The following is a 144,179-nucleotide window of genomic DNA, read 5'->3' on the forward strand; positions in this document are numbered from 1 at the left end:
AAGAGATAGAAGCATTTTGTTTTGCACCACAAAGACAGATTTGTACTCAACACTGTGGAAAGAAATGTGCTCAGTATACACTGTTAACAGTTTCTTTAGTCTGAGTTAACACCGCCTCCAGCCCCAACCCACCCCAGAGTCTAGATGGTGCTTGAGAACTGTAAACTTCAACATCCTTGAGGGTTTCCAAACCCAGCTGCACAGAGACTGTATGTAATAGGGAGAAATGTGAGAGAGAGGCCCTAACACTATGGATCTGAGCCTACAGGGCTGGCTACTTGAGGGGGTAAGACAAGCTCTGAAATGGTTGGCTGCCTTTACTTCCCTTTTGCTGGCCACAGATGAAATACATTTTCACGTATTTCACAGATGAAGTATTTTCAGGGTGTTAGTCCACACCATCTTACATCACCAGCTCTCTGAACAGAAAGCAACCTAAAGGTTTGATTTCTTCTCTGCCTGTGGAAGTTTATAGTGACAGGCACCATGAGGTCTGGTACATCGGTTGCAGAAGAAAATACAGATTGGAGCACAAAGAAAATGAGTGTCCATTCAACACAAGTCTTTCACTAATTTGTGCAAAGTACAAGTGGTGGTTTGGTTAGGATTATCAGATTTAACCAACAAAGATACAACACTTCATTTTACATTTGAATTCTAGTAACTGATTACATTTTTAGCACTAGTATATTCCAAATGTTATATGGATGTAGTTACAGTAAGAATTATCTGTTACATAAAATTGAAACATAACTAGCACTGATGGTTCTATTCAGAAGCCCCATTTTCAATGTCAAACCTTCTGCTAGGTGCTAGGCCTGTAATGTAAACAAGACAAAGCCTCTGCTTAACTAGGAATCCATGTGCTAATTTGGCCTTAGGTGGTCAGTAAGATTCAGAATGTTATTCTCTAAGCCTCTCTTTCCAACCACATAAAACAACTGTTAGAATTATCAGCAAGCTCACCTTTGACTGTTAAGCCAGATTGCATTGATTTATGTGTAGAGTTAGTCTGACTTCAGCACACAACATGTCAAAGCTGTCCATATTCATCTGAGCCTTCCTTGGGTTGATGTCCGCACTAGCCATGGAGAAGTCAACCATGAACCTTTCGCTTCTACAAAGGCCTCATTGAACAGCCACAGCTTTCCGTTCAGCAATTAGATTGCCAAGGATTGTCTACTTTTATGTCTACATATTCATCCCAACAAAGGTGATGTTACAGTTATAGGAAAAAGCTTGAGGGGGCTCCCACATGGGTGACTAAGGCACAGGGAATAACACACCAGGCAGACAGAGCTTGAGTGAGGAGTTTCTTTAGAAAAGGGAGTGATGGGGGGAGGGAAAAGACATAAAGGCACCAGGAACAGAGGAGAAGAGAGAAGAGAGAGTAGAGAGAGAGAGAGAGGAGAGCTGGAAAGAGAACAAAGAGCAAAGAAAGAGGGAGCAAGGAGCAAAGAGAGTGGGCAGGGTCTGACTTTTAAAGGGGTCCTTTACACCTGCCTGCAGAACAGTACTCATGGAACCCTTGTAGGTGATGCTACCCTCAAAGGGGCAAAATTGATTCTTGGGAAAGCAAAATAACCCTTGCTGTTTTTAAATGACTAAAAGATGCCTTGAGATGTATACAAATATGTGGTGTTAGATTTTCATGGAGGAAGGGGTCAGGGAGGAAAAAATTGATATCTGAGAAGAATAACCGTGCCAAAAAGAAAAAAAAAAAGATGACATACACTGATCCAGGGTTTTCCAAGGCCTATTTAACAGTCCTCAACAAAACAAAGTTTGTAAGGCAGACACCAGCCCCTACATGCTACTCAGGAGAAATGAAAACAGGAAGAGTATACAGAAATAGCTGTGAGTTATGATAAGCAAGCTGAAGAAAATTCATAGGAACCGGCGCAGAATTGTTAAATGCAATTTCAGACAGGTTTGTAAAATGTAAGATACCTTCAGAGTCCTCCTGCCCTTGTTCCATAGACTTTAAGTCGGTTTTTGCACAAGATAAGAAAGGTCTTGTGTTTCAAAATGGTTCTACTTTGTTCCAAACCCGTTTCTTCAGAAGTTGAGCCAGTTTTAATGATCTGGGTGTGCAGCAGGGGATCTCCTGTAGGTGAAGGTCAAGTTCACAATACCAAGGTAGCTTGAACGGCAGCCAGGAGTGGTGGCACACATTCACAATCCTATCACTTGAAGACAAGGTAGAGGATCTAAATTCCAGCCTGCACCATATAGCAAAGCCCTGTCTCAAACAAATAAAACCATGAAAATGTGAGGGACAAGAGAACTCTCTTCTGAGAAGGTCCAACATCTGCCCAATCCCAGGAAACAACTCTCCCAGATTCCCAGCTAAAGGGAAAAAATCTCCCTGTTCTTCAATAGGAAATAACTGTGAATTTCCTACAAGCAGGCAAATCTGAACAAATATTCCCAACAGCCCTTCTGGGGTCCACGGCTTATTAAATCCTCACTGCCATCTTGGGCACTCAATCAAGAAGTTCCATCCCAGTCCCATGATGGAGCCCAGGGAATCTTATTATTGCGTATGTGCTGCACGGTGTGGGTGTAACTGTGCGTTACTTGTGCACACTTGTTACTGCAGCACACTTGTGGAGGGAGAGGACAGTTTTGTGGACTCGGTTCTCTCCTCCCTCCCACCTTTGTGTGAAGCTGGGGCTTGAACCCAGGTCGCCAGGCTTGTGCGGCAAGCTATTTTATTTACTTAGCCATCTCACTTGCCCCAGTTATCAAAGTTTTCAGTTTTTCACCTCTAAAATTTCTTCTAGATTTTTCTGTTTTTTATGACCTTGAAACTTTTGAGAATGACAGGCCACTTACATTGCAAAATGTCCCCAGTTTGGGTTTATCTAGTGTTTCCTTAAAAGTCAGATTCAGGTTGTGCAACTTTAACAGCAATATTGCAAAAGTGAGATTCTGCATTGAGTTGCATCCTCCTAGATGGAACATGCTTTGAACTTGTGTCTTCATTGGATTGTTCTTTGGCCACTGATAAAGTTGATTATATTTATTTAATTCTACCTTAAAGTTTCTCATTTGGGAAAACTTAACAGTTGACTCAGTCAATAAAGGGCTTGTCATGCAAGCATGCAGACCTGAGCTGTCCCCAGAAGCCAAGTGTAGTGGGACACTTTTATAATCTCAGGGCTGAGGAGACAGAGGCAGGATCTTATTGGCCAGCCAGCCTAACTTGCTGGCTAAGCTCAAGACTAATGAGAGACCCTGTCTAAAAAGACAAGGTGAACAGAACCTGAGGAATGACCCTAACCTTGAACTCTGGCCTCCACAGGCACGCACATGTACCCATTCCCACACACGTGCAAATATATACAATAAATTGTAGGGAAGTAATGTGCGATGCTCCTAGTCCCTCTCAATGTGCTCATTTCCTAATGTATACCCTTATAGACTTGTTTTCTCATTCAGTTCTTTTTGCATATGTTTGCATATATAATTTGCACCTATAATTTGTTTATGCGTAATTGTTGCATACAGTTTGCATCTATAATTTGCATGTGTTTGCACTTATAATTAATTCAGTCTATCTAAATATTTACACAGAAAATGAGGGTTATTATAACACTTGCTTTGGAAATGTGAATTTGTGCCCATGTAAATGACAAGTTAAAAGAAGAAAAGTATAACAAACTTGTGTTTGCACATATTAGATTTTGTTTTCTAAAAGCCTACAACTCTCAAAGAATTATTTTTTAAAAAAAAATCACAGAATTATATCTGGTATATAATAGTATTTATACTAAAAATGTATATTACACAAATATATTTATGCATTCTTATACATAAATAAATACATAGTAAGTAAATTAGAGCAGGGGCAAATGCTACATCTAAAAAGGCAATTGACTTCTGGAAGAGGGATTTTTCACTCACTTTTGGCAAGTATTGGAGCTGTTTGCATCTTTTGTGACAGTGTTGTATGTGTTCATACAACATACATTAATACAGATTAGAGAAGCTTTTAAAAAGAAAAATAAGATTCAGGTGTGGTAGTACGCTCCTTTCATCTCAGCATGCAGGAGGCAGAGGCAGGTTCTCTCTGTGTTCAAGGCCAGCCTTATCTACATAGTGAGTTTCAGGACAGCCAGGTCTGCACAGAGAAATCTTGTCTCAAAACACCAAAAGAGAGAGACAAAGAGAGAAGCTGAACACAGAAAACACCCAGTCAAACAAGACGGTACACAAAATATAAACATGTATGGAGACATGCACTTGTGTACACACACATACACACACACACACACACACACACACACACACACACACACACACACACCTTCCTTTGAGGTCTACCAACTATTTCAGTTCATTTTGTATGTACTTCATCTGATGCTGCCCTTTTGGCTTCAAGCCACTCTGTGTGATGGTTCATCTCATTATCAACTAGACTGGACTTAGAATCACCTGGGAGACACACCTCTAGACTCATCTGGTACAGTGCTGTCAGAAAACATTTACTGGTAGAAAACTCACCCTGAATGTGAGCCTCACCATTCCATAGTCTAGGTTCCTAGGCTAAAAACCGATTCAGGAAAGCAGCTGAACACCAGCACTCTTGTCTGCTTCCAGAATGCTGACACGGTATGACATCACATCCCCTCACCACGCTTTCAGTTCTACGGAAGGCTGTTTCCTTTCAAACCATGAACCGAAAGCAGCCCTCTCTTCTTTAAGTTGCATCTGTCAGTGTTTTATGACATCAACCTTAAAAAAAAAACTCCAAAGTTGTGGTCCTCCTGATGCTTATAGATATACAAGAAAATGTTAGATCTTTTGCAAAATAGACCCATATTTGCTGATTCTTGACTCCATTATCCAAAAACCATACAGCCATGTTTATTAGGTCCCTATCTTGGATGCATAAGCCTGTGTGCACGTCTGTCTCCCTGATGAAATATTTGAGTTTTGTGTTCCAATAAACTCTTGATTTTCTTGTATGATTTTTTTACTAAGGCATAATTTTTACTATGGCATATGTCACAACAAAACTGATACTATTCAAAACTGTAAATTCATGCAAATATATCTCAATTAAGTCCAGCACCATAGAGCTCATTCTAGTCTTTTCTATAGAGGAACCCACTTCTTCAATATAAATGTGGCTCCTACTGCTGATTTTGTTTGATTGTTCCAGCTGTTTTACATAATAGAGCTCTCATCGCTTTTATTGTCCCATTCTCTGTGAAGGTAGATCTTTACCATCCACATTCAGGCTCCCCCTGCATGGATACCACTTTACCCTTTGGCAGGCTTTGGCACCCATGGCACCAGGCTGATGACTATATCCTGTCCTGCCCAGCTTGTTGGCTCTGTAAATGATTGTCTTGTTAAAAGAAGGAATGGAAAGGGGCAAAGAAGGCAAAATAATTACACTTTGAGCAGGAGAATAAAAAATAGTGCCATTGCCGTGGGGTAGTTTCTCTTGGATTTGCATTATGGGATACATTCTTGTATATCGGTTCTCTTCAGAACAGACCTGAAATTTTCCATCTTGAATTAGAATATAGAATAGCTGGGCTCATCTGCAGATAACCCTCACGAAATCCGGTCTAGTAGCACCCCCTACTGCCCAGAGGGAGTATTTCGTGAGGCTCTCAGGGCTCACTAGCCTTTAGAAGCTCCTCCCCTCCCTAAAGTTACCTAAGATGTAAACCATCAACTGGGGTAAAACTCAGCAGTGGAACAGCTGTCTATAAGTTAAGTTAACCAAGGAACTCCCTGGGGATTTATCTGCCTTTGACAACCCAAGCTCCTACAAGTAATGCAAATAAACTCACTGGTCCACAAGCTGGACTGGGATAAACATTCTATTCTCTCTTTGGTTTTACCAGTGCCTCCTCTATTTTGAAAGGAAAATCACACAGTTATACGTCAGTTATACCTTAGGAAAGTCTTTTCTTTTTAATTTCGTGCAAGGACAGAGGAACTACATCTATTTCAAGCAGGAAAAATAATCAGCCAGCCTTCTCTCAGAATCCCAGGGCTATATACAGAAAGTGAAGACTAAGCAACTGAAAATGATGGTCCAGAAGCCGCTGGCTTGGTGTGACATTAACTGTCAGTAGGTTCTGCATTAGAGAAATCCATTGTGGACTGGGTTTCAAGTGGGAGTGGCTTTTAGCCCACAGTGGGTTCCCAAGTCATGGTGATGGCATAGGAGACTGATGTGGCTCTCACAGGTAAAATGCTACAAAAGAAGACACAGTCCGTATGATGTGGTTCTTCATGATGTGGGTACCCCTAGACTTCAACAGCTTCCAGTTACTTTGTAATAAAGAAAGGAAACATGTGTAAAACAGTTGGTGAAAACAACCCCTGGCCTTTGAATAAGCACATGGGCAGATTTCAAAATTTCAGGGCCACTTACTTGAAAAAGAGTATGAGTGTGTGAGGTTATTAAATGCCTGAGGAGTATCTCTAGGACCCGACACAAGTCTGTTCTCTTAGAAACATGTTTACCAGCATGTCAGAGACTTTATATGAATGTGCCACTGTCTCCCACAACGAAGCTCTTTGAGTTTATTGGTTTGAATATATATTTTAAGTAATGTATATTTGAAATGATTTTGACATTTCAAACAAGCTTTTCAACATCTTCAAAAAATATTTGGAAAGAAAAAAGGAGGGAGGGAAGAAGGGAGAGAGAGAAAGAAAGAAAAATGTTCAACCATTATTATGCATTTCTAAATAGTGGTTACTTGGAAATTTTGTCTCAAGCACTACACTGAGCTCTGGGAATCTTGTAAAGAAAGGGAGGAGGGATTGTACCAGACAGGGTGGGTCATGATGGGAGAGCCCACGGAGACAGCTGACCTAAGCTCACAGGAGCTTATGGACGCTGGACCAACAGTCAGGGAGCCTGAATGGGACTGGCCTAGGTCCTCTGCACGAGTGTTACAGCCATGTAGCTTGATCTCTTATTAAGGTTTCTAACAGTGAGAGCAGGACCTCTCCCTGGAGCTTAGCTGGTTTTTGGTAACCTGTTTCCCAAGCTGGATTACCTGGCCCCACCTCAATGTAAGTGGAGGCCTGAGCCTAGGAACCCATTTAAACACTTGTTTCTACATTTGCTTATGTACTGGGGTATAGCAATGCACATTCAGAGATCGGAGGTCCACTTGTGGAATCGACTGGTTTTCTCCTTCCAATATGGATGTTTCCTCAGGGGACTGAACTCAGAGCAGCAAAAGCCTTTACTTGCTGAGCCATCTCGTCTTCCCTAGGAGAACCCTCTCACTCTTTTAAAAACTAAGAATTATATGAGTGAATGTATAATTCATATAGGTGTGCATGCGTGAGCTCCTAGCTATACTCGCATGTCCTGGTGCAGAATCCATAAAAGAACCAAGAAGTGTCCTCTTCGAGGAAGATTCTCCCCCTCAGCCAGATGCTGCGTTTTCTAGGCCAGACTATCAGCCAGCAAGCCTCAGTCATCCTCGGGGGGGTCTCTGTCCTCCACAGAGCAAAAGTTTGTTATTAGGGCCCTGGGGTCTGAACTCTAGTCTCATGATCTCATGTTGGAGTAACTACCATCTTACCTCTGAGCCATCTCTGCAGTCCAGGACACACTTGAAAGGGGAAGGGTGCAGGGCCAGGGTCCTGGCTTCCCAACTTGGATCCCCCACCCCACACTTTTAAATATTTTTACATTTTGTATGTCTGCCCACTGGTGAGTCAGTGCTGACTCAGCCTCTGCGGCCAGGGAAAGGGGATCGGTGTGGAAAGGGATCGGTGTCTTGCTCTGCCGCTCTCTTATTCCCTTCAGATAGGGTCGGCCACTAACCCTGGGGTTGAGCTACTAAGCCCCGGTGATCCTGTCTCCACCCGACCCTCACTCCATGGTGCTACAGTTACAGGCACCAAGACAACGCTTTGCTTTTTATATGGTGCTGGGGGTTCAAATTCAGATCCTAATGCTCTTACACCTGAACCTTTTTCCTCCCTCTCCTATTTACATATATTCATTCCTGAGTGTATGTGTGGACCTGCACATGGAGGTCAATGGGCACCTTGCAAGAAGACAGTTGGTTCTTCCCTTCTAGCACATGGGTCCAGGTCGACAACATTGGTAGCAAGTGCACTTACCCCCGGTGGCCTCCTTCTCACTTTTTTGAAACACTGATTTCCTATCACAGAACAGCCTAGAACTCCTGGTCACCACAGGCTTACTGCCACTCTCACCAGCCATTGTGACAGGGCTGTGGACTCATCTCAGACTCGCAACCCCAGGAGCATCTCAGGCCTGGCTTGCCCCTAGTGATGTCTGTGGCTCCTTCTCCAGGTCACATCCCTACCCTCTACTTGGCCTTCCTTCTCTCAGAATTCATTTCCTTCGGCGCCCACCCCAAAACCAGTGTAGGCTTAAATGAGGCCTTTGAGGGGACCGGGTATGGAGATCCACAGCTCAGAAGGCTCTGAGTGGGGACCCTCCTCAGCCATGGGTTGATGCAGTGGCACTCCAGGAAGTGACCAGGAACACTGAGTGTCCTAGCCCTCCTGGGACTTCTGGATCTCTGCAGTCAGGGGAAGGCTCCTGGGGCTCTACTGCTGCCAGCTGTGGGCAGGGATTGAGTAGGCTGCCACTAAAGCAACTCGACCAGGGAAAGGGCTTGGGGAAGCCGGGTTGAGTGGGGGGTGGGTGGCGGAGAAGGGCTCTGGGAGCTGATGCTGATGATGGGGCTGGGGAGGATTGAGGGGGATTCTGAGGGGAGGTCATTCAGCTGGGCAGACCCTCCTCACACAGGCTGTAGGAGCTGCAGGAGAGATGGAGGAAGGAAGGCAGGAAGGGGAGAGGGAGGTAGAAAAGAAAGCTAGCAGGCCATGGGATCCTAAGGATCCCTCTAAAATCTCATAATACCGCCCACAGACCAGTCCAGCCGAATTTCATTCCCCGCCGCCAGAGGGCGCCCAACTTACTCGGGCGGACAGGGACCAGGGCGTGAGGGCTGCAGGGCTTGCGCGTGGGGAGGCGTCTCGGGGCTGCAATCTGCAGACAGATGACTGAGCTGGGCTCTCGTCAGAACCTGGCCCGGCTGCACGCAGGGGAGAGGGAATCCGACAGAGGCAAGTCCAACGGAGCGGATGCACCTGTGGAGCCTCTGCATCAGGAAGGCAAAACTACCCAGAGCAAGGAGCCAGGGTCGGAGTCAGGCCTTCCTGACAGGCTCCTCTCCTGGGACAAGGAGGAAAAATGAGGCCAGGGTGTAACCACCTGCCTCCTCCTTTCCTCTCTCTCTCTCTCTCTCTCTCTCTCTCTCTCTCTCTCTCTCTCTCTCTCTCTGTGTGTGTGTGTGTGTGTGTGTGTGTGTGTGTGTGTGTGTTTTCTTCCCTCCCTTTCCTTCCTTCCCTTCTTCCTCCACCCTTTCCTCCTCCCTCCCCTCCCAGGCGGGGAGAGGTGGGGGATCCCAAGAAGAGGGAGGCGGCTGTGTCACACAACCAGGCCAGAACCCAGGATCCTTGCACCCTGCTACCCTCCCCACTCTGGCTGAGCACTGTGCTCACCTCGGGTGAAAAGGTGGTGGGTGTCGTGGGCAGACAGGGCTTCCCCTAGCCCGCAGCCAAGGGGCAGGTGAGACCCCATGCGACAGCTCTGAACATGACATCGAGAAGGTTACTATCTGAGGGCAGAGAGACAGGAGAATGAAGCATGGGGGCCCCGTGCCCCACGCGACTTTGGAGGTCTCTCTTTCCACTCAGGCCTAGACCCAAGGCCTAGGGGTGGATTCAGGCTTAACTCTGGGGAGCACAGAGTGTTGGATCATCTGAGAAATGGTGGCAGGAAGACTTGCTTGGTGAACATGTCCTTCAAAGCCTGGGCCATAACACGAATTCCTCTTTAGGGACTGATTCCTTACCAGGACAAGACCAGCTTCCATTCACCTGACCCTTACTCTCTGGGTCTCAACTACAAATTCTGTTTTGGAAGTGTGTTTGGGGCTGGGGGATTTAAAGAGGGAACATAGACCCGAGAGGCAGACTTTAGGGCCTCTCTCTGTCACTTCCCAGCATCCTTGGTAGTTTCTCTCCAGTTCACTCTAGCCCCCTCCTCCACCTCCAGCTCCGGCCCCTCGGGGCCCATACCCCTCCTCTGCAGTGTCTGTGGGACAGCAGATGACAGAAAGGGTGGGCCACAAGGAATGCCCAGATTTAAATCTGGTCTTCAAACATCTAACGAACTACAACTCCCTCACGTGCGCCCAGTAACTCGGGTTCTTAGCTAATTCCAGATGTAGTGAGGTTGGCAACGGAGACTCACAGTTGGGTTATGTGTGTGTAGTGCTTGTATTCTTTCACTGAAGAGCCATCTGCACCAGCTGGTGTAACTGCGGGTGGCTGCGCAGACACTGAACGGCCCCCTGGCACCAGTTGGCACTGTCACATTTCCATTACGGATAAAAGAATCCACCTCAAATGGTTTCTGGAGGAAGGTTCATTGTTGTGTTTTAATTTGCGTTTTTATTATTTTTAAATGTGTAGGGGTGGGGTTCCCACTTATGGGTGCCCCCAGAAAGGCCAACAGCTCCTGGGAACTAACATTACAGGTGGCTGTGAGCCTCCCAACAGGAGTGCTAGGAACTAAGTGTGGGTGGGGTGGTGCTCAGTACAGTCATCTCCAGAGAGTGCAGGCATATCTACACTGGGATTGTTGTTCTTCCTCCATCAGCCCTCATGGGGGCGCTTCCACCCAGACACAATTGTTAGGACAGAAAGAAAGGGAAGGGATGCAAAAGCATCAGAATGTGAGGCAATCACCATTTCTTCAATTCACTGTTGCCTTCAGGTCATTCCAGAGCAGGCCCTCCTGTGCCCTGCATTCAGGTAATGGTGGTGATATCTCAGACACTCCTGGCTTTTTGTTAGTGCAGCAAAAACTTTCAGTACATAATAAACAGCTCAGGTATCAGATGCACTGTGCTCAAGCAATCAGTGGCTGCCATGACTCAATTCTAGCCAAGAGCTTTCAAAAAAACAATTCATACATATTAACATATACACAAATATAGTTATTTGAAGGCAGTGAGTGGCTTTGCTTCATGACTCTCAACTCTAATTGTCATGTAAAGCTTGCTAAAGATTTCACATGTTTTGTTTAACCATGTCATTCTTAGGCCTTTTTAATTAACAACAACAACAATAATGATGATGATGATGATGATGATGTATTCTTAAAGCCAAGAACAAAACTAACTGAACTGTAGCTTACTCAAGGATGCACACACATGCGGAAACATCATTGGCTGCTCTGTGGTTGAGTCAGAACAAAGCAACAGATGTTTCTGGTACCCATAAGCTGGTAAGTGTTGAGTTTCATCCTTGGTAAAACAAGAGCATCGACCTAGCATTCTTGAAAGCATCACCCCAATAGATGGTACAAAGTGCCACTTCACAGTTTGATAGCTAGTCTTGACTGTTGATTTGATGGAGTTTTATTTAAGCATCTCTGGTCATGTCTGCTAGGGTGTGTCCATAGAAGATTAGACCATGGAGTCCTGGTGTAACAAATGGTGGACTCAACTTATAAATTCAAAATTTGAAGATATGGGAGGTTTGGGATCTCCCAGTCTGCTGTTAGAAGTTTGCCACTAGACACCTGTCCCTGAGGGCTATGTCTTGCTCTGGCCCCTTCCTGTTGCCTCCTCACTCTGCTTTTTGTCCTTCACAAGATAACTCCTCTAACCACATGTTCCTGTCTCCACGATATTGTACCCAAGTAGGCAAGTGGAGACTTGGCTCTCTGAAACTGAGCCAAAGAAAGATATTTTCTCCTTTAAGTTGTTTCTGTCAGATATTTGGTCATAACTCCACAAAAGAAACTGAGGGAAAACCTCAGTTAGTAGCAATAAAAAAAAAATTTACTAAAATAGATAGTTTGCTGAGGATGGAATAACAATGAATGAATATAATTCTGTTTTGGGCTAAATGGATTGATAACAGTATACTCTGGGTCAAGGTATGAACACAAATATCTGGGTGACAGCTTCACTGGTTGCTTTCTTGGTAAATTGAAAGCTGAACTCAGCAGTGAACTGAGACAGAGAAAGTTAAGATAGTGTACCGGCTAGTTGTGTGTCAACTTGACACAAGTTAGAATCATCAGAGAGGAGGGAACCTCAATTGAGAAAATGCCTCTCTAAGATGGGATTATCGACAGGATGGTAGGACACTTTCTTAATTACTGATCCATGAGGGAAGGCCTCATTCCATTGGGTTGTTGGTCATAGGTTCTACAAGAGTGTAGACTGAGCAAGCCATGAGGAGCAAGGCAGTCATCAGCATCCTCCATGCTCTCTGCCTCAGCTCCTGCCTCCGGGTTCCTGCCTTGTTTGAATTTCCTGACTTCCTTCAATGGTGAACAGTGATATGGAAGTGTAAGACAAATAAACCCTTTCCTCCCCAATTGTTTTTTGGTCATGGTGCTTCATCTCAGCAATAGAAACCCTAACTAAGACAGATGATGCTGGGCGTTGGTGCCACACACCTTTAATCCCATCACTCGGGAGGCAAAGGTAGGCAGATCTCTGTGAGTTGAGGCCAGCCTGGTCTACAGAGTGAGTGCCAAGACAGGCTCCAAAACAATACAGAGAAACCCTGCCTCAACAAACCTAAAAAAGACAGATGATGGCTTTCATTTGCATACTGTGGAGAAAGGATTCCAAAACTGGTAAAGAACTCGAATATACCTTAACTACTTCCCAAAAGGACATTCCTTTCCATGAAACATTTTAGTAATAAAATTTATTACTGAAAATATAATGACATGAATGTTAACATATGAAAAGCAAACCAGAAGGAGGTCAGAGCAAAGCAAAGAAGCCGCTGCTGAAATGAAGTAAGGCCAAGCAAGGAGGCACTCGGAGCACTGTGACAAAGAACCTGGATCGTACGAGCCACATAACAAAGAGGCATATCTTTTTTATTAAATGTTTAAGTTTATTTTACATACCAACCACAGTTTCCCCTCCTTTCTCTCCTCCTGTACCCTCCCTGCAACCTCTTTTCTACACCACCACCACTACCCCCATCCACTCCTCTGAAAAAGTGGGGCCTCCCATGGGAGTCAACAAAACCTGGGACGTCAAGTTAAGGCAGGACCTAGCTCCTTCCCCTTCGTCAAGGCTCAGTGAGGCATCCCTCCATAGGTAATAGGCTCCAAAGAGCCAGCTCATGCACCAAGAACAGATCCTGGTCCCACTGCTAGGGGCCCCACAAACAGACCAAGCTATACAACTGTCACCCACATGCAGAGGGGCTAGGGTGGTGCTATGCAGGCACCCTAGCTGTCGGTCCAGAGTTCATGAGCTCCCAGGGGCTTGGGTCAGCTGTCTCTGTTGGTTTCCCCATCGTGATCTTGATCCCTCCTTGCTCATATAATCCCTCCTCCCCCTATTCAATTGGACTCCTGGAGCTTGGCCCAGTGCTCAGGGGATATCTCAGTGTATCTCTGCCAAGCAGGTCCTATGACAAACTGAAGGTCAGGCTTGTATCTTTAAGCTGATGCATGGCTACTCCATTCTCTTTAGTGCCAGTTATAACTGTAACAGGCCCCCCAGAACTTAGTAGACCCTCAGACCTAAACACAACTGACTCCAAAATGGAAGTACCATTCGGGCCATAAAATTTAGCACATAGAGAGCACCACCTGCCAAAATGAAAATGAAAACCTAATCCATCAAAGTCCATAGTTCTGGGAAAGTCTCTAAATGTACTAACCTTGCTTTTTGGTTTCATAGTTCTGCTTCTGGCTAAAATTCTTATTAACGGAACTATGTCATCTAAGGATGTAGTTTTGTGCTTAAAAGCTCACCCTGAGAAAGGCTTGGGGTTACCCTGGGACCCCGAACACTCAAGCTCACTAATAATGACTTCCTATTGGCTCAAACCTGTGTCTGAGTAGTCTTCCCTGGCAGATACCCCTACTGCATTTCTGGAAATCCCACAGGGGTTTCAGAGCCCATTGGAGCAAGGAAGACTACTATGGTCAGGACTCCTAGGGGGTGTGCAACCTCAGGTGTCCCTGGGCTCCAGGGCTCCCTTTGGTCAATTGCTGCCAACACTTCAGAGAAGTATAACACCTCATCTCAAAAGGGAACAAATTAGAAAGCTGCCTGATCTGTCACCTCCAGAGGTGAGTCTGGTTAAGACACCTTCTGGACCCATAAGAGGTCAGACATGGCTGCTGATGGATGCAGAGCCAAGGATATGTGTGAGCTGTCACAGGACCCCCGCCCCATTTGTTCGGGTGTGTGACTGTGTGCTGGCCCACCCCTGGTTGTCTTACTATGTGTCTTTCTGTGTGTTTCTGTTGGCTCTCTTTCCCTGTATTGCACAATGGCTTTCTCTGGAATGAGAATCCCCTGGTTTAAGACCCCTATGCCCTCTCAGGGACCTGAATACTCCTGGTTCTGCCAGGTCACCCAGAGAAACCAAAAACAGTCTCCACCTGTCCTACCCCTGGACTGCCTGCTTGTTTGCCACGTGACTCCTGCTCACAGTCCTGGGGTTGTCCTGTCCCTGTGTGGAGGTAGGGAGTGGCCAGGCCTCTCATCCAGGGCCTGGATGCACACAGGGAAGAGAAAACAGTTCCCACGGTGCACAGTCCTCTGCTCTCCACCTGCCCTAAGCAGACCCAGGGAAGGGAAAGAGGGAGTTCCATCCTTCCTATCTTATGGCTTATGTCACTTTTTCAAGCAATGATCCATATCACTGAAAACCTCAAAAAGCCACTATTCTTTGTAAAAGGTAGGGAAAGTATCCACCACTGTGGGAAGCTGTCTTTTCCAGGCTGAGAGGGGGAGTGTGGACCAAGAAGGGCTAGTTAAGGGAGTTAAGAGACAAGACAGAGACACAGGAATATTGTCAGGAGGTCATTCCGTCCATACTGAATGCTGAATGCCCTGAGTTTATTCTTCAACATACTTACACGTATCCAACCAAAAGTGGGGACAATGGCAGAAGACTTCTATTATCATGTATAAGGGGCAAAGAGACTTACTTTCCCTTAATCCTCCAGGTGTTTGGTAGCCATACCTGCCATCTGGCTTTCAGGTCAGTAGTAAACACACCTGAGCCCAAGTCTGTTGTTATTTCGATAAAGACATCTGCTTTCAAGGCCAAAACATTGTGCAGCTGCCAAGCTATAGACTTATAGGTATAAGGACAGTTTTGAACTCTCTGACCTTTAGTCACTATGGAATGGAGCCATCTTTATGGGCCCCAACACACCACACCCAAGTCAAGAGCGCAAAAGCCACAATGATGCCAAATGGACTGTCTCTGAACTGTAGACCCATTGAAACTGGAATTTCATCAGGTCCCAGGCCCTTCCACTAGGGTCATGGACCAACACCCACCACTCTCGGGCCTGGACCTAGGAACAGAGAAAGACAGTTAGAGAAATGATAGCCAGCTTGACTACAGACCAGCAAGCCATATTACATTTTGACCTTTGCTCACTGATGCCCACTTTAGGTGTTTGCTTATACTGGCAAAAGGAAAGATGTGGGACTTCTATCTTCTGAGATGGAAACTGAGTTTATAATCTGTGTATGCTCTGCAGTTGGGCCCACTAGGTGCCTAGAACAAGGGAGTTTCCATTGCAAAATTTGGGATTGCAAAACAGAGGCTTCCTGGAAATGCATAGATGAACACAAATAAATAGAAAGAAAGCCCCCTCCCAAGGAATGTACAATAGTAAAATGTAATCAAATGGCCATAAAATTATATGTCTGGAAATTCCTTTAAAAGAAATTCTGGCCACCAATGACTAGTTCATCTTGAGACCCATACCATGAAAGGGAACCCACCTTGACACTGCAGAGAAGGTCAGGACCCAGAGGCCAGATAGCCCAGAGATCTAAATTAGAACCAAAGATGACTGGGGGAGGGGAATCAATGAAATAGTTCCTAACAATATTCTTCTATACTGATAGATTGGTGCCCAGCCCAATTGTCATCAGAAGCTTCATCCAGCAACTGATGGGAATAAATGCAAAGACCACAGCCAAACATTAGGTAGAGCTTGGGGAATCCCACAGAGGAAGGATTGTAGGAGCCAGAGGGGTCAAGGACACCATAAAAAAAAACCCACAGAGTCAACTAACCTGGGCCATAGGAGCTCACAGAGACTGAACCAACCACCAGTGAGCCTGCAAGGGACTGATCTAAGCACTCGGCAAATATGTTACAGCTATATAGCTTGGTCTTCTTGTGGGACTCCTAACAGAGGGAGCAGGGGCTGACTCTGACTCTGTTACCTGCTTTTAGGTCCCTTTCCTCCTACTGGGTTGCTTGTCCAGCCTTAATAGAAGAGGTGGTACCTAGTCTTGTTGCATCTTGATATGCAGTGGCTGGTTGACACCCATAGGAGGTCTGCCCGTTCTGAAGAGACATGGAAAAGGAACGGATTGGGGTAGTGAAGAGGGGAGGTGGGGGAGGGAGGACTGTAGGGGGAGGAGAAACTATGGTCAGGATATAAAAACAAAAAACAAAGAGAATAAATGAATGCAAAGCAAAACAGACCTGTCCTTTGGAAAGCAGGGCGAACCTAGGGGATCAGACTGGATAGTCTGGATAGATTTACTATCCAGAAGAAACCACTTTCCCAGAACCCCATACACTTGGGTCCTAACAATCTCCTACCCATGTGAAGACACCAACAAATTCTCCCCTCCAAAGCACGTAACACAGCCAGAGTCCCAGCTCCCGATGTCCAGGAAGCTGAGGAATCCCCATTGTGTTCTTTTGTTACAGTTATATGAATAAAACTGGAGAAGGGGGGTCTCAAGTGAGTGGGGTGCCAAGGTAAGGGGTCCTGTGGGAGAGCATAGCAGGTTCCATAGCAGGGGAGGGTGGCCGAGGTGGAGGGAGTAACAAGCCAGGCAGATAGAGCTTGAATGAGGAGTTTATTTAGAAAGGGAAGTGAGGGGGAAGGGAAGAGACATAGAGGCCCCGGGAACAGAAGAGGAGAGAGACTAAGACAGAGACAGAGACAGCGAGACAGAGAGAGACAAAGACAGACAGAGACAGAGAGCAGAGCTGGAAGACAAAAGAGAGAGCAAAAAAGAGCGTACGTGGGCAGGGGTCTGACTTTTAAAGGGGTCCTTCACACCTGCCGGCAAACTAGTACTCATGGGACCCTGGGGTGACCAGGGTACTGCCTGAGTGCATTCTGCCAGGTGACAGGGGCAGGCCAGCGTAGTGCCTGAATCCTTACACCCATCCTTATTTTCCACTCTTGACAACGTCCACTGCTTATTAATCATTCCCAGACAGAAACTGGCCAGAATCGGTTGTTAAGATTGGACCCCCAGGCCCGCACTACATTGGGCTAGGAACTAACCAGAGTGTCAGCCCACTAACTAACAAAACTGATTGTGACTAGGGGCATCCCAAGTTAACATAAAGAGAGTAAAACTTATCTAAGGTCCAGAACCTTTGACCTAGACACTCCTCCTCATTCTGATGCCTGCTCTCCTGCCTGGTGGGTTAACACATCCTGACAGCAGGCCAGGAGACTGACTACTTGGTGGGCCTGTACTAATGGCTTGAAGAAATGTGCCTCTTCTGGTGTTTTCCAAACTGAGAAACCCCTCTTATTCCCCTTAGTATACATTGTGCTCTGGGCATAGCTGTATAATGGGGAAGAAGGGACAGTACATTTTAGTGTGGACCCTGGATCACCCTGATTGGAGCAGGCATATCTGGCTCAACAGCCATGGGCACATCAGCCTTTACCATAGAAAACAAAAACTTCAAGAAACTAGGTAGACAGGTTGATCAGGATCTATCAAACCACAGATTCCCTTGCAGAGATGGTCCTACAAAATCAGAGAGGCTTTATTTATTGTCATAAGATAAGAGGGACTATATATGGCTTTGGGGGAAACCTGTTGTTGATATGCCAATTGTTAGGAGTAATTTTTTTAAAATTCTTGCCATGGTTGGGGAAAACCTCTAAAAAAGAGAGAGACAAAGACAAGCATCAGATACTTGGTACCAGTCTCTGTTCTCTTGGCTCCCCTGGTGAACCCCTCTGCTATCAGCACTGGCTGGGTCTCTAATTCTCATTCTGATGGAGTTAACAGCAGGGCCCTGCATCTTAAACTATAAGGCCAATTACCAGTAAGAGTCCATGATTTGACTCATTCACTAAGACCAGTGGGGAAGGTAACTGGCCCCTAGACCTTAATAAGCCTCCATACCTTAGCACAACTGACTCCATGATGGAAGTGCCATTCAGGCCTTGAAGCTTAGCACATAGACAGCACTGTCAGCCAAAACAAAAAAGGAAGACCTAGTCCATCAAAGTCCATAATTCCAAGAAAGTCTCTATATGTACTAACCTTGCTTTTTGGCCTCTGTAGTTCTGCTTCTGGCTAACTGTTGTTATTAACTGAAGTATTTTAACTCGGGGTGTGGTTTTGTTCTCAAAAACTCATCTTGAGAAAGGCTTGAGGCTACAGGATCTGGAATACCCAGTGCCGTTGCAGGCTAGCTAATAATGACTTTCTATTTGCTTAAATCTGTTTCTGAGCAGTTTCCTCTGGTAGATACCCCCACAACACAGTGTTCACCAGGCTTTATTGTAGACAACTGAAATCACTCTAGCTCATTTATGAAGAGACAGATTTAGTGCAGGATATCAAGAGGAAAATTAGAGAGTTTGGCACCAAACTTGGCCTCCAAGTACACGTCCGAAGAGCATAGGGAGCTAGCAAGATGTCTAGCTTACAGCTCCTGTTGTCATTGGTAATGTTCTTAGATCAAAAGGCTGCTGTAGCTATCATAAACCTAAGAGCTTATGGGCCAAGACAGAAACTCAAAAGGAATCCACTCATCACTCTACCCAGCTTCCTGGAGACCCACAAGATATTACACCAAGCCTGCACCTGAGTCTTGAGGTGGTCTTTTCAGTGGAGCAAGAAATCACTCTTAAAAGGAAGTTAAGCTATTTTTTTAAATAGACACTTTTCTGTATTTGCCACAAAATTCTTTTTAAATTGTGTGTTTGTGAGTTTGTGCGTGTATACGTGCGTGTGTGTGTGTGTGTGTGTGTGTGTGTGTGTGTGTGTGTACTTATGGTGTAATTAGTAAAAACTGAAGACAGGAGGTGTGTCAAAATGGAGTCTGGATTCTGTATTTATTCTTGTCTTCTGTAGTTCTCAGCCTATTGATGGCCCCTTTCTACTTCCGGTCACTATACAAATGCTGCCTTAGCTGTGAGGCCTTCTGTTCCCACTCATCTGTGTTAGCATCATGCGCCAGTCTCTACCAAGCCCTCTCTGTCTCCATATTTCTCTGAGCACGTCTCACTCTCTGACATTATTTTATGTTGATTGTTCTTGCACACTGATATGTCCCCAGTGTATCTTCCAGAGGCAAATACATGCCAGGCTCTAAGGTAACAACAGTGAGCTTGGAGGCTGTGTAAGGTAGTGAGTGTGTGACTCTCTAGTTTTAGTGCCATCCCATTCGTATTTTGTAAGACAACAAATGTTTATTGAGTAAAGGCTCTATCCTCAGACCTTTCCAAAGTCACATGGTAAAAGAGATGATTATGTGCAGAGATAACATCCATATAGTGTGGAGGCAGCATTAGCCTATGTGTTATTACAGGTCTAACGGATGATCCCAGAGATGGTGGGGCTTCCCCAAACAGTGTCTGTTGCTCCCAGGCTAGAGGGACACCAGGCTCCTTCTATCCTACAATGCTACCATCTTCAGGCTCCCAAATTCTCTGAGAAAGCAGAGGCAGTATGGAAAGTGACTGGGGATGGGGGTCAGCCCTGGGATGTGATGTGCATTCATACCTCTAATATTCTGTCAGCCATCACACTTCCCTGCCTAATCCAGGGGTAGGAGATGATCTAGTAATGGCCCAGGAAGCAAAGGCTGCAGGTCTGGGCAGCATCCTAGGCAGTCGCTACTACCTTTAGCCAAGGGAAATTTTCAGGGACATTTTCCAGGAGCTTATCAGTCACAGAGAAAGTATTCCCACGTAGAACCCAGAAAATCTGAATCCAAATTCAGACCACACCAAACTATGTGACCCTAGTGGTTCGAGCTCTCTGACCTACATTCCAGCTCTGGCAAATTGGAATTGCTAAAGAATTCAATTAACTTGAATTCAGAAACTTGTACAGAATGTATGTAATCTTATGTGCAATACACAGAACACAGAAACATTTAACAAATGTAATAATTAGGAAGAAGTGGGGGGGAGAAGACAAAAGGGAACAGAAAAAAGAAAAGAAATGAAACTATAAACATAGGCACAATGAAGGTAGGCTAGAGACTGCAATGAAAGGCTTTGAGCAGGAATAGACACTGTCTAGAGAGCAAGTGTTCAGGAAATCAGAACATTTTAGTGGTGTGCTTGCATAATAAAATTAGCTTTCCTGGAAATCACTTAGTCCAAAAAGGTTAGAAACAAAGAGACACTAAGCCTGTGCTTAGAAGCTGTGTCTTGGAAATAAAGGGAGCTTCTGGCCTCTTAAAGCTACACGGTCAGCTAGCGGTACAGAGGCCTGTCTGGGGGCTTTAGAGAGGTGGCTCTAGCTAGCTGTGATAGGGAGGGCTGGCTGCTGTCATTGCCATCTCGATTAGGGGAAACAAGGCCAGAGGTGTGCTAGACAAAAGGTCATGATATTCAATTCGAAGGAAGCTCAGAGAAAACCACTGATGTTTGGGCGGGGAAAGAGGAAGTCCAGGATGACTCCCAGGTTTGTGTTTTGGGCAGCCAGGGACCAAGGATACATACCTCGGATGGATAGTGCAGAGAGGACCCACCAGCCCTTTGGCTGCTTTGCAGTCTTCCACCATTGCTCTTCCTCTCACACTGTATTCACCAATGTCTAATGTTCTAAGTACGCTCCCAAGGCAATTCGTAGAAACCCTAGACCATCACTTTGTGATATGATCCTCTCTTTTCCTTTTAAAATGTGTGTGTGTGCTTTGGCAACTCTTCGCAGTCACTTTCTAATCAAACCAGTTTATTTGTGTGACCTCCACAACCTTTGCACACATCATCCTCCTTCGGCTCACAGGAGCTCCATCCCAGTTTCTTGCTGGAAGGCTAATTAGATTGCTAAACAACAAAGCACAAGCCTGAGATAAGATGTAAGAACATCCCCACCCAAATGTTAGTTCAAAAACCACAGAAAGAGGAACTCCAAGATAAATATAGCATCCATGCTTATGCAAAAGTACATTGGGTCATTGGACTTCCCAGAGACATGGAAAAATAACACCCCAAATATTTACATGAGCTGTGGGGAAGAAGAAAGCCTTAAGCCAATGGCATCTATTTTTTTTTTTTTTTTTTCTGACTAAATACTAGCATTTCCATTAGAAAAAGAAGTCAGCTCATCTGCATAGAGAGAGCCCTTTTCTAGTAACTCAGCTACCCAAAAAAACCAGAGTTCTATCCAGAAAGCTGCCCAGGAACTTCAAAAAACAAAATAGAATTACCTGAAGACTGGCGGGTGTGAAAAAACAAGATCCCTGTTCAAAAGTCAAGACAAAAGAAGCAAAAAGCAGAAGCGACAAAACTCTGCTTTGACATTTTTTTATTGGCTACTTAATGTCAAACACTACATTTTTAAAACTGTGTATTTCATTTGTAAACTATGTATATATTTGAACAATGCTTACTAATGACTAAGAAAGGGCTGAGGGGTAAAACAACCCTGAACACTTTCCTTTCCCTTTCCTCCTAAATTATCAGTGTGATTGTTTAGCTAACACAGGAAAGGGTAAGAAAGCATTTCTTCCCGGCAGCACTTCTCAGAATAGTCTTGTCTTCATTATGAAAAGAAAGTAAGTTCCATTTCCAGAGGAAAGTGCGGCCTCTTGGGGCTGTCAACCCTTTGTGAATACACCAACTTTCAACTTGCCTTGACTCCCCCAAGCCCCCGTGTAAGGCGGGCCTATCTGGACATCTGTATTCAGAGGGCATTTGTATTAGTTCTTTTTTCACTGGTGATGACACACCGGAAATGAACTACTTACGGGATGAGGGGGCCATCTATTTCAGTTCACAGTTTTAGGAGACACAGTTCTCTGTGGCCTTTGAGGTATGACAGTGGGAGGAGCTCCCAGCTATGGCTGGCCTAGAATGCAGTGGGTAGACCAGGCTGGAATCCAGCTCAAAGAGATCGGTCTGTTTCTGCCTCCGGAGTGCTGGCATTAAGGGTATGTGTCACTATATCCAGCCATCCAGTAGGTTCTGATAAATATTCTTGTATTGCTCACAAACGATTAGCTAAGTCTCACCCCTGCCCAGTAGCAGTCTGCTTGTCTCCTCCCACCTTACCTCCATTTCCTGGGAACCCTGCCATACCTTGGTGCAAAATAAGTTTTCCTTCTTCCCATGGACCTTCTCATACCTCCCTTCCAGGCCATTTCCATTCCTTTGTGTCAGTCACCCATACCCAGAAACATTTTTTACCTAGGGTCTCCAAGGGCCACACCGAACTGGGAATCACATAGGTGGCCTTCACCCTCCTGTCCTCCACTATTACCTCTCCAGAGTCACACTACCCATCCCGTCCTCCATTACCATTTAACCCATCACCACTTTCCACCCTGTAACAACATGCTTGCAGGTTCCCCCTCTTCCTGCCTGAACTCATTCGCTGGAGATGCCAACTCTTTCATCCTGTCCCTCCAGACTACTCTTTGTCTTACTGAAACCTACTTGCAGGAACTCCTTCTCCACCACACCTCACTCCTGAGGGAACCTGCCTCTAGAAACGGACAGGGCCTTCTTAGAGTCATCCTCAGTTCCCTCTCAACATTTCCTCCTAGGCCATCGCTGTTCATCTCTATCATCGACTTACCTGCAGAAGCACTCAATACCAGGGATTCCACATCCACCACACATTCCTAAGATCCAGAGAAGGCACTAGAAACAAAGGAAGAGAACATTCACACACCAGGCAGTGTGGCATCCCAGCAAAGGCAGGCAGATCTCTGTGAGTTCACAGTCAGTCTGGTCTACATAGTGAATTCCAGGACATCCAGAGCTACATAGTGAGAAGACCTACTGCTAGTCCTTCACAAACTATGAGGTGGGATGAGAGAGAGAGGCAGAGAGAGAGAGAACTATAGGCCAATTAGACTGATTGATAACCGTAGACTCAAAAATACTCAATAAAATACATACATCAAAAAGATTATCTACCATGACCAAGTCAGCTTTATCCATAAGATACAGAGATTGTTCTACATAGGCAAGTCAGTAAATGCAATAAACCACATAAATGGACTCAAAGACAAAAATCACAGATCATCTCAATAGATGCAGGAAAAGTTTTTGACAAAACCCAACATGCCTTCATGATAAAAGTCCTAGAACATAGGAGTAGAGGGATCATACAAACAACAAAAGCTATGTATGAGAAACCAACAGCCAACATCATCCTAAATGTAGATAAACATGAAGCAATCTCACTGAAGTGAGGAGAGACAGGGATGTCCACTTCCCTACTCCTTTCTAATATTATGCTAGAAGTACTAACTGGAGCAATAAGGCAAGAGAAGGAAATTAAAGGGATACAAACAGGGAAAGAAGTCAAACCATCCCTATTTGCAGATGACATGATATTATACATTAGAGATCCCAAAAATCCTACCAGAAAATTTATAAAAGCAATAAACAAATTGAGCAATGTGGCAGCATACAGAATCAACTTACAAAAATTAATAGCTTTTTACACACCAATAGCAAACATATAGAGAAGGAGATCATAGGCACACTTCAATTCACAATAGCTCAAAGAAAATAAAGTATCTAAGAATAAACCTAGCCAAGTTTAAACCCCATAAGGAAAACAAAGACACCAGACAATGGAAAGACATCCCAAGCTCATGGAATGGTAGAATTAACATTGTGAAAATGACTATTTAACCAAAAGCTATTTCAAGGCAATCCAAATTAAAATCCCATCTCGTTCTTCACATAGAATAGCAGACCTCAGACAGCCAAAACAATGCTTACAAAAAAAAAAAAACAAGGCCACAAAGGCCACAGGGATTACCTTCACAAATACTAGGATTTATTACAAAACCAAAGTAATAAAAAAAAAATATAGTACTGGCACAAAAACAGACATATAGACAACAGGACAAAATCAAAGTCATAAAGATGAGTACATGCAACTTCAGCCACTTAATATTTGACAAAGAAGCCAAAAACACAAGCCAAAGAAAAGAAAACATCTTCAACAAATGGTGCTGGGAAAATTGCATGTCCACATGTAGAAAAATGAAATTAGACCTTGCATAAACACTAACAGCAAATGGATTAAAGACTTAAACATGAAGACCGAAACTGCTAGAAGAAAACATAAGCAGTGTCCTACGTGATATATAGGTGTTGGAAAGGACTTCCTAAATGGAACTCCATTTGATCAATAATAAAGGCCAACAAATGACATTTGGGCCTTCATGAAACTAAGAAGGATCTGTACAGTTAAAGAAACAAATCAACTGGGTGAAGAGGAAGCCCACAAAATGGGAATCTTTGCCATCTACACATCTGAATCTGACAGAGGATTAATATCCAGAATATGTAAATAACTCAAAAAAAAGATTAAAAGTTGACACATTCAAAAAAATGAAACTGACACATAGAGTTCTCAAAAGGAAAAAAAATGGTTTAAAAATATCTCAAAAGTTGTTCATCTTGACTAGCAATTAGTGAAGTGAAAACCAAAACAACTTTGAGATTTTTCTCTTACCCCAGCCAGAGCAGCAAAGACTGATGGAACACTGGCAACAAATTCTGGAGGAGACTCAGGATAAAGAGAACCCACACAAACTGTGGGTAGGGTTGCAAAATGCAGCACCACTATCAAAATCACTGTGGAGAACACTCAAATAAAAGCTAACAATAAGTCTACCATATGACCAAGCTATACCCCTCCTTGGCATATGCCAACATGACGCCACATCCTACTTCACAGATATTTGCTCATCCGTGTTCGTTGTTACTCCAGTTACAATAGCTAGGAAATGGTAACAGCCTACGTGTCCTATAACTGATGAATGGATAACAAAAATGCAGTATGTATACACTATGGAATACTATTTAGCTGTAAATAGAAATGAAATCATGAATGTTGCAGGTAAGTTCATGGAACTAGAAAATACCACACTGAGTGAGATCATCCAGACCAAAAAAGACAAACATTAAATGTTCTCTCTTAATGGAGGTTCCTAACTCCAAATCTTCAGAGGTGATTATATAGCCTGTAGTAATTACAGAAACTAGGAAAATAAAACTAGACCATTGTCAGGAGAGGAAGGGGACATTCAGGAACAATAGAAAAGGTAATAACAGGTTATTGGTAACCAGATCAGAGAAATGGGAAGGGCATCCTAGGGAAGAGGAGGGAGGTAAATACAGGAGAAGTAAGCCAAGTAAAAAAACAATATGGATGTCTGAAAAGGCCACAAGGAATCATACTTAAGAAAAAAACCTATAATGAGGGGCTGGAGAGATGGCTTAGGGATTAAGAGCAGTGACTGCTCTTCCAGAGGTCCTGAGTTCAATTCCCAGCAACCACATGGTGACTCACAACCATCTGCAATGCGTTCTGGTGCCCTCTTCTGGCCTGCAGTCTGTATACATAATAAAAATAAATCTTAAAAAAAAAACCTATAATGAATGTAATTCAGTGTATAAATATACATATATAGTTTTAATAAACTTTTCTCATCTGGGATGACATTGCTCCCTCTAAGAGCCAAAGACCATTTAACAAAACACCTATTACCAGACATGAAAAGTCCTTTTGAGTTGTCGTCCAGGACTGTCAAAAGGATTCCCAAAATGTACAGCCTACCGTTGTTACCTTGGTTGGCCCCCAGAGGTAAAATTTATATCCCTATTGCTAAAGAAACCATGTTCTTCAGACACAGGGCTCCCAGGGCTTAGAGGCCCTTGATCTGGAACTGACCTAAATGTCCCTGTTTGAGGATTAGCTTTCATGATACCAGAAGACACCATGCTAACTTCCAAAGGAGGGAAGGGACCAACAATCCTACTCAGCTATGAAGAGCATGGAACAATATACCTAGAGGTGCAGTACTGGCACACATACCTTGGCAGTAACCAACAGCTCTCTCATTAGACTTTTTTTTTTTGCAGTCTTTATCCCATGTCAAGGACACTTCTCTTTGCAATAAATGGAGATCACTATGGAAAACCACAGCAAATCAAAATGCAGCATTGTAGAGTCCAGACCCAGTGAATACATCTCCAAAACACTCCCATTCCTAAGTTTCAAGGAACATGGCAGAAAGTCAGGCAGACCAAGTGCAAGAGTCAGAGGAGCAGGGACTTTGCTGTGAGATTGTGTCTCCTAGTAACTCAGAAGTTACACCCAGAAAGTCACCAACATGCCCACCCAAGCATGAGCTGAACAAGCAAAAGACATGCCAAATTGAATGGGGGAAAGCCCAGGAGGCCTCAACCGTGGGAAAAGAGAAGGTCCTCCCCAGGGAAGACCACACCAATTTGTTGTCTAGTCCTGAAAACATGCATACAAAGTAACATTATATGGACTCAACATGCTATAGTTAAGAATATGTATGTATATATAAATACATATGTGTATGCAGTAACAATTCATGAAAAGGGGGCCATTAGTTTGAAGGAGAGTGGGGAAGCATATGTGGGGGGAGGAGAGGGTTGGAGGAAGAAAGGGAAGGGAGAAACATGCTAATTAAATTATAATCTCAAAAATAAACATCAACCAAAAGGACTTGTCTGCCCTGACCAGCAGGGCAGCAATGAAGGCCTGAACCCCAAAGGACCTGGAATGAAGGACAGGAGACAGCAAGACAGGCTTTCTGATCAAGTTGTAAACTTTTATTTTTCTCAAGCATGTTATATAATAGTTAGAGTGGGAAGCTAGGTAAGGCAGGGAATGGGAGGAGGGGTCTTTGCCTGGTAACTGGACTCCTGGTGTTCTTAATTATAGGTCACTAAAGGTGAGCAGGTTAGCAGCTAAGAGGAAATGCAGGTAGAGATAAGCAGGTTGTTAGCATGGGAAGAGGTCTCCGGAGTTGCTAAATTCCCTAACTGCATTCCTGTAAGCCCTAAATTCTACTTCTCAGGAAGGTGGGGAGGGGAGGAAGGTAGATTGGAACGGAAGGTAGCAATATTCTAACTGGATGGGCTATTCTAAGAAAAAGGCTGGCAATCTCTAAGGCTCATGCCATGATGCTCCCGGCACTTGTCAAACCTTCAGGGAAGATAACTATTGTAGTGCCTTTACATTTCACAAAATAACTCCAAATTCTACATCAAAAGAAGAGGTGCAAACAAAGAAAGAAAATGGAAAAATTCACAATTATGGTGAGAAATTTTAACATAATTTTCTCAATAATTGATTCAAAGAGGGGGGGAAAAAAGCCTGAGTACAGGATATTGAACCAATACCACTTACAGTTTGATAAATTCTGCACCAATACTGAACCCAGGTTCTTCTAAAGAAAATACAGAATGTTTAGAAAATCTGACTGTGTGCCAGTCCATAAAACAAACTTGTGGGGACCCCAGAGCCAAGTTAGCATCTTAACAGCCATCCTTCCTACTGTTCTCTTAGATACTAACATACTGGTAATTTTCCACTCCCCTATGACTGTTCTGTTAAACATGATGCAGCCTGATCCTGAAAGAGTCCCAGCTGCAGGCTTATAACATAGCAACTCATAGCAGAACACCCGCATCCTGCTTGGAAGGACATTCTGCCTCCCTCACATCCTCCCTTTGGCCCATTCCCTCCATTATTTAAACCCCGTGGTTATATTCACTAAACGAGACTTGGATCAGAATACTGTTTTGTTTCCATCTCTCATCTATTGCCCCCCTCATCCTCCCTCCCTCCCTCAGGGTCCCCGTCGACTGACCCCATGGGCCGGGGCACAAACTTTGATAAATTCATGCACTGAAACTGTAAAATGTGTTCTCAGACCACAGTGAAACTGAACTAGAGATCAATAATAAGAGGGAAAAGGTCCTAAGAGTTATAAAATGAGCTGGGCAGCGGTTGTGCACGCATTTACTCCCAGCACTTGGGAGGCAGAGGCAGGCGAATCTCTGTGAGTTTGAGGCCAGCCTGGTCTACAGAGTGAGTGCCAGGACACATAGGGCTGTTACACAGAGAAACCCTGTCTCAAAAAAATAAATAAACAAACAAAAACAAAAATAAATAAATAAAATGAAATGAAACAATATGCTTCAAATTATTTCATTGACCAGAAAGGAAATCTGAATGAAATTTGAAGTATTTTGAAGAAAATGACCATAAAAATATAACCTGTCAAAATGGATGTATTGCAGTTTAAACCACACTTAGACAAAAGAAAAAAAGTACAGCATAAGCATATATATTAGAAACGAGCATGAATTTGTTTTTTTTTTTTTAAAGGAGGTAAATGTCTCTATATGAAGTTCTTTTAAAGCAGATTAATTTTAAAAGGAAGAAATTAGAAAACAACAAAGATCAGAATCAATGAAATAGGAAATGAATTTACAGCAGAGAAAAACCACAAAGTCAGAGGCTCTTTGAAAAAGCTAATGCAGCTGATGAGTCCCTGCAGAGACTGATTAGCTTAGCAGCAAAAGGAGATTTTTTAGCAGACACAACTATCAACTAGGAATGAAAAGGGAAGTCCTGCTGTGTCCTGTGAAATGCTGTGGACCTCACAGACACTGGGAACACAGCAGGATATGTAAAATCTGCTGTGACTTGGAAAAAAAACGGTCAAGCAAATTTCTGGAAAGACACAATTTACCTAACCTACCCGAAAACAAATAAGATATCTGAATAAGCCCATATCAGTTTTAAGATTTAGATCTGTAATAAATCATTTTCCCTACCTCCACACCAAGAACGTAAAAGGCTAGTTAGCTTAAACAGTGAAATGTCCAAATATTTAACAGCAACATTAGTTTTACAAAAACTCTTAAAGACAATACAAAATAAATAAATAAACAATCTATTTTATGAGATCACTCTAATCTTGACACCAGAATTGATGAGAAAATGAAGTCTTAGGTTCATCTTTCTTATGGAAAGAAATGCCAAAACCAAACTTACAAGCCATCTTCAGTGGACAAATCACAGACAAGCTGGATGCAGAGTTGGCCTGACATTTGTAATTATCAATGTTACTTGCCATATTGACAAGAAAAGAGTTGCTTCCCCTCACTGTACATGCACTTAACTTTCTGCCCTGATGTTGCTATTTGGTCTCAGCAAGGAGAAAGGTTACCGCAGGGTGACAGACCTAAAAGCATCTGGTGCCCAGGATGAGAAAGTTGACTGATGGCGTCTGTGGGCTGTTTGGAAGCATCTAATAGAGACATTCACCACTGTGAGACTGCATTGGAGCTGACCTGCAGGCAGACTCTTCCAGCCCAGCCCTTAGACTGCACTACAAAACCCTGTGCCACGTGCACACGGTCTCTACTCCCGCATAGATGGTGGCCCTTCAGTTCTGACAATTCTGGAACAATTCTGCTCCTGGAGATGTCTATCTCCATCAATCCCAAACTAACAGTTACTAATACACTCAATGTCCTTTACTGAAGAAAACTGTGACTGAATTCAGAACAGAAGGAAATGTACTCCAGTTAGTGAAGAGTATCTGCCAGCAACACTTTCAGAAAACATCATATTTAACGGTGGATAGTGAAACCAAGAGGAGACTTGGTGCCACTGCCTCAGCGCCATGCTGAAGGTTGCCCTCAGGGTGGCAGTCAGAGGCAAAGGGGTTTCACTATTTCAAGCATAACAAATAAAATTGTCAGTATTCACAGGCAATAGGATTGTACAGGCAACAAATCTGAAAGAACCCAGGTTATAGAATGACTCAAACTTCAGCAAGTCCAGTTTCATGAAGAGTCCAAATCATGGCTTCTCAAACTTGGTTTACTCATGCTCCGGTATTAGGTATTTAGGTCAAATATATATGTCAAACATGAACTTGTAATAATCCATAAAGAAATGTATTTTTAAAGCAATTCTTTTATGTACATATTATTTTATCATTTACTAACACTAAATGTAAGCAAACATGTCCATTTCTGATACAGATGAAAATTAGATATAATGATATAGTAGATATCTAGAGACAAGCCGAGAGTATCCTCATGACCTTGGAGTAAACAGAGTTTATAAAGGGGTTGTAAAAATCCCTAGCCATAAATGGAAAGGCAGATGAATTGTTCTATACCAAATCTGAAATGGTCATTCATAAAAAGGCACCGCCAGAGTAAAGAAAGACATTTCATACATATGTCAAAAAAAAATTCATGTCCAGAATTTTAAAGGACTACAAAATAATATGAGAAAGACTGAGAGATTTGAACAAATATTTCACATTTTAAAAGTGTTCTAAAATACCATTCAAATATGAAAAAGTCTTCTAGGTATAATAGTTCACACATTTAATCCCAGAACTTGGGAGACAAAGGCAGAGCTCTATGAGTTCAGAGCCAGCCTGGTCTACAGAGTGAGTTCCAAGCCAGCCAGAGATATAGTAAGACTCTGCCTCAAAAAAAAAAAAAAAATTAATGAACCATACAATATGAAAAAGTTAGGATCTCATAATTCATCAGAATGGCTAAAATATCCAAGATGAGCACAATATCCCCTGAGGGTTGGAGGGCAATGAGGCTTCACATGCTGCCTGGTGGAGTTCTAACTCATCATATCAGAAAGTAATTGCAAAATAGTAATTATGTAAAGGTGTGCCGCATTTGTTTAATGATGTAAAGATGTGTTGCTTTGCCTGCCTAAGGCACCTAATTGGTCTAATAAAAAGCTGAATGACCAATAGCTAGGCAGAGAAGGGATAGGTGGAGCCGGTGGGCGAGAGAATAAGTAGGAGGGAGAATCTAGACTCATGGAGAGAGAGAGGGAGAAACCCAGGGCCAGCCACCCAGACATGGAGGAAACAGTGAAAGTAAGACGCACAGAAAGAAAGAAAAGTAAAATGCCCCGAGGCAAAATGTAGATGAGACGCCAAACAGGTTAAAATAAGTTATGAGAGCTGGTGGGACAAGCATAAACTAAGGCCGAGCATTCATAAGTAATAAGTCTCCGTGTCATGATTTGGGAGCTGGCTGGTGGCCCAAAAGAAAGCCTGCTACAGAAAGTAATCAATCAGCACTTTCTAAACTGCATACAGTATTGCCTACTCTACAAGCCAGGAAGTCCACCAAGTGTACGCCCAGTAGAAACAGGTGTGTATAACCACAGGAGACACACAGAATGGTCACTGTCATGCTGTCTCAGCTTCAAAAGTGTATTAACATGCTTCCCCTTGAGAGTCTCCTCCTAAACTGGAACAAATCCATGTGCTTACCTCTATATGTTTTTCTCAGGGCACAGTGAGATTGATGTGACATAAATGCCTGAAGAATTGATAAATATGAAATTAAATATCTTTTGGGGAAGACCAAGATTTGAGTCCAAAAAGAAACTATGAGGAAAGTCATCTGTAAGGGAGGGGGGGGGAAATCTCACTTCTTATATAAGGGAACTTTGTTGACCCACTGTCAGACTAGAAATTTGACCTTTAAAATATTAAATTGAAATTTAAAAGCAATCCACTCACATAATAATATGAAGGGGGAAAAACTAGCACAGAAAGACATAATGAAATGTCTACTTGCCCCTTAATTTCTCAAATACAGCTGCTGATTTTGTGCACACTGCGGAAAACATACCCTTAGAGTTTTTCATAAGTACATACATACATCCCATTTCTTGCCTCTGCACCACAAAGGTGCACACCACAAATACCAACTCACACCTCACTTTCTCCTGCCGGATGCTCTTGCCCTTTGCATATGCGTAGCTTCACTTCACCATTGATGACATCATTGTACAGTCCCACAGCCATAATCATGTATGATGCTGCCCTGTTCAGACAGTTCGGATGACAGACAGACATCTTTCACCGAACTTTCTTCTTGTAAATTCTTTAAGGGAATTTCCCAACAGCTGAAATGTGGGGTTAAGGGCATGTGATTTTTTTGAACAACTTAACCTTTTCACTTTGGCTGTAGGGGAGGGAACTAATAGTTAATAGTTAAATCTAGATACCCCTACTTCCTTTTTCTGATTCAAGATGCACTCTTCTGTTTTAGAAGAGCAGTTTCCCAGATATCCTCACTGGAGCTGGTTTGAGCTGCGTATGAACTACTGTGAGATCAAGAGCAGGTGCCAACTGCTACTTGTGAGAAAATGCCTCCTTCAGTCTCGTCCTGGGTGGTCTTCATGCCACTGTGGTTGACTCTACCGGTTGTGAGTGAGTAGACGGCTCAATATGGGTCTGGAGTGGGTTGGGCAGCATCCATCTCTCTCCACCACAGGCCTGGTCATCTCTTGAGTTTCAGCACCACAGAGTTTCCCCACGTGAGACTCTTCCCCAATTTTTGCACAGCTCAGGATTTCCCCTCCTGAGCCCAAGGAAAGTAGTCACAGGAGGGAAAATCCTTCGATTGGCAGGGGAGGAAACTGATACAACAGCGATAATTAAAATTTCACTTTTTGTTTGTTTGGTTGGTTGTTTTATTTTCTTTACCAAATACTTTATAAAATACAGAAAACAAATCACACTTGCTTGTTCACACTTGTTGAGTCAAATGAGAGCTATATTTTAATTCCTTGTATGGCAGGCTAGTCCTGGTCTTGTGCTCGAAAAGATAAGGCATTCACATAGAGGATAGCTCCTTCTGCATATTTGTGTCAGCCACAGACGGCCTGGGCACAATAAGAGCACTGTGGAAGTCAGAAATGGACACATGGGAAAGCAGGAAGGGAAGGCACCTATAGCAGATGACTATGTCACTGCCCATGGGTGTGCATTTCTGTCAGTTCATACCTAAAAAGTGTTTGCTTTTTACTGCCTGAAAAATTAGAGTTAGATGTGGGTCTACCTATTCAATAAAAATCTTAGAGCCATCTGTGTGCAACATTGTACCCAATGCTGAGGATGATAGGCTGTTTCATAGCCACAAAGAAAGCTGCAGAAGAGTTCTCAGCAAAGCCAGAGTACAAGAAACAGCTGGGAAATGCAATGCCACTTAAACAGTCCCAGTGGATGGACAGACAGATAAATATATGCACACAAAACTGCTGGTAAATAGCTTCTGAAACTCAGGCTATGGATCTCTGTATTTGTTCCCGTCTTCTGCAGGAGGAAGCTTCTCTAATGATGGCTGAATAATGCACCTGATCTATGAGTATATCAGATTATCATTAGGAGTCATTAATCACTATATTTTTGTTTCTTAAGACCAGCTTTCAATCCCTGGGTGATCTACTCTCTGGTTCTTGGTCACCCAGGCAGTGCAGCATTGGGTATGGGTTCCATCTTGTAGAGTGGGCTTTAAGTCAAATCAGTTACTGGTTGGTTACTTGCACAAGTTTTGTGCCACCATTGCCCTAGCAAATCTCTCAAGCAGGACACCATTGTAGGTCAGAAGATTTGTGGCTGGGTTGACTTACATTTCTCTTTGGGTAGTGAGCAAAGTACCTTCCTTTACCAAAGACACTAGAATACACGAGTAAAGGCTCTATGTAGACACCAGCTCAACATCTCCATGTTCAATGATTTGTGTGGACGTTGTCTCCATTAATGGGGCCTTACTGCCAGTTTATGGAGAGCAGTCTATAGTCTTGTCAACAGCCTGGATTATTTGGGGATTCCCACTGGACCCCTTTGTCCAACAATTCAATTACATGTAACCCAGTCCTAGTACTGGAAGCTTTGCTTGGTGACAAGAGATGGCCTGTGGAACTCTGTCTCCCCCATTATTTGGAAATTTCATTTAGACTTCTGCCATATACATATATATTTTATATGTTATTTTTTCATAGTACCCCTCAAATGCCACTGACTCTCCCTGTATTCCCCCTTCAACATCCTTCCTCTTAACCCCTCCAGGCTTGGTCCTCCCATTCCAGCACCTTCCATCCACCCATAATTATATATTCTATTTCCCTTTCCTAATGAGATCTACCTGTACCTCTAGTCCCTTACTCCATACCTACACACTGTGGTTCTACAGATCATAGTTTGGTTATCATCGACTTAATAGCTAATATCCACACATTAGTGAATACATACCGTATTTGTCTTTTGGGTCTGGGTTATGTCACTCAGAGTGATTTTTTTTTTCTAGTTCCATCTGTTTACCTACAAAGTTCATGATGGGTGCTTTGTTATTGTTGTTATAATTTTGTTATTGTTTTTAAAGGATGAATAATACTTCATTGTGTTAATGTACTATATTTTTTTATCTATTTTTCTATTGAGGGATATCTAGGTTGTTTCAGATTTCTGGCTATTCTGAATAGAGCATCAGTGAACATGGTTGAACAAGTGTCTTTGTAGTAGGCTGAAGCATCCTTTGTGTGTATTCCCAAGAATATATAACTGGATAGTGAGGAAAATCGATTTGCATCGATTTGCCACACTGATTTATATAGTAGCTCTACAAGTTTGCACTCCCATCAGCAATGGGCCAGTCTCCCATTTATTCAACATCCTTTCCAGCATGAGCTGTCACTTGCTTTATTGATCTTAGCCAATGGCAGGTGTAAGATGGAATCCCAAAGTAGTTTTGATTTGCATTTCCCCAATGGCTAAGGGTGCTGGATCTTTTCTTTAAGTTAAACAGATTTCTTATATATGAAATGGCACTTAACTTATAGTGTTACATGAAATGACATGTGTAATTGCATACCAAGTAGAAAGCCCTCAAATACAAAAGCCATGGTGACCATGATGGGTAATGGTAACTAATCACTTGGTCTCAATAAAACACTTGGGTTTAAGCCATTCTCCCATCATCTCCAGATTGACAGGGGTGATGTGTCCCTCACATTTTCATTGCATTGCCCAGTAAATGGCTAGTATTACAGAAATTTCTTTCAAGTGAAAGAATCTAATCCAGCTTTTCTCTGGATTATAATTTATAAACCTGCTGAGTTTTGCCACCTTCCTCTCCTCATTACTCAGGTCTCAACCCTGACCTATTTCTATTATCGGCCTAGTTTGTTTGTGTTTTAACTGATTCTTTTTTTTTTTTTATTACATTTACATCTTTACAAAATACAGCTGAAGAATATAATCTTAAGAGAAAGAGCAACATACTACTACAAAAAATCACAATGAAAGAGAAATTTACTTGGCAAGGGGTCACGTTAGGTCCCACAGGGGAGTTAGAAATAACTGAATGAATTCAGGAAAGAAGGCCAGGCATTCTAGACAAAAGAAATCACCTGTGTGTGGTGCCTTGTGGGTGAGACTGGCAAACTAATGGCTGAAGTGAAATTGGTGAAATAGGGCAAGTTAAAACAAGTTAAAACAGCAAAGCATACTTCTATATCTTCCTACATATGAGGAAAGAGGGCAAAAATGAAAGCTTATGTAAGGACAAAGGCAAAAGGCATTTTTTAGTGATAAGAGCAGGCATGCAAGGCTGGGGTGTGGCTCATTGTCGGAAGACTTGCCATTTATCACAAGGCTGAGAGTTTGACAGAAACCCACAGAGACAGCTGACCTGAAAAACGGGGAGCTCATGGTTCCCCAGATTGTTAGCTGGGACACCAGCATTGTCCCAACTCAGACCCCCTGAACATGGGTCTCAGTTAGGAGGCCTGGGCAGACTAAGGGACCTCTGACAGTGGAACCAGGATGCATCCCTGGTGCACGAAAGGACTTTGGGAGCACATCCCTAGCCTAGAGATAGGAGGGCCTAGACCCTACTCCGAATGACTTGACAGGTTTTAACTGATTCTTTAAAAGCTCACAGCCCTTCCATTCCAGAGCAGGACTTTCTATAGAGAGCAGGCCTTCCAAATGACCCATAAACCTGCACTTGATTCAGATAAGCCTGAGTAAACACTATGAAGAAAGTTAAACTTTGCCAATCACCTAGCTGCGATATTTCCCATCTACTCCATGTAAGGTTTCTCTCTGCCAGAACACTCCATCAAAACCTCAAGTTCTGGTTTCATCACATTCTTGAACTCTTTCTATGGCTCCCTGTGGCTTCTAAAAAAAACAAAACAAAAAAAAAAAAAACTGGAGCTACTCCCTTCACCCTGTATTCCTTCCCAACTCTATTTCTCCCACCACTCCTCACCTGCCAAAACTGCTCAATCCACTCCCGAACACCAGTGTCCTTTCCTTTGTACCCTTCTTGCCTTGATCACCCTCTCTGTGCTCTTATGCCAGACACAAACCAGTGTTAACCTTCACTCAGATGGCTCCTGTGTTCTTGGTCATAATTTCCTTTAAGTATTCTATGGTATCCCCATCTCCTCGGCACACATGCGCGCTCTCTCTCTCTCTACCTCCATCTCTCTGTCTCCACATTAAGCTGGTTAGTCCATGTGTCTTGCTATCATTGCACCCATCTCCAGTATTATACTTTTTGCCAGAAAGTAGCATTTTTAAATTTATCTTTAAAGTTCATGGGCAATATCTCCATACATACAGACATTTGACAAACAATTGCCAACATTTTTATAAATGAACTTTTACTTTTCATGAGAACAGTAAAACTGGATGTGGGAACACATTATGTTTTCAAAGAAGAAGAGTCCCTACTCTGAGCTTTCATCTCTTACTCTTGGTTTTTGCTGTTTCCTTGGTTTTGTTTTTTTTTTTTTTTTTTTTTTTTTTTTTTTTTCCAGCTCCTGTCAGTGGTCCATATGGTGAGTCCTTGGGAAGAGTTTCTCCCTAATGTCTCACATTCCCTGCTGAGGCTAAGAGAGACTTGAAAGTGATGGTTGGCCCTTTGATACTGCTCCAAGCCAGAGCAACTTGATGCTGCTCTCTAGCACTCTCTGGGTGAGAGGGTGAATGCACGGGGTGGAGGGGAGTGGGGGGGGGCGACTTTCTGAGGCCCTGCCTTGAATCCTGTTGCCAATGGGCTCCGCCTAGCAATGAAAATCATCTTTCCTCTGCTGTAAATGTGAATGACTCAGGATGGATTCCTCTCCAATCCGGCATACTGTAACATTGTTTCCTCTGCTCCTTTAAGAGTAAAATCCTCCAGAGAGTGCATGGGAAGTAAGAGGGTTCAACAGTTGGAGCCACTCGAGGGAAAGTGCAGTATTTTAGTCAGTCTTCTCTACAGGACTAGAACTATCTAAGTGTGCTTTAAAACAGCAACAACAGCTTAACGGCACCCGAGAAGCTGAGAACCCAGAGGAAGGCAGCTTCAGGGCAGAGCCAATCAGAAGAAGGTAGCGGCAGGGCAGAGCCAATCAGACAGAAGGCCAAGAGAGTCAGAGGCACGAGATCTTCCTTCTGAAATACCCTTCCTATGGGCTGCTACCTTAGAGTGCTGCCCACAGTCCAAGTGGGGCTTCTTACATCAATCAAGACAATCCAGACAGCTCGCCAATCTTACTCAGGTGATTCTAATTTTTGGCAAATCAACATTAGAACACACATTTTCTCAGTCCTGACTCATTACCAACTTCCTGGGTCAGTGGGATTTTGGATATTTGAGGATCTAAAGTAATATCAAGAAGTCTCCCCACAACTGGCCACCCAGTCACACCCTTATCTAGCTCCCCTGAGGGTGTCAGCAGATGACTATCTATTTCTTGTTCTGACAGCTAATGAGGGTGGGTTTTCCAATCCCACCCTCCAATCATTGAAACCATTCTCTATGAAACAAGGCAATTGCATACATTTGTCTCTCAAGCTTTTCTAGTGTCAAAGTTGATAAAATTATTTCTTCTTTTAGGGAAAACTCAAGGTTGTGATTTTAATGATTCTGTAGTTCTTTGTGGGCTTATGAAGAAGTGATTTTATCTAGGATCCACTTCCAAAGCAGGCTAGCTAACCATTGGTGTTAGAGTAAATTCTGCTATCTATCATGCCCCCAGAAAATCAGTGCTCCTGGATGATATGCAGCCTTCAGCATCAGTAAGCTTGGGGGCAGGGCTCTTGGGAATGGTCCTTCTGGAACTGAAACTGTGAGCACCTCTGCTACAGATTCATTTTCTCTCATCCTCAGAAATTACACCCCAATCTGTGATTTCTCTTGAACCTCCATGGACCACTTTCTTTCAAGGAGAGACAGTGACTCTGAGTTGCTATGGATATGGCTTCAACTTACCCCAGAAAACAAAATGGTACATGAATGAAAAACTCAAGAGAATCCAAGGACACACCTTTATGGTCCATGAGTCTGGAGTGTACAAATGCCAAGCTGACAACTTACTTCTAAGCATTCCTGTGATCTTAAACTTTTATAAAGGTAAGGTGGAAGAGAAATAAAATGTTAGAAACCATTTCAGTCCAATTTTCTCTATAGATTTAGTTATTATTCACTACAATGAACAAACCATTCTATTTCATGCCATGGTTACATATAAAATCTGCTATAGAATAAAATTACCTTAAACTTAAACTTAAAAATTAATAAAATTTAAATTGTATAAAATATATTCAGTCTAGTAAGCAGTAACTTCAACTAGTGCATACAAAAGGTCTAATTGTTACTAACAGTTGACTTAGTTCTGGATGAACCAAATACAGTCACCAACTTCTGTCCCTGTGATCCTTAAAGTTTGGCCTGAATCAGAAAGATCTTTGTGACTGCACAAAGACTATATTTGTAGTCTCAAAACTTGAGGTTCTTGAGCCTCAAGAATATGTAGTATTTATAAACTGTTCATTGAGAAGCAATTTATTTGGATGGTTCTTGAATCCATTTTCCTTATTAGGAATTATAATTACCATGAGGACTTCAGTATTTATAAATATATGTAAATGTTAGATAGAAATAAATTGATTGATTTTTATAGATATACAAAGAGAGGGAGAGGGGCAAAGGAGGGAGTCATTTTCTCTTTTGATCTTGAAACATCCTGTTCTGAAGTTGAAGTAGTGTCAGCTTTGTGATAACTGTCTTTGATTTAGTGAGCAAGAAAACACACTATTAGCAAGGAAAGGGGAAAAGGCTATGTTCCTTGATCTAATGATTCCCTTGAACATTTACCCACTGAAGCATACACATCTACACATCCCAAAATGAAGGTCCCTAAATGAACAGGAAATCTCATTTAATTATATTGCTAGTATTGAGGGAAAACTGTGGCTATTGGAAATCAGTTTCAGTGGTGATGCAACTTGAAAATACACTAGTCAAATGAAAGGCAAGCTGGCAAGTAGATACAGCTCATTAAAATCCTCTAATAGAGGCAACAAAAAAAAAAAAAGAAAAGAAAGGAAGGAAGGAAGGAAGGAAGAAAGAAAGAAAGAAAGAAAGAAAGAAAGAAAGAAAGAAAGAAACTCTGGTACTCCAACATGGGAGAAAGAACTAGAAGATTGATTCCCCATGATAATAATAATGGGAGCTTTTTAACTAGCCTTCTGCCTTCCAGCTTTTATCAAACTGTAGGTGTTTATTTTAAACTCAGAAAAAGAACTAAGGACATTTTCTTCAATCCCTCCTCCTGTAAAGCCTACTTGGGATAGTAATGAGAGGGACAAATGGGAGAATTAGGCAAGTGATGGACCTGGTATGTTCCACAGATTCCCTGGTGCTGCAAGCTCCACCCGCAATATTCGAAGGAGACTCTGTGGTTTTGAGGTGCCACACAAAGGAAAGTGTAAACCAAAAGACCCTGAAATTTCACAAGAATGGTGTCATTCTGAGATCATCTGGTCAAGTTTCCAACCTCTATATCTACCATAAAAATCTAAGGAACAACGATGAATACCACTGCACTGGGAAGAATGCTTGGCTCAGTGTTTCTTCCAATAAGGTCAAAATTCAAGTCCAAGGTAGAGCTTTAATTATTCTGAATATATTAGTCAGAGGCAAGCTCTCTATGGTTGTAGAGGTAGAATAGGAAGGAAGGGTGGACTGCAAATCCACTGAGAGAAAACACTAACAGTGTTTTGGGTGGAAGGGTGCTGGTAACCAAAAGCCACACCTCTCTCTCTCTTGCTGGTGTTTGGTAAGAGGCATCACTCTACATGCTGATGCTGAGGATGAATCGGGGTTTTCTGCAGAGAACTTAATGGCTCGGTGGGTGATTGTGATCCTTTCTAGAGTTATTCCCACTTCCTGTGCTGACAGCCAGACCTTCTCAACCTATAGATGGAAGCCCAGTGACCCTGACCTGTCACACTCGGCTCTCTGCACAGAGGTCAGGTGACCAGATCCAGTTCTGTTTCATCAGAAACCTCCAGGCTCAGAGGTTAGGTTGCAGCAACTCCTCGGAGTTCCACATTCCTGCCATATGGACTGAAGATTTTATGTGGTATCAGTGCACGGCAGAAACAATGAATGCCCAAGTAAGGAAACGAAGCCTGCCACTCAAAATTCCTGTGCAGAGTGAGTATCGTTCTGAGATTTTCTGGGTATGGACTGGAAGTTTTGCAGAAGCACACACAGTTTAGGTCACTAGTCTTTATAGAAAGCATTTTCTCATGCCTGTGGAAGTTGTATGAGAGAAAATATTCAGCTCGTGTGGATATCCTTGATGAGCTTAGAACCAAGAAAAAAAAGGAGGGTCTTTTTTTCTCTTGAAGCTTTTAGATAAAGCCACTTTATCTCTCCCTGCCATGTTTTCCTTCGGGTGCTATAGTTCTAAGCTGTGAGCTATGGGGCAGCTCTCCGCCTGGGATGAATGTTCTGCTTGGTCAAACGGATGGGTTTCTAGAACACTAGGTACCTGATACAGGCTGCTTAAGGATGAGAAAGACAAAGGATGAAGTCTTGGGGAACAAACAATTTTATCTTGATGGCCTTAGAGATGGAGCTGCACACACTATCACTTTTTCCCCAGGATCTAAAATAACTTGGTTTCTTAAGCAGATCGCCAGCCAGTGGCCTTGCCTGACTGAATTTGGTCCATCACACAGGAAATCTAGTTGAGAATAGTAGGGGCCAGACACACAGTCTAGAATACCCAGATTCTGAGTGAGGAGGGAAGGAAAATGATAGCATTATCCACAAATTTACTCCCATTCCTAAGAAAGTAATGTTTCTCCTACAATGACTCTAAACTCTATCAGTCTGTGCTTTGGTTGTACAAAATGGGTGTTCCTGTGATTTAAGGATGGACAGTTCAGAGAAATCAGAGAGTGTGTTATCTAACAGTCATATCACAATGATTCCTAGCACAGTCTCTCCTTCAACATAATTGCTGAACCCCACATACTTCCCACCCTCTATTCAGCTGTCATATTTTGTTCTTCAAGATTGGAGAATAACTCAAAAGGCACTGTTCTAAACCAACATATCTAAACCTGTTCCCAGCACAGATGATCCTTCCTTGTCATTCTATCCTGGACTTACACCCTTTATCCACCTGACAGATATACCAGGGAAGTTAAGAAATCCTGACTCGAGCCAGCTTATTACTTATGCTCATGCTTCACTTCCAATCAACTGCGCTGTCACTACACTCAGGACAATCATGTTTGATGCCAAGTCTCCCTCTTCCCTTCACATCTCCACCACTTCTTCTAAGTGTGGAGCACTAGGTAGCATCTCTGGAATTGCTCTATCAGGATGGGTAGACATGAGGTCAGGTTGAGTAGAATAACCTATATTCCTGGTTCATATTATTTTTGTTTTGGTTTGGTTTGGTTTTTGGTTTTTCAAGACAGGTTTTCTCTGTGGCTTTGGAGGCTGTCCTAGAACTACTTTTTATAGACCAGGCTGGTCTTGAACTCACAGAGATCCACCTGCCTCTGCCTCCTGAGGACTGGGATTAAAGGCATGTGCCACCACCACCTGGCTCCTGGTCCATATTCTTGACAAGGCCATTGAAGAATACAGGCAAAATAACAGAGTCTCCTCCCTCTGTTCACTTCCCAAAGAGAAGCCTAACTCTGTTTTGTCTTCCCCACCCCTCATCTATGAGCATCTCATCACCAAACGTCCCACACATGTCATTCTTGTTTATTTAGGGGCTTTTGCAGACTTCCAAATACACATTGTCCCAATCTCAAAGTTGGTGTTTGAAGGACAGTTGCTGTTACTCAACTGCTCAGTAAAAGGGGTCCCAGGGCCCATCAAATTTTCCTGGTACAAAAGGGGCAAGATGAATAAAGAAACAAAGATTCCTAAATCCTCAGAAGCAGAATTCAAGATCTCTGCAGTGAATAGCAGTGACTCGGGGGATTATTACTGTGAAGTCAGCAACAGTCGCCGAAGCTTTGTCAGCCAGGCAGTCCCCATCACCATAAAAGGTGAGTTTTGCCAGGCATCATCTGAGGAATGGATCCCCCAAACTACACACAGAGATTCTTAGCGGGGACTTAAGACAGTAGGGTGGAAGTAGATATTGTCAGTTACCAATAATCCAATGTTCTGAATAACTTGCTAAGCATTACTCAAATATGAACAGGAAAGACTTTGAAATATATAGAAAGGGCTGAGGGCATGGGAACTCTCAGAGTCAGGTTGAAGAAAATGCTCAGTGAGTAGGAATACACCCTTTGTAAATTACAAATTACTTTCCAGTTGAACTGAAATGGCTCTTTTAACGGAAGAATAGATGGGATGCTAGAACCAGTGCACCCTGGGAGCTGCCTCCTGACAATCTTCTTACTATACGTGTAAGGGTTTTCAGGGACACACCCTGACCCCACTGCTGCATCTTCAAGCCCCAGTGGCATGGTCTTTTCCTACCTTCAGGCTCCTACAGTGAGACACTGTGCAGGATGTGGTAGAGCTTCGCCAGGAGGCCGAGAGGACACCTCCTCTGGCCCATTGGTTTTGCCATGAGGCTGAAATCCTAAGACCCGCCCCCCAGACCTCAACACCTCTCTCTGTTTACTGCAATATTTGAAATATTACTCCTGTGCCCAGGCAATGGAGCAAGGAGAAACTACTGTCCACCAAAAGTAAGCAGCAGCCTCCAGAATCAGGCCACATCCAGGGTCAGACCACATCCAGAATCAGGCCACATCCAGGGTCAGGCCACATCCAGAATCAGGTCAACATCCAGAATCAGGCCACATCCAGGGCAGGTCACATTCAGAGTCAGGTTGCACATGCCTAACTTCTTACATCTCCCTGCTCAAGTTCTTACCTATAATAGAGGATCATGATCATTCTGAATACCTTGGAGAAGGTAGGACCTAAGGGGAGCACCCTGGAAGAGCATGTTAATTCTGGATAAAAGCACTGACACTCCCCTAAGTAGAGAAATACAGACACAGCCATGGAGTCTTAAAATGCAGGAAAACAAACAGGTCACACAAGAGCAAAGGGTTGACCAGGGAAAGGTTATCAGTCCTGTAGCAGTAAAATACAGGTGTCTCCCTTGAAGGTATCGTTTCTGCAAAATGAAGGTGAGTCATCAAACAAGAAGGCCAGGAGGAACAAGGCCAGAGGATGGATGGGAAAGGAACAGATGAAAGACCGGCATGGAAGTCAGGAGATTGCTGATAATAGACTTAGAGGTTGAACTGTCCCAAGGTCTTATAGGCTGGAGACTATGCATTTACATTAGCCAAGGGTTGAGATCTACAAAGCCAAACAGAAGTAACTGGCAATCCACTTTCTCTCCTTCAGTCCCAGTGTCTCAGCCTGTCCTCACCCTAAGCACTGGCAAGACCTGGGCCCTTGAGGGAGACTTGATGACGCTTCACTGTAAATCCCTGAAGGGTTCTCCACATATCCAGTATGAGTTCTATTATGAGGATGTCTTCCTGGAGATCAACTCTGTGCTCTCTGGAGGAGGAGCATCCTTCAATTTCTCTATGACCACAGAGCGTTCTGGAAACTACTACTGCACCGCTGACAATGGCCTGGGGGCCCAGCGCAGTGAGGCTGTAAGGATCTCTGTTGCTGGTAAGACCTGGGTTCCTGCTGATACTTAAAGCTACACAGATTTCCTTCTCACCAGACCCTTTGGAAGGCTGTCCCCACAGCTCTGTTTCTTTAACCACCCTAGCCCTGCTCAAGACTCCCTTCACAGCCAACTCACTCACTGTCTGTGGGCCTCAGTGCTTATCTAGCCCAGGTTAGACCTGACTTCTGCCTAGCTCCATAGCTTGCAACAAATGTGTATGGTCGTCTCATGCTGTTTGCTTGTGCCCTGTAATGTTTAGTCCCCAAGCTGACATCTCTTCATCAACAGAGGCACCCACATCTCTACAGGTCAGAGGAATGAACAATTATTATGCAAGACCTTAGATATTCCAAAGACTTACAAGCGATTACAGCTCTCGACATAGGTTGGGAACGGACTAGGTTTGACAGAAAAGAAGGACATGGCTTTCTGGGGGAAGTGTACTGCTGAATTTTCTAGGGTTTTCATGATGCTCTTTCTAGAAGTCCATTTAAGCAAATGGGCTTGCATTATGTAATTTTCTAGACCTTTATTGAAGGGTGGCAGAAATGGGTATGTCAGGTCCAAAAGAAACCCTGTACAAATGGCTAACTGTGGTGCCTATTAGGACACTAAGCATGTGTTGGCCTGTAAGCTCCCTCAACAGGGGCCTCCTGCTGAGTCCCATGCTGGCATCCTGCTCTGCTCAACTCTTCTTACCCAGCCATGGACTTCCCTTCACCCCAGCTTCTCATTTCTGTATAACTCTGCCATTGGGACCATGCACCCTCCTGGTTCTCTTTGCCCTTTTGGCTCTTAGGCTCTCTTGGTCTGCTTGCCCCTCTATCTGTAGCCCTTCCTTCTTGGTCCTACTTTCTTGCTCCCTGCCCTCTATGCTCCCCCCTTGAATGGCCCAGTTCATTCTGATGGCCATATTCAATCCACTACTCTCTCTCCCTGTTCTGAACTCTTCCAGATGCCTCTGGCTATACTATCACTCATTCACTCATATCTACAAAAAAAAAAAAAAACAAAAAACAAAAAACAAAAAACTCTCTTCAATCTGCCTTATAGTTAGTGGTCATATTCTCATTTTATTTAGTTACAGATGATTATGGTTGATCATTATCAAGGCCACTTGTTAACATCACAAATGAGTCACTGAAGGAACAAACTTGCTTCTACTTGTACTTAGGTCTTTGTTTAGAAGAAAGCAAAAACCCCGTTAGTTGTTTTTGTTTTTCAAAGCAGTAGAACATATTGTTGAAAAATACTGAGTCTGATGTGGCAGACTGTTTTGTATCTCAAGGAAAGGGGCCAGGAGTCCTAGTCCTAGGTAGGTGAGAATTTGTTGCAAGGCTGTCTTGAGAGTAAGAAAAAAATAAGAAAGACAACACAGCCAACTCAGACAAGAACTGGAAGATGTCTTACAATAGAATATATTTCTCAAAATAGACTGTTGAAGGGGTGACACCCAGTAAACTAGAAGTTTCCATTACTCTAGTAAGTCCTACAAATACCTTCTTCCTGTATTTTCCTGTCTCTGTTGCCCTTGGTGCTGAGTGCTTTGAACTCAGTTTCCCTACCTCATAATTTCTGTTTCATAAGGCTTCTGCTAGCCCCAGAATCCACTGCCCTGGGACTTTACTGCACTGAGTTCTTTGTGGATTGGTTAGCATCTCATCACTGTGCTAAAGCCTACCAAAACCAGCCTGGGGAGGAAAGGGTTCATTTCAGCTTACAGTCTACACAGTTCATCCTCCAGGGAAGCCAAGGCAGAAGCTTGAAGTAGAAGCCACAGGCGCGCTGCCTACCGGCTTGCTCTCCACTGCCTGCTCACCCAGTCATGGTACCCCACACTGTGGTATAGGCTCTCCCACATCAGTTATCACAGTCAGAACAATACCTCATTTGGGGCTTTCATGTTGCTAAGGGCAAAAGCAGATTATAAACCAGTGTGTATATTGGGATCCCATGCATGCATTTTTATGTGTTTATGTGTTGATATGAGTGTACTCATACAGAGGAAAGACACAAAAAAAACCTAGTTGTGGTGGTACAGAGCTCTGATCTCAGCATTTGAGAGGACAACAAGCTAATGTTCAAGGCCAGCCTGGGCCATCTAATCAGACTCTATCTCAGTGGTGGGGGGGGGGAGGGTGGTAAAGAACTATTCAATAGATGTGAGCTCTAGAAAATGAAAACACATGACAAAAATTCTGTTAATTAATTTTTTAATATATTGGGTGTTTTTAAATTTAAAAATAAAAGACACTGATGTGAACTAACTCATTCTCTCCCTTAGTTCCAGTGTCCTGCCCTGTCCTCACACTCGGGGTCCCTGGGTCCCAGGCTGCAGTGGGCGACATCGTAGACCTTTACTGTGAGGCTCTGGGAGGCTCTCCTCCAATCCTGTACCACTTTTATCACCAAAATGTCACCCTGGGGAGCAGCTTAGCCCCTTCTGGGGGAAGAGGGTCCTTCAACTTTTCTGTGACTGCAGAAGATTCTGGAAACTTCTTCTGTGAGGCTGACAATGGCTGGGGGCCCCAGCGCAGCGACATGCTGGCACTGAGTGTTATAGGTAAGTTAGCTCTTCAAACTGGCAGTACAAGGGACTATCATCTCTCTACCTATCATCTCTCTACCATGACCAGGAGGCAGTGCTGGGGTTTTCCGCACAGAAGCAGCTACTGTGTGATGTTATAGCAAGCCTTCTGCCTACACAGTCTATGTAGGGAACTTTGGGTTTTACATGTTGCAGAATTTGCAGCCTTTCCTCTGTTAGCTGTACGTACCTTGCCTGATAGCATCACTTTTCATTCATTGTGACCCAAAATATCCTCTAACACAGGATAAAGGTTTCTCAAAACATGAACTGTATTCCAGGCGAAAATGGAAGTCATGAGTGCAGTGTGTTTTGTTACCTGTATTTTTCTTTCTTTCTTTCTTTCTTTCTTCTCCCCCTCCTACTCCTTCTTCTTCTCCTTCTCCTCCTTCTTCTCCTTCTTCTTCTTTCCCCCCTTTTCTTTTTGGTTTTCGAGACAAGCTTTGGAAGCTGTCCTGGAACTCACTCTTGTAGATCAGGCCGGACTCGAACTCACAGAGATCCTCTTGCCTCTGCCTTCTGAGTGCTAGGATTAAAGGTGGGTACCACCAACGCCTGGCCCCTGCACTATAGCTGGCCTGGCTATCTGTGATGGTCCCACATTTGTGTCCATGAAGACCTCCCCCTGAGGACCTGCCTGTGCCATGTCCCACTCTTCTTGGAAGCTCCTCAGCTGGACATCTCTAGAAGGAAACTACTGAATTCCACTCTGGTTTGTGCTTATGTGGGGTGTATCTGCCCTGTGAGACACTTTCCTTCATCCAGATACATAGACAAGAGTCCCAGGGATCTTCCCTCCTCACAGCCAGTCCTATTGATGTTCCTTCCCAGGCTTCTCTACTTCTCCCTACCACCAGCTAGTCAACTTCACCATTAATTCAACTACTGAAGGGCCACTCAGTGACCCACCTGCTCCACTCTTCTCCAGTTCAATCCGCCTTCATGCCTTTCCACTGTTTGATGAGAAAGACCAAGCCTCTAGCCATGCAAGTCTCTGGCCTCCTATTTCATCACACTTACTGGGCCTTTCTGAGTGCTGCCCTTCGTGTTGCAACAACACAAATGGACCAACCATGTTCCCATCTTCAGTCTTTTCACACACTGCCTGCCTCATAACCTCGACACAAGATCTGGCCCCCTGTTCCACAGATCTTGCCATTTTCTGTCAGGCCCACTTCTGTGCTGCCACAGTCTCTGCAAGTTCATAAGTTTATCATTCCTGTTGTACCTGAAAGACACTGTTTGCTCGGTGTCACCCATCTCCTCTGGCTCTTGCCATCTTTGTGCTTTCTCTTCCACATAGCTCTCGGAGCCCTGGGTGATACGATGAAGACATCCACTTAGGAATGAGTGTTCCAAAAGCCCTCATTCTCTGCATACTGGCCAGTTGTAGGTCTCTGCGTCTGTTCCCATCTACTGCAAGAGGAAGTTTCTCTGATGGTAGATGATGGTAGATGGTAGATGAGGGAGGCACTGTCATTAGGAGTCATCTGGTTGCTGTGTTAACTTCGGTTCTTGGCCTCTGAGCAGTGTCAGGCATGGGTTTCATCTCATGGAGTGGGTGTCAATCCAATAAGAGAGTGGCTGGTGACTGCCACAAGCTCTGCGCCACCATTGTACCCAGCGTATCATGAAGGTAGGTCATCCATACAGAGCTCAGCTTTTGTAGCTGGTTTGGTGGTCACCTCTTTTCTTCTGGAAGCACTGAACAAACATATGTTTCCTACTTGGTCCTCCAAGGAGATTGTAGTCTCCAAGTTTATAGCTGTCTTTAATTTTATAGATATTGTCAAACTGCCATTCAAAAAAAGTGCCCTCAGTTTGTATTGCCACGACTTCATCTGTATTACCACTCTATTTAAGCATGAAAGGAGCAATAGCCTATGACCGGATTTAACTGCATATTTGATTAGTAATGGAGATGAGTCTTTTATATATTTGTTGACAAGTATTTTCAGTAATTCGTATAAAACTTTGACTTTTCTGTTGAATATTTTTTGTTCATGAAAAGCTATTTGTAGGTCAAAGTAATTAGTTTTCAAGTATATCAAATGTTTTTATTTATTTAATTTGCTTATATTATCACTCATCTCTTGTAAGGGTAACAAATGTGTTAGAAGCATAAGCTTTTGCTGAAGTTTCATTTCCAGTGTTCCACCATGTCCTCACACCCCGGGTCCCCAGGGCCCAGGATGTGGTAGGTGACATAGTTGAGCTTCACTCTGAGGCTCTGGGAGGCTTCCCCCCAATCTTGTACCAATTTTACCACAAACAATGTCACCCTGGGAAATACCCCTGCTCCCTGGGGATGCATCTCTCAGACTGCAGAACATTCTGGAAATTTCTGTGAGGCTGACAATGGCCTAAGGGCCCTGCACAGTAAGAAAATGACACTTTTGTTTTGCTTTTCCTCTTTTAAAAAATTTTAAATTAGAAACAATCTTATTTTATATATCAAGTCCAGTTCCCTCTCCCTTCCATGCTCCCCCACCAACTAACTCCCATCCCATCCCTCTTCTCCATAGAAAGAGCGAGGCCTTCTATGGGGATCATCAAAGTCTGTGACATCATTTGGGACAGGGCCTAGACCCTCCCCCCGTGTGTCTAGACTGAGAAAGTATCCCTCTATGTGTAATGGGCTCCCAATGTTCACTCATACACTAGATATAAATGCTGTTCCCTTACCATGGGGACCCATAGACTGTCCATGCCTCATGAGACCAGAACTCATGATGGCTGACCAGACAAGTACCCTGAACTATGGCTCTCTAGGCCATTATACTCTGAAGTAGTTCTAAATTGGTGCCAGAGAGCAAGCAAGGCTTCCGAGAGCATCTGGGAGCTTACAGCTCATTGCCTGGTTGCCCCTTCTGCCCAGCCACAATCCATCTTAACCCTCGGCCTTTCTTTGAGCACACAGACAGGCGCCCAGACAAGCTTCCTCACATACAAATGAGCCATCTCTCATGCCATATCAGTCACAACTAAGCCTCAGGACTTCTGGTCACAAAGTTTCCTCTCCTTCCCAATAACAAAACACCAGTTTTGAGACCCAGAGTCATTCAAAACTGTGCACCTCTTCTTGGACTTATGGTTGGGTTTCTTTCCACCCCCTCTCCAGACATGAGCAAGAGCAGAAGTGTTCCTGTGGCAGCTGGAGTCACTGGGGGACTGCTTGTCGTGGCTGGCGTGGCTGCTGGAGTACTGTTTCATTGCTGGTTCTCTAGAAAAGCCGGTGGGTGGCTCCCTAAGTATCTTAGCATGCCCTTCCCATCTCCATTACTGTAGGCTCACACTGACTATGTGGCCAGCCCTAGGCTCTCATGAACTCCTTCCTCCTCCATCACATCCCCTTTCCTGCCTGGTCCTTCAGAAGTCCTGTTTACCAAATACAAAGCTGCTCCAACAGCCACATTGTGAGCAACATGCCTAGGTGAGATCTGTTTGTCTAACCTCAGAAAGGGCAGAGGCTGTCCTCTGGCTGGTCTTAAGATTTCCCAAGGAATGAGAGGAAGAGAAAGACTCCAAGAGATGAAAGTCAAAACAGAACCCAAATAGGATGTGGTCACTGACTGATTTTTTTTTAAATGAATAGCATTTTTATTGACGATCAAGTCTATTTTCCTGCTGAGTCTGTTAAACTATGTGTAGTCATTAAAGACTGCTGTCATTTAAGATCCAGGTTAATGGAGTATGGATTGAGGAGGTTCCTTTTTCTAGAGGCCAGCAGCAATAATTCAGTTGCTCTTACTCCTCTCCCACCCTGTCAGCATAGCAAAGATTCAGGTCTCCTGGCAATCGCCGTGTGAACCCCATCTGAGCTGCTCCTTAGTCCCCATGAAGGTCCCTCTTCCTAAACACAATGTCTTCCTTTACAGGGGGAAAGCCTGCCTTTGATGACTCCAGGTAAGAACTTGACCTTATTTCTGGAAGTAATGGTAACGCCCATAGGACAGCAAAATTAAATCAAATCTTATTAGCACCAAGAGCACAATTTCTACAAGTGTTCCCGAGGTGGGTTGTACCCTATGGCTACCGCTGCCCCTCCCTTGGGATGTTTGCAACCAATTCCCAGAATCTCCCCTTAGCTACAGCGAAGCCTCCTTCTCACATCAAGTGGTAAATGTGTTTCATTTATTTATTAACCACTCTTAGCTTGGCTGTCTGAATGACCACTTTGGCAGTTAATAGGGAAACTGAGGTTCCCTTTGGGAGTTCTTATTCTCATTAACAAAAGGATTTAGAAAGAGATTCAAAGGAAGCTCAATAACAATTTTATTAGAACTTAAGAGAAAAACATGGACAAGTTAGTTGAAACTCCTGGTGGCACCAACCAAGAAAGATGGGGAAAAAGTCAAGCATTGTAAGTTGAGCAGCATAGAATAGAAATAGTTTATTGGGCTGGAGAGGTGGCTCAGCTGTTAAAGGCTAGGCTCACAACCAAAACTATAAGAGATAGTTTTATTAAGAAATGTCATTCCCAAGAATGGAAGTAGGGCTCGTGAGCCAAGAAAAGAGCCCAAAAGAGAGCTGACCATGCGGTACGTGGTCTTTATAACGCCCCTCCCTCCCATAGGCAAGTCTCGGGCTTTGTTTCACACACATTCTCTTTGTTAGGCGATGGCAAGGTGAAGAACGGCCTCTGGTCTTCCTCTGCAAACTTGGCTTCTTCTGTGTCAATCATGGAAGCGCTCTTTTAGTTCCCTTTCTCCTGTCACACAGGCATTGAGTCCATCCCTCTTGAGATGATATAGCTTACTTAGTCTTGAAGTCTCTGAGCATGGTAGCCTAATCAAAATCCATTGCGATGACAGCTGAGAAGATGGAGCCACATATCTCACCCACCTAGAGAAGGCATTCTGTCAACAAGTAGTATCTGTGAAGACATGGCTACCTTCGTGCATCCTGAAGGCTCACTTTAACAGTCATCCAAAGACCGCTCACAAACTGTCATTGGGTCTCCCGTAGTGGCCGAGTTCAAACCATCAGAGTTCTTTGGGGCCTGTCTGATCTTTGTGTCTCTGAGAAGGGCCTTAGACCTGTTTTACGTCTTGGCTCGTCCCCTTTCTGGTTTGGTGGTGTGGACAAGCCACTTAGTCTTATAAAATGCCCATTGCTTACGCATATAAGATGGGAGCAAAGCAGACCTAAGTATTTCTAAACATTAGCTGGTGCCTCTTACATGCCGTGTGGCCACAAACCTAGAGAAAGGAATAATATTGACTGAAAATTCCTTAAAAGGGATGAGCATCCCCTGTCTCACTTCCTGGGAAACAGCTGTGTTTCTATATCTTACAGGAACCCTTCATATTCAGAACCCCAGGAGCCCACCTATTACAACATTCCAACCTGTATAGAACTGCAACCAGCATACAGCAGTGGTGAGGACAGGGGCCCTCCAGTCTCTGGTTTGGCAGAAATCACAGGGTGCATATCAGAACAGGGTCAGGAAGATGGTAAACCCTGAAGGACTAAAATCCTTCCAGAGAACAAACTGGCCAAAGGAGGGATAGGTAGCTAAGAAAAGAGGCAAGCACCTTAAGCTCTGAAACTTTACCTTCTTCCTCATAGACCCTAAAGAAGAAGTGATTTACACACAAGTATGGAGCACCCAACAGAGATGCAAACAAGCAGGTAAAATCTAGTGAAGTCTTTCCTATTGTTCAGCCTCCCCCTCTTCAGGAGGTCTGGGCCAGCCAGGCACAGAGCCTGTCCTTACCAGGATGCTAGGCTATCTTAACTTGCACCTACATTGTCTGGAGCTAATGCAAAGCTACCATACAGTGCTGCCTTCTCCATTGCCCGTGTGAGCTCAGGATCACTGAGTTACAAGATGATCACGTAGTCTCCTCTGAGCTTCCGTGTCAGCATCTACAAGGTGGAATAGGACAGTCATCCCTGCTTCCCTAAACAGAGCACTGCAGATTGCGCAGCTGAAATAACAAATATGTGTTACAGTTCAGAAGTTTGAAAGCCCAAGACCAAGGTGCCAGATGGCCAAATGAAAATTGAGGACATGCCTGCTCCAAGGTATGAAGGGAGAGAGGGTTTAATACAGACAGGAGAGGGAGAACAGCCAGAGGCATCAGGAAGAGTCCAGACTGAGCACGGCCAGCAGACTGAACTGGGCCATGGGGAGGGGTGGCCATCGGGGGAGGACAAGTGGACCAAGAGAGATCCAGGAGCAGAGCCAGCCAGGAGCCAAGGGGGCACGTAGCCAAAATGGCTGAGTTGCACAGGAGAAAAGAGAAGCTGGGGGAAGGGAAGCAAAGCTCAGGAGCTGGAGAGGGTAAAGGTGGGATATGCCAGCCAGGATGACTCTGTAACATGTACAAGGGACAAGGGTGACTGGTGGCTAAAGTCTCTTTGGAATGTTAAATAGGCACCTCAGTTAGCCATTTGTCCTGAGTTTTCATCCCACCTTTTTGTTGATGATAAGGGCGACATCATCTCTTCTATAATTACTCTTGCTGAAATAAGGATTATGGTGGGGGTGGGGCTGAACAGGAAAGCTGGAATGTTGGTCACGCCAGAAAGGGAGAGAGGGGCACAGGCTGGGAGTCAGCTGTTCCACTGCCCAGGGTCTGAGGGGCCACCTGGGGCTGGTGAAGTACAGGTTGCTTTGGAGCAGTCTAGGATGCAGGTTCCAAAGGAACACCTGGAGCTGGAGCGTTGCAGGCAGTTTTGGAGCAGCCTGCACTCTTCAGCTTGATTGGAAATCGCTTGGGGCAGGTATAGACTAGGGACAGAAGGTGAAGTTAAGGAGCTTAGGGAACATTTTATCTTGGGTGTACATTTGAGACTTCCAGGCCCATGGTCCTGGTAGTTGGAGGAGGGGGGGAGTCCCAAGACCAGGGAAATGGGGAGTTCACCCTCTGGTGTAGACAGTAGGTAGAGAAACTTGGTATGTTGATTAACAGGAGTGCTTATCTGGAGTCTGTAACCTTTGACCTATAACAGGTAGATACAAGTCATGACTTCCTGAAGCTTAAAAAGTTTTAGACATATTAGCGTTACCACTGTTTGTCATCTGGTCTGAAATCCACATTGTAGAAAAAGCAGTAGATTCACGCCTTCAAGTCAGAGTAGAAGCTTGGAACCCAAAGTAGAATTCTGAGTTAAAAGATAGGATTCTGGGTTAAAAGCATTAACATTTTTCCTATAAAATCCAGGGAACTGGATATGTAGTTTGGACAGAGATGTTTTTAGCATGATTGAGAAGCACTTTTAAGTCTAGATTTAGAAGACAAACAAAAAAAAATTAAATTTTGAGCTTGTGACTGTGGTAATAGTAGCAGTGCTTTAGCAGGGCCTAGATGAACAGTGTATCAGAACTCCATTGATTAATGTTAAAATTGAATTTCACAAGTCTTAGTATGACAATAGCATAGAAAGGGAAAGAAGTCTGAAACATTTGTTGTTACTTTAAATAACTTTCTCATACCTTTACAATTTTCACTTGTACACCTTAAATTAGTTTCTTAGACCCTCACTCACAACTTAACCTTTTACATCCTCACAACTTGCATTTCTATACCCTAAATTAGTTTCTCAGATCCTCCTAACTTACATAAACTTTGAACTTTTTCTTTTCATCTAATCATTTACCATGAGATGTGGGTAGTTGGTTCCTGAGAGCAGTCATTGCAAAGAAAGTTCCTCTAAAGAAAGGAATAGTAAAAAAGTTACATTGAAACCTGTTATGAGTGTGTCTGTCAGAGTGAGGTCTGCCAGCAAGGTTAACTGTGTCTGTGTCTGCCTTTCTCAGCAGGAAACTTAGCTCTAGAAACAAGTGAGACCTATTGCCAGATTTTATATAGGAAATGAATTGAGTTGCAGCCTTGCTGGGAGGAGCTGGGTGCCTGTTGCTGTTAACATAAAGCTACAGTTACCCATCAATATCATCAGTGATCTGCAAAGGATAAATTATAGCAGGAAGTATAATCCAAGTGACTTATGTATGAAGTAAGATGACAGAGACATACTGCTACCTGGAATGCTATCCTAGGCTCCTGCAGTGTTGGCTTTGCTGGGGATAAAAGTAGTTGGTCTTTGGCTATCATACAGGACAGACAACATTCTATCTTTGGCTGCTGCATGGAACAGAATTGGCCTTTGGCTGCCAGACCCAGAAAGTCTGAGAGATTTTTCTGTAGAGAAAGAATTTGGAAAAACTGACCCACTTTGGCAAGGCAGAGTAGAACAGCCAACCCAACAGTGTCCACAGTTTGAACAGCGCCCTGGCAGCCAGTGAGGCATGGGCAGTTTTCCATGTAGATAAAGCTACACCAATCCAGGTGAAGTCATCTGTGCCCCATCATCTTTAGAGACCATAGAGTTGCTGCTAGGAGCTGACATTTCTGTGCATCATTGGAAGATTTTTTTTCCATTAAACAGTTTAGTGCCATATTCAGCAGATCTCTGAAGAGTTTAAGGACCATTATCTAGTAAGTATGACTGAGTTAAACATAATTTACTTGTTTTAGTTACTAGTTTTAGTTTTAGGCTTAACCTTGAAAACAAATACAGACTATTAAAGGGTTGTAACCCCGGGAGGGCATAGAGAAGCCACAGGGCTGCAGCTCCTAGAAAGAGGCAAGGAAAGTCCAAGAAGGAGGGGAGGAGGGTTAAGTGCCGTGGTGATGAGAATTATAATCTGGAACATCCTCAGTCTGAGAGACTTGTCCAAGAGAAATGTCCCAAATCATAAACAAGATGAGGCATCCCTTTCCAGGTGAGGAGCAGAGGAGAAAAAGATGAAGAGGTATACCGGAAGAGGCTTTTGGGAAAAGGGGGTGGGTAGCTGTCCTTAATAGAGAGATGCCCACATGGGTGTAGCAGGCCAGAGAGATGAAGATATGAGCCCCAGGTCTGGCAGAGTATGCTCTGGGAGCCAGAGGACAGGTGTCCAGGAGTCATAGCTGGCTGCAGGAGCCAGAGAGACACTTACTGAGTAGGCAAGGGGAGGCAGATGGTTAGAGCAGGTGGAGGGAGGAAGCAGCTGAAGCGGCGGACTCCAGAATCTGGAGTCAAATTTGGTGGGGGGCAGACGCCAGCAAAAACAAATGATCTGTACATACTTTAGAAGAGTCAGATAAGCAACTTGGTTCAGAAAGGCTGAGTCCCTTGGAAGGGAACTCATATATGACACTCGGTTTCATTATCAGATAAATAAACAAATAAATAAAACAAGGACATGCCTGCTCTGAGGTATGCTTGAAAAAAGAGAGGGTTTAATGCAGATAGGAGAGGGAGAACAGCCAGAAGCATCTGGGAGAGTCCAGCCTGAGCACGGCCAGCAGACTGAACTGGGCCATGGGGAGGGGTGGCCATCGGGGGAGGACAAGTGGACCAAGAGAGATCCAGGAGCAGAGCTAGCCAGGAGCCAAGAGATCACATAGCCAAAATGGCTGAGTTACACAGGAGAAAAGAGAAGCTAGGGGAAGGGAAGATATGCCAGCCAGGATGACCCTGTAACAGGTACTTGTGAGTGGGGATGAAGAGACCGGTGGCCAGAGTCTGCTTGGATAGGTTAAATAGGCACCTCAGTTAGTCATTCGTCCCAAGTTTCTTTGAGACCTAACAATGGCCATGGTTTCTTTCTTTCTTCCTTTCTCTCTTTCTTCCATATTCATTTTTATTCAATCATTTAAATATATTTTCTTTTTAAAATGTGGCATTAAATATCCATACATGTGTATGATGCATTTGGATCAAGAACACCCTGTTTCCTTCCCTCCAGTTCCTCCTCCATTCCCACCTCTCTTTCACTTGCTCTCTTCTTCCTTTTTAAATTCTCTCTGAGTGCCGTTAGTGATGCCTGTGTGTACACGGGTGTGGAGCCATCTCCTGGAGCATGTCCTTGAGGAAAAGTGACTCTCCTCCCCAAACAGGGGATGCCATAGGGTTCTCTCTACATAGACTTGGCTTGCCTATCTTACAAGGCTGGCCTCAAACTCGCTGATATCCACCTGCCTCTGACTCTTGAGAGCTGGAACTAAAGGGTTAGCATTTAACCCAGTCTGGTGGGTTTCTGAGGGGAGACCCTTCCTGGCATGCAGACAGATGTTTTCTTTCTATTGTTTTTCTCATGACCCATGGCAGGCAGGTTATCCCATTCTGAAAACAGCACACTGCAACTGGGAACTTAAAAGCCTGAATCTAGAAACAGGCACAACTATTCAGCCCACAAAACCTCCCCTTCTGCATTAGTTTTCTATCGCTACAACAAACTACCGCAAACAGCAGCGTTAAACAAGACACATGGAGAGCCGTAGCTTTGTAGATCCTAAGTCTGAATGGGTCTTACTTGGCACATTGTCCTAATGTGCCTTTCTGGAGCTGAGAGGCAAATTTGCTTCCTGACTTCTCTAATTTCTACAAGTCACCTACTTTTGGGAGAGAGCTGGCTTCTCCCACCTCCTCCATCCTTCGTAGTCAGGCCTCCCTCTGACCACAGCAAGGGAAAGCCTCCGAGTTTAAGGCCTCACGTGAATGTAATAATTCACATGGTTATAGTCCCACTGTTAAGGATTCCCCCCCCCACATGACCGGTTCACAATCTAAAGATCCATCTTCTCCACCTAGGATCACGTGTTCACAGGCTGCAGGACTAGTCCCTGAGTACCAGGGACATCACTCCAGGGGCCACACTGTCTTGTGGAGCTGTGGCAATGTCTGCCTGCTGGCAGTCTCACTGTAACACGCATAAGCCTCCACTCTACAGGTGACCACAGTGAGGGAAACTAGCTTGCTTTCTATCAGGACACGGAAAGGGGACCACGTCCTTGAACAGGCTTTTCTTATGCCTGCTTATAAGAAGTGCTGTGTGGCTTTTCCCACTGTTTCTCTTTCTGGGTTTCTAACTTTTGTATAAAGTCAAATGAACTTGCATCTCATTTTTTTTCTTCTGTGATACTCCTTTAACACATGTTATCCTTTAACCTTACAACCCCTTTGATGGGAGCGTTATTGTCACTATCTTGTAGAGGGTAAAAACTGAGACACAGAGACCTTCAATTACTGGCCTGAGGTCCTATAACTATTAAATCACAAAAAAGGATGTTTCCAGGGTCAACTTCAGTACAGTTTCAGGAAGCCTGGATGCTTAGGCAACATAACAGTCACACACCCTGAGCAGGTTTCATGTACTAGGTTCATTTCTAAGGTCTATAAGTAAATACACATTTCCCCCTTAGACTGTACTTCGCAAATGACTACAGCATCTTGGATGAAGACAGTGAGAGAGAACAAAGACTAAACGACTAATGGGTTAGAAAGCAAGTTTAATTCCCTTGACAGCCTTTGACAGCATGGTGAAGTGCTATTTAGGAGGCTGGCTAGGGAAAGGAGGGAGGCAAAGGGTGACCTCTCTGAACAGGACCTCCAAGCAGCACCCACATTTGAATTCTCCCTTTCTTTCTACATTGGCCTCTGAACTCTGGGTCTTCACAAACACAGTTAGTCTCCTGACACCTGTAGCTCCCCCCCCCACAACACCCCGTGCCAGCTCCTCCCTTACCCTGATGCTGTGTCCTCCAGGAGTCCCCTGTAATCTATTCTCAGGTGAAGCTAGCAAGCACCCTGGCCCCTGAACTACAGAAGTCGCCCTCCTCAGCACCTCACAGATGAGTCCTCCTGCCTCAATTGGTGCACCCCAGCATTCTCTGTGGGAAAGAGGGTGCACTGCAGTGAGACTTAAGTGCATCCAGGGCTCTTTACATCAAGTGGCCAGGACTCGGGGCCCTAATGGGCTCCCACCTAGCACTAGACTAAATACTGCATGTGTTTTTGGGTTTTTTGGTTTGTTTGTTTTTGTTGTTGCTGTTGTTTTTAATCTAATAATGATAAGCTGCTCTTGACCTAGGGAAAGTTATATTTCCTGGCTTCCTCAGTTTGCTTCAGTTCTGAAGGCTATTGCTGCCCCTTGATTAGGACTGCTCTTGGGGCACATGGTGTCAGCCTGGTGGCCCTCTGTATGCTCTACCAAATGGGAAGCAACCACTCATTGGATAATTGAGTCATGATGAACTCCTCACAACAGAGCTGCATTTCACAGTCTTTTAATTGTCTAGAACTTAAGGTCTGCACCTAATATCAATGGAATGCCTTTCCTGCTCCACAGCTAACCACCCAAGTCAAGGAAATTCCCCACACACCAGGTCTTTCCTAACCTGACAAAAGGAACCCCACAAACTCAAGATCAGGAGCACCATGAACAATGAAACGAACACTGAATGAACAATGAAAAAGAAAGCAATATTGAATTCTGTTGCATACTGGATCCCTGCTTTCTGGATTCCTCCACTGCCCTTGTAATAATCCAAAATTAATAAATCCAGATTTAATAAACAAGGCAATGCAAAGCAGAGCGCTCTCAAGTGGCCTTCAGGAAGCAGGAGACAGAACACAAGAGCTCATGCGGCAGATCTATGGGCTGGGTTTTACATAGCCGGACGGCATGGTCCCGGACATCTCCAGAGAAGGAGCCGCGGATGGCGGGTTTTTTGAGAGGAAGGACCTCTCAAAAGCCTCTTGGCAGGCTTTCTGAGGGAGCAGAGTCTGGGGAGAGAGAGGTGCGGTTTCTACCTAATCAGTCTACATGCCTTCCCAAGAAACTCAAAAACATCCTGCTCTTTCTTTACCCTGAGTGAGAATGAAAGAAAATCTGGGTGGGAAATCCTGTCCACCAAGGGTTAGGGCTCTGATGGAGGATGGCCTTCTGTATGCTGTGAATATTGTTTCTTTTACTGGTTGATGACTAAAGCTGTTTTGGCCAACGGACAGGCAGGATTTAGCCAGGTGGGAAATTCAAATGGATAGAAAAAGGTAGTAGGCAGAGTCAAGGAGACACCATGTAGCTGCCAACGAAGCAAGAGACCCGGGCATCACCAGTAAGGCAAGACCATGTAGAGATACACAGATGAATAGAAATGGGTTAATAATTAAGAAAGAGCTAGCCAATAAGAAGCCTGAGCCACTGTCCACACAGTCTATAATTAATATACTCCTCTGTGTGTTTATTTGGAACTGAACAGCTATGAGACCGGGAAGGACAGAAACTTCCATCCACAGGAGCTCCAGATCCCTATGTGCTCATGATCACCCAAGGACCTTCTGAGACATTCAGGTCTGAACCTGGGTAGAGCCTGAGATTCTGCATTTCTAATAAGCTTCCAGATGGTGCTGATCCTTTACTCCAGGGATCATACTGAGAGCTGAGGCCCCATGGGTCTTGGCAGAGACTAGTGAAGCAGATCTGGCCACCCTCTGCCAAACTCCACAGTGCATGTTCATAGGGATCACACTTACACTCAATGGCCAAGCCATCCTTTGGCCAAAAGCACTGTGGTGGTTTGAATTAAAACGGCCCCCATAGGCTCAGAGATTTGAGTACTTGATCATCAAGGAGTGACACTATTTGAGAGGGACTGGAGGAAGTATGTCACCAGGACTCAGTTTGGGGGATTCAAAAGCTCAAGCCATGCCAGTGGGTCTCCCTTTCTGCTGCCGATGTAGAACTTTCAGCTACTTCTCCAGTATCATGTATGCCTGTGTGCCATCATGCTCCCTGCCATGATGATAATGGACTAAACCTCTGAACAATAAACAAGCCCCAATGAAATGCTTTCTTTCATAGGAATTGCTGTGGTCATGGTATTTCTTCACAGCAATAGAACACTAACCAAGACAAGCACCCTCAGAGAACTCTGAGACATCTTGCTACCCTGGCAAAACCATCTTTGTTTCTCCCCAGGCCTCATACTCTGTGAACAATTTGTGAATGAATATATCTTCTTCATTCAGATAGCTCTCTCCATTCCTGAGGTGTTATTCCACTTACATCATGCCCAATATACCCTCTCTTGACCTCTGACCCTGTTGATCATTGTTTTAGCCATTGTTCTTTAAAGAAGCAAGTTCCAAAAATGTGAGTTTGTGGGAGAAGAGGAGAAGACAGGGAGACAGGAAGAAAGGCAGAAGAAAGGCGTGAGGTCCATGCTCTGATTCTGGGAAGGGAAGGAGTCACAGTAGTCTAGGAGGTAAAAAGAATTTGAGGACATGTAGGCAGATAAAACACATATTCACTTCAAACAAATGCTGCTGGACAGGCAACTGCTCACAGGCACCCAGGCACAGGCAGGCACCCGTGGGCTACACATAAGCAGGTGTCACATGGGACTCATGGTGGTAAGCACATAGGCTTACCAACAAACACATAAGCTTGAGGCCATAGGTGGTAGCTAATGTCTCTGGTATCTGACCACAAGGTCATTTTTATACAGAATCCATACAAAAGTTTACTCTGACATGAATGAATAGTTATATATCAGATTACATCGCTGTTTACTTTTGGGGTTCCCAGAGTGTTCAATGTCAGCCATGTAATGGTTGACTCATACTATATTACTTCATATCACCACCATGTTTTCTAAATGGAAACTGATAGCCTCTGTTCCCTACAAAAGGTAGAGAAGAGAAGGAGAAAGGGATCTGTGGAAAGAGACAAGTCACATGATCTACAGTTAGCAAATGAAAGACCCTAGAAGAGCCGGTGGGTTTTTGTTTGTTTTGTTTGTTTTTCCAGTGTGAATTTGAAGTCAGAAGACCTATATCCAATTCAAACAGTCAACCCAGAGGAGCTCCTCCTTGCCTGAGGGAGGGGAACCTTTTTCTACTTAAGTCTTCAACTAATTGGATGTGTGGTAATACAATATTTTGAAAATATCTCTTACATTCTATGAGACTGGAGCTTTTGCTGGACCTCACAACTATGTACTCAAACTATTTGTTTAACCTGCCTTTAAGAGAACAATGGAATAATCAACGTTATTTGCCTTGGATTCTGCATGTAATAAGCTGATGCATAGCTACAATCTTATGTTATTTACTCTTGCGTGTCCCTGACATGCATGCCCCCAGAGTAATGTGTGCATATCATTTGCTGAAAGCAGCAAATACAGAAATTAAAAGCAACTTCCATAAAGGTTAAATAAAATCATTCATGGATAGTGATTGATAAACAGTGATGTTTGTTATCTAGGTCAGTTGGGATTTGGAGCCTGTGGCTGAATCTGAATCCCTTGTGAAACTCTGTTGTTTTTTGTTTGTTTGTTGTTGTTTTGTTTCTTGTTTTGGTTTGACTTGGTTTTGGTGTTTCAAGATAGGGTTTCTCTGTGTAGCTTTGGAGCCTGACCTGAAACTATCTCTTATAGACCAGGCTGGCCTCAAACTCACAGAGATCCACTTGCCTCTGCCTCCCAAGGGCTGGGATTAAAGGCATGTACCACCACCGCCTGGCCCAAAACTCTGTTTTAAAGTTGTATAAAATACTCTATTCCTCCCCCCCCCCAATGTGATGCTGTATATGCTGTTAAATAAAGAGAGTGGAACTGTTTGTTAGGGACAGACAGACACAACCCACACACAGACACACACAGTTCATACCACAGAAAGACACAGGAATAGACACAGAGATACACAGAAGATCCTTAAGACAGCCTTCAGGCAGGCACAGAATCAGACTCATAAAGACTGAGGATGCAAGACACAGGGGGCATGAAGTAGAGAATTCAGATCTGAACTCATTCCTGATTAAAAGACTCCAGGGGAACGTGCTTCTATCCCTTTCCTTAATGTGACACTGAGGCATTATTGGTTATTTGGAGTTCATCACTGGTGCATATAATCTGTACAAGATGGAGAGCACTCATAGAGGGAGGGCAGTTAATTTATTCTGTTAATTCACATCTTAATTTAATCCAGCGATACTTTCACAGAAACACACAGAATAACATTTGGTCAAGTGCCTGGTCATCCTAACACACAATTAACCATCATGACTATAGGGAGTGGGGCTCTGTGGTTCTCAATTTTGTTCAAAAAAACAAACAAATCAGGTTTATTGTGATTCTAGATGTTGAGATCTGGTCTTTGTGTATGTTGTGTGGATGTTCTTTATGCTTGTGGAGGGGTTATCTTCTGTCTGTTTGCTTGTTTGTTTTTGTTTGAGACAGGGTCTCACTATGTAGCTCTGGATGTCCTGAAATTCACCATGTAGACCAAACTGACCTTAAACTCACAAATATCTGCCTGCCTCTGCCTCCCAAGTGCTGGGATGCCACCCTGCCCAGTGCATGGGTGTGGACTTCCTTAGGTAGTTTGAGTTTTAGGACAAAAACGTTGGGATAAAAAAGAAGGTGGGGGGGAGCAGGTTGGGTCTAAAGGGTAGGGATGGCTTGGTGGAATGAAGTCAAGTGGACAGAGGGGACTGGGCTGGTGTACAGGACATGCTTCCCATTCCAGTCATGGAGTGCACGAGTAGATATGTCTTGGGTGGGAAGGTTGGATATGGCATGGTAGAGTCCTGTGATTTGAGGGAGAAGATCCTGTCCCAAACCTAGATCTCCTTTGCAATGAAGGCAAGGGAAACCAGATTAGGCGGGTGTACTGGTTGGAAAACCAAGGCTACATTTTTCTGGATTGTGGAGGTGTGAATATGGATGTGAATATGGTCTGAATGAAAATGGTCCCCAGAGAGTCACAGAGAGTGGCATCTTTGGAGATGTAGACTTGTTGGAGTAAGTGTGTCACTGGGGGGGTGAAGCTTTAGAAGCTCAAGCCAGGCCTAGTGGCTCACTCTCTCTTCCTGCTGCCTGTGGATCCAGATGTAGAACTCTCAGATATGTCTCCAATACCATGTCTACCTGCCATCATGGTAATGGACTAAACCTCTAAAGTGTAAGCCAGCCCCAATCAAATGTTTTTCCTTTGTAAGAGTTACTGTGGTCATGGCATCTATTCATGGCAAGGAAACCCTAATTAAGACAGGAAAGGTCTTAAGACAGGGATATTCACTAGGTTAGACCCTAGAGGACATGGGAAGTCCGGATACCTACTGAGATGGTAGAGTTGGTCCATAAGGAACTGGGGTGTGCAGGTTGGCCGGATTCTGGCAGAAGTCTTGAGCTTGGCTGTGGTATAGGAAGGGTTTCTCAGAGTAGGCCAGGGCACAGGATATGAGAGCCAGGCTAAAGCCTAGAGGAGAACATGGGAAGTCTGGGGACCTGGTGAGGTAGTGGAGGAAGCCCAGAATGGATCTATGCATGGTTTCAGGTAGAGCAAGTCCCAACAGAAGCCTAGGTGTTGGCTGCAGTGCAGGCAGGAATCTAGTCTTTCCTCTTCCTTTTTCAATCTCCAAAGCCCAATGCCTTGAAGACATCTTTGTTTGTAACTACAGTTCAAAACCAGAACTTGGCCACTGTTCAAAAAACCAGGTTCAGCCATTTACCCCAAAGAAAGCAAGCAAAACAACTATTTAGAGAAGGCACAAAACTCTGCAGCCTACCTTCATGGTACTGGCTGAGTTTTAACTTTGAATCAAGAAAGAATTGAGGCAGGGATGAGAAGCTTAATAAGTAAGCTATCTTAGTCAAAGTGTGTAGGTGTGACTAAGGGAGTCCACAAATGCCCAAATAAAAGGATACCAAATATTTATTTGGGAGACACAATAAAGGTAGAGAGCTGCATCAGTCTTCTGTCCTGGGGGCACAGAAAGCTTTAATCTGATCTCCCTGATCACCACCTGTTATAAGTAATGTTTCTTCAATGTCTATCATCCTGTCTGACGCAGGTGGTATTGCCAGGAACAATTAGGGTTAAGAAAAACCCAAAACCATTTTAAATGCCATATTCTGTAGGTCTTTGAAAGGTTTGAAGAATGCCTATTCATCTCAAATAGATCTCTGAATATCTAGAAATCTTAACTAACTTAACTATAAGTTTTGACTATCATAGGTAATTATCTATAATCTGTTTTAAATTACACATTACATTTCTAAATGTATATAAACACAATACCTAAACAAGAGGAGAAATATACATATCACAAAATTGACCTTAAATTTTTATCAATAAATGAAAATCCATTCCAAAACAAAGTATTCATATCTATACCATAATCCCCTTTTTACCTTTAAAAAGAGATTGATTGTGATCATTAACCATTTATAATCAACCCCATTTAAATGAAAACAAAATTTATAAACAGTATTTGGGAATTTGGGTGTCGTTCTTTCTAAACTGCTTCCTGCTGGTAGGGGGCACTGTCATGGGGATCCTAAGAAGATGCAGAAATCCTGGCTATAGTCTGCAAGGCTGCCTTGTCCCAGCTGTTTTGAATGTTGGGTCACCTGGGATGCTGCTTCAGGGGCCTGGCTTGATCAAACCATGTTATTCTGGAAGGAATCCATAGCTTTTTCTTTTCTGTGGAAACAAAAATAGAAATCCTTTTCCCCAGTAACCTGTCCTTAGACTTAAATTTTGAAGCCAAAGCATTTTTAAAATATGTGAATTGGATTAATCCAGCAGCATTTGTTTTAACAGTTGTTGCTATTTCCTCAGCAGTCAAATAATTTAAAAACAACAGAACAGCATATAGTATCCATACACTTTTTGTGCTTCCCATCTTTAAGTGGCTTTTTATTATTATTATTATATTTCTTTTATTTTTTATTTTTTCATGTTTTGAGACAGGGTTTCTCTGTGTAACTTTTATCTGTCCTGGGATTAACTCTGTATACCAAGTTTACTTTGCAATCACAGAGATCTGTTTGCATCTGTCTCCCGAGTGCTGGAACTAAAGGCATGTGTCATCATACCCTGCTACTCTGTCTTTTTAAAACCATTTTATTCTTTTTCTCTCCCAAGCCAATGTATATTTTAAAACACACTGTAAACCTTTAGCAGATTTTCTTAATGTGAATCTGTCTTCACTGTAAATCTTTATCTTTTTCTGGCCACGAGTCTTTTATCTGGTAACAACAACATTGCTAAAATGAAATCCACAGTTAGCTGCAGTCTATCAAAGATGGCGGCGGGTACCTTTACAGCCAGAACTGAGAGCTGTGCTCACTGCCTTGATCTATGCTGCCATCCAGCATGCTGCCGGCTTGGAGATGTGGTCACTGTCATTGCCAGCTCTCGTACACACCATTGAATTGTTAGCAGCACTCTTTAAAAAGCTTGCCAGTTTTTTGTTTGTTTGTTTGTTTGTTTTGCCGCTTATGTGGAGTCAGGAAATCTCCCTTAAAGGAGCCGCGCAAGTCTCTGTCTCTAGCAAAACCGAGTCCAACAGAGAAAAATGCTGCTACCAAGAAGTCTTGCTTGTCTTTGTTCTTTTGTTTCTAAAACCCATTTTTAAGCTTTTGTTAAGTTTTAAGTGGAAGTTCTTCAGTCTGCGTTGGATGCCATTATGTTAGGAGTAGGTTTTTCCCTCTGGTCTGGTCCTACCACCTTGCCGGCCCCCAAAAATACACAGAGACTCTGTATTTGATATAATGCTGTTAGCCAGTTAGTAGTTTTTTTTATCGGCTAGCTCTGTCTTAATTATTAACCCATCTCTATTAATCTAAGTACTTCCACATGGTCTTATCTTACCGGAGAGAGGGGTTGGTGTTCTCTCTATCCTCCATCTTGACTCTCCTCCCTACTACTTCCTCTCTCCTCCTAGTCTCCTAGTCCCATCTATCTTGCTTTCCTATTGGCCAACAGTGCTTTATTCATTAACCAATATGAGAATCATATTTACAGAATGACACCTCTCATCAACCACCCAAGATAGAGAAATCGCATGCATCTTTTCCCCCTTATCAGTCCACACATAGCACCTAAGACCATGCCTTAATGGACTGGTACCCCAAAGGCTATTGGCTGAATGAGTTCTCACAACAAAAGTGTGGTCCAGTTGCTTATTCTCCAAGTGCTGATTCAGCAATGTGGCCAAAAGTAGTCCTTATGTCTTAAGGGAGTAATCTTGTTCCTCATGAGACTATTGCTCCTATTTGGGCAATCTCATCATGGGTGGAATATTATTTTAAGACATGTTAATGATGCAAAAACTGTGTTGCATTCTTTAATGTAGCATTTGTTTAACTCTGTAAAGCTGTGTTGCTTTTCCCATTTAAAACACCTGATTGCTCTAATAAAGAACCGAACAGTCAATAGCTAAGCAGGAAAGAGAAATAGGTGGGGCTGGCAGGCAGAGAGAATAAATAGGAAGAAAATAGAGAAGAGAGGGAGTGAGGAAAGGAAGAGAGTATGCCAGGCACCCAGCAATACAGCCAGCCATGGAGTAAGAAGAATGAGATATAGAATAAAGGAAAAACCCAGGGGCAAAAGGGAGACAGGATAATTTTAATTAGCAAACCTGGCTAGAAACAAGCCAAGGCCAGGAACTCATAAGTAAGAATAAGTCTCCATGCATCTGGGATCTAAGTGGTAGGATCCCAAAGGGCAAAGAGTGGAAAACAAATAAAACAACTACAATGGAGTAATTTCTTTGTAGGTTCTGCTGTTCCTGGAATCCAAGATGAACACAGATTTTGGATCTTGATGGGGTTGTGAACAGGACATTATAAAGGTTGATGACATGATGATTTGATTGTTCTCATCTTTGCTCCTTCAGTCTTGAAGAGGGCTGAAATGAGTAGAATATCACCATTTCTAGAGACAGTTTTAAGGCTGCCTTCCAGCTGAGATGATTCTCCAGCCTCAGCCTCCCGTGTCTATAGATATGCATCACATGCCAACTCAGACAGAAAATCCTCGGGTAATTAGCATAGCTCTGTGCAGAGTTAAGCATAGAGTCTGACCCAAGTTTTGAAGCAAAGGTAAAAAGACCATTGCAAAATGGAGTCAAGGATGCCAGGCTTTCACTCGGCTGAGAGCCGCCTTCCAGACCTGAGTGAGGAGCTTTCCAGCAAGAGCAATTTCTAAGTACCTATTGGAGATTTCCTTTAATATATTTCTCCAGCTAAATAGCATTCCAGAAAACTCTCTACTTTATCATAAAAGCTGTCTATTAAAAATGAAGCTGAAGAAGTCACTGTTCATTCAACAATTCCTTTTTTTAACCAATGTGCTCTATACAGCCCACTAAATTGCATGAAATCCACTCAAAGTTCATAAATGGCTGGATTTTTTTTCAATAGCATAACTGGCAAAGCCTTTACTACCATTCAGTTCATGAGATCTTCCTACCTTGTTTCCTTTATTCGTTAAATTTTCGTATGAGCGCATGCTGTGTGTTGAGCATTTCCCCTACGCCCACCATGTGGCTCAGAGCCTCCCTCTCTGGTAGGTCCCCTTCACTCCCCAGACAGTTAGTTTCACTTCCACTTCTTCCACTTTGAGGCCACATCTGTAAGTAATTTATGTATCTCTAGAAAATCTATGCATCACAAGTGAACAAAAGCACAAATTTGTCTGGGGAAAGCTTTTATATATATATTTTATTATAAATCATCTTATTTTACATATCAATCCCAGTTCCCTCTCCCTCCCATCCTCCCATGCCCTCCCATCCACTCCCCAGGGAGGGTGAAGCCATGCATGAGGAATCATCAAAATCTGTCAAGTCATTTGGGGTAGGGCCCAGGCCCTCCCCCGTGTCTCTAAGCTGAGAGAGTATCCCTCCATAGGGAATGGGCTCCCAAAGTCCATTTGTGCACTGTGGCTGCATACTGCCAGAGGCCCCGTAGACTGCCCAATCCTCCTAGCTGACACCCACATTCAAGGGGCCTGGTTTGGTCCTATGTTGGTTCCCCAACTGTCACGCAGGGATCATGAGTTCCCGCTTGCTCAGGTCAGAGGTTTTTGTGGGTTTCTCCAGCCTGGTCTTGACCCCTTTGCTCATCACTCCTCCCTCTCTGAAACTGGATTCTAGGAGTTCAGCTCAGTGTTTAGCTGTGGATCTCTGCTTCAGCTTCTATCAGCTACTGGATGAAGGCTCTAGAATGGCATTTAAGGTAGTCATCATTCTTATTATAGGGGAAGGGCATTTAAGGTACCCTCTCCACTATTGCTTAGTTTGTTAGTTGGGGTCATCCTTGAGGGTCTCTGTACAATTCCCTAGTGCCAGATTTCTTTTTAAACCTATAAAGGTTCCCTCTATTGATGTGCCTCTTTTCTTGCTCTCCTCTATTCATCTCCCCACTCAGTCTTCCTGATCCCTCATGTTCCCCTCCCCCTCCTCTTCTCCCTTCCTCTTCTCTTACCTCTCTCGCCCCTCTCCCCATGTTTTGTCTGGGGAAAGCTTAATTTGCTTCATGATTATCTTCATTTACAGCCCCTTTCCAGCAAATGACATCATTTTATATTCTGTATGGCTAGAAAAAAAGCCATCATGTATATGCACTGCATTTTCTTTCTCTGCTCATCTGTTATTGGACACTTAGTTTGGTTCCATAACTTAGCTATGGTAGTAAGTGATGCAATAAACACTGATGACAAGTATCTCTAAGATATGTTCATTTGGGGGCCTTCTGGTAAATACCCAGGAGTGATATAGCCGGATTATATACAAGACCTTTTATGTTTTTGAGAGCTTTCTATAATAACTAGTTTACTTAGCTGGGCTAGTTTAATCCCAGCTAGCAGTGTATAAAGATTTCCTTTTGTTCGCATCCTTACCAGCTGTGACTGTCATATTTTTTAAATATATATGGGTATTTTACCTGCATGTATGTATGTGTGTACCATGTCCACAGACACTAAGAAAACAGGCATTAGATTCCCTGGAACTGGAGTTACAAATAGTTGTGAGCCACAATGTGAGTGCTAGTAATCGAACCTGGGTCCTTTGGAAGCGTAACAAATGTTCTTTACTGCTGAGCCATCTCCCCCGCCCCCAGCCCTATTATTTGTCTTCTTAATAGACAACTTTCTGGAATGAGATGGACTTTCAGTGTAGTCCTGATTTGCATTTCTCCAAAGCTTACTGAGGTTGAACAATTTTAATATGTTTATTGGCCATTTGCATTTCTTCTTTTGGGAACTGTCTCATATCATTTTATTAGGTCACTTGTTCATCGAGTTGTGGTCTTCTTCCAGGCTCTTGAATGTGGCATGCAGCTAGGAATGTGGCTCGGTGATAGAGAGCTTGTCAAATGCCTAACACAACCACCTTATATTTGCATAGAATTTTTCAGTTCTATTAATTGTCCTTTTAAAAAATAATGATTTCATTAAATTTCCTGAATCTGGTTGTTGAGAATCTTAGCTCACTAGGAATTAAAGCCTCCTCCCATACAACAATCGAATTTGTATTTTTGAACCTGCATCTTACTCCACAATACACACACTCCTGAACTGCTTCAACACTCCCAAGTCGGCAGTCACCTCGGTTTTCTAGGGTTCTGCTGAGAACCATTATGAAACAAGGTCACTGAGGGCCTCAGGGCCAGGCAGCATCTCAGGCAATGCCCATGAATGATAAAGAGTTTCCCTCCCAACACTATTCCTCTCTTCAAAAGACCTACCTTTTTCATGTTTTAAATAAAACTGGTGATAAAATTCCATGCACACTTTTAAGGCACATCCAGGAAGTTGAAGAGGAAGCTGTGGGTGGGAAGGGCTCTTTATAGACAGTGTTAATGCTCAAGTCTACAGCAAAGGTTCTAACATTACCTCTGACACTGATGCTAACCATCCTCTGTATAGAGTTAGGCCAACACAAGCCCCAAAAGAGATGGACAGGCTCCTGGCATCCCTGGAAGCAGCAGCTGCCCTGTGAACCACTGCCAGCTCCATCCTGCTGCCCAGAGAGGGATGGAAAGTCATACCACTCCTGTTCAAGGCACAGTAGACTCAGGCTCCCCACCTTGGCTGAGGTGAGGCACAGGCTCTTACTCTGGCTTTTCCTTCCCACCTGGACACCTCACGACAAACCTGGAGAGGCAGCATACTGTCCTAACTCCGAGTAGTGAACTTTCCCCTCCTTACAAGGCTACCCCTGTGGCTGCCCAGTCAGAGCACCCCAGCCTTAGGTCTGCATTGCTGGCCCTGGCCCTTGCCCCAGGGAATTAGGGCCCTAAACAATTTTAGGGACGTGATGACACTTGCCCATTCAAGAGGCAAAGTGAGTAACATCATGTGAGAACAAAGTTTCTTCAAAGCACAGTGAGAATGAGCATGCGGCAATCATGTGTTTTTGCTGTGCAGAAAAAAGTGATCAAAATGGAAGCTGGGGGGGGTGGTGGTAAGGAGGTAGAGGGTTGGGGGAGGAAGGAAGAAGAAGGAGAAAGATAAAAGCATAAAGGAGGTAGGAAAAGGAGTGAGAGACGCACGCTGTTGGGCAGCATCGCCATGCTGTGTTGCACTTGGCAACTGAAAGCCTGACCAGCAGATAGGAAGCATTCCGTTAAAAGTGAGGTGGCCATAGCTGTGTGAGTTTCATTCTGGACACATTGATCTGCATGGTTGGTTTGTGTGCTTTTTGTCAGCTTGACACAAGATAGAGCCATCTGAAAAGTTGGCTTCAGTTGAGAAAAATGTCTCCAGGATAGTGACCTCTAGGCAGGCATCTTCTTGATTGATGATTGATGTAGGAAGGCCTAGCCCACCATGGGTGGTGCCACCCATGGATAAGTGGTTCTGAGGTGTTTAAGACCACAAACCGAGCAAACCAGGAGGAATAGCCAGAAAGAGCACTCCTCCATGGCTTCTGCTTCGGTTCTTGCCTCTAGGTTCCTGCCTTCAGTCTACAGGCTATAGGATGAAATAAACCCTTTCCTCCTCGAGCTGACTTTGGTTGGTTTTATCGCAGCAATAGAAACCCTAAAAGTGTTTATATGTCTGTTTCTATGCCAGATCCATGCTGGTTTTGTTACTTTGCTTCTTTAATATAAGGTGTTGGGATGCCTTTAGCAGAGATTGCCTTTTCTTACTGGGAATGCTTTGGCTATTCTGGATCATTCTTTTTTAAAGAATATCTTTAATTATTTGTGGGCAATTACATACTGTGTACAATGTCCACCCCAAGTCCTCATTCCCTGCAGACACCTTTTCTAGCCCCTCCCACCTTCATGGCTTCTTCATGGGTAACCTGCTGAGTCCGACGGGTGCTGCCTGGTATAATGTTGACTCATCTTGTTGGCTTGATCCTATGCAGGTTGTTAGGGATAATGCAGTGTGGGTTGGGACAGCAGGCGGCAAATCCCCATCCTGCACCGGAACCATGAGAATCTCCGTCCCAGAGCCAGTGGATGGGGAAACAGAAACCTGTAGGCTCACTCATATTGGAAGTTATTTTGAGGATGATACCGGGTGCTGCTTGAGTGCATTCATTCTTCCAGGTGACAGGGGCAGGCCAGCATAATGCCTGAATCCTTACACAGGTAACCATAGCTGCAGTGAGTTCATGAGTTCAATGGTCATGTCACACGTCCCAGGCCTCCTTCCAATCCTCCAGCTCTTATATTCTTTCTGCCCCCATTACCATATAACCCTGAGTCTGGGAAGAGGGGTGATGTAGATGCCTGTTGAGGGACAAGCACTCAGCAATCACTATTCTCAGAACTTTGACCATTACGATTCTCTTCATTAACTACTGCCCACTGCAGAAGCTCCTCTGGCCAAGGTCGATAAAAGCACTAATCTATGGATATAAACAAATGATTAGAAGGCAGTTTAATAACATATTCATTTAGCAAAGCAATAATAGTAAGTTTCCCACTAGGGCCTATGACCTCCAAAGTCATGAGCTTTTGACCATGTTTGCAGTCCTAGGCATGAATCACCGTCTTTGGAGCAGGCCTCAGGTCAAGCCAGAAAGTTTTTGGTTACCCCTATAATGTGCATGCCACATCTCACTTGCCGTGTCAATATTGTAGCATTAAGGGTTCACTCCTGAGTAATACCGTTGATTACTTTTCTCCCCCAGTGTCTTACATAGCATCTTCCAGCCCCATAAAAGCTACCAGCAGGGAGAAAATTTTCCCATCAGTTATGGCTTGATTTCTCTGTCTTGTAACTAAAGTGTAGTATGCCTTCAATAATAAGATCTTACAGCTAGTGATAGTGGGAAGCCACAAGAAATGGAGCCTTATTATTTAGGGTGTCTCTTTGTCTTTTCTGACACAGTGGTATCCTATTCTTGGCACTGAGATTTCCTTTTATGTCTCTCAAAAGAAGCATTGGCCACCCATGCAAGATACCTATTTTTAAACCCGTGTTCTTTTTTGTTTGTTTGTTTGTTTATTTGTTTGAGACAGTGTTTCTCTGTGGCTTTGGAGGCTGTTCTGGAACTCCCCATGTAGACCAGGCTGGTCTTGAACTCACAGAGATGTGCCTGCCTCTGCCTCCTGAGTGCTGGGATTAAAGGCATGTAGCAATTGGCATGTGTCACCACCACCCAGCCCGTATTCTTTTTAATGTAATTTTTAATTAGTTTACAAAGTAGTGAGTTTCTAAGGTTTTGTTGTTGTTATTGTTGTTGTTGGTTTGGTTTGGTTTGTTTATTTGTTTTTTTTTGTTTCGTTTTGTTTTGTTTTTGTATACACACACACACACACACACACACACACACACACACACACAAGTTTTGGTTAAACCACTCCCCACCTTCTTCTAAGAGATTTCTGGTGGAGTATTTAGGGTCTCTTATGTGTGGAATAATATCAGCTACAAATAGAAATGTTTTGACTTTCTCCTTTCTTATTTGTATCCCTTCTATTTTCTTGCCTTATTACTGTAATACTTCAGGACAATATTGAGTAAGAGTGGGAAAGTGTTCATATTTGTCTTGTTCCTGATTTTAATGGAAACTCCTTCAGGTTTTTCCCCCATTTAGTGTCAAGTTACCTAAATTTATCATATATGGCCTTTATTATGTTGAGATATTTTCTTCCTATTCAGTGTTTCTTCAGGACTTTTAATATCAAGGGATATTAGAACTTGTCACAAGCCTCTTCTGCATCTACCAAAATTATGTGATTTATAGCCATGAGCCTATTTATTTCATTTATAATATTTATTGATTCATTATATTCTGAGTTATGCCTAAATTTCTAGGATAAAATGCAACTTGATCTTAGTAATAATCTTCATGATGTGTTCTTGAATCTGATTTGCAAGTACTGTCTAATATTGACAGGGAAACTGGTCTGTAATTTTCTTATTTTGGTGAATCTTTATGTTTTGGTATTCAGGTAATACAGATTTCATTAAAGAGTCTGATAATGTTTCTTCCTTTCCTATTTTGTAGAATAGTTTGAGAAGCACTGAAAAAATTTACCAGTGAATCCATTTAGACCCAGACTCCTTTTAATTGGAAGATTTTTTATTTCTATTTATTATAGGTTATTTTCATTTGAGTCTAGGAATTTTTTATTTCTTCCTTGGTTCTTTTCATGGGCCCATTCATCAATGAATGTTTGTGTTGTTTGATCTCATGAGTCTGTGCTTGCTCCAGGGTTTCTCTTGTTGTAGATTTGTAGCCTATTTCCCGAACAGGATATTAAATATTAGAGCTGTTGTAGCCAGACTATTCTCACCCAAGAGAAGATCAAGAGAAGGTCTTTATGAACTTGAAGTTTTTATTGAATCATACAGACCCAGTCAGGGGCACACATTCGTGTGACTACAAGTTTAGAGGCAGCCCTGAGTTCAGTGAGCAACTTCTTTATTTGGTTGACCTTTCTAGAAATGAGAGTATTGTAGCACAAATAGTAAAGGGCCAGAGACAGATACTGGGGTTCAACTTGAAGATCAAAAAAGCAAAGCAGCCAGCCAGTAGCTCTTCCCTCTACCAAAGTTGAAACGGAGATCCTGTCTTCCCTGTGACTGGAAACTGAATATTTTCTCTCTAGTACTGGGACTAAAGGCATGAACTCTGTTACTCTTTTAGACTGATTCACTCTCATGTAGCCTTGGACTCACAGAGATCCATCTTCCTCTATCTCCGGAGTCCTGGGATTAAAGGTGTGTGCCACCACTGCCTGGCAGCTATGACTAACTAGTGTGGCTAACTTTGCATTCTGATCCCCAGGCAAGTTTTATTAAATCCTAAACAATATAACACCACAGAATAGTATGGTATTGAAATCATTCACTATGATCACTAATTGTCCTTTCATATCTATTAGTGTTTCTTTTATGAAACTGAGAGCCCAACATATGATATAATATGTATAGCTTCCTAGTTAACAGTTCCCAACATTAATATTAGGGGAAATTTTTCATTTCTTTTGACTCCTTGTTGCTGAGTTGAAGTTATTTACATTTAAGGTTATTGCTGAGAGATGTTAATTCCTATTATTTTATTGATGACTTTTCTGATTGGTTGTATTTTTGTTGATTTTTTTTCCTTTCTCCACTGTTAGTGTTAAGAGCTGACTGAATAGTGTTTGACATGCTGGATTCTTTCTTAGATCTCCATTGTTCATCTAGTTCTTTCATGAATTTTTTTTTCAATGCTCTCATGATTGACTATTTTTTTTTCTCCTCTATGCTTAGGATTCCTTACACATTTTCTACAGTAATTCTTGGTGGTCATGAATGGTTCTGTTTGTGCTTGTTTTAAGAGTCTTCACCACCAGTTTTTAAAGACAGTTTTTTCTGGATATAACAATGTAGCTTAGTGATCATTTACTTTCAAGGCTTTAAATATATTATCCCATGCTTTCCTACATTTTAGAAACTGATGTTAATCTGATGGGTTTGCCTCTGTAGAGGAATTAGCTGTTTTCTCTTACATTGTTCCTTTGATTCATTGTTTTGACATCCTAATTGTAGCACACACGGAGAGGTTCTTCTCTGGTCATGTTTTTGTCTGGTCTGGAATTCTAATGCCTTTTCTACTTCAGTGTCTGCTTCTTTATCTAAATTTCAAGAACTCTCATTGTTGTTGTTGCTATTATTGTTATTTTCCATTTCTGTTAAACATAGCACTGGGTATCATACGTACAATTAGGTAAGAAACATAATATGCATTTACATTAGAAAGAATGGAGTGAAATTATCTGGCTTTGCACATGACACTCTTTGTGTGTAACAAATGCTAAAATATTTGTATTTTAAAGAATCCGACTACGACTAATCAATGAATTCAGAAAAGTTGCAAAATAAGAAATTAGCTGACAAAAACCAGTTGTTTCTATGAGACTGACATACTACCCCCTGTGCTTAAGGGAGACCAGTTATTTCTGTGGTCTAAAATTTATACGAAAAAGAAATCAGGTAAACAGTGACATTTACCATGAAGTCAGCAGTACTTAAAAGAATAAGTTTAAACAAGACAATTAAAGATTGGAACACTGAAGATACAATGAAATGCTAAATAAATTAAAGAAGAAAAATAAATGGAGAAATCTTTAAATTTTTATGATTGTGGACTGTGATGGCTATTTTTGGTTGTCAACTTGATTATATCTGGAATTGACTAAAATCCAAATGGCTGGGCACACCTATGAGGGATTTTTTTTTCCTTAATTAAATTGTGTGAAGTGAGGACACCCACCTTTAATCCAGATCTCTTGAGGTGGGACGATCCACCTTGAATCTGGACCACACCTTCTGCTGGCAGCCTGTATAAAGGACATGGGAAAAGGAAGCTTACTCTTTGCCCTCGCTGGCAAGTTCACTCCATCACTGGCATTAGAGCCACTTCTTCAGGATTCTGGTGTAAACTAAAGACCAGCTGAGGCATCCAACCTCACCAACTGAATAACTGCTGGATTCCTGGACTTTCAGTTGGTAGACAGAAATTGTTGAACTAGCTAGACCACAGCCTGTAAGTCACTTTGATAAATCCCCTTTTGATAGATAGATAGATAGATAGATAGATAGATAGATAGATAGATAGATGGATGGATAGATGGATAGATGGATAGATAAATAGATGATAGGTAGAGAGATAGATGGTTGAATAGACAGACAGACAGATAGTCATCCTATCAGTCTTGATGCTCTACAATTGAGAGACTTAATGATGTTTAGATGCCAAAATAAATATGCAAATTCGGGGTAATATCTAACAAAATTCAATTATTTTTCCAGAAAAAAATACATTTAAAATGCATATGGAATTTCAAAAGACCCTGCCTTGGCCCATTTGTGCTGCCTTGAAGAAAATATCTATTACTTGACAAATGCTTGTTACATAGTGGTTTCCTCTGAATTGAAATAGTCCTTCCAGGAGGGAGGAGGAGGATAGTGAGGCAAACACACTTCTGTCTGGGATAGCTGAACCCCACTCCCCCAGATTCACAAGAAGCCTTGGGCAGAGGTACAGAAGCAGTAAACATAGTTGGGAGAAGAGACTGATAACTGAGATGCTGAAAAGATACTCTGTGGACTTGTAGATCTGATAGCAGTTGTGTGGAGAGCTGCAGGGATGCAGCTTTCCTGGGTCACCACCCACTTTGGGGTGGGATTCTGGATGATACAGCTGCAAGTAACTCCTCACCAAAATTGCTATCAGTAACCCCAGGAAAAACTCACTGGTTCACCAAGTTGGACTTTGATGCAATTGTTGCTTTGGTATATTATTAGCTGAACAGTTTCTGCACCCTGATAAGCCTCTCCACTGATACAGCAATCCAAATCAGACCAAATCAAGCCAAATTTTAAAAGCCCACATTTAATGGATACAATGCTCCCAGAAGGCCTTTTAGCCCCACAGAGAAGAGTCAGAAAAAAGAGACCAGAAAACCACACATCTATTTTCTGGGGGTAGTTGAAATATTCTGTGGGTGTGATCTTGAGCATCTCTGGGGGGCTTTCAGAGATGCAGCAGGGTTTAAAGGGAAATAGATGAGAGGGACTTGGGCGGGACCTCTTCCACAACATCCCAGACTCTTTGGGTATATGGATGTTAGGGTCTGGGGTGAAGCTTCCACCGTAACATTAGCTACATCTATACCTCTGCCCAGGGCCTCTATCTACTGTGCTGCCCATATACTCACAGATGTGAGACCATCCACTTAAGCATGCTCATGCTACCAGGGTTCATAAACCCCCAAATATAGCTGACTGTCCCCTCCCAGGTAGCAGCTATCAGCTATCAATAGCTCCTCAGCTAGGAGTGGAGGAGGCTCAAGAGCCCCTTCTCACTCTGTGCTGAGTTGTTCACTAGCTTGATCTTGTACAGTTCTTGTGCAAGCCACCACAGCTGCTGTGTGTTCATGAACACAGTAGTCCAGTAGTATACAGAAGACATTGTTTTACCCTGCTCCTCCCTGACATCTGGCTCTTACAATCTTTCTGCTCCCACTTCTACCGTGATTCTTGAACCTTGGGGGAGAGGTGTAGGTGTACTTTTGCTGAGCACCCAACCGAGGCTTACTGCCTGCATTTCAGTTGTGAGTTTCTGCATCAACTGCTGTTTGCTGCACAATAGAACTTCTCTGATGAGACGTGAGAGCTGCACTGAACTGAAGGTATACATAGGAATTTCCTCTTATAGCATGCCCCTTATAGGAGGAAAAGGCAATTTGTTCTAAAGCAGAAGAAAATGCATGCTAAGAAAGTACTTGCTTTCCAATACAACAGCACCATTGTGGGATTCACAATACAGTTTAACTGTATTAATTTCTACCTACAACTCTTAACCCTTCCTTTCAATGGCCTTGGGAAAGAATTAGGTACTTCTCAGGGTCCATTGGGGTAAGGCTAAGGTTAGGGTTACAATATTACAATGGAAGACATTTCTAATGCAGTACTTTCTCCTTCACTGTCCCAAGCTTTACCCATGTTAGTTATCCACTGTCTGTATCCTCTGAGAGGTTTAGTCTCAAGGCACTTGGGATCCAGATGAATTAATTCATTTTCCACTTCTATGTAATCCTAAACAAATCCTTGATGGAAAATGATTCTGGGAAATGAAGGGTTCCTTCGAAGATCTGCTGGGCAGATGAAATAAATGATGTGAAAAAGCAGCTACCACAGCTCAACATGCAACAATGTGACACCTAACTTTCCATCTTCCAGGACCAGACGTGCTGAGCCCTAGGCATGCAATGTCGCCATCTTATGGCTTCTTTCAGAATTGCCCAAAAGGCAAACATGATCCGGGACAGGAACCTATTTGGAAGTCTGGGGGTTATGAGAATCAAAACTATGATTTATGAGAATCCGATCAATATCACAAATAAAGACTGACCCCTGCAAACCACTGTAAAACTGATTTGTTTTCTTGTTTTGACAATTATCAGCTGTTTGACACCAGAAACAAAATTATCTAAATACCAATTTTCTCAACTGTGAAGATAACATGCCTACAGCATTTACAAAACTCTCATGAAGTATCAGCTGCCCTTCATTTGTTCTTAGTCCCTTTTCCTAGATCCCAGTAAGTAACACATTCCAGACTCCTGAACCCCTCAGGAGTTCTGGCCACATGGTCTCAATTTTCAGGGGAGCTATGTAAGATGCCCCAGTATCCTACATCTCTTAAAAGGAGAGTCTCCATTTCCAATCTCTTGGCATTTCAGGTTCAGACCTCTAAAATTTCCTATCTTTAGTAATGGATTTGGTAGCATATTGCTGACTCATTTAAGTCAAGAACCCCTGAATAAAATGGCAGACTAGTCTCTATGCGATCCTCAGTAGGAGAAGAGCCACTTTTGAAGAGAAAGGGACAAGGCAAGTTTTCAAATGCACCAAGATGGTATTAAGAAACCTGAAAATTGTGGAGGAAAAGACAGGTACCCCCATGGAACTGAGCCAACACAGACCCAGCAGCATGGCCTGGCTCTCTGAGAGAGTAAGCAGGTTCCTCAAAAGGTAAAGGAAGCTTCCCTGGTGAGAAAAAGCTGGTGGCCCTACCCTCAGCAAGTCCACAGCCCTCACAAGCCTCAAAGCTAGTCACAGGTTTTTGTGAGACTGTGATTCCTCCAGAAATCAGAGAGGACTCCTATTCAGCAACTCTATGTGATTTGGCCTGGTTGGCATGAGAATGAAGTGTTGGTCCCCAGTTGCCAGCACTGTTAGGGGAGGTTATGGAACCTTTAAGATGCTGAGCCTTGCTGGAGAAAGCGCATCCCTGGAGACAGGCTTTGAGGGCATAGCCTTGCTCCACATCTAGCTCACTCTCAGCCCTGTTTGAGGTTGAGGGTTTGATCGCCTCGGAGTCCTGCTCCAGCTACTGACTGCCTCTGCCTCCTGCTCCATTATGGACTCTTCCTTAGGCAACAGAAGCCAAAAGCAATGCTTTCTTCCCTGTGGTCATGGTGTTTTTATTACAGCAACAGAAAAATATCTAACACAGAAGTCGCCAGTACAAAAGAGTAGGTACTGCTGTGGAGAACTTGACCGTGTTTTTAGAGGAATGTGGAAGACTTGGGAAATTTGGACTAGAAAAGTGGTTGACTGCTCTAAGCAGAGCTTGGAAGAGAGTGGTGCTAAGAATAGTGCAGATGGGGAAGACAGCCTTCTGGCCCCTTTACACTGTCTCTATCATGATTCCGCCATTCCCTTAACACTCTCCCACTTCCCGACTGGATCACAGGCACATGGACTCAGGCTTTCCTTTCTAACCAAGCTCATTTGTGTCAACTCCTTTCCTGGACCAACCTAACTCCCCCTCTCATCTCTGATTCACAAGTGATAAGATAGCCCATGCAGGTTAGGAATTCAGGGCAACAGACTGCTTTCTCACACTTCTGGGAGTTCATCAAAGCATCAGAAGCTGGAATGTACAGATTCTGTTTCCCCAACAGGCGCCTCACTACGCCCTTATGCGACTGAAGATGGAGCTTTCCTGGCTTCCTGTGAACAATCCCTGTGCTTACTACTTCCCTTGTGGTGATGTTCAAGAACTCCAGCCCATGAAATGGCGCCATCCAAGTTTAGGGTACTTCATCCCGCCTCAGTGAACTGAACTTTAAAAAAGCCCACCCAAACATGCCCAGAGGTGATTCTAGACTCTGTCAAGTTGATACCAGTACAAAACATCATAGCCATTAATCCCACTCATGAGGCCCCCACCCCAATGTGATTTTACACCCGAAAGGATCCACTTCCAATGGCCACCACACTGGAGAGTGTGTTTTATTACATGAATATGGGGAGGGGGTAAAAAATTTTAAACCAATTAGCAAATTGTCAAATGCTATTACTTGTTAAATGGTCATTTCTCCTTCCTCTATTGTCCCTCTCCACTCTTCTATTCACTGTTGTATTTTCTTTATTATAACAGCTCTTGATATACTATGGAAATTAGCTGTCTGCCCCGCGTGTTAGAAATGTAAATGGAGTTTCTGGGCAAAAGACCCAGTTCCCGGAGTCCTAGTCCCAAAGAATTAGGCTTGGCCACCCACCGCCATATACCAATTAAAGAACTAAGTGGTGATAAAGAGCAGAGAGCAAGATTTAATCAGTGTGCACACTGGAGAAAGGAATGGATAGAGGGGTCAGGTGACCCTATGTCTGTTTACGTTTAAAAAAAAAAAAGAAAATAACAGGGAAGAGGCTAGGTGTGAAGAACTCAGCAGAGCAGGTCAAGGTGTAGTCTGGTCCATCACTGTCTCGGGTCTTGCTCTCCAAGGTATTCCTAGGAAGGCTCTGTTGCTTGAGAAGACATCTGTTCTCAGGAAGACCAGAACAGCCTCACCATCATAGATAATTGGCCTTGCCCAAGGGCTTGTCTGCACTGTGAAGGTCTGCTGTTCCCAGAATCCATGGCTGTTTAGGACAGTACCTGGAGACTTTTAGATGCCTCTGGGTATTCACAACAGAATGTAGTGAAGAGCAGGCAGTAAGGTGCCTTCTTCTTACCTTTGTGTCTGATCTTGAAAAAGAGCAGGTAAGTATCCCCAGCTCGTGGACAAATCCCCCAAACTGATTATCATGTCTGCATGCAGAGGTGACAGAGTGACCCAAAGCAAAGGAATCAGATGTAAACTGTAAGCCAGGTTTTCACCTTGGGTTTACTTACCTTGTTAGCCCAAGTGCAAAGCAGTTTCTGAAGTCTCCTTATTAATATATGACCACAATATGTCCTTTTTCTGTGTGTAGAGCTTGCTATCCCCACCAGGGTCTTAAAGGGCTCTAACTTATCTAAAGAGAGGGGATGGTAGCTCCTCACCTTGAATTAAGGCTGAGAAAGGCAATACACTATGAAGAATAGGTTCCCAAGAGCCAGCCAAAGGGTCAGAGACAGGCCCTGTTCCCGTTGTTAGGAGTCCGACAAGAAGACCCAGCTAAACAACTGTCACATATAGAGGACCTAAGTCAGTCCCATGCAGGATCCCTGGTTGTCTGTGAGCTCCTATGAGCCCAGGTTAGTTGATTCTGTGGGTTTTCTTATGATGCCCTTGACCTCTCTGGCTCCTACAATCCTTCCTCTTGAAGAGGTAGGATTCCCAGAACTTGGCCTGATGTTTGACTATAGGTCTTTGCATCTGTTTCTACCAGTTTCTGGATGAAGCCTCTCTAATGACTTTTGGGCTAGGCACTGATCTATGAGTACAGCAGAATATCATTAGGCATCATTACATTGACTTTTTTTCTCCAGTCACATTGTGTTCTATTCTAGGACTCTAGGCCATCCAACTCCAGGGTCCTGGTTTTCCAGGCATACTTTGTCTCTTTAATTAGCCTGTTGAGGACATGTAACCTATCTTGGCTTGTGTCAGGGCCCAGATTTTGACCTAAATAGCATTCCATTAATACTGTTGTTTATGAAATGCATAGTTGTATGAGAAATTTGAAGGAAGCTTTCCTTGTGGTGAGATGTCTCATCTTATATGAGAGAGTGGATAGACTAGAAAGTCTGTGAAGCTGAGGCAGGACTGTGACTGCCACAGAGGAAGGGAAAAGGTAAACTTGGAAAGGAGGCTCTTGTGAAGTGTCTCAACTGAGATCGCACAGTACTAAGAGCTTTTCACTACTCTATGGCTGAGAGCAGCCTCAGACCCTCCCCAAACACAGGTCCCTGTGAATGCTGAACACCAGAAGGGCAGTCCCTGGCTTAGTCACTGTTGTACAAGGGCTAGAAAGGCCTGTACAAGGTGAAGCACTGTTGGAAAGAAGCCAGAACTCTTTCTAAAAGTAACGGGAGCTTGCCCGAGACAGGAAGAAGCTCCCTGGGGGGAGGGGGAGAGGTGGAGAAAGCTATGGACCACATCTACCTCCAATAACAGAAGAAATTATGACTAACTGTTCTGAGATGTGCCTCCCCTTCCTTGCTTCTCAGGATCTGACAAGTCTTAGCCTTGTCTTCCTTGAGATCACTCTGGAGCAGACAGGGAGACACTATCTCCCCCCCCCAAGAGCCAAGGCAGCCATGCCAAGCTATGCCACAGCCGCCGGCAGCACTACTGCCAAAACCTGGGTCTATTCACCATCTGGGGTTGATAACCAAATTACCAGTAGTGATTCCAAAAGAGGACATTGTCCACCTTCTCGGGTCACCACTGGACAATCCTATGGCAAGTGTCTGCTTGTGCCAGCCTCTCTGGGAACAAAGACAGAGGCAATAACAGTGTGTTAAGAAGCTCCAAGCTAGTGGGAAGTGGAAGCTGAAGGCCGTTCTAGGAGGCTGTGAGCTCCAGTGCAGAGGCCCCTGGAGGCATCACTCACAGGGAGACAGAGCAGGCCAGACCATGTGATTCTGAAATGATGCAGGGAAGTGTCCTGGAGGGTAGCAGGTGACTACAAAGGACAGGTGCAGTCCACACTGTGGGGGAAGAATGTAAATGTAGCCTTGAGGCCAGATCTCTGCTCCTGATGAAGCCAGAAAGCCAGAGACTATAGGAGCTGGCCTCATTTGGGTGGGACAAGAGCTCCTAAGGGCTGGGGCAAAGTAGCCAAGGCAATAAAGCCTTAAAACTAAGTAGAAATGGCAAAACAGCTCCCCCTAAAAAGCTGTAGAATGAAAATAGGTGTCCTTAGAGACCAGGCTCCCAAGAGGGAGCCCCACAAGGCGGCCTCTCGCAGGTGAAAACCTGAGCTCTCAGGAAGCTCTTTCACAGGAAAATTTCACACTAGTCTCTCTACACAGGTGTTTCTGTGGGCTTGGGCCTCTGCCTGGCCTCCCAGACACCAAGGTCCCACAGACCTCCAACTCCAGCCCTGACTTCTGCTCAGTCTGAACCTTAGAGGGGATGACTCCCACCCTCCACGGCCTAGAATGCAGAGAAAGACCAGATGCCAAGTGGGAACTGACAGTGACCATGGGTCACATGTCCTGTTGTGAGTGTCAAATCTGAGCCCACAAATTCATCTTCTGACTCGTGAGTGTCTTAGTCACTGTTGTATTGCTGTGAAGAGACACCATGACCAAGGCAACTTTTATAAAAGAAAGCTTTCGTTGGAGACTTGCTTACAGTTCTAGAGGATTAGTCCATGATCATGGCAGGAAATAAACAGGCACAGAGCTGGAGTAGCAGCTGATAGCTTTACACCCTTACCCACAGGCACTAGTCACACACATATACACACACACACACAGAGACAGAGACAGAGAGAGAGAGAGAGAGAGAGAGAGAGAGACTGACTGGACCTAGTAGGAGCTTTTGCACTCCCAGAGACACTCCTTCTCCAACAAGAACTCACCTCCTAGCCCTTTCCAAACAGCAACTATATGAGCCTATAGGGGAGGGACTGCATTTTCATCCAAAGCACCACAGTGAGCACGTGTAATCATGCCCCAGGCCTCCTTGGGAGCCAGGACCAAAAATAGCAGGGCAGAAATAACCCTAGAAATTGGCTTTGTGTTCCCTAACACACCTCAACAAATATTGGGGGACAGTCTACATCCATTTGACTCTCCACAATTTATTAGTTCTATTCTCTAAACCATAGGACTACAAATTCCCTTCAGGCTCCCATGTCCCCCATGCCTAGACCTAGACAACTGCTTTCCCATCTTATAAATTGCTGGCACCAAATTTGGACATATGGAGTCAGTGATCTGCCTATCTTCTTGCTGTCCAGACTTGTTCTATGGGAAAGGACAAAATGTGGGAGCAGACCCTCTCTTCTGGAGATAGCAAATCACCCAGACCCAGCCTTGCCTCTCCACAGGTTGACAAGGAGGACAGGAGTCCCAATCTTTCTTTGCCTTGCCAACATTTCCTGGGAAGTATCCCCACTAAATTCTGGCCCTAAGTGCACATAAAATTTCAGGAACTCTTGTGACCTGAGACACCAAAACATCATAAAAAAAATCCATTTTGCAAAATGGTGCAAGACTCTGAAACTCAGCACTGGTTACACAAAGATGAATTTTTAAAGAACAAAATATAACAGTCTTGCCCATCAGTGGACCCTGCATCTTATAATATCAACCTTCCAGGTAAGACCTACCTATTAGTACAATAGTGGCATAACTGTTGTGATAGTAACCAACCACTTTCTGGTTGTGTCTGAGACTCATTCTACAAGGAATTCATTCCTGGTACTGTGTTCCAGCTCAAAGACCCACAGCTACAGAGGTCTTAGGCCTTGAGTGGACCTACTTTTGTTTTGCTAGATAGACATATTGTCTAATAGTCTCCTATTTATGTTTATACCCATAGACTCATGCTTCTCTCAGCCTTCACTAGATAAGCTGCTTTTAACAATGAACAGCAGCATTAATGCAAAAATTCATGGCTTCTTAAGGTGCTGAGAATTAGTGACTATTGAGTGCTCATCCCTGAATAGGCCATATATGTCACCCTGTCCGATGCTCAGGAAACATAGCAAACAAGGGTGCAGAAAGAATATAATAGCCAGAAAAGGAGGAGGGGGTCTGTGGAACACTATCTGCTGGACCTGACATGCTGCAATCACAAATGCACATCGGCTAAGACTTCCTGCACTGGGTCTGTGCAACACCTGGTAATATATGGGGACTCATGGCACCTTGCCCCTCCCCCAAGGGATCCACTGGCTGTTAAAGGATGCTACAGGGAAAGAGAGTTATTGTAGTTTGTAGTAGCTGTGCCCCAGTAATTAGCTCCTTCCATGTTCATGGGGGCAGCCTTCATTAAACTCAGGGGTTCACAAAACCAAGCAAAAAGACATGATAGTGGGAGGGGAAATCGTTGGCAGGAAGGGGAAATTGGTAGGGTAGAAGTTATAGTTTGTTTTTCTACTCCACTCTTTAGGAGCCCACCATCCAGCTCCCAAATAAATACAGACTTATTCTTATGAATGCCTGGCCTACCTTGACTTGTTTCTAGCTAGCTTTTCTAGCTTATTTTGCCTCTGGGCTTTTTACTTTTCTTGATTCTATATGCCTTTCTTACTCCTTGGCTGTTTGAGTGGCTGGGTGGCCCCTGGCATCCTCCCCTCCTTCCTCTTCTCCTGTTCTTTTCTCAAGACTAGATTTCTCCTATTACTTATTCACTCTGCCTAGCAGCCCTTCAGATCCCTCTCCTGCCTAGCTATTGGCTGTTTGGCTCTTTATTAGACTAATCAGGTGTTTTAAACAGGCAAAGTAACACAGCTTTAGAGTTAAACACATGCAACATAAAAGAATGAAACATGGAGGGAGGACTTGACAGATTTTGTTGATCCCTCCTGGAAGGCATCATCCTCCCTGTGGAGTGGGGGCAAGGAATGTGATGGGGGGGATGGGAGGATGGGAGAAAGGGAGGGAAAGAGGGAAGGAGGGATAAAGGGAGGGAGGGAGGGAGAGAAGAAGGGAGGGAGAACTAGGATCGATATGTAAAATAAGAAAAAAAAAGAATACAACATATCTTTGCAACATTAAACACATATTTCACAGCATAAATTAATGTAACGCATCTTAAACTAATACTCTACAATAGGAAGGAACATAAGTGGGGGATAAGACTAATCAGATTGCAAAATTATAAACATGTATGAAATTGTCAAAGAATAAATTTAATTTACAAAAAAAAAAAAAAACAGAGTACAGGGCTGGAGAGATGGTTCAGCCATTAAAGGCTAGGCTCACAACCAAAACAAAAAAACAAAACAAAACAAACAAAAAACAGAGTACAGATTGGACTATTCCTTCAAACCCCACAAGGCTGGAAAAATAATTGAGGGGAAGAAGAGGAGGCACTAATACTTTGCAATGGGGCCTCAGAAGAAATGAGGGATGACAGGGTAGGGTCAGCACGGTTGCCTTGTTCTTGTTCAGGGAAGGAAGTCCTAGGTAAGCCTCAGGACAGGGCAAAGTGTGTGGACAGGGAGAGAATAATACACTAAGACTGGGCTCTGTCTTTGCGGTTCCAAGGATAGGAATGGGGACTGTGGGCTGGTAATAGGAGTGCTTGGGAACAGGAGGAGAGGTGACAGATACTGAGTGGAGCAGGGAGGAAGGAAGGAGCCCTGTGTTAGTGCCCATGACCCACTGGATATGTGACACATGTGGCCACAGCCACTAGCTAGCCCCCTGGCTGCCTAATCTACAGCAACAGGACAAGGCAGATGGTGTTATCAAACTTGAGGGTCACAGCTTGTGCCCAGGACAGGTCCAGCCACCCTCCTCAGTAAGTTAAAATAACAGAAAAGGGAGATTTAATCAATGTGGTCACTTTGGAAAGACGGACAAAGAGATCGAGGGAATCCTCTCAAGTATGTCTTCAGGGTCCTGAAATAGAATTAAATTTTAAATAGAGGGCCAAGTATATGAACAGCAATGCAGTTCTGGTAGATGTGGTCTCGTCCATCACTGACCCATTATTGCCCAGACTTCAGTCTCATCCTGTAAGATGGCCTGACAAGTTTGTTAGAACTGTGTGAAATCTCTTTTCCAAGAGACAAGTTTCGCTTTACTTTTTCCTGCAAGAGACACCTAGGGAAACTCCCATTTCTTTGGAGTCCATTGTTTTAGTTCTCTGATAGGACAGTCAGACTGAGAGACACAAGTATCACAGTTGAATATCTTCATTTCTGCCAAGCCTGTTACAGAGGACAAACTCCTGTGCTCCTGAGTGAAGGAAGCAAGAGACACAAAACTAATTGCCCATGTGAAGACCCCCACCTCAGACCAAGCTCAGTTGTCATGTTTATGGTTGCATTCTGAGGAGATCAAACTCTAGGAAGAAAAAAAAATGTTTATGGGGTAAGGTTTCCAAGGGATGCACAGCCCTGGCTGTGGCAGTGGTCTGTGCCCTGACTTCGTGTCTGGTGGGTTAATTACTTGCGTTCATGAAGCTAAGCTGCACCTTTAGTTTCATGCTGTGTTATTTTTCACAATCCAGAAGGCCTTTCAAATAGACTGTGGATAAGCAGGGTATGTTTCTGAGATTTTAATCTTCTTCTTTAGGATTATTCCTAGGTCTATTCCCAGGTTTCGGAGACTTAAGAGTCCTTTTAGGGTTCTTCTTACGTGACAGAGGCAACAGCATATCTCACTGTCCAATCACTTCAATGATTGCTAGTAAGCTAGAGCATTCTCTAGCCACATCTTCTGTTTGTAAGTTACCTACACATATCACTGGATATCTCCAGCTTCCCCCCTCCTCCGCCCCCCCCCCCCACCACCAGCTGTACACACACTCAGGGGAAGGGTAGCCGGCTTCCCAGTCACAAGGCTGGGAGCCCAGCAGGCAGAACACACCACCAGGGGGCAATAGTGGCTCAGGGATTTTTCTTTCCCTTCCTTTCCTTTCCTTTCCTTTTCATTTCTTTTTTCCAGACAGGGGTTCTTTTGTGTAGCCTAGCTATCCTGGAACTAGCTCTGTAGACCAGGCTGGCCTTGAACTCATAGAGATCCACCTGCCTCTGCTTCCAAGTGCTGGGATTAAAGCGGTACACCACCACCACCACCCAGATGTATGCTTTCCTTTTAAAGCAGACCATTATCCACCTTCTGTCTCCCTCATACTCACCCTCCCCCTTTGCAGCATTCTTACCTTTGCTGGGAGAGCCTATGCTCTAGAGTAGGAGGCCTAGAGGGTGTGGGCGGCATGACTGGCTGATGGGACGGGGAATGTGCACTGTGACCAGTGTTTTCTGCTCCATCTTTCCCAAGGGCTATCTCTGGCTGTTGCTCTTCCCCTGTTGTGTTTGCTGCTGAAGGTCCCCAGGGGCTCATTTGGAGCCAGAGAACTAAGGGAGTCTCGGGTAAGAACAGAGGAGACAGAGATTAAATAAGAGTCCGTATTAACAATGAGGCCTTTCCCGGAAGAAGAGGTTCTTCTCTACCACCCTGTTAATAGAGGCATTTCTTCAAATGCAGCCTCCCCAAAGGGGAGACAAGACACCAGAAAAGGCCAGTTTCAAGATGCCCTCCTCACTGCCCCTGATAACTGGGCTGCATGTGGAGTGTGTCCACAAACCCACTTCTCTGGGACCACTACAGGGGTTTCTGTAAGCATGGAGGGTGGGATGCTCCTGACTCCTTATCAGCCCCAGGGTCTCACTGGACACAGGTGTCCAGCCTGAGAAAGCCATCCACCCAGGAAGTCACCAGCCTACATCACAGCATGGACAGGGAGCAGGGACAGCAGAAGCAAGACCTGGGGAGGCGGGAAGGTCCAGCCTCATGTTCCTCTACTTCCTTCCTCTTAACTTGGCCTTGCCCTCCAACCTCAGACACCCAAGTTCCCAAATCCAGATGAGCAGAGGTCAGTGTGTATCCCCAGCTGACCAGGGAAACAGGCCTCTCCCCTGAACTTTGGTCTTGCTTAGTGACTGGACAGCAGCCAAGAGTCAGGCTTTCCCTCTCCAACTCAGACTTCCTGCTACAGCGGGCTGGGGAAATCCCACAAGCTGAGCTGTGCCTCCCCACCCAGAGCCCAGGTCCTGAAGGCGGGAAGGGTTGGGGCCCCTGGGTTCCTGAGGAGGGGCACTGGGAGAAATTGGTTCTGGACATTATAGGAACCAGGGAGAAGAAAGCCCAAGGTGAAGAAAGCTGGCCTCCTTCATTCCCGACTCTCCTATCAGCGTTTATCACTGTGGGTCACCTCAGGGGAGACCATGAGCACTGAGATATACCAGTGGAGGAGGAAGATGCCTGGTAGCCCCAAGGGAGGTTGAAGGGACTCTGAAAAGAAAGTGATGCCTGTTGAGGAGAAAGGCTGCAACCAAGAGGGGAAGCTCTCCGGATGGCTGAGATGAGGGATCAGACCGGCAGGAGCTGGTCCCTCCCAGGGGAAGGAGCGGGAGTGAGTGTCATCCACACGGCAGGGCAGGCGTTGAAGCCCCACAGCAGAGGAGTTGGGCTGTGGGATGGCCCGGGCATGAGAAGGACTAGTCTTTTCCCTTTTCCTTCCAGATCTTGTTTGGGCCCTCACAGCAGCTGTGATAGGCTTCCTCCCACGCTCTTGGGATGCCTCCTGCCCCATTCCTGCCTGCTTGGCAGTTACTCCGTCTCCTGGCCATCTCTTCCAAGAATCCCTCCTGTCCTAACCCCGCCCAGCCTCCTCATCCTCACCACCACAGCCAACCTTCTTATTCCCTGGCATTCACAGGGAATGTAAGTGCTCTATGAACTATGGCTTCCTGGGTGTCTCAGGCCTCTCCCATTACAAGCACGCTCAGAACAGGGACCTGGACCTTCGGTCATAAACCAGTTCATGGGTAAGGGATTGAGGAATTTCCTTTCACAGGCTGGAATTCTAGCTCTATCTCCCCCACTGAATCCACCCCCCCCCCATTCTCTGACTCCCATAGCCTTACCACTCCCCACACCTTCCAGAGGTCACCTGGTGTCAGGTGCTGGTTCTGCAGAGATGGGTTAGCCACCAGCCTTGCCCTCCCAGGGAGTTGCCACAGCACAGGCAGGCAAACATTCTGCTGGAAGAACAGAGGGCTTCAGCGGTGAGAGTGTCTGCTCCAGCTCCGGGCTGAGCAGCGCCACTGCACTCTTCCTATCTGCCCTTCCTGGCTCTCTGGATCTGGCTGAGTGGTCTTGCACAAGTCCCCATCCTGCAAAGTTAGGAAGGATTAGCTATCATCGCTATCTCTGTTAGCTCTCATTATGTACCAAGCCCTGCCCTAAGAGCCTCTTATGGACTGTGCCATTTAAGCACAACAAATCTCCCTGCAAGGAAGATGACATCATCAGCTCTATTTTCAGAAGAAGAAACTAAGGCGTGAGAGGGTAAGTGAATTGTCCAAGTTGGCCCAGCTGTAAGGATTGAAGACAGAGTTGTTGCAAGACTGGGCTTCATCACCCAGGCAACTCCATCTTCAAAATGATTCAATAGTAGCTAATTCTAGCTCTTTGTCTCATTTTGTATGTATGGGTGTTTTGCCTGCATGTATGTCTGTGCACACAAACATGCTTGGTGCCCACAGAAGCTGGAAGAAGGTATTGGATCCCTGGGACTGGAGTTAAAATGGTTGTAAGTGGCCATATGGGTACAGGGAAGCACACCTGGGTCCTCAGAAAGGACAATGCTCTTAACTAATGAGTCATATTTCTAGCCCCTGTTTTGTTTTTTGAAACAAGGTTTCAGGGTCTCTTGTAGCCCATACTGGACTGAAATTCAACACTCCATACTTGGCTCATCAGAAAAACTGATTTTGTTTTTCTTATATCTAAGCTTTTAAACAATCCTGAATCTCAGCTACAAACACTGAGGGACAATATGGCTCTGAAGGGTTGGAGGGCCAGACCCAAACTTGAGTATATCTAACTTCAGAGCTCTTATGTCTGGGATCATCCACCTATACTCAGTCTATTAGGGCACCTTTCAGGCTCACAGTCATCCTTCATGTCCTCCCCTTAGTTTGCTGAGACTCTACATACTCTGCATATCTCCGCTTTCCCATTCCTAGCCACCATTCAGTGCCCCACCAAAGTCTAGGGAACCCCAGGATGCTGGCTCATTCGATCCATCCCTGGGTTCTTCTCCTGGCAGTATAAACCCAAATAACTCTGATCACATCTATTCTGAGACCTGATAATATTTGCTTTTTCTTCCTTTTCAAAAATTTATCCCTCATCAGAACACAAAATTCCTTAAGGGCAAGAATCTCGAGGTTGGTTCCCTTTACCTAGTCTGCCCACGCCCCAGCACACAGTGAGTGCTCTGTAGGTGGACAGAGAAGCAAACAGCACTTGTCTTGGAGAGCCAAGAAGCCCCAAGTTACTCCACCTGTTCACACCTCCTGTCTCTGCCGGTGCTAATTCCAACATAGAAGCTCAGCCCCATCTGGAGTCAGCCTGTACAGAGATCCTGGAAGCTAATGACCTCAGAGGAGAGATCCACACAAGGGCAACTTTACTCTCCCCCTCCACAAAGCCTTCCTCCTTCCCTGAATGAGAAGCTGACAGATTAACCAGCAGGAAGGGTAAATGATACTACAGGGAGCACATACATGTGGGGCTGCCAACAGCATTGAAGCCCTTGTTTCTGACCCTTGCAGTCCTGGAAATAGCCCAAGCAACCAGGTCTACCCTCCAAGGCTGGTAACCTAGATGGGATAACTTGAAAATCTTAGTTTTGTTGTTGTTGTTGTTGTTAAACAAAAGGCTTACCTTGTCCCTTGTGTTTGCTTACTATTTCTAGGGAGACAAAAGGGGAAATGTGCATGAAGTGTGTGGTGCCTTGGCAAATTGTGACAGTCAGGAGTGCTGGTAACGATTAGTGCCGAGGTCACTTTGCACAGAGCAGTTGCAAAGGTAGCTAGGACTGGGAGACGCTGAGAGCATTGCCTTGAAACCAGAGGGTAACCCAGTGCTGCAGGATGGAGTGGTCCAGAGATGCAGAAAAGGAAGAGTGCTAAGAATGCAAGCTTCCTCCATGATGACTGCCTGTCTTCCCTACCTCTCCTGCGTGCTCAGTAAGACCCTGGGCTTCATCAGGCAAACTCTCTTATCCTGTCTTATCTTTTCTCATCGCCTGTCTCTACTCCTGAAGCCCCAAATGTCCATTCTCCCCCCTCCTCTCTCCATACCTGTCGCCTCCTCCCACAGGCCTTCCTTGACCAGTGGCACCTTTTCCTCAGCTCTGTGTTTATGATGCAGCATCACACTGCAATTGCTCAGGACCTTGCTTAGTCATGGCTTGCTGACTTTCCCCACCCACTTAGAGGAAGCAACTGCCCTACCCCAATGCGTGTAAGTGCTGAAGGCCAGACGCCTGACCTCTTTGGAAGTCTCCCCACCACACCAGAAAGCCTTCCTTTCAACTGTGAGCTATTTGCCAGCCCCTTCTCTGTGCTCAGTGCCCGTCTTGGCCAAAGACAGCACAACAGCAAGCCTTTCCTCTCCTCAGAGAATGTGCTAGAAGGTGACTAGTCCTGGGTTTCCAGGAAACTACAGAGTAAATCTAAGTCACATGTGTGCTGTCCGTCAGTGTGTAGGTGGAAGTGATCTCTCATTCAGAGCCAGTGTCTGAATTGTAAGTTCCACAGCTGATGAGCAGCCCTTGCAAGGAACTGCTCTGTGACTCAGCTTCTCTGATTTTCCCTGACCTCAGTGCTGGATATGGTGTTGCAACAGTAGGCCATTATATAGCAATCCCTCCAAATTGTCTTTTGTTTTCCAGTTGTGTACATTTATACCATATGGCTTGTTTTCACTATAATTTCATGTCTACAATGTTTTTCTTTTAATATTTTTAAATTATATGTTGAGAAGATGGGTTGTACACATTGCTATGGTAGAAGCTTCACCCCAGCCCCTGGCATCCATATAACCTAAAGAGTCTGGAATGATATGGTGGAAGTTCCATCCAAGTCCCCCTCCCCTATCTCCCTCCAAACCCTGCCATATCTCAGAAAGCCCACCAAATGATGGCACCTCACCCAGAGATTCTCAAGACTACTCCCACAGGGTATTTAAACTGTCCCCCAGAAAACAGACCTGTAGTTTTCCAGTCTCTCTTTCCCATCTCCTCTCTGGGGTGGGGACTGGAAGGCCATCCTGTCTCATTCACTCACCCTTGCCTTTTCTTTACTACCAGGTCACTTCTCTGTTCCTTTCATTCTGGCCGTTACAATCCTTCTCATGGGGTGAAGCCTCCACCATAACACACATGAGTACAGGGCCTTCAGAGGCCAGAGATGTCAGATCTCCTGGCGTTGGAGTTACAGACGGTTGTGACCTGCCCAGCATGGGCGCTGGGAACTAAACTCAGGCCCCCTTGCAAGAACTCTAGGTGCTCTTAACCACCAAGCCACCTCTCCTGGCCCAAATGTGTTATTGTTTTTTATAATTGTGCACATGAACACAGTATATTTTGAGCAGATCCACCTCCCATCAAGATATCTTTCATTTGTCTCCTTCCCATTGAAGGGAAGTTGAGTTATACCTGTGCCAGCTGACACGTTCTGGAGCCTCTTCTGCCATCCTTACCAGTTCTTTCACTGCAAATCCATCCAAGACCATGCATGCTCTGTGGAAGAGCAGAGTTCCTCTTCTCCCCAGAATTGCCATGATAATTGTGCAGTAAGTAATTCCTTACAAGGAATTTAATGAGTTTAGTTACTTGCCTTTATTAAGTCTGTTAGGCTGTGGGCCTTTAATCAGTAGCAATGTGAGTGACTATATCTCTACTCCAGGAACTATCTAGGAACTATCTGAGTGTTTTGATAGGGATCAGGGGAAGTTCTCCTTGTTCCTGAAGTTCCCTGCGCCCACATAAAATGTGAGAAACTACTTTTTCCCTGTATTTCGGTCTGTTATTTACTGTGTTATAATAGGGCACCCCCAGATTTAGGGAACTAAAAACAATAACAGTTGATTATATCTCATCATTTTTGTTTTTGTTGTTGTTTTTGGTTTTGTTTGGTTGGTTGGTTTTGGGGGTCTTTTTGTTTTGTTTTAATTTTTTTTTTTCTTTTTGGTTTTTCGAGACAGGGTTTCTCTGTATTGCTTTGGAGCCTGTCCTGGAACTAGCTCTGTAGACCAGGCTAGCCTCAAACTCACAGAGATCCACCTGCCTCTGCCTCCCAAGTGCTGGGATTTAAGGCGTGTGCCACCGACACCCAGCTATCTCATAAGTTTTTGAGTCTAGCATTTGGATAGGGCTTGGCTAAGTGTAGAGGGCTTTCTCGGGTCTACCAGCCCCTAAATCATGATACATAGACTTATTGTTAGTTATGAATGCTTGGTCATATCTTATGCTTGTCCCACTAGCTCATAACTTAATGTAACCTGTTTCTCTTTGTCTATGTTTTGCCTGAGGCTTTTTACCTTTCTTTTGGTCTGTATGTCCTACTTTCCTGCTTCTACTGTGTCTGGCTGGCTGCCTGGCTGGCTGGCCCCTGATGTCTCCCTCTCTTTCTCCCTTGTTCCCTCTTCTCTGGAGCATAGATTTCTCCTCCTACTTATTCTCTCTGCCCACCAGCTCCACCTATTATTCTACTGCTTAGCTACAGGCCGTTCAGCTTTTTATTAGACCAACCAAGTGCCTTAGGCAGGCAAAGTAAAATAAATGCAGCACATCTTTACATAGTTAAACAAATGCAGCATAAACAAATGTAACATATCTTTTCTTGGTTCAGGCATCAGCAGGGAGAGAAGAGAATAGAAACCTTCAGAATGCTGTCAAGAACCCCTTCAGAGGGCAGGAAAGGGGAGAGGGAAACCAGGAACCCTAAATCCTTAAAGGAATGAATGTCAGAAATCTTTGTTACAAAAGCTATAGAGCCAGACTGTAATCCAGCTACCCATAAGACTAAAGCAAGAGGATCACAAGTTCAAGGCCAATCTAGACAATTTAGTTAAGACATTTTCTCCAAATTTTTAAAAGTTTATAAAGGCTGGAGATAGAGATCAGTGGTAAAGTACTTGTTTAGCATTTGTAAAGGCCCAGAGTCAGTCCCCAACATCACAAAAGAAAAAGTTACAGTCAAGGATTTTTGTTCATATATGTCATGGTATGAGTCATGGTATGCAGGTTAGCTTCGTGGTGAGGGTAAATCAGCATAAAATATTATTGAACACTGCTTACACAGAGTTTAAAAGACCTAAACAGGAGTGAAAACTGCCCGGTTCTTTTGACAAAGCAAAAGCATAGTCACCACACCCCACTTAACTGGAAGTTAGGCTCTGACAATTTCAGTTCTGTGGAATGCAGCAGCAAATCCGGAAGTGAAAAAGACCTTTGAAAACCAAAAATAGCTGACAAAGATTGAATCAAAGCCAGATCCTCAGGGCTCTGCAAGGGGCCCCACTGGACTATACCAAACAGAATACTTCAGAGGTTTGACCTGTGGTCTGGTCAAGAGCAAAATACGGCAGGTGGAAGTTTCTTGGAGAGAAGGACAGAGAGATCATACAGACACTGTCTGTCACTCCACTATGGGAAAGTATTAAAATACCTCATCGTACAGTGACTGGTGCTTTATCGAGCCCACGCACACATTACATCATCCTATCTCTACAGGAGGCTGGGAAGAAGGTACCCAAGCAGAAAACAAACACTCAGAGGCTTCATGGCTTTGCCGTGACCACACAGATGAGTGAATCTGGAGCTAGGAGTGACCCTGCTCTTATGACATCCAGCAAAGTTTCTCATGATATTACCTAAACTATGTCTTGACCTACCCTTTACTCCATGCTATCTCCCCTTTTCTTAATGGTGACCATGACTCATCAAGAAAAGATTAGTCTCTGTCTAGCAAACTGTTTGGAAAAAAAAAAAAGATAGGGAAGTAGTTAATATTTTTACACTAAAAATAGAAGAACAAGTTTGGCATTTGGGATAAAGTTCAGCTTTTTTTTTATTTATTTTTATTTTCATAAAGTCCCACCATTTACCTCTTAGCCCTAACTGCCACAGACCTGGTACTAATGTGTGGAGGCAGCCAGGGGCCTCCTGAGCTCTGCCAGCATTTCCATTTCCACTCTACCCCTGACTCTCTTCTCATACAGGGTTTCTCTGTGGCTTTGGAGGCTGTCCTGGAACTCAGTCTGTAGACCAGGCTGGCCTCAAACTCACAGAGATCCTCCCGCCTCTGCCTCCCGAGTGCTGGGATTAAAGGCAGGTGCCACCAATCCCGGCTTACATTGCATTCTTAACTGGGTTTCTGACTCCGGTTTTGACCCCTTAAATGTATCCTCAGCTCACATCGTTGTGAGCAATCTAACAGGGAAAAAGCCTAGTCCCCCCACAGCTATGGAGACCCCATTCCACCACCCAACTCCTGACAGCCTCCTTAGCCACACCTTGCCATTCTCTGCTCTATACAAGGCCTTCTACAATGTCAAGCTGTGTATGCTTCTGCCACGTGTCTAGTGGCCGCTGGCTAAAACACTCTTTATCTAGCCCTTTAATTTCAGAGCACTTCTAAAGACTTGAGCATATTTGTCATTTGGGCACGCCTTCTTGGTGTCCTCATAATTTTGTCATGCCCCTCTGCTTGCCCTGTATCAACTAGGACATTCACACTGTAACTCCTGGGGCAGACTACCAGAAAACAGGCGGCCTGTTGACACCTCACAAGAACCTGGAGGTAGATGGATCCAGAGCTGGTGTGGTGATGTCACAGCTCTAGGTTAGCATCTGTAACATTTTCCTGGCCCTCTGCAAGATGTCTGTAGTACCTCCAAGTTCACATGACAACATTTAAGATCCAGAAAGTATATTAGCTCATAAGGCTGCCACAACAAAGTACCACTGACCAGGTAGCTTAAGCAATAAGAATTTATCTCACAGTCTGAAGGCTAGAAGTCCAAAACCAGGCTGCTAGCAGGGCTGGTTTCTTCTGAGGCTTCCCTCCTCATCTTACAGACAATTCTCTCTCCCTCTGCCTGTCCCTGTCCCTGCCCCTGTCCCATTCCTCTCCCCCTCTTCTCTCTCTTCTCTCTCCTCTCCCTCTCCTCCCTCTCCTCTCCCCTCCCCTCCCCTCCCCTTCCCCTTCCCATCCCCCTTCCCCTCCCTTTTTCTCCTCTCTCCTCTCTCTTAAGAATCCAGTTACATTGAACCAGGGCCTACCCTAATGGCCTCACTTAACCTAATTACCTCCTCAAACATCCTCTTTTCAAATTTAGTCACAATTCCTGAGGTGCTGCCAGTTGGAACTTAAATATGTGAACTTGGGGACCACACAATTCAGCCATAACAAAGATTCTATAATAGGAGCCTTCTCTGAGATGTCTTTTCAGGTGAAAGGTATTTATTTCCTAGAACCTTCCAGTAGACAGGCAAGACAGAACCTAATAACCTGCCCCTTTGCTATGAAAGTTTTTCCACACTGGGAAATGGAGTAGAGTGTGCTCTGGATTCTGAAAGAATGATGGGAAGGGTCACAGAGTGAGCTACAGATAGGTCTTGCCAGACTGTGCCCCCACACTGGCAGAGCCATCTGCTCAACAGGGCATACTACTCCTTGAAGCAGACTTGACTGCTTCAGCCAAGAGTGCCCCTCATGGCCAGCGCCCCCTCCCCACCCCGTTCAAAGTGAGTGCTCAACCACTGCTTACTAAAGGAATAAACAAATAGAATTTAATGAACTAGATGAACCTGTTTGCATTATATTTGATTACAGCACTAAATCTTGTTCATATGTTTGGCTTGCATAGTCTGTGGATCATACCTTTAAATAATTGTAGGGTTGTATTACTATGAAACTGCTATTACAATCAAGATTTGTGAGCTCTGTCTCCCCCAAATCTGTGTTGTTGCATGAATTTTTGTTGGATGAATAAACTGACAATGGATAAATGAAAAATTAAAATGTGAAAGTATGTTGAGTCATATGAGCTAAGAAGTTATGGTTTCCAGAAAACACCGTCTTCTAGAACTGGCATCTATGTGGCCAGTGCTCACAAAGGTGGGTGCCATAAAGTATCTGCTTCTATTTGTCATAAAGAATGATCCAGATAACTGTGGCCAACAGGCTTACAGCTGTCATGCTAAGAGTGATTCAACTAAAAGTAGAGTATTTGAGTTTGACTCAGTGGAGTGACAGGATTGACACCTGCTGGGTTCTACCTAGCACGCATCACCTTTGCTCCACAAACCCCCACACATTTAGTCTCCATATTCTACAGAACAGAGGGTCAAAGCACCTCACTAGTGAACAGCATTAATTGTGGGTAAGTACCTGATTCAATAGTGGCTCCCCGAATTCTGACCACATGCTCCCAGTGTTAGAGAGACTCATGATTTCCAGAAAGGTCCTGCTTCTCTCTGCCTCAAAGTGACAGGACTCAGACAGCTGAGGTGCAAACCATGCAGATAAACGAGGAGCCATGGAGGCAGAATCTCAGAGTCACTACAAGTGACCAGGCTCCCAGGACAGTGTGTTTTGGCACCATGAGACATGCTTTGCAGCTGAGAGTTGAGTCTCCTCTCACCCTATTCAGATCCAAAGGACTCTTCCTCCCTCATACAGTTCAAATAATGAGCTCAATTAAAACATTCATGTTCAATTAGTGTGTTAGGGCTTCAGAGGCTGTCTCTGGGCAAAATATTTTCTATGAGTAACTGAAGAGAAGCTAGCGCTGTCCTGGACCAGCAGAGTAGCGTGCAGGGGCAGGAGACAACTTGGTCTGCAACCAACAACTGTATCATAGAAGAGCTAGACAAGATGGCACTTGTGTGTATTTGTGCTCCGCTGTGCCAGTTCCCTGGCCCCAAGGGCTTTCAACAGCCAGGAGGAGGAATTGCATGCTAGGGTGTTTTCCTAACAAGTTGTGACTTTTTCTTCTTTCTTTAAAGCATTGGTAGCCCAGAATTTTGTTGGGGGAAACAAAAAGAAAAGGAAGGAAAGGACGGGAGGGAGGGAGGGATAAAGGAAGGGAAAAGAAAAGAATAGCCTGTTACTATAACGATGTTTTTTAAATGGTACCAATAAACTAGGTCTTAACACATTATTGTAAGCACATCAGCCAAAGCTACTATAATAAAGTATTGTTGAGAGAAGAACAACCTGGCAATGCATGTATCTAGAAATTCTGTCTTTGGGATTGTTGCCAAAGCATGATAGATTCCCAGTTCCTTATGATATCCCATTGTTGTGCATGAACTTGCTCCCCTCAGCCTGCTGCCAACATAATCACTAGCTTTACTTTGATGTTTTCTGCTTGTGTTCTCTCTCTCTCTCTCTCTCTCTCTCTCTCTCTCTCTCTCTCTCTCTCTCTCTCTCTCTCTCTCTCTCACTCTCCAGGGTCTTTGTAGCCCAGGGTAGTTTTAAACTCTCTGTTCTCAAGAATGACCTTGAACTCAATCCTCTGCCTCCTCCCACTAAGTGCTGGGATTACAGGTATGTACCACACACTGCTTGTTCTCTGCATTCTATGATGGCTTAGACTTTCTGGCAGTTCTCAAACACTAAGCACACTCCTATCTGGAATCCCATTACCTGGAATGCTGCTGACTGGCATCCCACGGATCAAAGGCACAATGACTGATGAGACATTGCAAGATCACATAGTGACTTTTGAGCCATTTAGAGAATATTTGAGTGTACTCAGAAAAGTTTAACATTGGTATCTGAATGGATTCTGGATTCTGTAGGTGTTGTTTCCATGTTACTCCAAGTATATTAATTAATTACAAAAAATACATTCTAATAAATCAAGATGATCCACATCAAGCTGGAATGATTAATAGAACAAAATAAATGGTTAGGAATTTGTATAACTAATACATACCCTGTCATTTGGGGTTAAAGGCTACTTAAAAGCCCTGAGTTAGAACTCCCTCTAAGAAAGCCAAGGGGATATTGGCTAGCAACTCAGCAATGTTTGGTGACACTGAGTCAGTTGGTCTTATCCAAGGCCATCTGTTTGTTATTGTTTTTTAAGTGTCCAAATAAAATGGGAACAGATTCACTCTATGCCTAGCTAGTCAGGCCAGGTCTATGGAGGACTGTTTTGTTATGAAGGCCACATTTGAAAGGGAAAGGAACTATGGATGTTTCTTTTGGCAACTCCAATATAATAGCTGTCCTCAAATAGCTGAGGAATGTCAAATGAAAGAAACATTACATTTAACCATGAAGTACCAGAGCTCAGATCTAAACATCATGATTAGAAATGTCCAGGGAACACGTGTAAGCGCCATATGAGATAAGACTTTCTACAATGTTTATAGTGATCAAAACATTAGACTCCAGTGAACTTGAGCAGAGGCCAAGACTTGGGCAGGAAACTTCTAGGACACAGTAATTTCTATTCCTTGCCTTGTGGTAGGAACTTACATCTTTTATTGTACTATGGTTTCTCCATGGTCCACCACACATTTTCATGCTCTCTTTTGTGGGTATGATATATTTTACAATGAAAAACCATTGACTGTATTGTGAGTTAAGTGGTTAACTTCACATCATTATAAGGGTTCAAAAAGAAGCAGGTAGCTCTGGATGAAAAGGTAAAGAGATGACTTCGGGTGCTCCCTCATCTTCAAGATCCTGGGACATACATGGACAAATTTTTGTTTTGTTTTGTTGTTTTTCAAGACAGGGTTTCTCTGTGTAACTGCCCTAGCTGTCCTGGAACTCACTTTGTAGACCAGGCTGGCCTTGAATCACAGAGATCCTCCTTCCTCTGCTTCCCAAGTGCTGGGATCAAAGGCATGCGCCACCATTGCCCAGCTCATGGGCAATTCTTACAGCACAGCTTCCCTAAAGCATGAAGGCAACGGCCTTTAATTAACTTCATGGGAGGCCTCACTTATGACAGGTTCCAAATGAGCATTGCTGGTGTTTACTAGACTATGACCCCACGTCTCTATTGCAGTGGCTATCATTTTATAGGCTGTTATACAGGAGAAAGAGATAAACACAGTTTCTGTCCTCTCCAGATGGCAAGTGACATTGATAGTAATAAAAACAAGAGAATGAGAGCCAGATATGAACAGTGAATAAATATAAAATAAAGTTTAAAAGTTCATGTAGTGAGCAGGTCAAGGTTTGGGGTATTGTAAAAGTGGGAAACAAATGCTAAGTCTTAGAGAACACAATCTAAATGGGTTCCAACCAGAAGCTAGCCTTCTGCTCCCATTAACTTCCATGGACTTCCTTGAAGAAGCTAGCCTTAGAAATATACAGACTGGCTGGGCACTGGTGGCGCACACCATTACTCCCAGCACTGGGGAGGCAGAGGCAGGCAGATCTCTGTGAGTTCGAGGCCAGCCTGTTTACAGAGCTAGTTCCAGGACAGGCTCCAAAGCAATATAGAGAAACCCTGTCTCGAAAAAAAAAAAAATGGAGAAAAAAGAAAGAAAGAAATATACAGACTGACAGTCAAACGTCTGGGCAGGGGAATCTTTTTCCTGAGCTGCCAGGAATAAAACAAAGTCAAAGTAGCCTGAGTGGTCATTTCCTCCTGTAGATCCTGTTCTCCCGTTCTGCTCTTCATGGTCTCTCACTACCCTCTCCACTGTGCTGACCTGAACGGGAACTAAGACATAAAAAGGGGAAATGAGAGGCAGGGGCATTTGTGGACTATGATGGATGTAGAATCCCGGAGAGTCCTTGGGTCCCCAAGTCATTGCAAGTAAATAACCAAGCTCTCTGGTCCTTCTGGCTTAGCTGTAACTTGGAGCAAAGTTACTTCTGCTTTGGGCCCACTTAACCTTTTATCTGGGGATCCCCAATCATGTTACCGACGTTAATTCCTCTATCCTTAAAATGACCTTAGGTTGATGGGAAAAACAAACCAAACAGAAGTCTTTACAAGCTACTCTAGTCCAATATGCTAAAATGCAAATAATACCTAGTCCAAGCTTATTTTATAATTTATCTTCACTTTACTGAGGAGTAAACCAAGGTATTACAGGCATAAACACACCAACTTCACCTCAGCTCTTCTGTCTTTGATTTCATCAATGGCAATAATGTTTTAGTCTTTCTTTTCTTCCTGGAGTTTATTTATTTGCTCAGGATCTCGGGTACTCTGGGCTGGTCTCAAACTCAGCATGTAGAGGAAGAAAATCTTGAACTCTTGATCTCCTACTTCTACTTCCCAAGTGCTGAATTATAAATGTGAGCTGGCACACTAGCTTATCTGGTACTGGGAATCCAACCTGGAGTTCTTTGTGTACTATATATTAGGCAAGCACTCTACCAACTGAGTTCGTCCCAGTTCCCCAACCACAGGAAATCTTAGCATGATCACTTCATGGAGAAACTGAAACAGAGACTAATTAACATGTATCACTTGAGGCTAGGCCTCAGGAAATAGTGCTTAAGGAAGAAACCCAAGAGCCCAAATTCTGGGAACACATTTTAATTATTAGATTTTTGAGACAGGTTTAAAACACTGAATCTACTCAAAATTTGTAAATTACACGGTAACTGCTGTCAAGATTGAGCTCTTCATTCCAAAAATAGAGTGGCACAGGGGATGGCAGCAGAAGTAATCATGATGCTGAGTTTAGAAGTGCTGTCCCTCTGGCCCCACCAAGAACATCAACAGTGTCCCCTCCTACTAGGAGGAGGTGGAAACTAAGGTAAGCTAATAATGTCTAGTCAGAGAACAGTTAGCAAACACAGAACAGAGACTAAAACCCGAGTCCTTGAAATCCAAGTTCAGTGAGGATACATTTCGGAGGAGAGGCTTCCTGCCTTTTAGAGGTGACCAAGAAAGGAGTAAAGCCACCCTTACCAGCACCTCCGACTATAACAACAGAGAAGAATGGGCATCGCTGGGCACTTCTAATAAAGGAACAGAGCTTCTGTGGGGACCTGTAACATAGGACAAACACTCTAGGAAGAATAGATATGTCCATTACACAAGTCAATGCAATATAAACAGTCACCTATTGCAAGAGTAGACAGGCAAAGAATTTTATCATACACATGTCCAGGTAGGTTTAGGGTGTGGAAACCTATAAGTGCATACATGAAAATGGGAACAATTAAGTAATGAAGCGGGAAGTATGGAAGGGAGACCAATCCAGAAGAGGTATTAGAAGAAAAATATATTTAGGAGAATTTCCTCTTTGTTTCATATCAATTTTGTTGTTGTTGTTTCTGAGACAAGGTCTCATGTAACCCAGACTGTCCTCAAACAACCTGTGTGGATGCTGACCTTAAACTCCTGCTCCTCCTCTACCTCCCCGATGCTGGAATGACAGGCATGTGCCACTATACCCAACTCTTTTTTTTTTTTCTTTCAAATTTAGGAATCAGAGAGTAGCTGTATCTTGGTAGGAATGGAATTTTGAGAGTACATGGCTTAGAACTGAACCCTATCCTAGATGTGGGACAATTACAGATATGGGTGGGGAGGGGGAGGAAGGCAGTGTCAAAGTTGCTTTGAGCAACTGGAAATTCAAGAGAGTGATTACAAGATAGCTTGACTACTAGGCTATATCTAAGAGTTTCCACGCCCGTACTTGTAGAAGGCACAAGCTCTCCTCATTTCAAGAGCACAAAGAATCTTCAACTTGTAAAAGCCTGTTTGCAACAGATGCTGAAGGCAGCCATGTAATGGTGACTATGGCAGAGAGGTAACTGGGCAGGAAGCCCCTAGCAGCCCCAATCTTCCTCACCCCACCCCTCCTAGGTTCCATCATCATAGTTAAGTTTCCCAGTGCACAAATGGCTTACCCAGACCCTTACACTGTCCAGTTTGCTTTATCAAGGCTAACTTCACCTGTTGAACTTCAGGCAGATGACTAACTAGATTGTCAGAATGAGAACTCTGTTCAGATCTGCCATGACATAAACACTTCTCAAGATATCAATTCAGACTTAAGCCAAGTACTAAGACCTGTTCTTCTCTGTAAATTGTATTAACTCATCCTCTGTGACCCCCAGTTAGTTAGAGAAATGGACACAGAAAATCATTAGTCTAGAGAAGTGAGTAAAAATGTCTACATAAAGAGTTCCCACACTTTGGCTACTGGTTCTTTATTAGTGCTGGCTCTAACCATGTCCATCTAAACCATGAGCTAAAGGTTGGCAATCTCAGAGTTTCTGAAGAAACCACTCATTCTGATCACCCTGGTTTCTAAGATTGGCAATGAATGATATGAAGATTTGAAGATTCTTACCAGTCTTAATATCATTTTGTCACCATCAATCCATATAGTGTGTTTACACCATATCATTCTCTGTCCTAAGTCATCTACATTGTGTTACAACATCAAATGTAACCATGAAATGCCTATAATATCCCCTATACAATAAGATATTGCTAAACATCTATAGGTGTCCACAAGAATACACAAATACCATGTCCAAACAGATGAGGAACTGACAGTGAGTACTTAATCAAGGTAACAAAGCCAACAGTTGAAGGCAAGAGGACTGAAATATGATGTTCAGTCCTCAGTGGCTCCCAACTTTTCTAATGCTGCGACCTCTTTAATACACTGTGGTGACCCCCAACCATTAAATTATTTTCTTTGCTACTTTATAACTGTAATTTTGCTGTTATGAATCACAATGTAATTTTTTTCCAGATAGAAGTTGTTCAACCTAACATAGACTGTACAGAAGATGGAGACCATTATAAAGCATTTCTACACTCAAAGTGCTCATATTGGCAATCCTCTTAATGACATTTAAATCTTGTTCATTGTATTTGCTTTCATAGTAAGATAGAAGGGATGGGGATAGCTTGACCTCACCAACACTATTATTCCTTCTTTTTTAAACTAATAAGGCAACTTTAGGCCATATTTAGTAGTGAACGTATCAGTGACTCAAGAACAACTAGTGGTTAGTCTCGTGTAGTGTCACACAACCTTAATCCCAGCAATTGGGAGGCAGAGGCCAGCCTGGACTGTATAGTATGTTCCAAGGCAACCAGAGGTTATGTAGTACTAGCAGCCCTGTCTCCAAACAAAAAGCCAGATGTGGTGGTACATTTCTATAATCCCGGCGTAGCACAGGATAATTACAAAGTCATTGGCCATCCTGGGGAGGTGCTCATAGGCATGTCCAAAACTAGAAGCCAACCCTTTTGGCAGCTAATGGTAATATTTCCATGTTGAATGTCGTTCACAGGAGGGAAAATCTGTATGTCGTTGCTATGCATTTGATGAAGACGGGTGTTCCACCGCGCCTGTCACCTTCGCCTCCCCCACTTTTCAACACCTTTGACTCTCACACACCTAACTGATCCCAACCCTGCCTCTGGGGAGAAACTAGGGCTGTGAACCATTTGGAATTACGGAAACTGAATTCAGATCCCTTATCACTAACTCTTGAACAAAGTTTGTTTCGGACAAATTTGTAATTGCCTAATCAGGAACAAAAGGCAAAGCGGGGGCGGGGGGGGGGGGTGGCGGTGCGGTGTCTGTCTGAACGGCAAAGACGTGCACTTTACAATACTTGGACGAGGTAGATCAGAACTAAAATGGAGACGGGCAAGGAAAGGGTACTGTCCCCTGGGCTTCGCAGGGAGGAAAGGACGGTGCCGCACGTGCTTCAGAAGCTCCTGAGCTCCCGTCAGTGTGGCAGCGCCCCCCGACACACACATACACCACACACACACACACGCGCGCGCACACACACACACACCTTCCACGCGAGGCTCCCGACACACACGCGCACACACACACACACCTTCCACGCGAGGCTCCCGACACACACACACACACACACACACACACACCACACACACCACACACACACGCACACCTTCCACGAGAGGCTCCGGGCCAGGACCTCTGAGCCACGGAGGGGCACCGGCACCTTACGGGCGGAAGCGGCGTCGGCTTGGGACACCGCCCCCTCCCACCGGCCTGGAGTGGAAGTGACGAAAGCAGCCGCGGAGTCACTTCCTGCTGGGTGGATGAGGAGGAGCCCGAGCTGCCGCGGAGGAGCCCGAGTAGAGACGGACGGCGCCGGAGAGGTGAGGCCGGCGTCGGCGGTCGCGGCCCTCGCGGGCAGGACGGACGGGACACGGGTGCGGGCGGCCGTAGGAGCCGCTGCGGACGGGCGGGAGCGGCGAGACCCGCCGCGGGCCGGGTGGGTGACCGAGCGCCCTCGGGAGTCACGAACACCTGCAGACGCGCCTGCGGGCTCCGAGGGGCTTGATGGGCATGTCGGGGGCCGGAGGATCGAGAGGGCATCCGGCTCGGGCGTCGCCCGGCGCGAGCCCACAGCAGCCAGGCTGAAGGGTGTTCCCGAGCTGGGGAAAGGCCCTGCGATCCGACAGCGCAGTCTAGGAGTTAGTCCAGGACAGCTTCCCGGAGCCTTGTGGAAATCGGTGTTTTCTTCTCCCACATCATCACGGAAACGGCAGAGGAAGCTTCTGCCCAGCCCTGGTGCCTTGTTACTGTGTATATCCTGTGTGTGCCAGTGTCTTGTCGGTTGCCTCCTTCCTAGAGCCATTTATCAGCCCCTCGGACCCTAGTGTTCTTACGGACTGAAACTTACTGTTCTCCTTAATGTGTATGTCGGGAAAGAAAATGCAGAGCATCTAGAGGAATTCTAGGTTAGATGAAATTTCCAAGGTTAGGAATTTGTCCCACCCCACCCTGGGGCCTCTGAAGCACCTGCGTTTGCTCCAGACCTGCTCTTGTCGGTGCTGAGGGCCTGTCGTCCACCCTTGTGGAGTGATAAGAGTAAGTCTTTTCTCTTTTCCTCTGTCATTCTCTGCCAGTTTCACCCGTCCCTCCTCTTTGCTGAAGGATTGACACAAAGCTGCCTGCTGCTAGGAACAGGAAATTTATTGAGGAACTATAAATCTGCACGGAATGAATTCAGGTCCTAGCAAGATGCCTTCCACCACTGGCTAGGCAATTCCAAGTACCTACCTTATCCTTTTTATTTCCCATACATTTTATTTAAATATATGCCGTTACATTTTTTTCTATGAAATTTTAGGAAAGTGTTGTTTCTTGTATAGAGTGGCTGTACACACGACATACTTACTACTTTCCTTATCTCAGGATGTTTTTTGAGGGTGAGCGCAGTATGTTACTGGAAGATGATGCTTTCCATCTCACATAAGTCGGTAAATACTCAGAATTAGAAGTTCCTTCTTGAGTAAGGGGTTTGGATTTTTTTTTTAAGTCTTTATCTATCTGGGTGAACTCAGGCTTGTGTGCCTTAGCATATGGGCTTGCTTAGGAATGGGAAGCAAACTCTTTGGCTTGTTTTTGCTGCCTTTTTGGACTTGTTTCGCTGTTCGCTTTCCTTTTTTATGTTGGAGGGCTGGTCAGAAGGAAGAAAGCAAATATTAAGGACAGTGTTTACACATGTGGCTAAAGTCAGGTGAGAGATAATTATGGCTTTTGAAGCTGATGACCTGAGGACCATCATTTGATGACTTGAGGATTAGTAGTTTAGAGGTGGCATGTTTGAAAGACAAAAGGCTTTGGGAAAAAAAAAAAAGTAAAAACAACAAAAAAAGAAGAATGTTTGGGGAAAAGCTGTACCAGAAAAACTTACATAGATAATTCGTAGTATCTCAAAATAATTGTAGGATTGTTTCTCTCAGCAGGAGGGTGAAAATGAAAGCAGGCTGTAGCATCGTGGAAAAGCCAGAAGGAGGTGGAGGTGAGCAGAAGTTAATCATCTCTGATGGATCTGGAATGTGCCTTAGTGGTTCCTGTCCCTTAGTGATCCTGTTCCCTCTTGAGCTTAGTGGACAAATGCTAGACCATGATTGACAGCCTCATGACTGTGTAGATATTGGTAGAATGGTTGTAGGCATGTTTCCTGTGAATAGATATTTAATTTGTCTGGCCCACACATCTTTATTGCAAGTTTTAATATCTCTTTCTGTTAAGAGAAATAACTCCACCCTTGGGGATAAGGTGTTTTCTGCCATATGTTCGTAAAATATTAGTTTAGAGTCACTGACTGCCACAAGGATGGATAATTTGTCCTCTCCTCTTCATGGTTAGCTGACTGGAAGGGTGTGTTTACAAAGTACTCTAGAGATTGTGAGCCATGGAAGGTAGAGGTGGGCGCACTGGCATGTTTGTACCTAACTCCTAACTGCTTTGATCTGGCCCTTCTTACATTTAAGGCTATCAGTTCCCCGACTGGGCCTACAAAACCGAGTCGTCACCAGGCTCCCGGCAGATCCAGCTGTGGCACTTCATCCTGGAACTGCTGCAGAAGGAAGAGTTCCGCCATGTCATTGCCTGGCAGCAGGGAGAGTACGGGGAGTTTGTCATCAAGGATCCAGATGAAGTGGCTCGCCTCTGGGGCCGCAGGAAGTGCAAACCACAGATGAACTATGACAAGCTGAGCCGGGCCCTCAGGTGAGGGAGGGGAAGGATCCCCAAATGTGTGGTATTAACAAAGTTGGAAGCAAAGTGTGCAATTTGAGGATGCTACCTAAAAAGGTAACCAGGTGACGAAACGACTGCGCTTCTTAAAAGTGTTAGTCAAAGAGGTGTTGAATCTGAGTGGCACAGGAGGTGAGAAGGTGTAGGAGGGGATTCCAGAGTGGCTGGCATTGGCTCCTGACAGCTGATTCTGCTTTGTAGTGGGTAAGAGCACGTGGTAAAACATGGACTGGGGCTCACTTACAATCCAGAGGATTAGCGGAGACTTCCCCATTGGGAAGGGAGGCTTGCTGAGAGCCTCTGAACCCAGGTGCTCACACACCATACCTGCAGTCTCCAATCAGTCATAGGTTGCTATGACATGTCCAGAGAATGATCACTGTAAGTTCTCTCATTCGCTCTTCTCTGTCAGCTTTTACATTTTGTAACTCTTTAGTTCTTCGGGGTCAGCAGGTAGTTTATAACTTATGCTGCTTAATAGAAGCCAGACCAAAGCTTCCAGATAGACGGAAGTTCTCTGTCATTCTTCATTCTCAGTAGCCTGAGTGTAAAGTCTCTGCAGTGTTTAGCTGGAGCCTTCCACATCCTATTTAAGCCACATTAAAGGTGAAGCTGGCCAGGGTGGCTGCTGGTTCCCGATCATGCCATTGTCTCATTCCTACCATAAAACAGGTTTCCATTCCTCTGTTTAGTCTTTGCACTTAGGCTCCTAGACCCCATGAGCTCTCCCAGAAGACTTGTCTGACCCAACCTGGGCAAGACGGAAAGAAACTAGACAGTATTTGAGTGGAGCAGGAAGGAAGTGGACCATAGATTGAAACTATAGAGAAATGAGAAGGTGAGTGGTTAGAACTGAGGAAGGTGTTTGGGATTGTAAAACAAGTGTGTCTATGTCAAGCTCCAATCAAAGACTACAGCTGAGCTTAAACTGGATGAGAAACGTGAATTCTTGGGTCACCAAGCCCTAACTCCAGGGCCAGACTACAAAGGAATGGTGAAGGTTTTTGTAAGAAGTGCTTAGAGCCAGAATTGATCTTAGTAATTAATGCTGTACCATGTGTTCTTCTTTTCGTAGATACTATTACAACAAGAGGATCCTTCACAAAACAAAAGGGAAAAGGTTTACTTACAAGTTTAACTTCAACAAGCTGGTGATGCCCAACTACCCTTTCATCAACATTCGATCAAGTGGTAAGATACCTATGATGGAGAGTGGATTTTGAATTTAAAAAGAATTTTGAAAATCCCAAATCTGAGACATGACTTGTATAAGGAGATTTCAGAAACATTGATGTAATGGGAACCCTTAGATTACCTCAGGTCCTTCTTACTCATTATTCTATGCATTATTCTAATAGGCTTGTTTAGTTTATTTGGCTACTTTTATACGCATTATTTTCAGCCTTCTGGATATTACTGAAGTCCTTTTGAGGAATGAGTCCATAGGTTTATGTTGAATTTTAAATTCAAGATTTCGTTTTTAACACCGCACCCAATGGCTGTTTCATAGCTGTGAACCTGTTTCTACAAACATTTCCGATTTTCTATGAAACTACAAGTTCTCTCTTATCAAGTGAATGTCATCAAAACCACAGCACCCTTGATCTTGTTTGCAGTGAAAGGCTAAGTCTCAGATCTGCACCAGCATTCAGCACTGTTCTCAGTGCAAGATTTTGGACTTAACTTAGCCTCCTCTCCTTTTAAGTGCAAGCAGGCTTCCCCTCTGCTGTTTCAGAGTATTCATCAGAGCACACAGCCTTTTGATCTGCCCCTTGATGAAGACAAAGACACATCCACTTACAAAAGTGGTGGATGTACTCTTTTGAGTCAGAGTTAGGTTAGTTTTCTTTTTACTTTGGGGTTTTTGTTTGTTTGGGAGTCGTTAAAAGACAATAAATTATCACCCTGCTCAAGAGTCAGGTTTTTTTGTTTGGTTGGTTTTTTGGTTTTTTTGTTTTGTTTTTTATTTGAGGTAGGTTTCACCATGTTATCAGGCTGGCCTTGAACTTTACTCTTTTGTCAACCTTGCCTAGGGCAGTCTTCCTGCCTCATCATCCAGGTGCTGGATTGCAGGTGTCAGTACCAGTTTTGGTCAGTTTTATCATTGTTCTTTGTGACATTGTATGCAAAGAAAGGAAGTCCTGATTTTGAATAAAAGTACTCAGAGGTTGGCAGAAACTTGAAAAATTAGAGGAGGGTGTGGCTAAGAGAATATAATACTAGATGATCTGTAGATATGTAATTACTACACATAACAAGTTAGGGCAGTTTTAGCTTGACTGCTATCATTGCAGTCCCACCTCTCCAGTAACCGCTCCCTCCTGTCCCTGGGGCATGCATTTGGGGGTGGGGGTTGGAATGCACCTTTAATTACAACCTGTTTTTTTCCCTGTGCCTAAGGGAGCTGCATTAGGAAATCAAAGCTGTTCTAGCCCCTGGAATCTTGTTTCCTGTTCCTTTCTCTTGCTTCTTCCCTATGTACCTGTAGAAACTAGGATTCCAGATGGACATGCCATCAGTTTTGAAGAAATGTGTTGGGCTTCATACCCTTGCACTCCATCTCCAAAAATATTGGTCTTGTTCTTTGATCCATTTTCATCGACTGAAAGCCCAGAAGTTTAACCATTTAAACAATTTGAATAGAATGTCCATCAAACCCTGGGAGTAACCTGGTTTTCCAAGGCAAGGGATCACTGGACTTTGGCTCTGTAGAAGCTGTCTGCAAACCTACCAATAGTTAGTGATCTTTAATAGGTCCAAGATGCTAATCAAAAGTCCTAGGGTTAGCTCAGAAGAACACTGAGTATAAGGCCCCGGGTTCAACTCTCAGTACAAAATTACAACAGTCATCATTGTCCCAGGAAAAGCAAAACAGTGAGCCATCATTTTAGCTTGTTGACTCCTTGGTATAGATAACCCAGAAGAACCAGAGCCATTTGTTTACAGAGAACTTTCACACACACATAGACCAAGTGTTTAAGATTAACATAATGTTGACAAAGGAAAATAACACTATTGAACATCCACTTAGTGAAGGTGCTTCTGTTTGGTTTAGTGAATTATCTATGCTTCTAACCTAGAAAAAAAAAATATGTCTTGATACTCCTATTTTACAAATGACAATTAAATATGAACACAGCAGAGTCAAATACAGAATGCAGATTTCCTCTTGGTTAGGATTCATCCATGTGTTAACATATGTGTTAATCCCTAAAGAAAAACAAAGGATTATGGGGAAGTTCTTTTCCTCAAGGAACTTAAAGAGTTAGCTGAGAGGTAAGATTTTAGGTTTGTCACTAGGCAGAGCCAGGGGATCCCCACAGAAGACGGGGAGGAGGGATTGTAGGGGCCAGAGGAGTCGAGGACACTGAGAATGTGGCCCACAGGGCTCACAGAACTGAAGCACGAACATGGACCCTGTATGGGTCTGCACTATGTCCTCTGCATACACTGCGTAGTTGGTGTTATTGTGGGACTCCAACAATGGGAGTGGGGCTGTCTCTGACTCTATTGTGTGTACTTGGGACCCCTTGCCTCCTACTGGCTTGCCATGTCCAGCCATGATAATGAGGGTTTATGCACATTCTTAACTGTATCTTGTTAGGTGGATGTCCCTGGGAGGCCTGCTCTCTTTTTTGGGAAATAGACAAGGAGTTGATCTGGGGGAGAGGGGAGGTGGGGAGGAGGAACTGGTAGGAGTGGAGGGAGGGAAAACAGGTTGAGATGCAATTTTGAGAAAAGAATAAAAGTTTTTTTTAAAAAAAGATTCTAGGTTTTATGGTGGGATGTAATAAGTGCTTTAGAATGTAGCAAGTGACATTGGCTACATGCTAAGTTTTTATCTCAAAAGAGTACACCTATATGGAGTTTCTTTATAGTTTTTATATATAATACATATACATATCGTATATGTATGTAGCATATATAAGTCTCACCCTGGAGGCCCGAGATTCTCACTGTATATAGGTCAGTGTATGCAGCTATTCTGGTCATACTGTTATGAAGTAGAAATGTATGGCCAAATACAAAAAATAGAAGAGTTGAGTGTCCTTCCCTCCAAGTTTGCTCTAGTCACTGTTAATAGTTTAAGATGGAATTTGGCATGGTAGAGCAAGCCTGTAATCCTAGCATGTGGAAGGTCAAGGAGTCTGGAGTTCAAGGTCACCCTGGGCTATATGTTGACTTCTAGGATAACCTGGGCTACTCTGAGACCATGTCTCTAAAACCCCAAAAGACACTTTAGGGTAGAGTATTCAGTATTAAGAGTAGTGTTGATATACTTCTGCACACCTATAATCCTAGCATGTAGAAGGCTGAGGTAGTTTGATATTAGCTACATATTAAGTTTCTGTCCCAAAAAAGTACATCTGTATGCACTATCTTCATATTAATATATGTAATACATATTATATATGTGTATGCAGCATATATAATATAGCCTACATGTAAATTTTTTTAATTTAAAATTTTTTAAGTTTGATTTTTTTTTTTTTTAAACCATTAAAAATTAAGCCAGGCAGCTCTAGAGATTTGGCAGTTAAGAGCCCTACTCTTCCAAAAGACCTGGATTCAATTCCCGGCATCCACATAGCAGCTCATAACTGTAATCCTAGTTCCAGGGGACCCATAGCAAAACACCAATTCATACAAAGTAAAAATTAAAAAATTTGGTAGGCCAGGCATAGTGACTCATTGATAATCCAAGCACTTTATGCTTTATACTTTTTATTTTTATACGTATAAGTGTGTGTGCGCATGCGTGCACATACTCGCCTGCCTAACGAAACATTAGAAAGATAATTACTGGTTAAAAATGGTGGTACACGCCTTTAGTCCCAGCACTCAGGAGGCAGAGGCAGGGGGATCTCTCTGAGTTGAGACCAGCCTGGTCTTCAAAGCTACAGAGAGAAGCCCGTTCTTGAAAAACCAAAAAAAGAAGAAGAAGAAGAAGAAGAAGAAGAAGGTTAACTCTCCTCGGTAGGTGGAGACAGGGCTGGCTAAACCTGTCTCTCCCTGCCACCACCCTAGTTTTTAATATGTCTTTTGAAAAATTGCATTGAATTCTGAAGAGAACACTCACATACCCTCCTCCTGATTCACTGTTCACTGTAGTTAATGTCTTTGCCACATGTACTTTATCTCTGTTTACAGATACTTTTTGCATTTAGAGGTTAACATGAAGGTACCATGGCTTTCCTCCCAAGAATAAGGATTTTTTTTTCTATAACGGAAATGACGTCACACCCAGGAAATTTAGTGTTACTCTAATAATATAATGTGACCCATATGTAAACAGTATTTAAGTTTTTTAAATTTTTAATTGTGATTTTTTTTTTTTTAACCGTTAAAATTGCAAGGCATAGTAGCTCATGATGATAAACCAAGCCCTTGGAAGGCAAGGGCAGGTGGATCTCTGATAGTTTGAAGCCAGCTGGCATTCCTTAGCAAGTTCTAGGCCAGCCAGGACTATATAGTGAGATGAACACACACAATTTATTGTAATAACATGTGACTTGCTGTGCACAGGTATTGTTCCAAAATATTTCTCTAACATTAGGATTGGTCTTATTACTTCCTACTTATAAAAACTGGGTCAGAAAGTAATTTTTAGAGACACACGGGTAGGATTAGAGTTTGAACCTAGGCAAAGAACTTATTATTTGCATTGTTTTCAAAGGGAGCAAGAGCTCCAGTGTGCTTACACCAGTTACAAGGTAGAAGGTATGAGAACTGTTTTCTGACTGTTACTTGTGACTGCTGGGAAGTGCTCTTCTTTCAAGTAATCATATTGACACATTTTTAGCAGCAGGGTTTTTTGTTTGCTTGCTTGTTTTTCAAACTGAACCTTTGATTTGACACCTCAACTTATAACACATAAAGGTGGGGGAATCAGCAGCCACCTTCCTCCATACTTTGTCCCATGTAAATGCATGTGGAAATAACTCCTTACAGGTACATAGTGTGCCTTAGTGTACAAAGACCAAAGTAAACTCTATTAAAAATAGAAGCAGAACTGACTTGACTTAAGCAAGCATTTCTGACTTGCGTAGGAAATGTGATAACTTTTAAATACTTTTATGTGTGTATATATGTTTTGCCTGTTTGTATGTAGTATGTGCACCATGTGGGTCTAGTACCTGTGGAAACCAGGAGGGATTTGGATCTCTTGGAACTGAAGTTACAGATGGTTGTGAGCTGTCCTGTTGGTGATGGGAACCAAACTCAGGTCCTTCTGCAAGAGCGGCAGGTGCTCAAACCACAGAGCCATTTTACAGTCCTTAGATAAGATCCTTAATAAGTCAAGTGTCAAAAAATTAAAAATAGTAGACTCTTATTTGCTGTAATAAACTAAAAAGATCCATTGCCCTGAACCTATCTTGGCTCTACTCAAATCAAATGCAAGGTCATGTGTCTGATTTTCCTATTTATTACTCTTATTATCTCAATTCAGGGACCTTTAAAACAAGGCCTATAGAAGAATTGTTTTCTGTTGAACATTTGTTGGTAAATGCTGTTGCCACTCAACCATAGGCACCAAGAAAGCCATAGTGTCCCACACAATGGCCTACTTCTGAGTTATGCAGAACTGGGAACAGTTCAGACACTATATTTTGTGGCTTGTTTTCTCTCCTGGACCACCAGACTTTGACTAGCCCACTGCCTTATTTCTAACCCCCCCCCCCCTTTTCCCTTTTATCTTTACTTCATGTATAAGGAACTCTTTGGGCACCATCATGTTAACAGCCACCAATACCTCCCAGGAACCTATAGGGTACCTGAAACTCCACGTAGCAGCTTTTTAAGGCCTTATTGGGGCTTTTAGGAGAAAGTGAGAATTTATGAATTTCTTAAGTTAATGTGACACGATGGTGGTTTCTTCTTAAGGTTTGAACTTGGATTTTATTTTTTTTTTTTTTAAGTTAACCTGGCTTCAAGGCACAGTAATTTTCCTGCCTTGGCCTCCCCAGTTCTGGCATTATGAACATGAGGCACCACACCTGCCAGCTGTCAGCCTTGGGGGAGGAAATAGTAGGTCCAACCTCCTCACTACTTGAAGACAACAGAAATAGGTATCATTATATAGGATTTGTTGGACTACAGATATAGGAAGACTGAAAGAAATCTCTGAGATAATAGTTGTCTATCAAAATGATAAAGATAAACCATAATAGCTTATCTTAATAAAAATTGCTTTTCCACACCAATCAGTTTATTTCACTAAAGGAGGACCTTGTCCCTGTCCATTCATGGTGGTGGAGTCTGGGTTTTCAGTGCAACCATATGCATGTGTTTTGTTTGGCAGTGTTGTTGTTGGGTTTACTTGTTTTGTAAATACAGCCAAAATTGGGACGGTGAGAAAAACTTTCTTGTGAAGCTGAAAATTAAAACAGGGTATATACACACAATAGAGTTGCAAGGAAGAGGTTCATGTATCCATTCACTCATCCAGCTAATGTCTAGTGAGCATCTACTTACTGACTCTTAAGCCTGAAATGTTGGGCTATAGTTTTCACTGAAATCTTGAATGGAGTCGCAGGTAAGAAGGACCACCTGGACAGTAAGTTAAGTGGCCAGAAGAACAGGGAAGCTGGGCTGAATGGAGAAAGCTCAGCAATATAGGCTGTCTTTAAAGGCTCAGGCCTCCTCCCTCAGCCTCCTGAGTGCTGGGATTGCAAGCCTGTGCCACCACACCCAACCTAAGCAATAGTTTTGAAAAAGATTCAGACTGGGTAGGTTTGTTTCCTGTTGTCACTTGACAGTGTGTACTTAGCTAGTGTAAGTAAAAGTGGTGATAATGAGTGACCAGGTGGCCAACGCAGACCTTTTTCTTTTCTTCCGTCACAGGTGTGGTCCCTCAGAGTGCACCCCCAGTGCCGACAGCCTCCTCCCGGTTCCATTTCCCACCTCTAGACACGCAGTCTCCCACTGGTGACATGCAGCCAGGGCGGTTCTCTGCCAGCACCCTGAGTGCTTCTGGCCCTGAGCCAGGTGGTGCCGCTGATAGGAAGGTGGAGCCTTCTGACCTGGAAGACAGCTCGACCTCTGACTGGCACCGGGGCATGGATTTCATGCCCTCTCGAAATGTTCTTAGTGGAGGAGGGATAGGCCACCAGAAATGCAAGCCTGACGTCATGCTTCCTCTCTTCACTCGGCCGGCAATGTACCCTGACCCTCATAGTCCCTTTGCTATCTCTCCAGTCCCTGGCCGCGGAGGTGTCCTAAATGTTCCCATTTCACCAGCCCTGTCCCTGACTCCCACCATGTTCTCCTATAGTCCCTCTCCAGGCCTGAGCCCCTTCACCAGCAGCAGTTGCTTCTCCTTCAACCCAGAGGAAATGAAACACTACCTTCATTCTCAAGCCTGTTCTGTGTTTAACTACCATCTGAGTCCTCGGACTTTTCCCCGCTACCCAGGGCTCGTGGTCCCGCCGTTGCAGTGCCAAATGCATCCTGAGGAGTCTTCCCAGTTCTCTATCAAGCTGCAGCCCCCACCAGCTGGACGGAAGAACCGAGAGAGGGCAGAGAACAGTGAGCAATCCACACATGGGTCTGTACCAACCAGTGCATCTGTTCCCTCTCGAATTAAGGTAGAGCCTATCTCTGAGAAGGATCCCGAGAGCCTCAGGCAGTCGACCCAAGAAAAGGAGGAACACTCCCAAGAAGCAGGCACTGAGCTGACCAGGACCATAGAAGAGGGGAAAGGCACAGTGTTTGCTCACCCCTCACCCACCTGGCCCTCTGTATCCATTAGTATCCCCAGTGATGAACCCCTAGAGGGAACTGAAGACAGTGAGGACAGGTCTGGCAAGGAGCCCAGTGTACCTGAGAAGAAAGAAGATGCCCTGATGCCCCCCAAGCTTCGTTTGAAGAGGCGGTGGAATGATGACCCTGAAGCCCGGGAGCTAAGTAAGACCGGCACGTTCCTCTGGAATGGGGCAGGACCCCAGGGCCTGGCTACAGCAGCCACTGCTGCTGCTGATGCTTAAAACCACAGTGGAAGAGAAGCTGTTCACGTTACAATCAGATACACGTATTTATGTAGCAAGATTCTGGGGTGGGAGGCGGGGTTAAGCTGGTTTGATAATACTGGGCATGGACTTGTACTTTTCTGTTGGGGATGGGACAAGTATCTTGTGTTGTAAATTAAGTGGGGTATGAACACACTTTTTTTCTTGGTGAGTAGGCTGTAGGGAGGGTATTGAACTGTGGGGAAAGGAGCCTGTTTCCTGTTTAAGACTAATGCTGCCTGACAAGCTCCATAAGGGCCCACTTCCTAGTCCCGTTACACAGTTCAGGATCCACAGTGCTTTCTATTATATTCATACACGTAGAAAGTCAATACTGAGGCATTTTGCTTTGAGAGAGAGATGAAAAAGGGGAAGGTTGGGTGGTAAGCAACAATACTAAGCATGTTAACCTGAAATAGTTATTTCAGGAGAGAAAAAAGGTAATTGCAGTCTTACTGGAGTATGGAACATTTTTCTACTCTCCCTTTCCCTTGCCGGAGCACACAAACATTTTCTCTCTCTCTCTCTCTCTCTCTCTCTCTCTCTCTCTCTCTCTCTCTCTCTCTCTCATGCACACATGCACACATTTAATCTCTCTCTCAGCTTTCCCCCCCCCCTTTTAGAAAATGTTTCAAGACACTTGAGTGTACTGCCAGTTATAATGGGCAGGGAGGGCACAGGACCACCTGGCCCCTCAGCTTCAGAGCTAAGGTAGGGAGGAAGCCCTGCTGCCAGCTCCTGTCACCTACTTTACCTGTTACAAAGCCATGAGAAGTCGTAAACTCTTGATCAGGGAAGAAAGAGGGCAGGAGGAAATAACCCAAATGCCTTTAAAAACAAAGCAAAGGACAGAAATGATCTTCGTTTTTCTTTTTCCATTGTTGGTTTGGGAAACCATACCAACTGACTGAACAAGTTTTATGGGGAGCAGGATAGCACCGTTAAAGATGTTTTTCTGCTGTGTCTGGTTGTCTTACTGTTTCTTAAGTCAAGCCTTAACTATGAGCATGCTTTAAGATGATACGGGTCTGTCAGCATAAACCTGTAAAGGGCGTGGCCACTGTTCAGATAACCCAGGAATGTTGAGGCATAGTTGAATTCCTAGCTGATAGTTCGTCCCTCTGATGTTACCAGGCTGGGTGGTGAAGAGCGGGATTGTGGGAATGAAAGACAGATGGACCAACCTGTAAACAGAGTAGCTGGGAACAAGTGTTGGAACGAAGGAAGAGGTAGGGAGGTGGTGACCAGATGCCTGTTAACCGAGTTACTCGATGCCTTTTAAAGGGAAAGAGCTGGTGTCTGCCCTGTGGGGATGTTGTCACCCTTGTGAGCCCCATTTGCCCAGGTTGTTTGTGATCATGATCAGTTGACTATTCACAAAATCAAGTTCACAGACAGGAGACACTTCTTTGCGGGAAATTCCCCTCAGCAATTTCTAAGGAATGGGAAGATACTGATCTTACATGAAATGAAATGCTAGCACTAGGGGCAGAGAAAGCAGCCAATGTCCTCTGTAAACACATGTGCCAGCGAGAAGAAATGGTTCCATATCTGTTGAGGCATGGTGACATTGGGCGTCAGTGATTCCTGATTCCCTCACTATAGCCTAGTTGAAAACTCTGTACCCCAAGTAACACTTGATTGTGTCTTCTGATGGTGGGGTGTTTGGTTTTTCTTAACTGAAGGGCATGCACGAAAGGAGGTCAGGAGACACTAGCTGGCTTGGGGTGACTTGAGGCCATCATTGCTATTTCTTGATGAGTGTCCTGTCACTTGGTTCAGATTCCATACTTTAGGGACTGTCTTTCCCCAGAAAAGGGACTGAGTGGTCTCTGGTGACCCAGGCTGTGGTCAGACCATGAAGGACTCACCACTCCTGCTGCCCTTGGTAGCTGTGTCTGACCAGTTCCCTTCTCTTACCCTGACTTACCTCTGTCTGAATCTAAAGCAAGCCCAGCAGCTAGAGGAGGGCTCTCTGCTTGGCGTTGCCCATTGAACCAGGGAGGCCATTTGGCCACCAGTGTCTGCTAGAGGGGCCGGCCAGCAAGTGTCGGTGTGAACTCAGGAATAGAAACATGGGGCCTTTAAAATGAGAAGAGGAAAATCCATGATGCATACCCATAACCCCCTAAAACCCAAGTGCCAGAATTAATCCCTGGATGCTGCTTCCATTTGAATAAAGTCATGGCTTTTACACTTGAAAAAAACATTCAGAAATGTTGAACTCCCTGAAAAATGCTTTTGAGCTGTTACAAAACTATGCTGTTTGTTCCCTTTGATCGCCATTCCACCAGTAATTTGTTGGTTGACTGGTACTGCACACAGTTGGAGTTTGGATCTGGGGAAAGGTCTGTCTACAGAGCAGAACTTGGGCTTGCTCAGAAGTAGGCCAAGAAATATAGCAGTCATTGATACTTCCTGGGGCAAAGGAATGAGAATAGTGTTCTCTCCCAGGCTCCCTCCTGGCAGTTCCTGCTCCAGCCTGGCATGAAACAAGGTGGTTACCTTCTGTGAACACATCATTCATAGTCCAACAGTAGGGTGAAAGGGGCTAAAAGCTGGACCTACTTCCTCTCGTTTTTTGTGATTTTTTTTTTCTAAATTTTGTTGTGCCAAATGTGTAAAACTTTGTAGGTGTAAATCTATTGAAATTCCACTAATCAAGAGTTTGTTCATTTAAACAGTTTGCTTTTTTAGCCGTAGAAAAAGTAGCAAATTCTCAGGGGCATCAGCCTTGCTGAGCTCGCCTTATGTTCTGAAGTAAAATAGAGACAGATAGAGTCCATCTCCCCTAGGTGTCAGGCTGCATTGCATTAAACCCAGCTCAGTAATACAGGGAACCCTAGTGACCCGTAGCCCAAGGAACTTCCAGAAGCATTACAAAAGAAAAAAAAGTTATATTCCACTGCCAAGTGGGTAGTCCTTTAGCTGTTTGTCCCTTGTTTTTTATTTATTCCATAATTATGTTTGTGCTTTTTCTTGTGTAAACAATAGTGATATGTATGTTTTTTATGTGGCTTTAGAGAAAACTTCAGTCTTCAAAGAACTGTTCCAATTAATTCCTTCTTGGAAAAAGTTATATGTTAATTTGTTTCAGAATATTTAGGCATTCTTTGAATTATAAACTTGTGATGCAGGGATTTGTGAATGAGACATTCACATGTGAAGATGACTTCACTAGACATCTGTGTAAGCAGAATAAGATGTGTATATGTACATAAGTTATAAAGAACCCGAACACCATTGTGCAGTGCCTTTTAGATGTTCTGCTTTCTAAAGTCTTCAAATTTTTGCATATATATTATATATATGATGTAATGTTATAGAAATATATGTATAATATACATATTTTTTTCCAGGGGTATCTGATAGCTCTGTATTTTGTTATGGAAGTCGAAAGAAAAAAAAAGTATTTTACCTCAAAAATTAAAGTTAAATTTAAAAACAAAGGGTATTTAAATGTTTGCTGAGTGTTGGTTTTATTGTTTCCTGCACACTGCCAAAGTCTGCAGGCCTCCTGCTAGCTCACCCCACTCTACAGGTCCCTGCAGGCCCAGCAGAGTGAGGGGTAGGTTTCTGGACAGTGCTGAAACTGTTTCCTCGAGAGCGTGAATAAAAGGTACTGAAGCAAGGACCGTGAATAGGGAGAATTTCCCGCACACTGATTGTAGTTGTAGTGAGGATTCCTCTAGCCACATGGCCGCCTGTGGGAAATGTCAACCAGAGAGAGCCGTAGACTGAACATGGTAGTCCTTGCCAAAGAAGAAAAGCGTGGCTGCTAGTGGCTTAACAGTTTCTGTAGGATGATGAAAATGATCTGGGCTTAAATAGTAAATGGCAGCTGGACAGTTTGAGTATAAATAACAAACCATTGGATTAAATGTCACTCAAATGATGGGCATGTTATTTATAAAATTATAAAATAACCATGGGTTTGTGATTGTTTTCTTAGGATTTTCTTAAGTGCATGGCAAGCATGGGAAACTTAATGATTTCTAGCAGAGGACAAGAATTGAAGAAGGGGATTTTGATTTCTGAATGCGTTATAACTTATCAAGGAAAATGACACAGATAGGCAACCTCATTTTGCCCGTTGGGACAGAGGGAGACCAAGTGTAAAGTTTTACTTAAAGGGCGATGTTTGAGTGGCAAGAAAGTGAGTGAAAAGGCAAACACAAGGTTGGGTCTGAGAGAAATCTTTCAGAGAGCTTGATTCCGCTGGCAGTGGTGAGCCTTGCTGTTTATTATGAGTTTGAGTCTGCCTGAGGAGCTGCCCTGCCAATGCAGTATGCTCAGGAAGATGGCTGGTTCAGGCAGGAATGGAAGATGACAGCCTGATAGGTCAGGAAGCTGGGGAGGAGTGGGCAGCTGCTCTCTTATGCTCCCTTGCTGCTGACAGCAGAGAGACTCATTTTAGGAACAAGCTTCAAAGAGATCCGAGGCAGCAGGTTTGGCTAGCCTAAGCTGACCATTCAGTAGTTAGGACGGGATGGCATATACTGGAATTCTGAATGAAGAGATGGGAGTGATAGCAGGAGAGAAGAAAATAAGGGGCAGGGCTGGCAATTGAGCAGAGGGACAAGGCCTCAGCACCTCACGGCAGGTCAGCCAGGAGAAAGCCATAGGTGGAATCCCTAGTAGTCTTTAGGGTAGTTTGGAAGGTCTTAACCTGGCCTCTCTGGTCCAGGACCACAGACACAGACATGCTTAAACGGTAGAGCCGGTGAAGCACTTAGCACACGCTGACCTTTCTGTTAGGGCTGCCTATACCACCTTGGTCCCCATGTCAGCTTTGTCCCTACACTACAGAGGGGATCCCTGGGCCTCAGAGAAGCTCCTAGGTGCCAGCTGCTAGGCACAGGCCCATCCTGCCTGAGCACCTTCTTGCCCTACTTCTAGCCAAGTGTCTTTTGCCACATTTTCAGGTCTCAGACGCAAATGAGGAACACATCCGTATCTATTGCAACCCATGTTTACTAAGCCTTTTCCACTATAACTGCCAGCCTGGTTGTTTGTCCGGCTTCTCTGTGAACAGTCAGCGAGCCAAGACCCGGCACACGGTAACTCATCTATCTCCCTGCCTCCCAACACCCAGCACTGGGATCTAAGGATGCTTGACAACATGCTTGATGAACTGATGTTTTTCACTACTGGGTAGAAGACACATGTGGGTAGGACTCAAAAATAGGCAAAGGGATGAGGCAGAGGATGCAGGCCTGGCACGTCCAAGCCTTAGAGTTCAGCCTTGTAGCTTCCATTCTAGCGTAGCCTTCTTACACCTCCAGGCCCTGTCCTTCATTTGCTCCTCTGCCTGTTTTCAGACTCCTCCTGCACCTGTACCTGTTCCCACCTTGCATGGGACAAGGTGTCTGGATTGATGGCCCCCTCACCCTCCTCCTCTCTTTATCCTGTGTGTGTGTGTGTGTGTGTGTGTGTGTGTGTGTGTGTGTGTGTGTGTAAGCCAGAGGTCAGTCTCAGATTTATTTTTTGTCACTCTGCAAATTATATTTTGAGATGTGGTCTCCTCACTGAACCAGTTGACTAGACCATCCGGCCAGCGATTCCTGTTATGAGCAAGAAAAGTGTGAACTGAGTGTGCCCACTGCCTCAGCACCTGCAGTTCTGCACTGGCCACTGCTTTGTCTTCCTCTATGGTTGCTGGTTCACACCCATGTGCCTGGCCCATCTTCTGCCTTTTGTCCTGCAGAGAAAAGTGGCAGGTGCAGGAGACCCCCACCCTAGGTCTCCAACCCTCCATTCTGGCCTCCCTTCCCTCCTAGGAGCAAGAACTCTCCTGTCCCTGCCATCCTAACAGCTCAGATACCAAGCTCGGTGGGCCTCCATTCCCTGTGTCCGTAGTGGTGTTATGATGGTAAGCGATACACAAACATTCAACATTCAAATGGAGCAGTCCCGGCCTCACAGTTCCTTCCTCTGCAGAGCTTTGTGCTTTAGGCTTAACACTATCAAGAGGAGGTAGATAATACCAGCTTTTCTACAGACAGAAATGTGCACACATACTGCGAAGCACGTGCATGCGCACACTCACATAAAGTGAATAGCACACTCACAGTGACGCCTAGAGCTGGTGAAGGCAGGAACCCAAGCCAAGGCTTCTTGGCTCCAGAACTCATGCTATCACACTTTGCCCACTGCAGACACTTCCTCCCTCCCTTCAGCCAACAATGAGACAATCAGAGTGCTCTGGGCAAGCCAGCCTTGTTTTCTTCAGACATCAGGCCAGCCAGGTGTTCCAGGCTCAAGTTGAGACCTTAGCAAGAATGCTGCCAGCAGAATGGCCAACACCTGTGGACCTTTCCCTCCGGTCACATAGGCTGGGAGACTTTGTAGGAAGAGAAGAAAGCACATAGCAAAGCATTCCCAGAATGTAGAAGAACAGGCAATTTTACACCTTCCACCTACCCACCTGTGCCTAGCCCAGGGGACATTGATGGTCCCAAGTTGAAAGGAGGCAAAAGCCCCGCCCCTAGCTCTCTTATCCTAGCTCGTGTCTGGGGATAAGGTCAGCAGTCAACAAGGTGCACACCAGAAACCCAGGGGATGCCACCCAAACTACCGAGGTGAAGGTCTGGTACAAACAGCAGCAAGCAGCTAGCAATCCCCATCTCAGTTCTGTCAGCTCGCTCAGCCTGCTCCACCTCCAGTCACGATGACTGGACCAGTGCATGTCCAAACCTCACAGCCTGAGTCCTAAGAGCTGAAGGCCAGTGCAGCTGGAACTCACTGGCCTCTCTCCTGAGGGGGAGAACACGGCTCAGAGCAGAGGCTAATCTGGAATCTTTGGCTGCAGAAGGGAGCTATTGTTATCCCCACTGTGCCAATGAAGAAAACAAAGGGTAGGGAGGTTAAGGGAACTGCCCAAGGTCAACAGTGAGCTCCCAGTCCAGGCATCGAGTTGCTCTGCTAACAAGTCATGGCTGGGAAGGGGTGGGCGATTACACTCTTTAAATAGACCTCAGGTTTTCCTATGGGAATTTTGTTTGCACTTCCCTGGGACCAGAGAGTGTCAGCTAGCCACCAAGCCAACTTTGGCTGGTGCCTGCTGGCCCTGGGTATGTTGATGCTGGCTTTCTAAGGGCTCACAGTCTGATGGGGGATAGCTTGTCAGACAGCCAACAGACTACTCTGAAATACTAGGTAACAGTGGTCATTCACTTATTCAATCAGCCCAGGTACTTCCTGTTTAGCAGTAGAGGCAGGAAGGTAAATGTGGAGGGACAGGGCTCTGGCTCCTATCCCAGGCCTGCCTAGTTCCACAGCTCCACAGCATTTCTTTGCACCTTTACACATGCACACACATGCACACACACACACACACACACACACACACACACACACACACACATTGCACACAGGTACCCTCTGGGACTCCAGGTTGCCAGAGGCTTTTCAGAGCTTAGAAAGGTAGAGCTCTGCTATTCCCACAGTCGGGGGAAGTTCCCATGCCCTCATCGCAACTCAGAAACCACAGCCCTCAAGTCCCTGCCTACACACTGGAAGCCCACAAATGGGTGAGTGACCTTCAGTGATGGCACCTGCACTGAAGCGCCTACAAGCACCTATGGATGAGTGGAGCCCAAGGCCTCCTCCCAGCTCCCTGCCTGCCCTGAGTCCAGTTCAGCTGGCAGTAGCATGTGGGCAGGGCTTTGCATGGAGGGCAGAGTGAAATAGGGGTGTGGCAGAACTAGCTGTCATCCCCCCCACAGGCAACCTGGGCTCCAGCCCCTGGTGTACCAACGTGAGAGACATGGAGGAGCATAACCCAGAAGGCTGTTGAGAATGGGAACCCCTGGAAGGAACGAGGACCGTTACTGAGGAGCCACGGTGCAGGTGTATGGACAGGGTGGCAGCTGACTCAGGTTGGAGGCAGGGGTGATACTTCAGAACCCAAAGGGCAAAGGCCAGGGTGGGAGGCGAACTTCCAGATGCATTTCTAAGAGGGAGGCGAGAAGATGGCAGCGGGCTGAGAGCCTGAGTGCCTGCCCGTGGTATTGATCGGCTGGATTACTCAATTTCACCGGTATTGATCAGGTAATTGCTTTATCTCGCGTCTCATTTGGGTTCCACATTCTCTGGCTCCCTCTTCTTTCCCTCTTGGTTTTTTTTTTTTTTTTTTTTTTTTTGTCAGTCTGATACAGGGCTCCTTACCGTCAAATTTAGAGTTTGGTTAGGCAGCTTTGGATTGGTACTTGGGCAGAGACAGAGAGCTAGGTAGACAGAGGGATGGACCAGCCATGCTTGGAGTCTCTTGGAGCCTCTGGATTCTCTTCTAGGAAACCCTCCCTGGCTGTAGTTGGTGGAAATGCCAGGATGTGCATCAGGTTCTCAGGGGTCCAAGAGAAAAAACCCATGAGTAACCCCAAACTCCAGAGGCCTCGAGTCTCTGTCGACCCCCTCTTGCTGTCCCACCGTACTGTTCCCTTCACTGCTAGCCCTGGAGTGCCCCGTTCTAGCCCACCTCAGGCTCCGGACGCCCCACCTCTAGCCCTCAGACTTGCCTTCTGCCCGGCTAGGCTACTGCTCTTTCAGGGCACCTTAGTCACACATGAGACCCCTGGTTCCCGATACTCCTCCTGTGTTCTTCCTTCCCATCTCCTCCCCCCTCCCTTTCCTTGCCTCCTCTCACAAACTCCAGAAGCTGGATCTCCCAGACCTCAAATCCCCAGTACCCTACTCTTAGGGAAGGAAACTAGGATCCCCGATCTGGGGGAAACGACACAGTTCCCTGGGGAGCTCTTGAAAATAGCAGCCCTGCCCTCCCTAGGCCACTTCCTATCCTGCCCACTCAGGAAAAGCCTGGAGCCTTCTTTAGGAAGAACTCTACACAAAAGGCGAAAGACAAGGCCCAAAGGGGGTGGCAATTGCAAGGGTCGGTTCTCCACCATCTTAAAGCATAGTCCTGTCGGCAGTGATCAAGGAGAACCTGACACCGTATGCCACAGGCACCTGGGGAAAGTCTGGAGGGGCCAAGGAAACCATGTCCCATCAGGCAGCCCACACTCCAGGTCCTGGCACCCAAACGTCCATGCCCCGACACAAGGCACTGCATCCAGGAGCACACGGCCAGACCACAGGGACAGCTGCCACCTTGTGCTCTTGAAAGTGTCAGTATCGGGGCCAGAGGACCAAGACACCCTCATAGCTTCACACAAGACCTCAGTTTAGGAAGTAGATGCCAGCACTGCAGACAGGTAGCTTAAATCTCCGAGGTTCTGACAAACACCACAGCAGAGGCTGGAAGCTCTGAGCAGGAAAACCTTCTGGAGACTTCTGCAATCCCCCCTGTGGTGCTCCCCATGAGGCCCAGTGCAGCACACTCCTAGAGAAAGCCAAGAACAGGGAGGAGTAGAGAGACAGTGAGAGAAGAGCTAAGCCTCTCCCCTGCCTCTCCCCAGACAGCATCCCACATCCCACGTGCTGGGAAAGCAGGGTACAGGGGTGCAAGCATACACCCTCAGCTCTCAGGAGGCAAGCAGAGGGAGGAGCACAAACACACCTCTACCCCGGTCTTACATGCTGAGATCTGATTTCCCTCCCCTCGCTAAAATCAATAAAGTGCTAGAGAGCAAGACACAGCTCTGGCTCTACTCCTGGGGATCGCAGCCCCCAGGAACGGATGCTGCGGGGGGGGGGGGGGCTGGAGGTCCCGTGGGGAGCATAAACTGCAGTTGCCCACATCCTCCCAGTTCAGAGCAGCCTCCTGGAGGTCACGAACCACGGGTGCCTCCTCAGAGCCTCTGCCTCCCCATCTCCCTGTCCCTCACTCAGGACCTCCAGGCCCTGGCCTGGCTCCTTTGAGGAAGGAAACTACCAGGCAAGTTGGGGAAAGACTAGAAGCTAGACACCAGAAAGTGGACTAACTGACATCACACACACACACACACACACACACACACGCACGCACGCACGCACGCACGCACAGTGTCAGGTGAGATGTGTAGCAGGAGACTAGGGGAGTTGTGACCAGGCCATGTGTCTGCTGACACCTCACTAACAGACAAGCATCCTCACGCCCTGTCATTGTCCCCCACAAGCCCCAGCTCTGCTCTGCTGCTCTGCTCTGGAGTGTTCCACTTTCCTCCTCTCGCCCTCCTCCCTCTGCCCTAGGGGAGCTCCTTCCACAGCTACTCTGGAGGCCTTTCAGTTTCTTCCTCCATCCAGACAGCTCTGCCTTTCTACTTGCCCTCTTCTCAAGCTTTCTCCTGTCCTTCCTCTCTGGTACATGCGCCTCCATTCACTTTAGCTTCCCTGAGTCCAGGCCGGGAAATAGCAAGACCAGCTGCCTGAGTTTTTGTGAGACTGGCTGATTTCTGAAAATCCTGCACCTGGGAAGCATTTAGCCCTAGTAACATAGGATGGTTGGGTGCCCCTCAGGATGCTGCCGGACCGACCTGACTGGGGCAGGGTTTTCCTATGAGTGCTGAGATGCCAGGAGACAAAGACCAGCCAACCACAAACATGTAGATACACAAACACCCACAGGCTCTGAGACAAAGCACGATGCAGACAGCCACCGAAACCCAGACCTCACGCTCGCATTCACACACAGCTTATGTGGGGCTCACACACCCACGTGTGACAGGCATTCGTGGACAGCTAGGCACACGGACGCTGGAAACAAAAACTGACACAGACGCCCACACCCACAAATACAGCCCCAGGCAGAGAGCCACAGAGGAATGCATCCTCATTTCACCAAGGCTACACAGACCTACTGAGGCACTCAGCTGAATTCAGACACCCACACTGGAACCAGGCCTCCTACAGACACAGGAGCACAAAGACACTTCCACCTGTGCCCAGGGGGAACCAGTCCACACACTCCAGGCATGTCCCTGTTCCCACTGGAAAGGCGGGGGGGGGGGGGGGGGCCTGGGCAGGCTCATAGTATTAGGAATCCCCAATAACCCTGCAAGGCCAGACAAGAGCTGCCTCTGGAATAGCAGCAGGAGCCTTCCTCTCTCACAGCAGTGGGGGCAAGAAGTGTGAGTGAAATAGGTTTATTACTGGGAGTCTGTTGCGTGGATTGGAATCGATCCCACATGTCACCTTCCATTGGTGCTAATAGGACTTGAAGGGTCTCCAGTCTCTGGGACACCACAGGCCTGCAGCACCAGCTCCCCTCGCCCACTTCCCTGGCCTCACAGCCCAGCCTCCCCCTCTCCTCTGCACCTCCTTTCTTTGACCATCTCCGGCTACCTAGGGACTACATTCTTCAAGAGCCCATCTTCCTCCCTGAATCCAGTAAGGCCGCAACCTTCCTGCAGTGGGCTGAGCCCCTCTTTCTCCATAGCTAGCCAAGGTGTGCTTGTAAGTATGATTTTTGTGATGACGAGGCTGGCCAGGTAAGTCCCTCTAGAAATCCCAGTAGGTCCTCAGAACTTCCTTGCACCAGGCTTGGGAAGGGGGTCTTGCCTCTTTCCTGTTCAGGGTTGATTCATCAGTTTTTGGGGTTGGGGGGTGTTGGTTTGTTTGTTTGTGACAGGTTCTTGTGTATCCTAGGCTGGCCTCAAACTCAATATGAAGGCTTGGCTGGCCTTGAACTTCTGACCCTCTTACCTTCATGTCTCAAGGCTGGGATAACGAGTGTGGGCCACCAGACCTAGCTTGTTTTCTTTGGAGGTCTTTGTTTTTCCCTATGGTATTGGGGATCGAACCAAGAGCTTCTCAGATGCTAGGCAAACTTCTAGATACCACACAGCTCCTCCCCAGCCTTATTTTTACTTTTTATTTTGAGACTGGATCTCAATAAGTGGTACAGGATGCCCTTGAACTCACTCTGCAGGTCGTCGGCCTTGAACGTGTGATCTTCCCGCCTCAGCTTCCAAAGTGAGAGGATTAAAGGCATAAATTACCACACTCGATATATATTTAAACCACTTTCAAAGCCTCAACTAAACTGGTGTGATGGTGCACGCTTGCAATCTCACCATTCCCTGGATGTGAAGCCAGGAGCATTGCCATGTTCAAAGCCATTAAGGGCCACCCTCAGCTAGAGCAAGGGCCTGTCTCAGGAACTTAAATAAAAATTAATGAATTGTGTACCAAAGCTGTGAGGAGTTGGGTGTAGAGTGTGGGGCATTTGAGGAGTATGGGTGCCTCCTGGTGTCTTGTCCAAGGGACCCACCCACTAGCCAGCTGAGAAGCACTCCTTCAAGCCTAGTGCCTGGCTGCTATCTCTGTTCCTGAACTAATCTGTGTACAGTAACATGGGCCAGGAAGGCAGGGAAGCTGGAAGTGGGCATCAAAGAGGGTTGCCCTCTTAGTCTCCCAGAAGATGAGAAGAAGTATGCTGGGGTAGGGACTGAGCAAGGGAGAAGAGGTTGAAACTATGTGGAAGCAGCCAGTGCCTCCAGCTCATTTCCTGGCCTTGACCTGGGTTCTGTAAGGGACTTTGCCCTAAGGGTTTAGCAGCCTGCAGAGGAGCCTTCTATCTCCTGGCCGTCAGTGTTCAAGGTGTATGGGAGGTACTGTGCTCAGTCTTTAAACTCTTAAGTGAGGGAGCTTGGGTGGGTGATGGTGAGCAAGGGACAGGCCAGCCTCCCTCTGACCTCTCCTGTGTGGCTCTGGCCTAAGGAGTGCCCTCCCTCCCCAAAGCCCAAGCTCTTGTCTTTTATCAATCAGCTGTTCTCTTTCCCATCTGTCCATCATGTTAGCTTCGGTTGATTTAACAGAAAACAAGCCCGGAATGGAATTCCATGCTCTCTATCCCATTTCCCATCAGCTAGGAGAGGCGGGGTGCTGAGGGGTGGGGGCAGAGCCTCCCAGAGTCAGTAAAGACAGAAAAATCATACTGATCCCCACCAACATCCAGCAGCCTTCTCTCCCTGCTTAGGGCTGGAAAGCTGAACAGGCTTGGTCCCCAGGTATCCACCTGAAAAGTCTGTTTCTTAGGTATCTCCTCCCCAGGGTGTCTTGGGTATCCTAGCCCTTATCTTGTTCCTCATTGAGTCACTATGTCCTAATTTGTTTAGTCCTTAGTTGGAAGTTCTTCCTGCTGTCTAACTTCAAGCCAAATTAATAAAGTCTAAAAATTAAAAACAAAACAAACAAACAAACAAACAAAAAAACAACTCTAGAACTGTAAAAGAATAGACATGTTAAATGTCTTGAAATCTTTAGAAAAGGAAGCCAGGTGGTGGTGCATGTCTTTAATCCCAGCACTTGGGAGGCAGAAGCAGGTGGATCTCTGTGAGTTCGAGGCCAGCCTAGTCTACAGATGGAGTTCTACAACAGTCTCCAAAGCTACACAGAGAAACCCTGTCTTGAATTGATTAGAGCCAAAGAAGGGAAGTTAAAGACTGCAACAATCCGGCACTAGTGTGTGAGTGAGAGGGCAGCCGGGAAAGGCAGCCGCAGGGAGAAAGTCTGGGAGGCATGGCTCAGTTTTCAGGTCTGAACTATCATCTCCACAGGGAGCTCTACAAGAAAGGGGCTGAAAGAATGAGATGGCCAGTGCATCAGCAACCTTTAGAAGAACTGAGTAACAGGAAATCTCCCTATCAGGTGCTTTAAAGCTGGCTACCCCATAGGAAGATACCTTACTCTGCTGCAAGATGTGTATGTGTGTGTAGGGTGCCGGGTGGAACATAGGGCTTTGCCACTGGCCCTTGAAGGGTTAACGGTGCTGTCTGCAAGCCACATCGACTCCCCCCCCCCCCCAGAGCTTGAGATCCCTCTCATTTTAAGTAACCCTAAGGCATGATGAGCAAGGGCAAGGAAGGAGCCAGAAGGAGCAGGACTGCACAAGGAATTGCGGGCTACAAAGGCGGTAAGCAACTCCAGCAGGTCTGTTTGTGCACCTGGCTATGGAACCAGTTATGGAGCAGTTGGGAAGGGGAAGTAAGGGCCAAGAGCCACCAGGATGGCCAGGCTCTTCTTTCTACAGCGAATGGCACAGAGCTAGAGTTGTACACTCAGGGCAGAGAGCACCTGGCATCTGGGAGAACATCACAGAGACATTGGTCCAGTGCAGCAGGAGCTTTTCTCTGCAGGTAGGGGCCAGTGTCTGTTCTCTGGGACAGACCAGCCTCCGGGATAAATAACCAAGATCTCAGTCAACTCCTCATCTGGCTATCCATGTGGTCCATGGCAGCCAGGCACCTGAGGCTTGTTGCTGCCATGGAGGGTGGGGCTGAGGAGCAGACAGAGGTAGATGAGTTGGGAGGCATCACGAGTGGGTAGAGTGCCAAGTGCTCCCTCCTGAGTCTGGCTGGGGGAACTGAAGGGGTTCTTGCCTCTGCTGGGGTGAGAGGACTCTGCCCCATCCACCGGCCTCTTCTCCTCCTTCAGACCCCCACGACCCTTCCCAAAGACCTAGGACCAAGAATCCTGGAGTAGGAACCCTATGGTAGTGAGCACAGACACAGCTAGAGAGGCAGACAGGACGCAAGGAGGAAGTCCTGACCTCTTCCCAAGCCCTTTGGGGATCTCTCTGCTTTGCCCAGGAGCAGTGTGACCTTACAGCTTAGATACCCACTCACAGAACCAGCTGAATGGCTTCAGACCACCACGATGGAAAGTGAAGGGCTCAGGTGTAGCCTGGAGGTCTGAGCTGGGTGTTGATGTGGGGGTTGGTGGTCAGGCACTACATCAGAAGGTGTCACTGGCCTCAGCTCTAGGGGCTGCCTACCGCCTCAGATGGCTGCTGCCTCAGATGGCTGCTGCCTCACTATTGCCTTGATTTTCTGGCTGGCCTAACTCCCAACCTCAGGGCTGTGGTCAGCTCACCCACGTCAAGTGTTTGCTAGAACTGTCGTCTCCTGGTAGCCCAGCTCTGCTGCTCCCTTAGTTCCTGTTGCAGGGGATGTCTTGCTCCTGGTGGGGAGACTAAGGGTCCGGGTGGGGCGTCTTCAGGAGGCTCCCTGAGGCACAGCTCGCAGGACTATGACATATTAGACCAGCACAGGGGGAAGAGACAGAGTGCTGGGGGGAGTTGTGGAAAAGGAACAGGCTCTGAGAGTCAGGCGTGGGAGGAAATAGAAATGGGCAAGACACAAAAGGCGACGAGGCCAACCAGCACAGAACAGGGCCCGGGTGACAATGGGTGAGACTGAGACCCGGGAGACTAGCCACCCAGGCAGGAAGAAGGGTTAGCCCCCCAGAGGCACAGAGAGCTGAGGAGAAACAGCCAAACGAGAGGAGGCCACAGGTAGGATGGAAGAGAGGGGAGAAGTAGACTGAAGACAGCTGAGGAGGTCAGAGGAGGGTGGGGACCAGGCTGAAGCCCGTGACAGCCACCCCTACGGCCCATTCCCCCCCCCCCCCGAAGCCCCAGTTTCCCCTCTGTGAGGGTGGTTTTGTTTTTGTTTTTGGTTTTTGGGTTTTTTTTTTGGTCCCGTCTCCCCCTCACCCCCCCCCCCCAACCTTCAACTGCCCGTACCTGTCAGCCCTATGGGAGTCGTCATAGGGTGTCTGGATTTGGAGACTAAAACCCATCCAGTCCTGCTGCCCCTAAGGTGGATAGACCATGTGGGCCACAGAGGTAGGGCTGCCACCAGAGGCTGGGTGGAGATCTGAGACCATGAGGGAGGGGTTGGGGGAGTCTGTTCCAGAAGTCATCATCCCCAAGGGAGGGAGGGATACCAGGTGTCCTCAGCCAGGGTAAAAGGGAAAGGAGGGTGAGGAGTGAAAGAAGCCCCCCCCCACACACACACAGGGTCTCCACATGCAGCACTCAAAGTCATAGGTCCTTTTACAGCTTAGGTGATGTATCAGCAGAGCCTGCCATCCCAACCTGCTAAGATCCAGGGGGGCTCAGAAGGAACAGCCTGTTCTACCCCTGGGGCCTCTGAGCTCTCAAGGTCTCTCCTGCTGGCTGCCACTGTGGCTATCACCGTGGTCTCATTTCCATCTTGCCCTTCTGGCCCCTGGGTCCTACTGTGAATCTCATTGTCCAGGATCCAGCTCTCTGCCTAGCTCAGTCAGGCTTGTGTTCTGTGTCTCTCTGCTCATCAGCAGGCTTCTCTCCTCCTGACTCAATGAAACACTAAAAAGCCCAGGTTCTATCCAGTCGATCCGTTCACTTGGTCCCTAGCTACAAAGGTCCCAATGACAGTGTGACTTTCTTTTTATAACTTTTATTGATTTGTTTTCTTTTGTTTGCATCTGGGCTGTCTATGGCACCTTTGCTGGCCTAAAACTCTCTTTGTAGCTCTGGCTGGCCTTGAACTTGAGGCAAGCCTCCTGTCTCTGCCTTTCAAGTGCTGTGTTTACCCCATCCGGCACTCCAAAATTACTTTCACTGTACATTTCTATATACATGCTCGAATGCTAGTTTGAATGTGTGTTTGTATCTCTGTATGTTTCTGTATGTCTTTGTGTGTCTCTACAAGTGTATCTGTGTGTATGTCTGTATGTCTGTGTGTCTATGTGTATCTGTGTGTATGTGTTTGTGTATATCTGTATGTTTGTATGTCTGTATGTATGTGTCTATGTGTATCTGTGTTTATGTGTCTGTGTGTATTTGTGTGTATGTGTCTGTGTATCTGTGAGTCTGTGTTTCTGTGTGTGCCTCTATGTGTGTGTCTGTGAGTCTCTGTGTGTATATGTATGTCTGTGTGTGTCTGTGTATGTGTCTGTGTGTCTTATGTGTATGTGTCCATGTATGTCTGTATGTCTCTGTGTATGTATGTGTCCATGTGTGTGTTTCTGTGTATATGTGTCTGTGTGTGCCTATGTGTGTCTCTATGAGTCTGTGTGTGTCTGTGCATGTCTACGTGTGTGTATATCTGTTTGTATGTGTGTGTGTCTATGTATGTGTATCTGTGTATGTGTCTTGTGTGTCTCTATGTGTATGTCTGTGTGCATGTGTCCATGTATGTCTGTATGTGTCCCTGTGTATTTATTTGTGTGTGTGTGTCTGTGTTCTTCTCCATGTGTCTCTCTGTGTCTGTGTATGTATGTCTCTGTGTGGGTGTGGGTGTCTGTGTGTATGTGTCCATGTCTGTATGTGTTTGTATGTGTCTGTGTCTGTCTGCATGTATGTGTCCATGTGTCTGTTTGTCTGTCTGTGTGCTCCTATCTTTCCCCTGGGTGCTGACTGGGTGCCTGGTCTCTGGCTCTCTGGAGCTACTGTTGAAATTTTTTTCTGGCCAAGAGCCCACACCCTGGGCTTGGTTGGACAGTCTCCTTTGGGGCAAGGCCTCCTGCCAGCCTCACCTCTCTCCCTTGAGTTTCAACTCTTCTGCCCTGGTTGACCAATCACAGCCCAGAGCCTGGAGTCAGACAGACCTGTTCCCATCTAGCTGCCACACTTGGCAGGGTATTAAGCAAGCCTTTTAATCCTCTGTTTCCTCAGCTTACAGAATATAGCCAGTACCAACCTCAAGAGGCTATTGTAAGGGATCAGTGGAGTAACTTAACAAGAGCAGAGCCTCATCCTGAACCCGCGGCGGTCCCAGGCCACTTGGGCTGCAAGCGTGAAGAGGTAAAGCAGTTTGGGAGGTTTTCTTTGGCGCCTCGCCCAGCCTTACTCCCTATTGTTTCCATCATTGTCTATCCTGCTTTTATTAAATAATGACCTAGAACCTACTTGTGTTGTAATGAACACTTATACTGGCCAAGGGGATCAACATTATTAGTAATCAGAATGACGGTGGTAATAATAAACGCTTGTTGCTGTAGCCCTTCCAAAAGCTGAGTGCTTTGAGACCTGCAATGATTGTTCCAGACTGGGCTACGGTTGTCTTTGATTTCTGGTTCCCAACACTCATCCCGTAAGCCACTGTGCTCATCTTGCCATGGGTGTTGCAGGGCCCATCTTTGACTGTGCAGCCTACAGCACAAGAGAGCCAGAGCCGGGGCCCAACCAACCAGAGAACAGGTCGGAGGGCGCAGAGTGGGATGCTCCCAGCCAGGGAAGTTCTACACCAATGTGTGGATTACAGTGACACAAGGGATCGGCTAGATGGCTCAGCAGATAAGTGCTTGCAGAACAAGCCTGGTGACCTGAGTTAGGTCCCCAAACCCACTTCGAAATGAACAGAGTCATCCTCTGACCTCCCCACACATGCCATACACAGGCACACACACATGCACACATGTACACACTAATAAATTGTCAAGATTTTTGTTGTTGTTGTTGAAAGTGACACACAAGGAATTAAATGACAAAGACAGTCAACACCCATGGTGGCAGAGCTGCTCTTCTCTGAGAAGCCTCCACCTGCTGTCAGCTCAGAGCCTCAGGCAGGAAAGGAAGGATTTTCAGGAGACCGTTGGCAGAACTTCTTAACACTAAGGCTTCCTACACCCACAACTGGCAAGCTTCTCGGGACTCATAAGCAGCTCACAAACATGGCACATCTGGGTAGGAAGCTACTGCATCCAAACCAGGGGACTCAGTCTCCCCCAGACCCAGAGCACTCTGATCATGTTTGGGTTTTGGGAGCCATATGCTTATGTTGTGTTTTGGTTTGTCTTTTGTTTGTTTATTGAGGCAGGTCTCATATAGCCAAGATTGGCCTCAGATTTGCTATGTAGTGGAGGTTGGCCCTGAACTCTTGTTTTTCTGCCTCTGCCTTCCAAGTTCTGGTATCAGTCATGCCCCACAGCTGTTTTGTCTTTTTTCAGGTAGGGGAGGAGGTGTCAGCAGCCTGCTTATCTCCATGGCTGGACTGTGTAACTCTTTTTTCTCTCCCTTCCTTCCTTCCTTCCTTCCTTCCTTCCTTCCTTCCTTCCTTCCTTCCTCTTCTCATGAAGGTGTAAGGACAACCCTCTCACAAGCAAGGGCTAGGGACTCTACATGTGCCTAATTCTAGGGCACATTAATCCTACATGTCCACAGCTCTGAATCCCTTTTTTTCTTTTCTCTCCTCCTCTTCTTCAGGTCTCTCTGTATAACTCAGGCTGTCCTAGAACTGTCTATGTAGCCCGAACTGGCCTCAACCTGGGATGATCTCCCTGCTTCTGCCTCCTAAGGGCAGGAGTTTATAAGCATGTTCACCATGCCCAACTAGAATCTTAGGAATCTTGATCTGAAGTCTTAATTTCCAGTCTTTCTTGGTCAATGACCTTGGGGAGGCTTCATAGCCCTTCTGGGGCTTGGAGTGGCCTCTAAGACCTACTGTGCCCGAGAGGTTCCTGACACTCAAGACACAGTTCAGGGACACACGGCCACAATACCTCACAGCATGTCAGACACGTGCTGTCATAGGTCCTGCCTGCCCGTGGGATCAAGATTCACATTTTAAAATGATTTCAGATGCTTCTCATGCTCATTGAAGCCAAGAGGCACTGGCAAAGGCTCCAAGTCCTAGGGACACTCTGCAGAGACAGTTCTAAGGGTGATTGTCGATACTCTGGTGGGCCTTAGTCAAGTCACCCTCTCTCTCTTGAGCCTTTTCTGGAATGACAGGAGATTGCTGCACACTGATGGCTGTGTGCCCTCCAGACCTACTAAGTTCTAATTAAGAACAATACTTCCTTCATGCCGAACTCACCAGCATGGGAATCCCAAAGCTAAGAGCTATAACCCTGCCTGGGCCACCCCAAGAGCAGGCTCCTCATCCTGCTCCATGGCCCTCCTTCTTATCCTTCCTCAGTCCTATTCACATCCCACTAGTTGCAGTAGAAACCAGCATCTTGCACCAACATCCTCTCTTCAACCCAGGTTTGCTCCAATGCTTCCTCTCCTTCCTTATCCTACCTCGGACAAGCCTGTCTTACTGAGGAGAGTTCCAAAACCTTTCCCTGCTTCCCTACACACACCCAGAGACCCCTCTTCCTTACCCATGATTCATTAAGCACCTGCTGGTACAAGGTATGGTGCCAGGATGTAATCCAAATGGCCAGCACTAAACAAGACAGCCAGGGTTCCTGAGCTCCAGGAGCAACATAGCTGCCCCTCCCCCCCAAAAAAAGATAGTATTGAACACTGGCTTGAACATCAGATGTGCTGAAAGTAGAACTATATAGAAATTAGCATCTCAGTGAACAAAAATGTCACACAAATTCATGAAGATCCCACACTTCTTTCTCTTGGCCCCAGTGTGCTCACGGCCAGCCAGCCGAGCTTCTTTGGGGTAGCCCTGAATCTCAGTGTTCCAGGGACCGTCAGTGATCTAGACTCCCTTTTCCACGGGGGGCTATCCAACAAAATCATCTGTGATGTGTGGATCAGTCATTCTCAGGACCAGGCTGGCTCCAGTCTTAGGGTAGCCTAGGAAGCTCCCAGGGCAGGGGCTGTGGCTCTCTCCCACCAAGAGGAGAATGGTGTCAAAAAGGCATCCACAGCCACAGGAACTTGGAGCAGCAGTACAGCCATGTTGAGAACACAGGAAGGGATGTAGCCCAGCAGGGTACAACTCTGGCCCTGGCCAGACACATCTCTGCCATTGAGAAACCATTAGTATTTGTTTATTCTATCATCAATCACTTATTGACCACTGTGCACCAGGCATTTGGGCTTTGGTGAAAACAACACAAAAATCCTCACCCTTTTCAAATGTGAAGTTGTTGTGGAGTTACCAGAATTAGGGAGAGGGTGGCCAGTGTGGTGGTATATATATGCCAGAAATCCCAACACTCAGCTGGTGGAGGCGGCAGGATCAGGAGTTCAAGATCAGCTTCAGCTACATAGTGTGAGACAGCTTTAACTACATGAGAACCTGTCTCACAACAACCAAAACGTTAGCAGTATGTATGTATGTATGCATGCATGTATGTATGCCGCTGTTCCTCTACTCAAAGTAAAGAAAATCATTTCCTTTTCAAAAACAAAATCCTGCCGAGTCTGAAGGACAGTTTGTCTCTCTGTCTAAATCCCCCATCTTGGGTCAGGACAGAAGAGTGCTTGCCTTTTCTCCTTGGGCTTTGACCCCAGCTACTACCTGGAGGTAGCCTCTGAGCCAAGGAGTGCCTCACAGGTTCGGGCTTACCCTGCACACAAGGAAACTGGTGCCTCAGCTCCCTTTCTGTCTGGGACTCTTTTCTTCCTTCCTTACCTGCACTCTTTGTCTTGTTTTCAGCAGGCCTGAGGTCCACACTGAACCCTTTCTCTCCTACCATATGCCATGCACCATAACCGCTCCCTGGAAGGCAGCGTGACCGCCCCTGTCAAATACTGGATCTCAGGTGAGACTCCCTGCTCTTGAAGTTGGCTTGGGCAGGGACTGAGAATGGTGGGTGACCCTCGCACTCCCCTACCCCAGGACTGGCCTTCCCGGACTGGGCCTACAAAACCGAGTCGTCGCCAGGCTCCCGGCAGATCCAGCTGTGGCACTTCATCCTGGAACTGCTGCAGAAGGAAGAGTTCCGCCATGTCATCGCCTGGCAGCAGGGAGAGTACGGGGAGTTTGTCATCAAGGATCCAGATGAAGTGGCTCGCCTCTGGGGCCGCAGGAAGTGCAAACCACAGATGAACTATGACAAGCTGAGCCGGGCCCTCAGGTGAGAAGAGGTGGCCAGCAGTACAAGAGGCAGAGTTCAAGGAAAAGGGCTGTGGCTCCTGGCCCCCTTGGCTGCTTCCCACTGTGCCAGGGCTTGGGAAATGCCCTTGCTGTGGGAAAATGGCTGGTGTCCTCCATTATCTGCCAGACTGATGGAGGAGACACTGAGTCCCTTCCTTCCTTGATTCTCTAGGTATTACTACAGTAAGAGGATCCTGCACAAGACCAAAGGCAAAAGGTTTACCTACAAGTTCAACTTCAGTGAGCTCACTGTAGCCAGCTGTCCTCCATGGAAAGTGTGGGCACCCTCTGCCCCTCACCTGCTGGTGGGGTCTGCTGCATTGTGTCAGCCAGCCTTGGTGCCTGTGGCTGTGCAAAGCGAGGTAGGCATGAAGGCAGTCGTGTCCTCAGAGCTCTGGCAGGGCCTGTCCTTCTGTCCTGAAAGCCCCAGGCCACTCTCCACCTTAGAGACCTACTGGTCTCCAGTGTTCTTCTGTCTTCTAGTCCCTGAGCACTCCAGGATCTCCTCTTTGTGATCCACACCCACCTGTGAGGAAGGATGATTTCTGTGCTAGGCATCATGTTTTAGTGGGAAGGATGGGGGTACAGGGAAGGACCGAGGCATCTGAGACAGCAGGCAACCCACAGCAACCACTGACCGCTTAAGAATCAGTTTGGAGCCGGACAGTGGTGGCGCATGCCTTTAATCCCAATGCTCGGGAGGCAGAGGCAGGTGGATCTCTGTGAGTTCAAAACCAGCCTGGTCTACAAGAGCTAGTTCCAGGACAGCCTCTAAAACCACAGAGAAACCCTGTCTCGAAAAAACAAAAAGAAAATTTTAAAACAGAATCAGTTTGGGAATATTTTGTCATATTAACAAGTGGATGACAGTTCTGGTATGTCTTAGAAGACTAGATACCAGAGAGAGCCTGTCCCACCGCAGCCTCCTTTCTCCTCTCTCTTTAGCCCCTGCATAGCATGCTGTATACCCACCGGGCCACAGAAGCGCAGCTGGCTAGAGAAAGGACCTCATGGGAGCCACTGGAAACCTCTGGGGAGAAGGGGAACAGAAACTTCAAGGGTGAGTGTTGAGGACCAAATTGGTGGGGATCTTAAACAAAAGAGGGGAGTCTCCTAGGGCCCATCTGGCCAAGCATATGCCCAGGGAGGCAAGCGACAAGAAATCTTCATTCATTCAAATGTTTAGTGACTCTATTTACTAGGCACGGGGCTCAAACACGAAAGACGGACAGTTAGAAACATAGTCTGGGAGGAAGTAGAGATGGGAGGGTTACTAGTTCCTACCGATGCTGGGGGGCACAGAAGGGGACTCTGGGCTCCCTGGAAGTGGGGAAGGAGGGCAAAGATGCCCTGGAATAGGAAAAGAGAGATCTGTGAGCATGTGTGGCACATCTGGAAGGTGCTACTGTTAGTGTAGCATCAAGGAGGGTGGGAAGGCAAAGGAGGTGTGGGAGGCAGATGCCAGGCCAACAGCTACCCAAATCCAAAAGGTCTCAGAAATCATTTGAAGACGGCTGGACTTCCTATGGGCGGGGGTCCAGGAAGAAGAGATACATTTAGATTTTCATCTTATTTTTTTGTTTTTATGCTACGGGTGATGGGCCTCTATATACTCATGGAGTACTCTACCAACTGAGCTGCATCCTTAGTCCTTAGATTTCATTTTATAAGTTATGAAAGGTTCCAATCTGACAATGACTTGACTTGGGATTTCTAGACCTTCTGGTACAATACAGAAGCAATAGGCATTCTGTGAAAGAAAACATCTAGAATTTTGAAGTTTGACCTTTCCACTGGCTATCACTAGGAGGTGCAGGGAGCTGCCATTCCAGTCATCCACCTATCGTGACAGTAAACAGCACACTGCTGAACTGACTCATTCTGTAGGTTATATACACCCAGCACACTCTTGACCCATATTATTTTCAACTCACAGAGCGTTTATCCACCTGTAACCCTATCATAAGTCAGTGCACATCTGTATGCAGGCTGTGTGTGGCTGGAATTAGAGGAGGAACCAGGCTGTCATTGGAGGGCTTTTAATTTTGTTTTCGCTATTTTTAAATTATGTGTAGGGGAGTGTATCTGCATGCGAGTATGTGCACATGAGTGAGGTGCCCTAAAGAGGCCGGAGGCATTGAATACCCGGAAGCTAAAACTATAGGCAGTTGTGAGGCCTCTGAGATGGGTTCCAGGAACAGACTTCAGGGCCTCTGGAAGAACAGAAACCCTCTTAACCACTGAGCAACCTCTCTAGCCTCCGTTGGGAATTCTGTTGTTACTGTTGTTGTTGTAAGACAGTCTAAGAAGGAGACTATCGTGTTGTGGGATGAAGAAGGAACCTCAGCTGACGAGAGGCTGACAGACAAAGCTCATATTATCCTTTCTTCTCTCATCAGATGTTTAAATGCCCCCTGTTTAATGTCAGGGTCTGAAGTTCAGATGTGAGCAATGCTGCTTTTCTAGTGCTCTTAGTCAAAGGCTGAAAGGTGGTTACTAATGGATACACAATCATAACTGCTGTATGGCCAAAGGGGACACAGCAGGTGCTAGGGACAGCATGGAAGACTTCCCAAAGCGACTGCGAAGACACCCAACATGCACACAGGCTCAGCTGAGCTTAAGGGAAGAAAGGAGAGCAAGAGCTTAAAAGCTTAGGACAGGAAGAGGGACTGGGAGCAAGCTAGTGTGACACTTCATGATGGAGTGAGGGAGGGGAGGACATTGGTAGAGGCCAGTGACTCTCTAAGCAACCAGGCCAGGCTGCCTTTGGGAAAATCCAACCCAGGCATCTTCTGCAGAGGCTCATGCCCTCCACTGCGGCAGTTTTGAGGGTTACGGCTGCCCACCTTTACCCACCCAAAGTGTGGGCCACGGTGCAGGCTGGTGGGGCCATCAGTCTGGTATCCTAGAGCTACCTAGCACATGAGGGGCTTCTCTGTTTCTCCACCCCACCATTCCCCCAGCACCAGTGCTGAAGACACCAAACTTGCCCCTTTGGAAAACTATAAGCCCCAACATTTGTACATCCTTGCTTTCCTACACGCACACACACACACACACACAAATATACATATACACACACATACATACACACACAAATATACATATATACACACAAATACACACATACACACACAAATATACATATACGTACACAAATACATACACACACAAATATACATATATGCACACATACACACACAAATATACATATACACACACAAATACACACATACACAAATATACATATACGTACACAAATACACACACATGCAAATATACATATAAGCACACATACACACAAACATACATATACGTACACAAATACACACACACAAATATACATATATGCACACATACACATACACACACAAATATACATATACACACAAATACACACATACACACAAATATACATATATGCACACATACACACACCCACACACACACACACATTCTCCCTCTCCTTTCTCTGTGCTAGGGCCCAGGCATGACGGTTTTAGGTCAGCAGAGGGCTGGTAGCATTCATGTGCCATGCTCCTGGACTGGAATCCCACTGCCTGCCCTCCCTCCACACTCACTCAGACCCTGTGGTGCCAAGAAGGAAGCCACTGTTGGTTAGGGGAGCACAGGGACACTCAACCAGATTCAGGAAATGGGGACACTCCAAAATATCTCCTCCACATGCCTACTCAGCTACAATGTGGACATAGCCCTGAACCCAGGAGCTCATGGAGTTACAACCTGTCTGTGGGACAACAGTCCTGACCACATCTAAGGGCCCAGAGGGAAAGACACTGACCGACAGAGAGATGACTCTGACTTTTAATCTCTCATAAATCTGGCTTGAGAAATATTCCTAGCTAACAACTGGCTGTATTAAGTAATACCTGATCTGCTTTCCCAGTTTTTACTTACTATATCACACCTATGTGACCCCATTAGTCTCTTAGTTAAATGATGTGGCCTTACACCCCCGCCCCCCAAAAGAAATAGCATTCCAAGAAAACAGAAAAACATGGTAAGGAGCTCTGTGTAGCCATTTCCAGAAAGCCCCACCTGGGTAACCCCTGTGGGTGGGTGGGGGGCTGGCAGGTTGGGAGGGGAAATAAAGCAGATTGGGAGGGAAAAGAATGAGGAGGCATTTTTGAGGAGGAGAGCTATGGGACTAGTATCTGACAGAAGGTCAAGGCTGTGGATCCCACGCATGGCCCTAGGCCTCACAATCATGAACTTCACAGGCCCCTTACACATGCCGTTTGCTCTTAACCAGGAGAGAGGACTTTATGGATGAGAAGGCACAGGCCTTCGTGTTCAGGTGACAAGGACTTGGTTCCACAACCAGTTCTCTACCCAGCTAAAATCTGGAGCCTTGGAGCAGGGGTAGCCAGAGTAAAGACAGACAGACTCACTGGGTTAGCACATACACTATTCATTCAGTCTCCATACATTCATACTGAGGGCGTGATCTGTACCGGATTAAGCCTGGACTAGACTCAGGGGGAAATAGCAACGCCAGGGACAGCAACATTAAAGAAATAGACACGTACCTAACTATATGATTTCTAACAGAGCCAGGTGCCCCAGGAAAGGCAAAGGGAGAGAGGAGAGCAAGAGCTCCCCACAAGGCTGGCAGAGTCTCTGGAAGTTCCATCTAGGAAGAGTATGACAACCAAATAAGAGCAAGCAAATGGCAAGGAACAAAAAGAAAAGGAGGGAGAGGGGCCTCCTGCTCAGATGAAGGGGAGGGAGAACTGGTGCCGGAGGGGGACTCTGAAGTAAGAAGGAAACAAGCTGGAGCACCACTGGGAGAGCACTTAGCTAACAGGCAGGGGCACTCAGGAGATTGGGTTAGGTTGATCAGGAGTTCAAGGCCATCTTCAGCCACAACAAATCCAAGGCCAGCCTAGCTCGAGAGACTGTCAGAGGGAAAGGGGGAGGGAGGGGAGGAGGCTGGGGAGCACTCAGAGGGAAAGGGGGAGGGAGGGGAGGAGGCTGGGGAGCACTGGGGAGGGTGCCCTCTTGACCCTTTCTCTTTCTCTCTCTAGGTTTTGGCTCAGCCCTGGGCCCAGGCTGGCGAGGCTCTTGCTGCTGCTTCCTGACCCTCCAAGGTGACCTTCCCAGCTTTGCTTCCTTCGCTGCTGTTCCCCGCCTCTGCTGTGACTTGACCCTCCCCTCAGGGCCCATCTTGCCTCCTTTCTCCTCAGAGCAGCCACTTTCAGGGTCCTCCAAGCCTGGTCCTCGGCTCCCAGGCCTGCTGTGTATGCCAGGTACCTGGCATTTCCCGGAGCTCCCCCTGCTGGCCAGGCTGAGACAGGGCCCTAGTGACAGGCTTCAGTGCCCATTTCTCAGGCCTGAGGAATTGCTGGTAAATCCAGGGCCAAAGGGTCACCTGGGTTCCAATGGGGGACTCTCCTCAGAGATTCAGGGACTCGGACTGGGGAAAGGAA

General features: G+C 45.1%; 3 protein-coding genes across 8 annotated transcripts in view; all 3 read left to right on the plus strand.

Moving 5' to 3' along the window:
• Positions 1-32,148: 32,148 nt before the first annotated feature.
• On the plus strand, positions 32,149-61,464 carry LOC127232865 (Fc receptor-like protein 5). Of its 2 annotated transcripts, none has more exons than XM_051199190.1 (13): positions 32,149-32,367; positions 38,105-38,347; positions 39,628-39,879; positions 40,151-40,435; positions 42,019-42,300; positions 43,631-43,909; positions 46,195-46,473; positions 49,619-49,732; positions 50,376-50,403; positions 51,796-51,878; positions 52,069-52,131; positions 52,456-52,527; positions 58,622-61,464. In XM_051199190.1, the coding sequence occupies exons 1-12, from the start codon at positions 32,304-32,306 to the stop codon at positions 52,500-52,502; spliced, it is 2,019 nt and encodes a 672-aa protein (XP_051055147.1). In that variant the 5' UTR covers positions 32,149-32,303; the 3' UTR covers positions 52,503-52,527; positions 58,622-61,464. The 2 variants fall into 2 exon arrangements, with proteins under 2 accessions (XP_051055147.1, XP_051055148.1); XM_051199191.1 differs by having other exon boundaries at positions 40,199-40,435.
• A 44,324-nt stretch (positions 61,465-105,788) lies between these two features.
• Positions 105,789-120,744, plus strand: Etv3 (ETS variant transcription factor 3). 5 transcript variants are annotated; one of them, XM_051199447.1, is made up of 5 exons: positions 105,789-105,895; positions 107,489-107,547; positions 108,023-108,260; positions 109,363-109,478; positions 116,133-120,744. In XM_051199447.1, the coding sequence occupies exons 2-5, from the start codon at positions 107,502-107,504 to the stop codon at positions 117,272-117,274; spliced, it is 1,542 nt and encodes a 513-aa protein (XP_051055404.1). In that variant the 5' UTR covers positions 105,789-105,895; positions 107,489-107,501; the 3' UTR covers positions 117,275-120,744. The 5 variants fall into 5 exon arrangements, with proteins under 5 accessions (XP_051055404.1, XP_051055405.1, XP_051055409.1 ...); XM_051199448.1 differs by having other exon boundaries at positions 105,802-105,895; positions 107,492-107,547; XM_051199452.1 differs by lacking the exon at positions 105,789-105,895 and adding an exon at positions 105,911-106,011 and having other exon boundaries at positions 107,492-107,547.
• A 17,586-nt stretch (positions 120,745-138,330) lies between these two features.
• Etv3l (ETS variant transcription factor 3 like) overlaps positions 138,331-144,179 on the plus strand; it is a 5,908-nt gene continuing 59 nt past the window's right edge. The window contains exons 1-5 of the mRNA XM_051198861.1: positions 138,331-138,391; positions 138,469-138,706; positions 138,899-139,088; positions 139,672-139,792; positions 143,778-144,179. The exon at positions 143,778-144,179 is cut by the window's right edge and continues 59 nt beyond it. Of these exons, the coding sequence (XP_051054818.1) occupies positions 138,331-138,391; positions 138,469-138,706; positions 138,899-139,088; positions 139,672-139,792; positions 143,778-144,179 (1,012 nt within the window). The remainder of the gene's footprint in view (positions 138,392-138,468; positions 138,707-138,898; positions 139,089-139,671; positions 139,793-143,777) is intronic.

The sequence above is a fragment of the Phodopus roborovskii genome, unplaced genomic scaffold (assembly GCF_943737965.1).
Source record: "Phodopus roborovskii unplaced genomic scaffold, PHOROB, whole genome shotgun sequence".
NCBI classification, from domain to species: Eukaryota; Metazoa; Chordata; class Mammalia; order Rodentia; family Cricetidae; genus Phodopus; species Phodopus roborovskii.

Bases quoted from the DNA above. Each gene is read 5' to 3' on its own strand.
- Etv3 (XM_051199447.1), top strand. From the start codon at position 107,502: ATGAAAGCAGGCTGTAGCATCGTGGAAAAGCCAGAAGGAGGTGGAG. The intron at 108,261-109,362 runs GTGAGGGAGGGG...TTCTTTTCGTAG, and splicing joins AAGCTGAGCCGGGCCCTCAG to ATACTATTACAACAAGAGGA. The intron at 109,479-116,132 runs GTAAGATACCTA...CTTCCGTCACAG, and splicing joins CATCAACATTCGATCAAGTG to GTGTGGTCCCTCAGAGTGCA.
- LOC127232865 (XM_051199190.1), top strand. From the start codon at position 32,304: ATGCCTCCTTCAGTCTCGTCCTGGGTGGTCTTCATGCCACTGTGGTTG. The intron at 42,301-43,630 runs GTGAGTTTTGCC...TCTCTCCTTCAG, and splicing joins AGTCCCCATCACCATAAAAG to TCCCAGTGTCTCAGCCTGTC. The intron at 43,910-46,194 runs GTAAGACCTGGG...TCTCTCCCTTAG, and splicing joins TGTAAGGATCTCTGTTGCTG to TTCCAGTGTCCTGCCCTGTC.